At 49.0% G+C, this 139,155-nt stretch overlaps 7 protein-coding genes, 1 long non-coding RNA gene and 1 other non-coding gene across 17 annotated transcripts in view; 4 read left to right on the top strand and 5 right to left on the bottom strand.

Annotated features, from left to right (window-relative positions):
* Positions 1 to 425: 425 nt before the first annotated feature.
* On the bottom strand, positions 426 to 16,949 carry LOC119851832 (protein brambleberry-like). 2 transcript variants are annotated; one of them, XM_038392306.2, is made up of 12 exons: positions 16,877 to 16,949; positions 14,384 to 14,653; positions 12,963 to 13,091; positions 10,832 to 11,017; positions 10,365 to 10,587; positions 9,178 to 9,294; positions 6,963 to 7,142; positions 5,920 to 6,126; positions 5,097 to 5,259; positions 3,425 to 3,489; positions 3,149 to 3,339; positions 426 to 866 (listed from the first exon to the last, which is right to left on the bottom strand). In XM_038392306.2, the coding sequence occupies exons 2-12, from the start codon at positions 14,630 to 14,632 to the stop codon at positions 771 to 773; spliced, it is 1,806 nt and encodes a 601-aa protein (XP_038248234.1). In that variant the 5' UTR covers positions 14,633 to 14,653; positions 16,877 to 16,949; the 3' UTR covers positions 426 to 770. The 2 variants fall into 2 exon arrangements, with proteins under 2 accessions (XP_038248234.1, XP_038248233.1); XM_038392305.2 differs by lacking the exon at positions 16,877 to 16,949 and adding an exon at positions 16,084 to 16,400 and having other exon boundaries at positions 475 to 866.
* Positions 16,950 to 17,018: 69 nt separating this feature from the next.
* Positions 17,019 to 26,039, top strand: PYCR3 (pyrroline-5-carboxylate reductase 3). Its single transcript, XM_038392309.2, has 6 exons — positions 17,019 to 17,138; positions 17,936 to 18,000; positions 18,467 to 18,646; positions 20,334 to 20,546; positions 21,210 to 21,302; positions 22,809 to 26,039. The coding sequence occupies exons 1-6, from the start codon at positions 17,054 to 17,056 to the stop codon at positions 22,989 to 22,991; spliced, it is 819 nt and encodes a 272-aa protein (XP_038248237.1). The 5' UTR covers positions 17,019 to 17,053; the 3' UTR covers positions 22,992 to 26,039.
* Positions 26,040 to 29,786: 3,747 nt separating this feature from the next.
* Positions 29,787 to 29,950, top strand: LOC119852357. The gene has a single exon (XR_005291625.1). It is a non-coding gene; the product is annotated as a U1 spliceosomal RNA (small nuclear RNA).
* A 3,246-nt stretch (positions 29,951 to 33,196) lies between these two features.
* Positions 33,197 to 40,209, bottom strand: TIGD5 (tigger transposable element derived 5). Its single transcript, XM_038393107.2, has one exon. The coding sequence runs from the start codon at positions 40,107 to 40,109 to the stop codon at positions 37,866 to 37,868; it is 2,244 nt and encodes a 747-aa protein (XP_038249035.1). The 5' UTR covers positions 40,110 to 40,209; the 3' UTR covers positions 33,197 to 37,865.
* A 356-nt stretch (positions 40,210 to 40,565) lies between these two features.
* Positions 40,566 to 81,512, top strand: EEF1D (eukaryotic translation elongation factor 1 delta). Of its 5 annotated transcripts, XM_038390331.2 has the most exons (10): positions 41,389 to 41,446; positions 43,588 to 43,639; positions 55,216 to 55,339; positions 57,413 to 57,484; positions 72,124 to 72,195; positions 76,563 to 76,662; positions 76,957 to 77,060; positions 78,632 to 78,901; positions 80,161 to 80,355; positions 81,415 to 81,512. In XM_038390331.2, the coding sequence occupies exons 1-10, from the start codon at positions 41,404 to 41,406 to the stop codon at positions 81,451 to 81,453; spliced, it is 1,071 nt and encodes a 356-aa protein (XP_038246259.2). In that variant the 5' UTR covers positions 41,389 to 41,403; the 3' UTR covers positions 81,454 to 81,512. The 5 variants fall into 5 exon arrangements, with proteins under 5 accessions (XP_038246261.1, XP_038246259.2, XP_038246257.1 ...); XM_038390329.2 differs by lacking the exons at positions 41,389 to 41,446; positions 43,588 to 43,639 and adding an exon at positions 50,074 to 51,347; XM_038390334.2 differs by lacking the exons at positions 41,389 to 41,446; positions 43,588 to 43,639; positions 72,124 to 72,195 and adding an exon at positions 50,074 to 51,347.
* A 4,871-nt stretch (positions 81,513 to 86,383) lies between these two features.
* LOC122458414 lies at positions 86,384 to 89,604 on the bottom strand. The gene is made up of 3 exons (XR_006278463.1): positions 89,387 to 89,604; positions 88,643 to 88,772; positions 86,384 to 86,830 (listed from the first exon to the last, which is right to left on the bottom strand). It is a non-coding gene; the product is annotated as an uncharacterized LOC122458414 (long non-coding RNA).
* A 45-nt stretch (positions 89,605 to 89,649) lies between these two features.
* Positions 89,650 to 114,636, top strand: NAPRT (nicotinate phosphoribosyltransferase). Of its 3 annotated transcripts, none has more exons than XM_038393381.2 (14): positions 89,650 to 89,945; positions 95,841 to 95,968; positions 97,922 to 98,004; positions 98,705 to 98,835; positions 98,948 to 99,063; positions 99,571 to 99,764; positions 100,312 to 100,452; positions 101,687 to 101,771; positions 103,275 to 103,355; positions 104,880 to 104,982; positions 106,115 to 106,272; positions 107,606 to 107,716; positions 108,575 to 108,630; positions 113,743 to 114,636. In XM_038393381.2, the coding sequence occupies exons 1-14, from the start codon at positions 89,735 to 89,737 to the stop codon at positions 113,867 to 113,869; spliced, it is 1,725 nt and encodes a 574-aa protein (XP_038249309.1). In that variant the 5' UTR covers positions 89,650 to 89,734; the 3' UTR covers positions 113,870 to 114,636. The 3 variants fall into 3 exon arrangements, with proteins under 3 accessions (XP_038249309.1, XP_038249311.1, XP_043363168.1); XM_038393383.2 differs by having other exon boundaries at positions 89,683 to 89,945; positions 107,609 to 107,716; XM_043507233.1 differs by lacking the exon at positions 113,743 to 114,636 and having other exon boundaries at positions 89,684 to 89,945; positions 107,609 to 107,716; positions 108,575 to 108,712.
* Positions 114,637 to 116,813: 2,177 nt separating this feature from the next.
* LOC119852244 (heat shock protein 30C-like) lies at positions 116,814 to 118,195 on the bottom strand. Its single transcript, XM_043507234.1, is given in 5 exon segments — positions 116,814 to 117,162; positions 117,227 to 117,443; positions 117,736 to 117,833; positions 117,836 to 118,129; positions 118,132 to 118,195. Coding segments are annotated over 4 exon segments (642 nt in total). The 5' UTR covers positions 118,181 to 118,195; the 3' UTR covers positions 116,814 to 117,162; positions 117,227 to 117,242.
* Positions 118,196 to 119,805: 1,610 nt separating this feature from the next.
* Positions 119,806 to 139,155, bottom strand: part of LOC119851449 (ubiquitin carboxyl-terminal hydrolase CYLD-like) — a 24,267-nt gene continuing 4,917 nt past the window's right edge. For both annotated transcript variants that reach the window (XM_038391302.2, XM_043507231.1), the window contains exons 3-15: positions 138,856 to 139,137; positions 138,553 to 138,628; positions 137,055 to 137,263; positions 135,758 to 135,911; positions 134,296 to 134,431; positions 130,928 to 131,038; positions 128,834 to 128,925; positions 127,533 to 127,599; positions 126,172 to 126,304; positions 125,718 to 125,826; positions 125,365 to 125,483; positions 124,522 to 124,741; positions 119,806 to 123,949 (exon numbers count right to left, since the gene is read on the bottom strand). In XM_038391302.2, coding sequence (XP_038247230.1) covers positions 123,765 to 123,949; positions 124,522 to 124,741; positions 125,365 to 125,483; positions 125,718 to 125,826; positions 126,172 to 126,304; positions 127,533 to 127,599; positions 128,834 to 128,925; positions 130,928 to 131,038; positions 134,296 to 134,431; positions 135,758 to 135,911; positions 137,055 to 137,263; positions 138,553 to 138,628; positions 138,856 to 139,137 — 1,893 coding nt within the window. In that variant the 3' untranslated portion in view covers positions 119,806 to 123,764. The remainder of the gene's footprint in view (positions 123,950 to 124,521; positions 124,742 to 125,364; positions 125,484 to 125,717; positions 125,827 to 126,171; positions 126,305 to 127,532; positions 127,600 to 128,833; positions 128,926 to 130,927; positions 131,039 to 134,295; positions 134,432 to 135,757; positions 135,912 to 137,054; positions 137,264 to 138,552; positions 138,629 to 138,855; positions 139,138 to 139,155) is intronic.

Below are 139,155 nucleotides of genomic sequence, written 5' to 3' on the forward strand. Positions count from 1 at the left end.
ATCCACTGCTTTCCCCTCATCCACAGAGCCAGTTATCTCATCATAGAAGGCAATTAGATTAGTCAGGCATGACTAATTATTAGAACTGGTCTAAATGAATAGAACTGGGTCTAAATTTTCAGACTGAAAAAAATTTCCTATCAAAATGTGTTCCATGAACTGTTTGCTGCTGACCTTTCTGGAGATGCTCAGTAGCCACTATAAATTGTGAGTTTGAGTCCCCAGCCCTCACTAGTTCTTCAATTGCCTATCATGTAACACAGAGCATATGGCTGCATATATTTGTTGACTAATCATTAGAAGTAAAGGGTCAATACTAGCTATGTTACTATTAGATGGGGGTAGGTGCTTTCCTCCAATGCTCCCCACTCCCACTCTCCATCTATTGTACTGTAGTTTAAATAAATTACCAAAATAATTGAAACCAACTTGATTATATAGTGTTCTTTTGACAACAAATGTGCAGAATTTTAAAATATTGTGTGCAGAATTTTTTGGCACAGAATTGCCCCAGGAGTAAAACCAGCAGCCATGGGACAATGGTGACCCAGAACGTGTCTGCAGCATTCCTCTCCTCCTCCTCCCATCACGTAGGTCAGGCCACCCTCGTCCTCGACATCAGTCACCCCATGTCTTAGAGGTAGGGCTGGTTACTAGCAGGAATAATCCAGCCCAAAAGCGTCCCTTGGAGATGCCAGCAGGGATCAGGGAAGCGTTGCACAGAAGGAATCCGGCAGGGCCTGTTCAGAGAAGGGAGCAGCGCTCTATACTCACATGTCGCTAGCCATGGACTGGTCCGGGCTACAGGACCTGAAGTCAGAAAAGGGCTCGAATGTGGGGCCCAAGTTGCACCTCTCCAGTGTGGCCTGTTTGGGAAAGAGGGAGCCATGTGTTGCACTGATGAGGATGAAGACAAGGTCCCCAGCAGCAAGAGAGAACCAGGATCAATGCCAGGGCCCACCCGTTTCAACTGAGGATCTGAACCACCGGCTGTTGCTCTTGCTTCTAGAGCAGTGAGTCCCTACAGGGAAGCGTGCCTAGGAGCTGTGGCTCAGAATTAACGGCCCAGCAAGAGGCTGCAGCACCATGCAGGGTAGATTTAAGGCCCTTTGGCAGTAGTTGCAGGTCTGATCCATCACAAGCCTCAAGGCCTGGCTGTTGGGGGCAATGAGGGGGTCCCCTGGAACCTCCCCCTTGATATCTCCAGCAGAGGCAGGATTAGGATGTGCCAGACCCTTGCCCCCTGCACTTCAATTAGTCACTTGTTGCAGAACTGGCTGCCAAGACAATCCCAGCATTCCCTCCCCCATCCCATCATGTTAGTGGCTGGAAATGAGACAAGAGTCCCTGCCTCTGACCCTGCATTTGGGATAAGCAACCCCAGCTTGAACAGTGTGACACCCCCAGCCACCTCCACATCCTGCTACCAGCCCTACCAGCTCGGGAACCAGCCACAAACGGAAGCAGGTTGTGTTGGCAACACAGCCTGGGAAGGAGAGTCTGGAAAGATTTCCAGCCATGGCTAGGTCAGACTCCGCAGGCCCAAGTGCTGACCTGCCCCAGCTCCTGGATGCTGAAAACCCTCCCTGATCTCTGGGCCAGCACCCCTTGCACCAGCACCAGACCCACTCCCAAGCCCTATTAACAACCAGGTTCTGTCCACCCACATCCATCCAAGATCCACTCCTGATCTGAAGGGTTAACCAATTACTGCAGGACATCAGGGTGTGAGTGAGATCTATGGAAATTCCCAAGTCAGTCAGTCACTTTCACGGGAACCAAGGTACGGGGCAGCAGATCTTTTCTTCGCACCCAGTGAGACAGCTGGGGGAAACCTGCACGCCCTGGCCTGCACTGACTCCTGGCTGGGCTCCCACACCAGAGCCCCATTTGCCCAACTCGGCTGAAATCAGTGGCCAGCACTGAAATTCTGCCAGCAGCGAGCTTGGGCCCAGCCCAAGAATGTGCAGGACCAGCCTTCGGGAAAATGGTGCCCTGGGTGAACTTGTATTTTGGTGCTCCTGGCCCCTGAGGATGCGGGCCCCCCCACTGCCCCTGGCCCCCACCCTCCTGCGCCCCTAGCACCTGCACTGTGTCCCCTTTGCCCACGTGGGGAAAGTAACCTGGATGCACAGAGCCCTGACGTTGCTCCTCACTCCCCCCCTCCACAGCCCACTGGGGGGCACAGAGGAATGTGGTGGTGGCGGGGGGGGGAGATCAGTATTGTGCGTCACTGCTCGCCCCACCCCCATTCCGCCACTGGGAGAAATCTGGGTGCCCTTCCCCCCGCCCCCAGCGCGCCCCTGGCACCCAGGAGCAGTTTTGGACTCTACACCAGCAGTGCTCACTTCTGTGCTGCCGCACAGCGCCCCGGGCAGCTGCCCAGGTGCCCCCCCAAGGCCGGCCCTGAAAACGTGCCTTTCAATGCTCTCTGCACCCCACGCCTGCAACGGCCAGTACCAAGCCTCCCTAGGCCGCTGGGGACAGGGGAGGGGCCCCTCACAGCCAATGTCACCAACCCCCCCAGTAACCAATGGGGAGACCCCCAGCATCATGGCTGACTGCCCGCAGTGGCTCTGATTACTGAAAGACAGTTTTCCCTGGCCTGCCTGTCCCCGAGCCCCACGGTGGGCAGCCCCGGCCCTCCTCCCACTCCTACCGGCCTCTCCCCAAGCCCCACGGCGAGCAGCCCCGGCCCTGCCCCCACACTCCTACCAGCCTCTCCCCAAGCCCCACGGTGGGCAGCCCTCTCCCTGCCCCCACACTCCTACCCATCTCTCCCAGAGCTCCATAGCAGGCAGTGCTGTTCCCACGTCCCCCACTCCTACCAGCCTCTCCCCAAGCCCCACGGCGGGCAGCCCCAGCCCTGCCCCCACACTCCTACCAGCCTCTCCCCGAGCCCCATGGCGGGCAGGCCTGGCCCTGCCCCCCCCACTCCTACAGGCCTCCCCAAGCCCCACGGCGGGCAGCCGCGGCCCTGCCCCCACACTCCTACCAGCCTCTCCCCGAGCCCCACGGCGGGCAGCCCCAGCCCTGCCCCCACACTCCTACTGGACTCTCCCCGAGGCCCACGGCGGGCAGCCCCCTCCCTGCCCCTGCACTGCTGCCCATGGCCCACACCAGGCAGTGCCAGCTTCCCACCACTTACCCGCCTCTCCAACACCTCGTGCCTGGTGGTGCGGCTCAGACTGATGCGGCGCAAGTTCCCGATGGGGATGGAGGGAGCCGGCGGAGCAGCAGGTCTCTGCTGTGCCTTCCAGCCTGCAGGGGACAGCGGCACGCCCCCATCACGAAATGGGTTTCCCGTCAGCGGGGACACCCTCCCCAGGCAGGAGTCGTCTGGAACACATAAATGGCTAGCACAGCTGATACACTGACCAATTCCCTCCAGACACCCTCCATACTGAACTCTCATCTCCCTTACCCTGCAGGTAGCTCATCTCCTCCAGCTTGTTCAGCTCCTCCCGCAAGAGGTCGATTTCACACTCCCTGCCAGGGGAAGGAAGCAAGGTTACAAGATTCCATCACAGCTGAAGTTTCACCCCAAGTCCTGCCCAGCTAAGCCCCTGTGCCATTCCCACCCTTCAGAGCATGAAGCTGCAGGGTGTCCTGGCCGGGGGCGCACGTCCCCTACACACCAGATGGCCTGTGCCCTCTCCGCACCAAGCATCTCTCTCACCCTCCTCATCTTCTTCTGAGTGAATCAATTTGTAAGTTTCAGAAGAGGTGTCCCTGGGTGCGTGTGCATTAGGTGACAGGACCCAGAGCAAGAGCAACGAAGAGCAGACTTGCCCCAGACACGTGCCCAATTCTCAGCCCCTTCAGGCCACACCTGGAAGAGTAGAGGTGGGCCTCCCACCTCCATGGCAGATTGATCCTGCCGGACCAATGGGTGTAGAATGGGGGAGTGAGTTCCAGAGCCAGGGCGCCCCACCCTAAGGAGAGGACACACTAGACCCAGATGTGCACAAGCATCCCCGCTGACCTCCGCTGGCCGGGCCATACACGGGAAGATTTGGTCCTCGATACCTGTGGGGGCATCCAAACCATACTAGACTTCCTACACCAGCACCTGCACCCTGAGCATGCAGAAGGGAGACCCAAGGCATCCACTGGAGAGCCGGTGTGACATGCTTCACGCAGCTAACACAGCTAAGCATGGGCACAACCTGGGGTCACTCTTGAACACAACTGGGAACCCCCAGGCACAAGGGCTATTGCAGGGTGAGGTCTCTGCTGCCACCCAGAGGCTATTTGGCACCAGTGCACCCCTTCTGCAGCCACCATGGTGACAGGTGTTCACTCCTGTTTGGGAAAGCGGGAGCCATGTTTGGGAAAGAGGGATCATGCTGCTGCCGGCTACTATAGCCGCACTTAGCATGGCTGCGGCCAGCCTCTGTGCACTAGGTTAGCGTGCGGGGCTGTAGACTTTGGGGCGCCACTGGTCAGTTTCCCAGTCTAACACAGACGGACCTGTGCAAATAGCAGTCCATGTGAAGCTGCTCATTGCTCTGCACCTTACAGGCCTGGGTGCTCCTGCTGCAGGGAACTCCTGGGTTCCATTCTCAGCGCTGCCACTGAGTCACTGCACGACCCATGCCTCAGTTTCCCCATCTGAACAGCCAGAGGATGTGGTGTAAATTGTGACACAAACACACCAACCCTCACACTGCACACAGACCCCTATGGCAGGCAGGGAGAGTGGAGGGTGAGATGCTATATAAATACCAGGCATTCTCACTACCAGCCTCTCCCTCTGGGGTTAGTTGTAACCTGAGTCAACAGACAACCCTGTGCCTCATGTGAAAACAGGGCCACAAACACTTCCTCGCACCCAACACCAGCGTTGAAACAAGGCAGGCTCTCGAGAGCACATAGCTAACTAACTCGACTGTAGATGTGAATCCGGACACTCCACTAATGTGTGATCAGAGGATGTTTGAAGTGACCTTAGCAGAGACCCAAGGAGGGAAGGCTGTTATATGGGCACATCTGGCCGTGAACCTGTTGTCCCCTGCAGTATCCCCTTCAGGGCTCCAGATTTACCTTCGTTAGCCCCAAGTCCCCAGGTGCTGGTCCCACCTGCCCCCTCCTACCTGCCAGGGGTGGAGGTGATACGACAGTGGGGATCATCCTTGAGTTCCGCTTCGGGGCTGCTGGCACCTGCTGCCCTCTGGGGAGTCAGTGAGAGCGCCAGAGGTGGCTTCCGGCCCCTCGCGCTCCGGGCACAGCAGCACACGTGTGCCAGCAGCCAGTTACCTATAAAAACCATGAGCAAAGCCGGAGCTAGGGTCAAATTCAGAGCAGTGTCCGGCTAGCACAGAAGGTGAGCCGGGGGAGTGGACCGACAGACCTATGGATTCAATATTTTGTTGGAAGAAGTCTTACCTGCTTAGAGCCGGGGTCAGGGCGCCGGGGGGCTAATTCCGGCACTACCATGGCCTCCCTGTGGCTCTGCATCTCTGAAACGCGGAGGGTTCTGACCTACCTCGCAGGGGGCTGTGGGAGTTAGCACAGGCTGGTGGGAGGAGGAGAATGGCAAATGTAACCCGACAGGGTGGCTTTGTTCCCCTCTGATGGCTGGACTACCCGAGCTTTAAAGGTCAGTGGGTGGTTGAAATTGACGGACACCAGCGGCCGCAGGAGCGGTCATGGTTTAGCTCAGGGACAGCCTGATGACTCAGGCCTGTTTACCCAAGCGTGGCCAATGCCAGGGCAGGCTCTCCCTACACTCTGCGCCAACGTGTCCCCACCTAGTGAGGCCACTCCAGAGCGGCGCTCTGTCTCCGTGACCCATTCAGCCCTTAGCTTCCCTGCTGAGGCTACCCAGGGGTGGGCCACCGGTGCCAGGTCGGGTTCTGGTTTCAGCGATACAGAGAAGCCAGCGCAGGGGGAGAAGGGGGAGCCGGCTGTGCTCACCGGCGACAACAAGCACCAGGAAAACCGTGAGTGACTTGAAGCCCAAGGAGATGGCATGGTTGAGCTCCGAGAGTGCGTTGGCGACGACCAGGACCAGGAGCACGGCACGGGGGAGGCTTGGGGTCTGCAGGAAGGTCATGAGCAGAGCCGAGAGCAGGAAGTAGCCGGTGTGCAGGATGCAGGTGCAGGCGGCGCCGAGGCTGACTCCTGCGAGACAGAGGGGGATAGGGAGATGGGTGAGTGGGCGCATTGCCTCATGACAGATCCATGCTCCAGGCTCAGACCAATGCCATCTCCCAGCTGGTTCCTGCCAGCGGCGTGGCCTGGGGAGAGACATCTCCTCCTTTCAATATTCCCCCAGTCCGGGTGGGGGGACACTACACCATCCAGCTTTGCCCAGGGTTTGGAGGCAGGGGGGTCACCACTAAGATAACTTGCTCATTCAGTTACTACTCCCACTAGTCTCTGACGCCCACTCCCGTCGTATTGTCTCCAAGCTGGGACCCTCCCACACCAGGGGGCAAATGGCTCAGGTCATGCAATTGGGCAGAGGGGAGTCTGCTCCTTTGCAAATGCCTCTCCCACCCTTCTCCGCGACACCTCTGAAACTCCCTCGCCCAAGACCCACGCTCCCTGCACAGCAGACAACAGCCTGGCAGCTCTGTGCAGCCCCAGCGGGGAGGAGATCAGGAGACCAAGTTCAGGGCTCCAATCCAGGTCTCTGAGCACAGGGAAGAGAAAGGCCCTATGCTGCCTTATACACTGGGCACATCCATCCAGCTGAGCAGCGGGCGGTCAGACACCCTTCGAAGCCCAGAGTCGCTGCTTGGTATCATAAGTCTCCTCCCACCGAGAGCAGCTGCCTCCCCAGCACTCAAAGCTGGGATGTGGAGCCCACCCTGGCAGTGCTGCAAGCAGAGTCCCAATCCCTTGGCTGGCCAGTTCCCAGCCTGCAGCCCAGTGAACTCGGGTGGGAGGAGGCTGCTCAGCCCCTTGCTGCCCCAGGATGCACATTGCCTGGCCCCCGTCCCCCCCCCCGTCACCTGCCCAGCCAATGAATCTCTGGATGTGCAGGAGCCGGCCCTCCACACTGCTCTGCATGTGACCCACGGCGTAGAGCACCAGGCCCAGGCTCTGGTTCATCCTGTGCAGCTTCCCCATCAGCTCGTCGTAGTACAGGGCTGTCTGGTTCTGATAGGCCAGGAACAGCGCCTGGTTGGCCTCTGGGCAGAGAGGGGCAGAGAGGATTCAGAGCCAGCGTAGGATCCCTGCTGGAGCTGTGGGGTGGCAGCTTAGAAAGGCAAGGAACTGTGGGTTGCGGGCAGACCTGCTGGGGAGAGGTGCAGTCCCTGCAGCAAAGGGGCACTGCAAGCCAGAGGGGCCAGGGCAGGATGGCTGGGGTGAAACTGGGCTTCGATTCCCACTAGGGGTGACAGCCTGGTGCAGAAAAAGCTTTGTATTGGGATAGTAATTTACAGTTTAGTAGTTTGTTGAGTGAGTCTATGATGTTACTTTGTAGTCTATTATCTTAGTCTAATCTCGTTCCTGCCAAATGTCTGGGGTTTTCCCTTTATCGAGTTTAAAATGTAAGGTCATCTCCATTGTATGGTTTGCTTCTGCCTCTCCTCACAGTAGGCACGGCCTAGCTGAGGCCTGGGTCACTGCAATTACAGGGGTTAGATCCCACATTGAGACAGTTCCTGGAGGATCTGCCAGCACCTGCAGGGAACTGGGAGGGAGAACTGAGAATACAAGGTGCGTTCTGGAGAGATGCAAGGGAACACCATTCACCAGTAGTTCCAGCCTCCTCCGGAATAGCTAGGCCAGCTGTTCTCAGCCGTGGAGGTGTTGGTCTCAAGCTGGATCAGGGCGAATTTGCAGGGACTAGACCACCAACACACAGCACAGCTGTTAGTCAGGGCGCTTAATGTGCTACTGGTAACACTCAGATATTACAGCAATAAGTGTGGTATAGGAACAGTATTGAGGGGTACAGTACAGTGTATGAACTGGAAGGGTTTTTTGTTTTGTTTTGTTTTGTTAAAATGAAGAACCAGGAGGCAGGTCCCTCTGCTCTTGAGGCATGAGAAGGCCATCCCCACAGCCCAGTTACCAGCTGCCAGGCCCTCTCCCCTCCTCAGCCCGCTGCCTGTCTGGGGTTCAGTCCGCTGGCCCCAGCCAGGTGGGGTCCCAGCTGCCAGCCCTGGGTTCCGTCCATCCAGGCCAGGAGCGGGCTGAGTAGGGCCAGCAGCCGGGACCCTGGCTGGCAGCAGAGTGCCACTAAAAAACAGCTTGTGTGCAGCCTTTGGCGTGCGTGCCGCAGGTTGCCAACCCCCGAGTTAGACCCTGAGCACGTGGGCAAGACCCACCAGGCAGACCCCTGGGAAGGAATTCTCTGCAGTAAATCAGAGCCCTCCCCATCAAGTGTCCCATCACCGACTGCTGGAGGTATTTGCTGCTAGCTGTCACAGATCGGCGACACGCCATTGCGGGCAGTCCCATCCTACCATCCCCGCCATAAACGTATCAAGCTCAGCCTTGAAGCCAGTTAGGTTTTTTGCCCCCACTGCTCCTTTTGCCTTGCGTCTAATACAAGTCTGGCTTAGATGGTCAAGACTGTATATTTTGCAACACTGCTGTAATACTGACCAGAAGGAGGCAGCTAAAAGCAGTGCCCCAAAGAACCCGATGTGGGTACAAGTTTGCCTGGCCTCTGAGTGGCTGATCAGACTGTGTGCTGGGCCTGTATTTCTCCAGCAGTGAGTTAACACCAGAGACAGAAGCTGCATTTTCTATCTTTGATGTTCTTTTCTCTCACCCTTGTGTGTGCTTGTCTTGGCTTTTAGGAAATGGGATCAGACTAACAACAGCTATAACATCACCTCCAGCCCAGCTAATGTCTCTTCGCCCCAGAAAGGATGGTTATCTAAGAGACTGTCCAACAAGGAGGGGATTTCCTTTTAAAAACCTCTCTCCAGATAAAGGCAAAGGGATGTTAAAATGAAAAGCTGACTTAGTAACTTGCATTGTTTTCCCTTCTTTTTTTTGTATCTTGGTTAAAAGGATGCTTAAGGGAGGGTTTGCCCTGGGACCAAGCAGGCGGAGGTCTCTGTGTACCAAACCCTGAATCTTGTTTAACACTGGGTTATGTTAACACCTTTTACCCTTGTCCCCATATATTCCAGCTAAATAATACAACAGCCCCACCCATGCTGGCCAGCTGAGGGTAGCCTGCCCAGCCAGCAGCAGTCATGGTACCTATTTTGGAGTAGACCTCCTGGGCTCGCCTTTGCATCTGGGTGAGGTCAGCGAGGATGGCTCTGTGTCCTTGCTGCAGCTCCAAGTCCTGGTCATCTAGGTGGCTGCTCACATTCTCTGCAGGGGGAGATGGGGCAGAGCTCAGGCTCTGGCAGAATCTCCTGTGAAGCCATTCCCCATGTTAAGTGTCTTGCACACCTGCGATCTATTCACCCACCAATGGTAAAAGCCTCTTAGCCTAGGTGAGTGAAGATGCTGCAGAGGAGGTCACACTGTGCCTTGCTCTTCCAGTCAAATCAAAGTGCCTCCTTCCAAACCTAATGCCCGCATGAGACCTCTACATGCGCCAAGAGAAGGGGAGGGCAGCAGGGAGAGGTGGGAGCCACACAGACTGCTGGAGGGTCAGACTGCCAGACAGCATCCTTCTCTGCCACAGGGGAGCTGGGCATATTGGAGAAACTAGGACTTGGAGGTTCTTGCTCATCCCCATTTTACAGCCAGGTTGACTGAGCCACCCCAAGATCCAGCAATTGGACTTGCCCAGAGGTCCATGACTCAGGTGGGATCAGACATTGGGTCTGTTCCTGGCTCCTGGTCCTTTGCTGTAGCTTCTTGGCTCGTTCAGGGAAGGGGAGGAGTAAAGACAAAGGGGGTGGATCCCCTCAGCTGGGAACAAGGGTAGAAATTCCTTCTCCAGGGCTCACAAGTCAGGTTTAGCCACAGCAGGCTCCGTGGGGCCTGGCCTGGGTCCTTGCAACTAACGGACACCAGCATTGCTGCAGGAGCATCAGACACTCTAGGTCAACGGCTCCTGAGTTTGTTCATTCCTTTCCCTCCAGTGTCCCTCCACAATCATACTCCTGTGACTCCCCTTTTCTATCCCAGGTCCCCACCCCCTAGAATCACCCTCATGACCCCCGCACCAGAATCTCCCTTGACCCTCTTCCTCTCCCACGCATCCTTTCCCCCTGAGAACCATGCTCTCTTGACCCCATTTTTCCAGTGTCATGACCCTCCTCCCCATCAGAATCACCCTTCCATGTAGCTGGGAACCTCCCCCCGCACCAAACATGTAGTGGGATGGGAAGTCAAGCGCCTCCTCCCCATGACAGCTGTTTGCAACCTCCGGAGAACCTCTGCTCTAGGGAGCCGGGAGATGCTTCATGTCCTTGTCTCCCTGTTCTCACCCATCCTCTTGGTGATGCCCTCAATGAGCTGAGCCACCTGCTGCTGCCCGCTGGCAATCAAGGCCTTCTCCTGAGTCAGCTGATCCAGGTTGCTGTGGATGGATGACTCCATCTGCTCCTGGCTGTCCTGCAGCTTCTCCTGCTGGAGCAGCAGCTCATGCTGGCTGCTCACCACCTTGTGCAGGGACTCTGCCGTGAGCTCTTTCAGTTCCTCCTGGCCATCCTGTTAGCGAGACACTGACTCGATCAGCGAGGTCCCAGCAATGCAGAGACTGCAGTGGTGCATGCTAAGGGCTGAGAGAGATGATGGGTCCCAGCATGCTGTGCTTCAATGGTGGAGCATTGCATGCTGGGATCGGTAATCTCCCCCTCTGCATCAAAGACCATGATGGCTGTGCCCTACATTGAGTCCACCCTTTGCTCATTGGTTCAGACCTCTTTAGAGCTGCCCGCCTGCCACTACCCACCTTCAGAAGCCTCATGGCCTCCAGCTGATTCACGGCGGCGGAGACCAGGGTGTTGACAGTGTGCTCCGTCTGGCGCTTGAACTGCATCTGGCGGGTGGAGTAGCAGACAGCGCGGGCCCGGTTGCTGACGATGTGGTAGGCGTTCCAGGTGTCAGGGTCCATGTCGGCAGTGCATTCTGCGAGGGTCTGGTTAGAAAGACAGCCAAGCAATAAGACCGCAGGAGAGGGCCCCTCCCAATGCCCCTCATTCCTCCTAGCCCAGAAACTGCATGGCAGTACTCCAGAGAAAGCAAGAGGTGACCTGATCATGGTGTATCAGTAACTTCGCAGGGACTGAAGGCTTCTATAATCCGGCAGAGAAAGGTAGAACAAGAACTGAGGGCCAGGAGCTGAAGCCAGAAGAAGTCCAGTTAGAAAGAAGACTCATTTTTAACAGTGAGGGTGATTAACCATTAGGAACAAGCTCCCCAGGGATGTGGCGGATTCTTCATCTCTTGGTGTCTTCGGATCCTGACCAGCTGCCTTTGTGGAAGAGATGTTTTAGCCACACCCACACTGCTGGCCTCGATACAAGTGTAAGTGGGTGTAGTTCTACGTGCTGTGACATGCAGAAAGTTAGGTTGGATGATCAAATGGTCCCTTTTGGCTTTAATCAAGAAACTATGAGAAGCAGGTTGCGATACGGCAAAGCTGTCCTGGGTCCCCACAAGATAATAGCTTCTACAGCTAGGGACAGTTTAGGACTCAAACATAGGACCAAGTTGGGTGAATTAACCTCACAAGCAAGACTGACCTGTTCTCACACAGCTGAAGCACTACTGTGTTAGACCAAAGTACCCTACCATGGTCAGTTCTTAAGGGCAGATAGATGCTAGATCTTAGGCAGCATGGCCCACTATACAAGGCATCGGACTGGGAATCAGGAGACCAGAGGTCTATTCTTGGCTTCACCACTGACTCAGCATGTGACTGTTCGCAAGTCACATCCCTGTTTGCCTCAGTTTCCCCTCTTTAAAACAGAGCAAGTTGCACTGACCCACCTTTGCAGAACGCTTAGAACCCTACAGATGAAGAGCACTACACAGGAGCTGCTCAGCACAAACGGACTGATACAGTCCTGGTGTGGGCGCACCTGGGATATTGCATTTGGTCCTGGACACCATGGGACTGAAAGAGACTGACACTGGAGGGAGTTGAGAAAAAAGAAACCGAAGTGATCAAGGGCTGGAGGGAAAGGCTGGAATAAATAAGTATGCAGGGCTACATAGCTAACGGATAGCGAGCCAGGCAGACGACACGCCTCACATTTGAAAGGCGAGCACCACAGAGGGAGAGGAATTACACAGGGCAATACCCATGTGTGAGACTGAGGATGGGATGAGATAAGGAGGGGGGAACACATAGGGGGATACTGCATAGCGAGCTCTCCGGGGCTGTGGAACCCAAGGCAACTGGCAGGAGACCCATTTTGGGACACTGAAACGGCTGACTGCACAAAACACTTCAAGATCCTTAGTAGGAACCAGTCCTGCACGGGGTGCAAGATGGACCAGTCAGCCTACCGGATCTTCATCTCTCACACCCAAGAGGTTCTATCGTTGAAGCTATGCAAAGTGCTCTTGGCCTCACTGTCCTGATATCCCGACTACACGCAATGAGCCAGTCGGGAACATGAACCAAGCTAGCTGTGCAGCCATCCCAGGGGAACGGCACTCCCAGCCTGACACCGCCCATTTCAATAGCTCCATCTGTGCAGGGGGAGAAGATGTGTGGATCTGGTGGCGGGGGGGGGGGGGGGAAGGAAGATGATGGATGGGTGGGGAGAAGGGTGGCAGGGGGGCGGGGGCAGAGGTTTCAGCAATAGGATATGGAGGTCTCTCCTTTCATCCCCATGGAAACTTGGCTGAAGTCAGAGATGGCTGAAGGTCCTTCCCACCACGCGATGCAAGTCCCACTCCTGGTGGGCCACCCTGGTGCAAGACGGTTGCCTTGCCCAGGAGAACCCTGCTCCATGGCTTCCTTCACTCCCCAGGCCCGCGTGAGGAGAATCTCAGGCTGCCTGTGCCAGCTGCAGCCCTCTCCCAACCAGCATTGGAGGGTGTGAATTCAGAGCCGCCCCTCGTCGTCTTACCATGTCGGCAGCGCAGGGATAGGTCTTGCGCCCCTCCACGCTTGCTTGGCAGTTAAACAGGGACACCCCCAGCTTGGCCAGTTCCTCTTCCGTCAGGTCCGTACAGGAGGAGTGGATCTGGGCAATAACCTGTCAGCAGCAACGCAGAGGGGAAGCGCGTTAGGGCTTGTGGTTTCAGCAAGCTGGTACCTCCTACTCCCCCGGCCCCTCCCAGGTGCAAGAGAAGGTAACTCATCTGCAGGTGACATGTGGCCTCTGCCCCTAGACGTGCATTTTAAATCCTCACTCCCAGCCCCACGATAGGAGAATCATTAATGCTGGGCAGTGACTCAATAAGGAGAGCTCAATTCCTGGGGTTCATCCTTCCCCCCCCCCCCGCTGCTGGTGGTTTCCTCCATGCCCCATGATTAGCTTGGCAGCACCCAGAGGCATGCTAGGTGCTCCACAACACAAGGGGACAATCCCAACCCCCCTGGATCCCTCCTCACACGGCCCCTCCCTGTGAAAGACAGTCAAGCCAGCTGGTGCCCTTCTGTCTCTGCTCCCCTAGAAATGCCCCCCCATGCCTCTTCACCGCTCCATCCCCTCCTTCCCCCCCCCCCCCCATACAGCAGGCAGCTCCTCTCCCCCTATCTGAGAGCAGCTGTTTCCCCTCCCGCCAGGCCGGCTGCCCTACCCACTTCTAGCTGCTCTGCAAATGCAGAAGAGCCTAGAAGCCTTCAGAAGCAGATTGACCAAGGAGCCCGCACCATGTGCCTCGCTGGCAGCCCCAGGCCAGCAGCAAGGGCTCTGCCCACGAACAGCTACACAGCACGGCACTGCTAATACACTGGACAGAAACACGGCACGTTTCCCTCAGGCCTCCTGGCAGGGAGGAGGGATGTGAACATGCTGAGGTCGTGTGGACCCGCTCCAGGGTTGGGGAGCGTTCCAGGGGTAGTGGGGTGGCCTGGAAGAACATCTGGAGAGGGTGGTTGACAAAGTGGACAAACAGGGTAATCCTCTTCACCCTCAAGGTTCCCCCTCCACCAGACGCCCTTTACAGGAAACGAGCCCGCTAACGAGGGGCGGGGCAGCTGAGGAGAGTTCCTACGGACACGTGTGCAATTTGTGGCCACATGGAACAGTGACACCATCAGCCTGACCACCCTTGCTTGGTTGTTGTCTCCCTCCTTCCCCCTCCCCCACTCCCTTTCACTGCTGCTCCGTTTAGGGCCTGATCATGCAATCATCTATGCATAGGGAACAATCCCACCGAGTGCAAGGGCACTGTTCCTGCACCCAGGAAGCGCATGCAGGAGCACTGGGGGGATCTGGACCTTGGATGGCAAGTGCTTTGGGGCCCGGGCCATTCTCTCCTCCCTGTCTGGACAGCCCCAGTCCCTTTAGGGTCCTCCCGCAATGAAGAGATACAGTGACACCTTGTGGTGACAAGAGTCCAGAGGAGACAGATCCAGGTGCCTGGCCTCAGCCAGGAATCGCTCATCCCCCGTCGTCATCTCAAAGGGAGCATTAGAGAGACTCCTTGAGTCCGGAGCTGGTGTCAGGGGGACGGGGTCTCTTTCTGGAGCTGCTCCCTGCCTCAACCAGCCAAAAAATCCAGAGGAGGGAGTGAAAAGGAGGGAGAGGAGGGTAGGAAGGAAGAGAGCCCGGCAGTCCAAGGGTAGCATCTTGGGGCTCGGAGGGGGATCCTGCAGGGAGGGAACAAAGAGAATTTGAACTGAGAGGAGTCTGGGGAGCCCCAGTCGTTGAGCAGCAGCTCCACATCCAAGCTCCCTGCAACCCTCACCACTCCCTGACCTCAGAGAGCTCAGCCTGGCTTGGTTAGGAGGCCACTACATGGCAGGACCTGCACAGAGCAATGGTAAATGGCACAGTTTTGAGCTGCAGAGTGGGGTCCATCCAGGAGCTGGCGTGGGACTGGCCCTAACATCTTCCACAAGCTCCAGAAGAGGGGAGCAAACAGCACAGGCCTGATGTTACGATGACAACAGCTGTGCTGCTGGTGTGCCGAGGCCACGGCTTGCCACGCCGACCGCATTGTCTCACTGTTGCCTTGTACTCCCCTGTCTGTACCCATCTGTGATCTTGTCTCATGCTTAGATCGGAAGCTCTTTGGGGGCAGGGACTTGTGCTAGTGGCTGCCATAAACACAGACAATGCCACATCTGGGGTTCCTAAGTGCTGCAACAATACAAATAAATAATAGTGATGTTTGTGACACTGAGTTGAGAGGTGCCCAAGGGCTTATGGTTTCTCCACAATTTCTTCCTGCGTATGTCCTAGGAGCATCTGGGAGAGGAAGATTAATGGTCAGATAGCTAGAACTAACAGAGGGTCTGGGCCTCATGGAAACTAACAGCTCCAGCATGCTAAAGTCCCACGTTGATACATGCTGGGATCTAGAGTCTCCACAGGCCACACAACTGCACGCACCTGCCCCGCTCTCTCCGTTAAACAGAATATTATGCTCCTAGATGTTGCTGACAATGTGGCCCTCAGTGAAGTAACATTCGGATACTTCTCCAGATTTTCCTACAGCTGGTTTTAAGCAAAGTGAGCCAGGCTGCAAGGGTAGGAGCCTCGGGTAGCTAACGATGATGGTGCCGCTGCATACCTGTTACTGCAGCTCTCATTTCACAGATCTGATTGTAACATTAAAGATGCTAAAGCCAACCATGGAGATCGAATTCAGCTCCCAGGCTGCACGCTCTTCCCTATCCAAGATATACTTTTAATGAGAAAACGTCTCCTTCTTGGTAGGCTCTGTGCCTCAATTAATTCCCTTAACATTTAACCCCTTTGGATTCTTTTTATCCAAGAGCAGCACATGTCCGGAGGCGGCTCCATGCATTTAAACATTGGTCCTGTACAACAGGAGACTCCGGCAAAGATGCAGCCAACCAAGGCAATCTCATCAGAGAGGCCTTCCACCCCTCTGAGTAGGGAGCAAAGCCCGTGGCATCAAGTTGTGACATCTACAGAAAGGCATGTTATGAAAGGATCAGACATATCAATACGCAGGTTAAACCAGATGAAACTAATGTGCCTGTTGAAGTAGCTAATCATGTTCTAACCCCCAATCTCTGTTGGCTTCACATCCTTTCATGTCAGAATTTACCACGTTCGCGTGTCGTCAGTTGTAGCTCAATGGGTCCTGCTGTCGAAGGATCTCAAAGCACATCCAAGATTAGTGGATTTGTCCTCACAACCCACCTAAGATGACTGAAGTACTAGCCACCTTGCCCAGAAAGGGGAACAGACCTTAGAGCAGGACCCAGGGGTCCCGACTCCCAGCCCCCAGCTTTAGCCCCTGGACATGGGGTCTCCCAGGTCTTTGAACAGCGACGTGACAGGACTTGTAGGGGGAAAAGACCGGCCGTGGGCTGAAGCTGCTCTTCGGATTCAGAAGCCGGGACACCGGCCGCAGCCCTGCCGGCCCAGACGACGCATCCCGGCGGGGGCAGCAGGGCTCTCTGGGCGCTAATCCCGGGGCGGCGGCTGGCTCGGTACGGCTGGGAGCGGGGCGACGGGGGGGGAGGGGGGGAGACTCGGAAGGGCCCCGATCCCGTCGCTCAGTCTGGCCTCCTGCCTAGCACGGGCCACAGAGCGCCCGGGCCCGTCCCCAGCCCGCGCTGGAAGGCCGGGCTGCCCCCGTGCGATGGGAGGACCCCATGGGAGGGGGGGGGGCTGCCCCCCGCTTCGCACGCCCCCCAGGAGGGGGAGAAGGATCCCGCCCCTATGGGGAGCGCTGGGAGAGGGACTGGGCTGGGGAGAGAGGGGGGCGGGGCTGCCTCCCCCCCCCCCCGCTAGCATGGGCACCCCCAAGTGCTGCCCACGCGGGGGGGGGGCCAGGCCAGGCCCCGCCCCGCCCCGCCCCTGGGGACCCCACGTGGGCCAGTCACGACACTCACCTGCCGCCGCCCCCTTAGAGAAGCCGCGCTACGCTTCCCCCCATATGAAACCGGCGCCCGGTGACGTCGCGCCCGGCGCAGCCAATCGAGGGGCGGGGGGCGGGCTCAGGCAGCGCCCCGCCCGTCGGCGGGGGCGGGGCGGGGCGCGGGCTGGTCACGTGGGGCAGGCGGCCGGGGATGGAGGCGCGCGGGGAGCTGCGGGTCGGGTTCGTGGGGGCCGGGCGCATGGCCCAAGGGGTGGCGCAGGGCGCGGTGCGCGCAGGTAGGGCGCGAGGGGTGGGACTGCCCCTCCCCCTCCCCCTCCCCCTCCATGCGGGGTCCCCCACTGTGCAGGGCCGCCCCCGCACGAGGTGTCCCCGGGTAGCCCCGTGCCTCGCCCCAGAGGTGGCTGCATTTCAGCCCTGGGGGTCCCTGTATAACCAACCCCGCGGGGCAGCTGCGCGTGGGTGCTCGGCGGTGGAGCCCTGGCTAAGCAGCTGCCCCACGGCTGCCCCCCTCCTCCCGGGAGTGGCTGCGTGTCCTTGCTGGGCGAACGATTCCGGGATCGCTAGCTGCCATGCCCAGCGTCTGCACCCCTGCGAGGGGCATCTCTGCTCAGGCCAGCTAATCGGTGGCGCTGGGATCCGATTCCTAGGGAGTGGGGGCCTCACACAGCTGCCTGGCTGTTCCCATGGTGCTTGCAGCAGAGGTGTCAGTTGTACCAAGGCTGTTCCAGGTCTGCTGACACCAGTGCCCTCATGGGGGAAAAGTAAGTTCCCTGCAATCACCTGGCATCGCTGCCCACAGAGCACATGGCCCCCTGTTTGCCCAAGCTTGGTAAACTCCTCCAGCAGCGATCAGCCTCTCCTCCAGCCTGTTGGCGTTTCACAGCTGTTGGGAACCTCACACTTGCTGGCGGGCGCACAACCCTTGGGCTGGTCTCTTGCCCCGGCCTGGTCTGGGTGACGGTTCCAAGGTTCAACCAGGTGTGTCTTGGTCTCTCGTCTGTGTTGGAGGCAATGCGGGGTTGTCTTGATGCATCTTAACGCAGCTGATTCCCTCTTTGCTCTGTGTTTTAAGGAAAAGTCAAAGCTGCTAACATCTTGGCCAGCGCACCGTCGGACAGGAACTTGGGCGCCTTCCAGGTGAGTGAGGGCAGGCTGCATGCGAAACGTTGAGTCTCTCTTCAATGGGGCTGGAAGAGCTAATAGTGTCTTGATGTCTGGAAATGGGAGGCAAACGCAGTAGCGGTGCTTGACGCTACTCTGTTGTGATCCCATCAGATTCTGCAAGCTACTAAATTCCTGTGAAGGACACCCGGGTGCCCTGGGAAATGGGGCTGGTGAATTAGCTGGGGGGTGGCTTTTCCCTTTGAGTCAATGCTCAGCCCAGGACCCCAGCCTTGCAGTTTAAAGTGCATGCTAGTAGCGGATGAAATGATCCTCAAATGGCCCTTCCCCCCCGCACAGGGCTGAGTTTCAGTGTCACAAACCGTGTTAAGAGCAGGCAGGTGCTGAGTGCTGCTGTTGGACTGGTGAATTCCAGCCTGTCCCGCTCTGCCGGCCGGTCCTCTCCAGGCCTTTAACGGTGCCCCATCTCCTTGGGCGGCAGGATTTGGGCTGCAGGACGACACACTGCAACAGTGAGGTGCTGCAGCGCTGTACCCTGGTCTTTCTAGCCACCAAGCCTCACCTGCTTCCTGGAGTCCTGCAGGAGATTTCTCCTGCCATTACCCGGGACCACATTATCGTGTCGGTGGCTGCTGGAGTCACTCTTCAGGCCCTGCAACAGGTGAGTATCTGACTGTCCCTCTTGCCCCCTCCCGCCCCCCATTAAACTGTGAGTCAGCTGGCTGGGTGAGTGTCCGGGGCATGCGCTTACGCGTGTGAAGGGTTTATATTTGCTTTTATACAATGGCCTGGATAAGAGGGAAGATGCCTGTAGGTAAAGGGAAAAGGAGGGCTTGTGGCACCTTAGAGACTAACATTTATTTGAGCATCAGCTTTCGTGAGCTACAGCTCACTTCATCGGATGCATTTAGTGGAAAAGCATTCCCTGTATGTATCCGATGAAGTGAGCTGTAGCTCACGAAAGCTTATGCTCAAATAAATTTTTTGGTCTCTAAGGTGCCACAAGTCCTCCTTTTCTTTTTGTGGATACAGACTAACACGGCTGCTACTCTGAAACCTGTAGGTAAAGAGCGCTCCAAATCCATGCAGCTCACCAGTGAGTCCGGTGTGTATACAGCCAGGGCCAGAATGTGTGTGGGGGCAAGGGAGGGAGTTGCAGGGGGCATCCATCCCTTAAGGATAGCTACCCTCTCCATCCCAGAGAGGCAGGGGGATACAAGGGGGGTCCCAGTATTTTCACCTGGCCTGCTGTACTCTTCCCCTTCTGCCATGCATGGACTATTGTTCTTGGAAGGGCAGTGCTTGCTACTTCCAGGTGTAATCCAGTCCATTGAGGTGTATGGGGCAGTGCACACCTCTCAGAGCTATTGTCCCAGGCTCTCTGCAGACTCAGGCAGCCATCCCTGTACCTGAGATGCCCAGGTAATGTTTTCAAGCTTCCCAGTCAAGAGAGCTAGAGACTTTTATTTTTTTAAGTGAAAGCTGAAAATGTGAGATTATCCATGATTCCAGGAGCTGGGGCCCAGGACACGGGCCTGTCATGCCTATGCCTTAATCCAGCCCTGCCAGGCCGCCATGTCCTGGTTACCAGCAAGCAGGTCAGTTTGTGCCAATCTCAGCAGAGGAGCCAAAGCCCTGGAGCTCAGCACAGGCACACGCGAGCCTGCTTGGTGGGATGTGCTAGCCGACAAGCGTAATCCCTGGTGGCTCTGTGTTTCTTGTCATCAATCAGCTGCTCTCTGTTTAGTCCTGCATCTGGATTGTTTCCTCTCTGTACGCATCTGAAGAGACGGAATCCAGCATGGGGCGCTGAGCTGACACACAGACACCCCACCCCCACCCGGGCTCAGCAAACCCTCCTTTCTAAATTGCTGTCAATGTTTTTTCCCCATCCGCTCCTCCCTGTACTATGAAAAATGATTGCCACAATCTGAGTATTATCCTCTGTGCCCCTCTATCCTGAGCTGCAGCCCCCCTGTTATCCCAGTCCTGGCCAAACAGAGAGAGAGAGACACACACACACACACACACACACACACACACACACACACACACACACACACACACACACACACACACACACACACACACACACACACACACACACACACACACACACACACACACACACACACACACACACACACACACACACACACACACCCCTTTGCCGCTGCCCCTCAATCTGAAGCTGCCGGTGGGTTTGCCACGTGGACACAGTGCAAAGGCTGGGTTAACCCTGCCAGGCTCATGTCCCCTGTGACCTAAGGCACATACTACGCCCAGCCCCTGTCCCCAACAGCAGCAGTGTTCCCCTGGTTTACTGTCACGACCATCTCTCCCTGCAGCTTCTCCCTGCTGGGACCAAGGTGCTGCGGGTCATGCCCAACCTGCCCTGCATGGTGCAGGAGGGGGCAGTGGTGTTTGCCCGGGGGAGCTGTGCTGGAGAGCAGGAGGCTGCCCTGCTGAAGAGCCTGCTGTCCGCCTGCGGGCTGTGTGAAGAAACACCCGAGTCCTACATCGATATCCACACGGGCGTGAGTGGCAGCGGGGTAGCCTATGTAAGTGCCCTTGCGCCGGGGCCAGCGTCTCTTAATGCTGCTCTCCAGCCCCAGGTATTTCCCCATTAATCCTCTGCCAGCCCTGCCAGGGCAGGGTTGTTCCCTTCACCCTGGCCTTTCTGCAGTTGAATACAGTGACTCCCAAGCATTGCTCTGGGTTGTCAGTCCTGATGCTTGAGGCTTCTCCAGTGGGAACCCTGGGCTCCCCTTTCTCCCTGAACGACGAATCCCTGGTGCCACCCATCTCCTGCTGAGCAGTGTGTGCTCATGCCCACGATAGACCCTCGGCTGCCTCTAAACCATGTGATCTTAGAGTGAGGCAGCCTGTGCCCCCTAGTGAGTTAGACAGCACACGGGGGTCCGGGGTTGCTACAGCTGAGCTTAGTCTAGTAACTGGTGCCGTTGCCCATAGAGACTTGGGAATCAGTGGTCTAATGGAGACCGGTTGGCGACCTCAATCCCTTGCCTGTAACTTGCTTATCGCCCATCATGGGCGTCTGATTTCTGCCAGGATCAGGATGGTGGCCAGCAGCTTTTGGAAGGGTCTGCTGGCTCAGCAGTGCCAGGCTGGCTCCTGTATTGGGATGCCTCCATGTCCCGTCCTCGGAAAGCAACAGCAGTATGATCTAGCTGTTCCCTGAATGTCGCCTTTCCCTGCTCCAGGTTTACTTGTTTGCTGAAGCCCTGGCAGAAGGTGCTGTGAAGATGGGTATGCCCAGTGCCTTAGCTAATAAAATTGCAGCCCAGACACTGCTGGTAAGTTTGGACTTTTCTCTCAGTCTTCAGATTCCCCTGCTTAACCCAGTCTTGTCCCATATTCCAAACCTGACCCCTCCACCAGTCCCCAATGCACCTTTCTTCTGACCTGCAGTTCCCCCCGTCTATTCCAGTCCTGGGTTCCCCAATGCAGCCTGCAGCACCCTCTGCTACTGCCCATACAGCAAGTTCCCAGAAAAAGCCCTCAGTCTTAGGGAAAACTCCTCTATCATCCCTGTGCCTTGTGGCTCCATCTGCCTTTCCAGTAATTCGTTAACTGTTGCTGACTTGCGTACCTTGGTTCCTACCTCCTTAGCTTCTCTGATGGACTCTGCCGTTTGAGCTGTGCTGTGATCAGCCAAGTGTGTTAGGGCTCCTCTGGGACCCATAGGGGCCTTGCTGGTTGAGAATCCTGAGTTCCACCAGTTGCAGTCAGTGCAAAAGATTCCTGGGGACTCATCCAGGACGTGATGTGGCTGAACTGGAAGAAGCAAAGCCTCTTTGGTTGTCCTAGCATGGCCACCAGAGGGAGGAGGTGACTGCAGCTGCACTGGACAGACCTAGGAAGAGACAGTAACTGCCCCCAAAGTCCTTCCAGTCAGAGAAACCAAAACCATGGGAGCAGGATACAGCATAGAGGTAGGATTGGTGTCATGCACAGACTGGGGAAGAGGGCACCTGGGGCCAGCTGCCCCTTAATCTGTGCATTACCAGCTGGCCAATTTCTTGTAGGCATCATACACTTCAAGGCCAGAAGGGACCAGTATCTAGCCTGACCTCGTGTTTAACACAAGCCAGACACCTGCCCCCAAATAATTCCTAGCATAGAGCTGTTAGAAACACAGCCCATCTGGATTTAAAAACTGCCAGTGATGGAGAATCCACCAAAACCCTTGGTAAATTGTTCTAATGGTCAATTACCTTAATTGTTAAAAAATTATGACTTTATTTCTAATCTGAATTTATCTAGCTTTAACTTCCAGCCATTGGATGGTGTTAGACTTTCCTCTGGTGGACAGATGAGCCCATTATCAAATATTCGTTCCCCATGTAGGTACTTCTAGACTGTGATCAAGTCACCCCTTAACTTGTTCTTCATTAAGCTAAATAGACTGACCTCTGTCAGTCTATCAGTGTAAGGAAGCAGGTCATGAATTTACAATGGGGTACATTAGCTGCATTACTCTGAAGAGAGTTTGACCTGGTTCCCCTTAACTCTTGTATTAATGGCATTCACACCATGTATAACAACGGGAGGCAGCGCTGTCTAGCGATCAGAGCAAGGCGCCCAGGTTGGGGGTTGGAGACCTGGGTTCTGTTCCAGTGGAAGTGAGCCAGTAGAAGGGTGGGGAAGTTGCTTGCGTCCCTTCCTGGGAAGGGAGCAGTTTGGATGGAGTATGGTCTCCCTCCCCAGTTTCCCAAATCAGAGGGCAGGGACACTTACAGAATGCTAAGGCACAGCCCCCTGCCCACCGCGCTCTTCTCTGAGCCTGCCTCCTCTTGCAGGGAGCAGCAAAGATGATCCTGGAGACAGGGGAGCACCCAGCCAAGCTGCGCAGTGACGTCTGCACGCCTGGCGGCACCACCATCCATGCCCTGCACGAGCTGGAGAAGGGGGCGCTGCGGGCCACCGTCATGAACGCTGTGGAGGTTGCGACCGTGCGGGCTCGCGAGCTGGGCAAGAGATAGGGGCCCAGCTGGGCGGGGTGTTCCGGGGCGCCTAGCCTGTCTGAGCCACAGAGTAGCTGCCCACATGCGAATCTCCATCCCGTGATGGAAGGAAGTTTCCCAGGTTGTGCAGTACCAATGTACATCCCATTCTTCCCTTCCTAGGTGCCTCTCCCTGCCTGAGGGATTTCGAGCTCCAGGTCACCAGTGATCTCCTCTAGCCCAAGTCCCTCCCCACAGGGCCTGGCTTCCCCACATGTGAGGCAGGATCCCCTCGTGTTCCTGGCATCCCCCGACGGGCAAGTCAGAAGGGAGGGGCTTGACCAGCCCTGCCCCGGCCATGGGGACTTCACACTCGTATCCATTCCATACACATTGGCTGCTCTTTCCAGACGGTGTGTCCCTAATAAATAATAACAACAGCAGGATGTGGGAGCTGCTGTCCCAGAGTCGTGGCTTCTTCTGCTCTTCTTTGTTTAGAGACGGTGCCCGTCCTCCGAAGGCAGCCTTGGCACCAGACTCGCTGTCTGCATGCTGCTGTTGGGGAAACAGTCCCAGCCGGTAAAGTGCAGCCTTCCCGTCTGCCACCTGGTGCCCCGGTGGCAATCCAAGCCACCCAGCGCCTCACATGCTGGTGTCTCTGGTCTGGTGGGGGACGGTGTGAGCAGAAGCTGGTTTATAGGATGCTCTTCCTGGGCTGGTGGCTCATGGAGCCTTAATGCAGCCTGCAGCTTCCCTCCCACTGTAGCAGGGAGGTGCAGGTCCCAGCAGCCCCTGCTCCCTCTCAGTGCCTGGGTGAGGGGGGAATTCCCTGTATTCCTGACTGTTTTCATTGGTGGGTGGATAGGAAATAGGTAGCAGCAGGGGCCTGGGAGAGACCACAAGCTCCAGCTGCCTGTTAGCAGCTGCACCAGCAGTCCCAGGAGAGCCCCAGCTGCCATGCAGCATAGGAAGCCATGCGTGCCAGCAGCAGGTGGTGAAATAGAGCTGTGCTGTGCTGTGCTGTGCCCTCCAAGGGTCTGTTGATCTCTTGGCTCCTCTGCAAACTAAAGGGTTAATGGTGAAGTCATCACCACCTATTCTAGTCCATGCAAGCTGGCCCTGGCCTGAGGGCAAGCAGCAGTGGGCAAAATCCAGGCAGGGCTGGTCAAAGGCAGTATGCACTGCAAGAGGAGAAGAAGCTGTTCCATGGCTGTAGGTTGTGTTAACCCTCCTCCTGCTGGAGCATTTTCAATAAGGGGGGTTGGCACAAATCCTCCATGCACAGTAGTTCCTCCACTCTGCTGCAGGGCCAAATCCATCACTACGCACTGTCCTTGGCTTATTGTCAAATCGAAGTCAGGTAGCCCCCACAGCTAAATGCTCGGTGAAACCTGCTATTGACAGAACCAGGGAGGGAGGTGGGTAACTGGGTCTTCTGGTAGCTAGAAGTGGGAAAGGGAATTTATCTCCTCCCTCCTTTGGGCAGCAGTGACAGTCAGGTGGGGCATCAAAGTTTATCTCTCCAGGCCAGCAAACTTGGACCAACAGCTCTGGGGCCCTATTGTCAGCCTCTCCGTCCGGCAACAGTACCTTGTCTGGATGTGTGATAAAATGCCCAGCTGTGACAGAGTTAACGACAACATGCAGAGGTACCTGTAGGGCTGTGTTCCGGCTCCACTCCCAATGAAACCTACCTACCTGCTCCCTCGGAGAATGCACCCCACGTGCTTTGGCCATCACAGGCTAATGCACGGAGGGCTTTTCCCTCCGTGGCTCTCGAGGGCTGGGTGGCATAATTGTCCCTATTCTACAGCTGGGGAAACCGAGGCACGGGACGGCAAAGGGACACAAGCCAGGTCGGTATCGGAGCGTAGAGCTCTGATCTCCTGAGTGCTCTGCCTCATCTGGCAGCCTGGGACTTGAGGCCTGCCACCCCATCCCTGCCTGGTGAGCTGGTCCCAGCAGGGAGCTAAGAGCCCCTCTCATATTAATGCAGGGGAACCCGCAGCAGGGCAGCAAAGATCCTTCCTGAACTGTGACCCCCGTTTGCTCTGGTGTGGGGTGGGTAGGTGTTACCAGCTCTAAGCCGAGTGGTGAGCTGCAAACAGAAACTAGCTGTACAGCAAGTGCGTTTGCCCTCGGCAATCTCTGACTGGCTGCACTACCAGCCCCTCAGTGCATGCTTCAGGGTCTTGAGTCCACTGTGCCTCTAGCACAACGCATGGCCCAGAGGAGGAGGATGTGCTGTGTGTGCCCCTTTTCCAAATGGCTCTGAAATGTGTTGCCTGCCCAGCTTCCCCCCCGCTGCTCCCTCCAGGATCTGTCAGCCAAACTCACGGTCCTGGGACTCCAGCTATGTGATGCACCTTGGCAAGTAGGTGCTGTGGCAGGTGGCATCATGCAGTATTCATATGGCTTTGGAGAATGACACAGATGTGGCCCGGTCCTCCATTTAGGGGCCTGAATAGATGTCCCTGCAAGGCTAATTCCCATCTCATGTGCCACCTCCCACTCTGTTGGCTTGCTCTCAGCCATGCAGCCAGCCGTCTTTGTTCCACCCCCATTTGCAGCCCTTCAAGCCTGTGCAGACAGCTCCTGTGCAGGACTCTGAATTGGCTTCAGGTTGAAATAATGAGCAGAGTGAGGGAAAGGATACAGGAGGTAGGCAGAGAAGAACAACACAGGTGCCTGTGGGGCTGGAGGGACTGTCTCAGGAGGAGATGGGAATCTGTATGGGGCAGGATCTAAAGCCCACTGAAGTCAATAGGAATCTTTCCATTGGCTTTCGTGAGCTTTAGACTGGGCCACCGAGAGGGGGAATTGCAGGGAGTTTGATTTTTTGGGGATAGAGCAATACCTCCAGAGTAAGAACAGTGGGGGACAGGCTGAAGATCTATCCCCCTCCATCCATCCTCCCCCTCCCATGAGGTTGCACCTGGAGCTGGTCAGGAAATGAAATGTTTTTCATCTTTGTTAACATTTTTTCAAAAAGATTTTCAGGTTTTCATTGAAAAACAGGGTCATTTGGGGATATTGTCTGATTCCCCCCCAAAAAAATAAAATAAAAACTTCATTGAAAACCAACATTTCCTGCAGAAATTTATTTTCTGAAAAGTTCATTTTCTGTGTAAGCCAACACCCCAATCCTGTACCTTATGAATGGAAATAGTTGCTCAGCGCTAGCTGGCTGCATTTCAGGGGAGAGGGTGAGTGGTGAATGGGCTGTGGAGCTGAAGTCTTGTCATTCAGAGGGTCATGTGCATGGCAGTATTTGATAGTCTTCTGTCTTTGCTGTGTGGTTAAAGAGGGTGTCAGGCTAATGAGGTGCCTATATCATGGTATTTATAAGGAGGTTTGGAAGGGTTTGATTTGTATCGGTAAATATAATTAATTATCAATTTCACCAAACACAGTTTCTGTCCATTATCAAAATTTACTGATAGTCAAAGTTAAAAAAAAATACTGCCCGAGACTTTATTCGAATTTGCGTCACGGATATTTCCTTTGTATATTTTACCATGCGGTATTCACAATTTGGGTTTTAGCAGTTATGCAGATCTCGCTCTTTGAAGCTCGACATCTATGGTCATTAAATAATTATTGTCTGAGCCCCCTTTGAAACCTACCCCCACTGATTTCCCACAACTGTGAAAATTTAAATAGATAAAAATTGGGGGGAAAATGCTTAAAAAACTAAACATTGATAGGGCCCATTGAAACTGTAAAAAACCCAGAAGGCTTGAATTCTGCCAAGCTTAGTTGGAAGGCACTTGATCACTGGGGTAGGTTCTCATCTCCAGCATTCATTTCTCTGACCCTTGGGGAAAGTTCTTAATTTTTTCATCTTTAAAACTAAAAAAGTCAAAAGCTTCCTGCTCCCCCATTAAAAACACACACTGACTATTTGAGGAAAGGCGGAAGGATGGGCTGGTGCATGAAGTGCTAGGCTGGGACTTGAGAGACCTGGGCTCAACCCTTTGCTCTGCCATAGCCTCCCTGCGTAATCCAGGGCAAATCTGCTCCAGTCCCCCTTTGTCTGTTTAGATTGTGGGCTCTTCAGGGCAGGGACTGTTTCTCATTGTGTGACTGTGCAACTCCTCCCAGGGATCAAGACTGAATTTCTGTTCTGCACAGAAATTCTTTGACCTTTTTAACAAGTTTTTGTTCCAAATTGGAACAGAATCTTAAAAACATGACATTTCCCAGGGAAAAGGACAGTCTGAATTTTTTTCATTTTGCTGCAAAATCAAACTGTGTTGGTTCAGTATCTTTCTGAATGAACTGGAGTAGCCAGCAGACTGGACTCCAGGGGAGAAGTCTGGGTCCATAGCTGCAGACAGGGTAGCCTAGAACGCTGAGGGCCCTGGTACCAACTGGAGCTCCCACTTTTCCTGCTCGGTGGCAGGGACTCTGGAAGCCCTGCAGTCCATCAGACAAGCGGGTTGGAGACCTGGCAGGTGCTTGCCAGAACCCTGCCTGTTGGTTCACTGGAAGTACGTCAGCCCACTACATTTCTGCAAAATTAGCATTTTCCAACAAAACTCCTGACCAGCTCTACTCCTAGCAGGATGGGGCCCTGATCTCAGCTGGAATCCTTTTGCCCTGGAAATAATAATGAGAGGGCTTCTGAATGAAGGAGGAAGTGATCTCGGGTAGCAAAGTGCTGAGATGAAAGCCGGGGGATCAGCAGTAAATAGTAACCGTAGATTCTATAGCAAGTAGGGACTGGAGAGCAGCTTGCAGGCCAAACTCAGCTGGGTCAGAGGAAGAATGCATTCCTTTCTAATGAGCGTTGCCCTGGAGATCCTTGGACACAGGGAGGTAGCTGGTGCTTTAAGGCCCTCTCTTGTTCTGCACTAGACTGAATGTCTTCCAGTGAGAGGCATGGGAAAGCACCATGGTGCAGGGAGGAGAGCGGGGCAGTGAATGGAACTCCAGCCCGAAGCAAGCATAGAAAGTCTTTCATTTCATAATCAAAGGCTGTGCAGCAGCCTTTGGCTCACATGCTATAAATAGATATAATTGCATATTCCCCTTCTTGGCTTGCAGGCAGGCCAGCAGTTAGAATGAGTTTGATATTTATTTTCCAGCACTGGGGCTGAATGAAAACTCACCCAGCTAAAAAAAAAATAGTCTCATGAGCACATAAAATCATGAGGTTTGCGGGGGGGGGGGGGGGGGGGGAAATCAGCCGCTGTGATTATTTACATTTCCCTTTTAAGGCACCAACCTAATAGATTGGTTATGGAACGTGCTACCCAGGACTTTGTAATGTTGTAGAGGCAAGTGTATTTCTCAGGGGAACAGCTCTGGTTCCTGGTGAGATCCATAAACACCTTTTGCTAAGGGGAAGCGGTTTGATTATTAAGGGTGACACAATCACCCCAGGTTTGAATTGATCTGTTCTCCACATTCCTAGCAGCCTCCTTTTGCTGAACCAAGGGGTTTTAAAACTAACAAACCTTTCTTTTGCAGCATTTAAGGCCAGGAGGAACCCTTGAGTCTGACGCCTATTAAATGTTTACATCGTTCCCATTATATTGACCCCAATAACTTAGGTCTGACTAAAGCCTTTCAGTCCTGGGAAGTCTAAACTGAGGCCTGCCGCAGGCAGAGAACAGGAGAGACCAGGGCGGCATCAGTACCTGAAACTGATCAACTTCACTGTGAATTCTGGTGGGAAGTGCTGCTGCTGTTCACGGTGCTACACGACACAGAAGTGTGTAGACAAATGCTGCAATTCAGTCACAATTTTTTGGGCTCACTAGCACTCACTGACATGGGAGGGAAAGAATCATTCCCTCAACGTCAGCAATTGCTGGGGGAACTGTTCTGGCCTGCATTCTACACGAGGTTGGACCTGATAGACATACTGGGCCTTCAGAATCTGTGAATCAAGAGAGCTCCTGCCCATTATGATCATCTGGTTTCCAGTGCAGAAGGGCTAAACCAGGGGCGGGCAAACTTTTTGGCTTCAGGGCACATCGGGTTTCCAAAATTGTATGGAAGGCCGGTTAGGAGAGGCTATGCCTCCCTAAACAGCCAGGTATGGCCCGGCCCCCTATCCGACCCCCACTGCTTCTCGCCCCCTGATGGCCCCCCCCAGACCCATCCACCCCTCCTTGTCCCCTGCCGCCCCATCCAACCCCTTCTCATTCCTGACTGCCCCCCCAGACCCCTGCCCCATCCAACACCCCCCTTCTCCCTGACTGCCCCCACCACCCCTTCCAACCCCCCCCTTCCTGATTGCCCCCCCAGGACCCCTGCCCCCATTCAATACTCCTGTTCCCCACCCTCTGAGCTCCCTGACCCCTATCCACACCCCCATCCCCTGACCACCACCCTGAACTCCCGTTCCCTGCCCCCTCACCACGCTACCTGGAGCACCAGTGGCTGGTGGTGTTACATTCGCGCTACCCAAAGCGCCAGGACAAGCAGCCATGCCGCCCGGCTGGAGCTAGCCACGCAGCACAAAGCACTGGGTCAGGCCGTGGCTCTGCAGCTGCGCTGCCCGGCAAGAGCTCACAGCCCCGCCGCCCAGAGCATTGTGCCGGTGGCGCAGTGAGCTGAGGCTGCAGGGGAGGGGGAACAGCAGGGCAGGGGCTGGTCCCTAGCTCAGGGGCCAGGCTGGATATGGCCCATGGGCCGTAGTTTGCCCACCTCTGGGCTAAACTACCTGGCTGATTTTCCTGCTCTCACCCACATTCTTTGTGCTCCACCCACATCCTTGCTGAAGTAGCTTAGCGTCATCCCCATTTTACAATGGGGAAACTGAGGCAGAGAAGGGCAGTCACTTGCTGAAGCTTGTGGGTTCCTCATCAGTGCCTCCCAAATCTACTTACCTGGCAGGGGAGACACCATGATCACGAAGGTGGTTTTCCCAGGGCGAGGCTCATCCATTGCACTGCGGGTGTGCTGACCCCTGCGATTTCCCCAAATGCGGGAAACTCAACTGCATAATTTGTGGTAGTGGGGGACTGCGTTCGTGCTCTCCCCTGGCTTTAAAAAAAAAAAAAATCTATGTTTCTGGCAGTGCAGCAAGTCCCCTGGCTGTGATAGTGGCATTGAACAGAGAAGGAAGAGAGAAAAGGGGCCGGGCCAGGCCAGCCCTAAAGAAGATGGCCCATAGGTTCTTCTGCTCTTGGGTGGCCTTGACTCACAAGAGGTGGTGAAGCTGGTCAGCTGAGATGGACTTTCAGCTTTCCCTTCCTGCATCCTCTCCAGCCTGCCTAATGCTCCAGCCCACCATATGGACCCACCCTCCCCATCAACCAGTCTCACATGGCTGACCCCCTGCCATTTCATCCAGCAGCACCCGAACCCTACAGCTCCTGCTGTGCCCCAAGAGGGAAGGTGCAATACCTGTGCGCATGCGCACACCCCTGCAGCCGCAGGGGCCAGCACAGCCAGGAAGTAGAGGGGACCGAGCTGCTGCAACTGACAGGAGAGCAGGTGGTGGCCAATCAGCATTAAAGTACAGCCTTGCAGAGAGTGGGTGGGTTTGGGGAGGGACAGTGCAGTGCTAGCAAAGGGAGGAAGCTGATGCCTGAGAAATGCATCTCTCTAGGCCCTCTGGTATACGGATATTCATCCCAGATCAAGCATAGGATATGCTCTGCCTGAGGACCAAATTTTGCCAGGGGGATGGGCTTGAGTTAACTGGCCTTTTCCATCCCCCCTGAGCAGAGCGTAATCCTCAGCAGCAGAACCAGAATGCTTCATTTATCCCCCACAAAGCTGCAGTTCTCCCTCTCAGGGCCCAGATTCCTCTGAGGGCTACAGACTCTATGGAAACACCAGCCACTGCATGTCATCAGTGTCCCTGTCCATCCCTACTGGTCTAATCCAAAGCACAGCGACCTCAGCCAGCCTCCTCCCATTGCAATGGGCTTGGAGCAGAGAGCCATTAATGCACACGTACCCTCAAGGGGCGTTCACTAATCCCGAGGCTTTGCTATGGGAAGGACAACTGGGTCCATGCACCCTCTGCTCCATGGGAGTGGTGTACGCACATCAAGGGGAGGACCCACTTTGAACCCGTCCAGCCCCTTTCACAGAGGATCTCCGAGCATTTTGCAAATCTCAATTAGGCTCTGTTCCTTTCTGAGAGTTGCACTGATTACATTAGTTAAGGTTTGTAAGACACTTGGAATACAAAAAGCTCTTTCTGCATGCTAAATATTATTGTTACAACACGCAGGGATTATACTCAATAGCATCTACTTGTTGTAAAGCTTTGGTATTTTAGCTGAAGGAGCCACTGTCAGTGTACAAACCAGATATAACAGTTTGTAGCTCACGAAAGCTTATGCTCAAATAAATTTGTTAGTCTCTAAGGTGCCACAAGTACTCCTTTTCTTTTTGCGAATACAGACTAACACGGCTGCTACTCTGAAACCAGTTCAATGTCTGTTTCAAAGCAAGCTTCTAGCATTGTTTGGGAGGTACTGGAGCACACAGAAATGAGTTGACATGGCTGTTCTGCCCCCAAGACTCTCCTGGAAATGAGGTGTATCTTTCAGGATCTCCCCAGCAAACAACACAGACACGTTTTCCTACTGGGAAGCAGAGAGATTGGCTGTCTGCCATTCCCTTGCTCTAATCATTAGATCAGACAACACTGCCTCCTAAAGCCATGAACGCAGGAGTTCAGACCCCTGCCCCCCACTAGCCTACACTCCCTACCACAGTTTGGTGGAGAACCCAGGAGTCCAGCGTCCCCCCACCCCTTAACTCTTCTACATTTCTCCCCTGCCCTCCGCCATAGCCACAGTGATAGGATTAGAACCCCGGTGTCCTGACTCCCAGTCCCAGACTGGAAAACTCCCCATTCTACCAGATCACTAAATTTGGATTCTGATAATCCAGTCTCTCCCTAGGCTGAATATTCCTAGCCATATAATTCTGAACTTTGGTGATTCACAGGGTGAAATACGGGACATAAACGAGAGGCCTTCCCATTCCATGTCTGGGGAAGGGAGAGGTTATTCTTGGGGATGGAGCTAAACCGTATTTCAAAAGACCTTCACGATAGACCCATACCAAGAGCTTCAAGGTTTTCATGACTGGAATTGCAACACACCTCCTTTACATTTCAGCCTCTGAGAATTATTCTTTACCATCAAGTAGCTGGTTGAAGCAGCAGCCCCTAGTCACACTGGATGAACCTCCCAGTGGGTAACAAACAAATTAGAACTAAATCTGTTTGCCACTAAGTTACTCCTCCAGAGACTGCCAATATCCAAAGCACTCGGTGGCAAAATTTTGAGATGTCAGCGTTACCCAAGAGCCCTTATTACTGCAACAATAACTTTGATTGGGACCCAACCCAGCACCGTCACACCAAATCTGTAATACTGACAGCCTGAAAAAGTAGCTCTGAGATTGTGACAATGCACCTCTGGATGTTTTTCTAAAAGCTCTGGCCTAGGAATTATTCTGGGGGAGTTCCCTGGCCCGTGTCATGCAGGAGGTCAGGCTAGATGATCACCATGGTCCCTTCTGGCCTTGGAATCTATGGCTCATCATTGTGCCAATGTCGAGATGGCAACCACATTTAAAAGAGTGGAGAAGCAGCACAAGTTAAAACAAATTGATGCATGCAGGTGCAAGGTTATGCGACACATCAACAGAATAGTAAATAACCAGGTGTGAATATTCACTCATCCCCTCCAATGACTGAATCTGTATAATTAACTATTTTGCTGCTCATCATTCTAACAGAAACAGCCAAGTACTCTGGAATTGTGGAAGTAACATGGGGAGAATACCATCCCTTTTCCCTCTCTTCTCACCCCCTCTCCCCCCAAGCACAATACAAGGATTTTTTTCATGCTGGGAGACAAAAGCGTGCCTGGGAGATACAGACCCTAACTCCGTTTCTGGGGCAGCAGCTCCTTGGAAGAGCAGACACTTAGGCCTGAAGCAACCCAAGCAGCGATTCCTAAAAGTGACACACTGAAATATGCCAGGATATTTGTGTATGTGAGTGGGTGAGAGAGAGGACAAGGAGGTCATCATGGATTTATGAAGTGTTGTTTCTGTGCAGCTCACAAGCTCTCCCTCAGTATAACGGAATTTTTGAAAAAACACCTTTCACTTGACTGATGGCTTTATTAATTCCCAGAGACCAGGATTGGAAGCAGTAACTAATAAACTCTGTTGGGACTGGCAGAAAAGATACATGTCAGAATGAGATTGCTACAGTCAGCCCTACTGGGTGTTTGTGGGGGGGTTTTGGGATGGGGGGGTGGGAGGAAACGGGGAAGAGACTTTTACAGCAGCTAGTACTGCAAAGCATAGCGGGCCACTCAGAGAGAAGCCTCAGGATCAAGGATTTCAAAACAAGTAGGTTCCCAGGAGAAACATACAAGGCCTAATGTTTACCATTATTTATTTACGTTTCTTAAAAAACAGTAGGAAGTTTCCAGATTGTTGCCTATCTAGAAAGTACACGACTTCACTGACATGCTAAAATGAGCTCCAAATAATTTTTCTATACTCCCTAATTGTGAACATGCATACATGGCTTATCGGTGTGATGGCGGTACCAGCTATACCCTTACTTCATCACCTGTTTGTCACCTTCATTCATGTCAGCAAATATTTAGATTGTGGGATCTCTGGGGCAGGGATAGCACCTTCTCAGGACTCTTCTGAGCCAACTGGCAGCTAAAAAACAACCCATTTTCTCCACTCTTGTTCAGGTGGTATTAATCATCTCTGGGGTAAGTCACATGACCATGTGTATTTCCTCCACTACAAATTCACTCTCTTCCTTTAATTCTGCCAGCTTTTTCATTTCTCCTCCCTCACACCTGTAGCCCCAACTCATTTTGCTACTTTTGACTCCCTCCTGCCCCTCTCACATCAGATCGTCCAGATTTCTTTAATAAGATCTGACATCACCTTCCAATTTGATCCTTGACTTTCCATCCGGCTTCCGCCCTCTACACTCCAGTGAGACAGAGCTCTCTTCCAGGCCAAAATCATAACACTTTTACTCGATCTTCATCATCCCAAGCCTCTCAAAGTCTTGGTACAATTGATTACTCCTAACTTCTTAAATCTTCTCTTCCAATGGATTTTGCTGCTCTCTGATGGTTGCTTCACCTTTCAGCTTGCTGCTTTAGCAACCCCTAGTTTCCATACAGATACGTCCCAGTGCTATCCAAACTTTGCCCAACTGGGACTAATGCTGGCAGCTTGCTGGAAAGCTGAGGGATGAATCTAAGTTACATAAAAAGAGCATTTTACAGCCACTGTCGTTTTTAAGAGGTTCAACCCAAAGACTACCTGACCCAGCATGCAATATTCCATCTTGCCAAGCTCTGAGCTACACTTTGCTCAAACCAACTAAAAATTTTAGACCGGGGTCTTTCCTTTCCACTAGCAATGTGGAAACAAAGGAAATCAGTTTCTTTCCATGAAACAGTCCATCTGAGTCCCAAGTGTTCACTGTATTTTCCTAATATTTTCTTGGTTCCCTTAATGACACTGATCAGACTGAGGGGGAGTACTTTTAAAATGAGCTTTTAGCAAAATGTTTATAAAAAACAAAGTTAAATCCTTACTGATTTAAGGAAATCTTACCAGTTACATTATTTTTTGAACTAGGTACTACTTACTTTTTTGCCGTGTTTACTCCTGATTTTTGTAACGGCTCATCCTTTAACAGATCAGTTTTCCGATAAACGTTCCTACACCTCTTAGCCATACACATATAAAGCAGCTTGTGAGAGCCGGTGTCTATTCTGTCACATGCATCATCAACAGACTTGCCAAATAAATTCCAGCTCTGGAATCTTTATTCCTTGTGATGATACAAAGCAAGAAAGAACCCTGCTTGACTTTCAGATCCTGAGGGAGTCAATGGCACCGATACTTATAAAATACATCTTTTTACTTGATAATGGAGTCCATTTTATCTGGAGTCACTGAAAGACAAACAGGGATCCCACCGAGGCCGTTTGTGTAGTCACTTTTCACTTAGCCACACTAATTTCAAAAATAAAGGAAATTAGTAACCGCAAAGTTTAGCCAGCCTGCCACAGGGTCAACAGCATGACTCAAGTCCTTCACCTTTTTCCATCTTCCTAACAGTCCAGTCCTTTGGAACCAGAAGCTGTAGCTGGTTCATAATTTTAAGGCTTAAGTGGGATCTTTCCCCCATCCCTAAGTGACGTATGCAGCTCCACATGAGAAATCATTGTCTCACAGAATTCTAACTCTCCTTCAAAGAGTGACATTTTAAATCTTCATAGAGATTCACAGACATTTTAGGCCAAAAGGGACTAGATCACCTAGTCTGATCTCCAGTATAAGAGAGGCCATATAATTTCACCACATTACCTCTGTATTGAGCCAAAGACTTGTGTTTAACTAAAGGATATCTTTCAGCAATATACAAATTGCTGACCTATATTCAAGTGATATAGGTAGCTTAGGGCTAAAATTTAAATTTAAAAAAATTACAAAACATAATAGAAATTATTTTAAATAATCAAAATAAGTAAATCAGTGGATTATGTAACTTAAAACTTTCCCATAGTGTTCACAACTCAAACACTGCCATACGCTTGTATGCGACATTGAGAAAACTGAAAATAGTCTGATCAATTTCATATGCTGGCTCTGAAGACTGTGCAAATTGAACAGCAAAAATAAAGACAGATATTTTTAAAAAGTGCATATGGCTCCAGTACTTTAAGTGTTTAATATTACTGTAGTGGAATTTACCTTTATATTTTTGAAAAGACAGTTTCCTTGTAACATGAACCCTGCTGTCAGTTTTGTGCTAGTTTTTGTGTCTCTATTGTTTCCTAAATTAACTTTCATTCGCTAGCAGGCAGTCTTCACCTGTCCCTAATAAAGATACTCCAAAGCAGAAGCTGGAATTCCAGTTTTAAAGAATACTATTCAGAGCTGATTATCCAAATGGAGAAAACCAGGTTTATAAGGCAATTGTGTCAATTTATTCACTCTTCTTGGTCTCAAGCTATGAGATTTTATTTTGTAAACAAGTCTCTGTATTAGTTCATGGGCTCAGAAGCAAGAGTTGAACTACAATTCAGGAGATTCTTTTTCAGAGCAGCCAGTGTTTTTTTTGTTTGTTTTTTTTACAGGTAACCGGATGACATTGCCTATTGAAACAAATTTAGGAGAATCACGTACAGTTAATGCAATTTCAAGGGTTAAATCAAAAGCTTAATTGCCACATCATTTGAAGAAGTCATGTCACATTAAAATCTATTTTGCTTCACTATACATCCTGCTAAGGGGACGATTTACCAAACCCCCCTCTCCCCGCCCCTCCAAGTGGAACAGAAATTGATTAGATCTTCAAAGACTCTGAAGTTGAGATGGAAAAGATGGCTAAGTATCCATCCCCACCTGCCACAATGCAGGACTGTTCAAATAACTATTTTTAATTTTTGCTAAATAGCCAGACTAAAAGTTGGGGTTTTTTTTTGTTTTTGTTAAAATCAGGCCAAAAAAAAAATTCCAATTAGACTCTCATGCCTCTGTTTTTTTAATATAAATGTTGTGGGCTCCTCCAATTCCTGCCTCATTCCAGCTGCAGGACAGGTTACCAGCTGCCTCACTATAACAGCCTCTACAGAGGCAAAACCAAGAATCTTCTGCCTGCAGAACGTCCCACTGCTGAAGGGAATTTCGTTATCTTCCTAGTCACCAGGCTTAACTGTTTTGCTATAAGAAGATTGCAAAAAAAGGTATTTTAATTTTTAAATAGTCTGAAGGATCCAGGGTTTAAGGGCTATGGCAGCCCTCGTGGACACGAAGTAGCCATGGAGGTTACATTAGCTCACCAGCTCTCGGGGTGGCCTGTAGCTTATTAAGAGTACCCCCAGCCCAGAGTGTACCACTTCTAATCCAGTGCATGTAAAACCCACCCCAGTTTAACAAAAAAACAGTTAGCAAATGGGACGGGTATGAATGACCAGGCCCCCTCCAGAGCGTAACATTAGTTCTTACAAAAAGATACCCAAGCACGTGGCTGCCAGTTTACATCCTGGTAGCAGCTACAGTCTATTGATGATTCGGGTCTGGACAGTGAGGCTGCTGCCGCCACCCGGATTCACTTCCACAGAACTTTGCGTGTGAGACAGCAGCCAAACTATCTGTTTAGCTTTGTTCCTTGCCCAGCACTTGTTTTCCTCTTTTCAACTTGAGAAGAGCCTCTCTAGGCAGTGTGTAGCCATGCATGGCCCCCTTCCCCTCACAGCAGGATTCTTACTGCCGACCATCTCAGAGCTCCGCCATCTTCATTAGTCCCACCCGTGTGAGGGAGAATCCCCTCCTCTCAGTCAAGCTAGGGGGCAGCGTGCCTTCTCTGTCCCACTGATGTCCAGTCCCCCGCCTCAGCCCTTCTCAGGGATGTTGGTTAGTTTCCCCTCAATCCCAGGAGGATGGGGATAAGCCCCTTCCTTGCAGCGACACTGGATACAGAGATTGGTCCCCCTGCCTCTGCCCCATGGGTTGGGGGATCTGCTGATGTCAGGGGTAAGGACTAGCCCTCCAGTGATGTTGCTGGGAATTATCGCCCTACGTTCCATGAGTAGGGAATAGCACCTCCTAATGGTATTTTGAGTGAGGACTAGCTCTCAAGTGATGGCATTTTGTGCGGGGTTAGCCCCCCTTATTAGCCCCAGGATGTAGGCTTACCCCTCAGTGACATTACAGGGGGGTAGCTCCAGGGTGAGGGACATATGAGCCCCACGAGGTATTAGACCCCACTCTCTAGCAACGATGGGTGGGGGGGTTAGGTCCCCCATTGTCACTCCCATTGCAGAGTGGGGTTAGTCCCCCTCCATCCCATGGGAGTTTGGTGGGGCTACACCTCCAAAGGTGCAGCAGTAGGTGGCTGACCAGCTCCAGTCCCCCTAGCACCCTCTATGAGTCTGAGCTACCCCCTTGGTGCAGCCGCTGGGCCATACTAATGAGGGAGCGGAGCTGCACCAACTTGAGTGGTCCCACCTGCCGGGGGTCCTGGCTCTCCAGCCAGCGCAGCGCTGTTTCCAAGCCCCTGATGGCTTCCCGGGCTGTGGGCAGTGGGGGATCCCCTCCCTCTTCCACTCCACTGCCTCCCACACCTCCTGCACCCACCCCTGCTGCCTCCTCCTCCTCCTCCTCCTCATCCCCCCCACAGCCTCCAGGTCCTTCATCCCCACCATCCCCTTCCCCATCTTCCCCCTCCATGCCTGGCGCCGCATCGTCCAGGTGCAGCCAGTTGGCCACCTCCTCAGGTGCCAAGCGTTTGTAGGCCAGAGCAGCCAGGTGGGTGAGGTCACTGAAGACCTTGCTGTCCCCACCGCCTCCATCCCCACCCAGCGGTTCCCCCTGTTCCTCCTCCCCAGGCTGGGGCTCAAAGGCAGCGCGCAGCCCCAGCAGCCAGCACTTCTCGATGGAGCCAGCAGGGATGAGGTCCCAGGAGAGGCCAGCCAGGTAAAGCATGTCCTTGAGCAGGAAAGAACGCACAAAATCCAGGGGGCCACTCCCGCCTCCGGCTGGGCTGGGCCCCCCTGCTGGGCCACCTCCCCCACTGGCCACACAGGACACGGCCAATCGCAGCAGCTCCCGCTTGTAGAGCTGCTTGAAGGCGGACACCACGCCTTGCTCCAGCGGGGCTGGGATACGGCCTCCCCCTCCAGCCGAGCTGCCCCCTGCCACAGCCTTGGAGAGGAAGAGGGCTCGGATGGAGCCATCCGGGGTCTGTAGCTGGGGTGGCTCCTCCGGGCCAGCACCGGAGGGTGGCGGGGGGCTGCTGAGGAGCAGCACCGCTTTCTGCTGGAGGCAGCTGCGGCGCAGATAACGCTTGACTCCTGGCACAAAGTCTTCAAAGAACCAGGCCCGGAGAAGGGCAGGTCCAAGCCGGGCCTCGGGACTGTAGCGGTAGCAGGCCGGGAACTTGTCCTGGTTGTGGTGCCGGAGACTGGGTGGGTCTGGGAGCCCCCCCACCACCAGCGGTTTCAGTTTGTGCGAGCCAGTCAGGTTGGCAGCCAGCAGCACAGTGACACACTCCTTCACCACCAGCCTCCGGCGGGGGAGAGGCTGCAGGCGGGGGGAATGGGCCCGCAGCTCCCCAGCCTGGCCCGGCAGCAGTTTCCAGTAGAGTCCAGTTACATTGGCGTTGTAGATCTGCTCGTCCCCATAGCCTCCCCCGTCCGAAGGGGCCGTGGCAGCTGGAGGAGGAGGCGGCGGCGGCGGGGGCAGGAGCAGCGAAGGGTCCGGGAAGGCGGAAGAGGGGGCCCCAGGCTCCAGCTCAGCCTTGAGCGGCGGGGTGCCCGGAGCGGCGGGATCCCCCCCTCCGCCGTCGCCGTAGATGCGCTGGCTGGAGATGCCGTGCCGTTTCTGCCAGCGCCAGAACCAGCCATGGCTGGCCTTGAAGGTGCACTCGGGGCCGTAGATCTGGCGGGCGAAGGCCTCGGCCTGGCCTTGGATGATGGGCCCCGAGAGCGGCACGCCGTGCTGCCGCAGGGTGAGGAACCAGGTGTAGACGGCCCGGTCGATCTCCTCCTCGTTGGCCAGGCGCATCTTCTTGCGCTGGGTGCCCACCTCGCCGCCCAGCTGGTCCAGGAACCAGCGCAGCTTGTGCTCGTCCTTGAGCCAGCCGCGCAGCGTGCCGCCGGGCACCCCGAAGTCCCGGCACACCGAGGCCTGCCGCTCGCCCTTCTTCACCCGCTCGATGGCCTGCAGCTTGTCCTTGATGGAGTAGGCGCGGCGGAAGGCCATCTTCACCGACAGCCCCCCGGGGCCCCGGCCGGGGGGCGCCCCGCCCCGCCGGCACCGCGCCGCCGCCCCGGGCTCGCCCAGCTCCAGGCACACCGGGGACGGCTCCCTGCTGCCCGGCTCCTCCAGCTCCAGCGGGCTCCGTCCGCCCGGCTCCCCCGGAGGCTCCCGGCGGCTCGGCTCCTCCAGCCCCGGCGAGGCCCTGCCGCCGCCGCCGCCCGGCCGCCCCCGGGGCCGCCTGGAGCCCGTCCCGTCCGGGAAGCGTCTCCTCCGCGGCGGCTCCCGCAGGCCCAGCGCCGGGGGGTCCCCGGTGGCCGGGGGCAGCAGCGCGTCCCGCCCGCAGGCCATGCGGGGGCCTGGCTGCGGCCGCTCAGCGCGCTCCCCGGGCCGAGCCGCGGCTGGATCCATGGCGGGGCCCGGCGCCGGGGCCGCGGCCGCCGGCCGCCATAAACCCGCCCGGACCTGCACAGTCCCGGGGAGACCGGGGGGGGGGGCGGCGCGTTATAACCGGGGGCGGGGGCGGGGAGCCAAGGTCTTTTGTCTCCTCTCTGGCCCCTGAGAGCCGATAGGGCGGGCCGGCGGCTACAGCGCATGCGCCGTCGCTGCTTTTTTTTTTTCTCTCCCCCCCCCTCCTGAGGTGGAACATCCTGCCCTCCCCCCCTCCCGTTAGACTCTTCCCCCTGTGGTAGGCTATAATTCCTACAGCCGGCCCTCGCTGGAATGTGCCATTGTCGCAAGAGGGGGTGTCCAATCTCTCGGCCTTTTCCATTCCCCTCCACAGAACGGGCCATCCCCCTCACAGCAAAGAGCCACCCCTCACCCGGACTGTTCCACGCCCGCAGCCCCCTCGGCCGTGTCCGCGCCCGCTCTGCGTGGCCCCCACAGCGCCGCCGCCCGCCGGCTCCCCCTCCCTCTAGCCACGCTTGGTCGGCGCCGCGACCCAGAATCCCCCGCGCGGCCAGCGCGGCTTCCTTTCCGCTGACTGAGGCCGAATAGAACTAAGGGCCCGCCGCGTGAGTACGGAGCCCCGCGGGGGCCGGTCGGCCGGCGGGCGCGGGCGCGCGCGCGCGCGCGCGGAGGGGCCTGGGGGCCGGGCCGGGCCGGGCAACCGCCCTGGGCGGGAGCTGAGGGCAGGGAGCGGCGGCGCCCAGCCCCGCACCGCGCGGGTGGGGGTGGGACTGAGGTGGGTTCCCCGGCACCTCTCCGCCCCCTCCTGTGAGCAGCCCCGTGCTCCCCTCATGGGCAGGGAGCTCGCGGGAGGGGGCTGCTGGCCGCGGGGCGGGGACCTCCCCCGTGGGTGCTGGTGGTTTCGGGGGGTGGCCCGTGGGGGGAGGGGCCTTCATCTGCATCCCTCTGTGCCCCCCTACCCCCCCACCCCCGAGGGTCGTCTCCTTCCCACGAGCAGCCCCCCGCTCCTCTCACGGGCAGGGAGCCCTGCTGTGGGCAGGTGGTTCTGGTGGTGGGGGCAGGGTCTCTGTGCCCCTCTGCTCCCCCCCCCCCCCGGAGAATCCTCGCCTGCTCTTGTCCTGCGCTCCCCTCGTAGCCAGGGAGCCCTGCGGTGGTGCCCTGGGGGAGGGACTCTGTCTCGCAGAAGACCCTCTTTTTTTCCCCATGCAAGGTCCTGGGGGAGGGGGGGGGTCATATCTGAGCCTGCCAAGACCCCTTCCCCCACCAGTATGAGCCTGTGCTTCCCTCACAGCTGATGACTCCGCTGTGGATGCAGGTGGTCCCAGGAAGGGTTATAGGTGGGTCCTGCAAAGAATCCTCCCCTCCCCCTGCACCCCCACTGTGAGCATCACCCTATTTGCCTGGTGCTCCCCTCACAGCCAGGGAGCTCTTTCTTGTGTGCCAGCAGCCCAAAGATAAGGGGTGGGTGAACTCTGTGGTGCTGACTCACTTTTCAGCAGCTCTGTCTGGTAACTTCTGCTGGCACTTGAGGCTCTCTGCACTGAAAAACCAAAGGGGAAATCTGATGGGTCCGCTTGTCTGGGCACTTTAGCTCCCTGATGATAGGCCTATTTGTCATGAAGGATCCTTGAGCGCTCCCTAAGAAAGGGCCCGTTCCAGCAAGCTGCTGATCATCCCCAACTTCCTCTTAGCTCTGTAACAGCTCAGGCTGTCCTGAACCTCTCAGGATTATGCTGCTGTTCTTGCGTTTTCTGTTGCTGTGTAGCAATCTGGCTCCATTATCTCTGATTTAATCCTGATTTATTTTGGTCATAACCACAGTTATTACCTAGAGAGTCGCATGCTTTGTTGTGTCTGTTTTTCTGAGTGCATTGCAGGGGTGCACATAAGGGGCTCCTTACAGTCTCCATTCCTTGCATAAGCTCCTTGTGTTGCATCCTCCAATTCCTTCTCTTTCAGGGATTCCTGGCAGGTTCCTCCCCTTCACACCCCCCCCCCCCCCCAATGCTGCTATCAATTGGCTTGTGGCACCTTAGAGACTAACAAATTTATTTGAGCCTAAGCTTTCGTGAGCTACAGCTCACTTCATCGTGAGCTGTAGCTCACGAAAGCTTAGGCTCAAATAAATTTGTTAGTCTCTAAGGTGCCACAAGTACTCCTTTTCTTTTTGCGAATACAGACTAACATGGCTGCTACTCTGAAACCTATCAATTGGCTTGTTCAGAGTAGCAGCCGTGTTAGTCTGTATTCGCAAAAAGAAAAGGAGTACTTGTGGCACCTGATATATGCCATCATGTGCCAGCAATGCCCCTCTGCCACGTACATTGGTCAAACTGGACAGTCTACGTAAAAGAATAAATGGACACAAATCAGACGTCAAGAATTATAACGTTCAAAAACCAGTCGGAGAACACTTCAATCTCTCCAGTCACTTGATTACAGACCTGAGGGTGGCTATCCTTCAGCAAAAAAACTTCAAAACCAGACTCCAACGAGAGACTGCTGAATTGGAATTAATTTGCAAACTGGATACAATTAACTTAGGCTTGAATAGAGACTGGGAATGGATGAATCATTACACAAAGTAAAACTATTTCCCCAGGTTATTTCTCCCCCCCACTCCACCCCCCACTGTTCCTCAAATGTTCTTGTTAACTGCTGGAAATAGCCTACCTTGCTTAAAGAAAAGGAGTACTTGTGGCACCTTAGAGACTAACAAATTTATTTGAGCATAAGCTTTCGTGAGCTACAGCTCCCTGCTTGTCACCATGAAAGGTTTTCCTCCTTTTCCCCCCTGCTGCTGGTGATGGCTCATCTTAAGTGATCACTCTCCTTACAGTGTGTATGATAAAACCCATTGTTTCATGTTCTCTGTGTGTGTATATAAATCTCCCCCCTGTATTTTCCACCAGATGCATCTGATGAAGTGAGCTGTAGCTCACGAAAGCTTATGCCCAAATAAATTTGTTAGTCTCTAGGTGCCACAAGTACTCCTTTTCTTTTATCAGTTGGCTTGTTGATCTGTACACAATTAGATGTGGTTAAAATTGCAGGTTCTACTAACTAAATGCAGGGGGTTGTGTGTGTCCCTTCTACCTCCTTCTGGCTTTCTGATTTGCACCAGAATGGCTAGGGTTCTGCCCATTGATGCCTAGAACATTCCCTGACACATTGGAATTGATTGGATGCAGGATTCAAAAGTATCCTGTTACAGACAGGGAGAAATACCATTGAGTTGCTTGCCTTGGCCAGATGTTCCTTATTACCTTCTCTGGTTATGCACCTTATGCCTCCTTGCTCACTTCTCCTTTTCTTTCAGGTACATATTCTTTTCCCTGTCTGGCTTTCCTTCTTTCCTTTACAGGTATACTTTCCTCCTCTCCCCCACTCGCTATTCTGTTCATTCTCCGATACTAGTTGATATATTTTATTCTTATTAACTTATTTCTTATCCTTTCCCAACTCTGATTTTCTGCAGCACTACACGCTTGTCTGGAGGAGCAAATGGAGCCTTTCTGTCCCAGTGACAGGTATCTCCAGACTTGCTTTTCTGCGCCTATTAGCTGAGTAACTTTAGGTGCTGCTTATTGGTTGCTAATCACCTGGGAATAGATGTCAAGGTTTCAAGGAATCATAGTTGGGAGGTCCCAACTGTCATTTTGTTGGCTGACTGGCAATCCTTTTGTTCAGTTATGTCCTGAAACACTCCGTAATCTCCCCACAAAAAGTACTGCAGGTAGCTGGATTGGTAATTTCTTTAGTGAGATCAAATGCTTAACTAAAGTGATTCTTTCTTATGTGGACATAATTGAACTAACTACCAAATTTCTCTTCCCACTCTGGGTTTTCACTAGTAGTTGACATTTATTTTCCTTGCTGTTGCTGGGATTAGCTTTCAGTAGATTCTGTTTGGGGATGGATGTGACATGTGAGATAGTGCGTGAGTACTCTATAAATAATCCCTGTTGGCTTTGTCTAGATCAGTGATGCCAAATGGTAAAACAGATTTACATCCAGAATGATGATGTGTAGATGCGGAGAGCTGCAAAAAAATATTACAGAACACATGCAGTGGGAACCACCTCATCGTAAAGTTGCATCTTGTAAAGAATCAGAATGACAATTTTCATATTATGTGGCAATGAAGCTATTTGGTATTTGCCTTCTATTTCATTATTGATGGGCTCTATTGTAGGGAGTTACAGTGAACTCATTGGTAATCTTGCACTGTTTAAGATTGTGGATGTTGAAAAGCAGCTGACATTTCCTTCGAGAAACAGCTGCTGTGGAAAAAGTGTTCCCTTAATTGAAAAAAAAAAATACTTAAAGGAATAATACACTTAAAAAGCTTAAGCCCAAAGCTTATTTTGGGTTTAATGAAACATTGATATAAACGTTTTCCTCACATTTTTAACTATGCATTCCCCTGTATCATTGGAAATCCAATGTGACCGCCTTATTTTAGTTTGTGAGAGCGAAGAAGTAGTGATAAGCAGAAACTGAAGCTGACCAACTAGGCATTTTCAATTAGAAATTGTTGAAACTTAGAGGGCTTTTAGATGGTTGTTAATGTTGCTTATATGTTGGTTATGGGAAGTTTTCACTGCATTGTCCTGTGTAATTTTACATTGGGTGAGGGAGGTTGATAACTATGTATTGATCAACACAAATAATACCATTGCCTTTTTGATGTTTTAAGCCTTACAAAATAGCTGGTACACTTTGTGCCACCATTTAAGTTGCTGCCTGTTATGTTTCAGTGGCATGGATAATACAAAGGCCAGTAGCCAACCTGTGCAGCAAGAGCACACGTTGTTGCATTTTTCTTGTCTAGTCTGCGCACATATTTTTATATCATAGAAACATTTTGTACATAATACTAGTGGTTCCTAGAATAGTTACAATGAATGAAATGCATAAGAAATGAATAACCATATTCAATTTAGGGAGCAGGATAAAGATTTATAAGATGATTGTACTTTGCATTTAAGTACAGAGTGTAGGGTTCTTCACTTCTCTGATTTTTACTATTGATGTACTCAGGAATAGAAACTGTTGCAGAGATTATTCATAAAGCACAGTAAGATTATTTTTTAGTTGTAAAGCTTAGTGCTCATGAAAATGAAATGAATAGCTCTGGGCAGAGTTGTTACAAAGCACCTACAAGTGCTGTTCCGAGTTGCCTTGGCTACTCAAGGTTACCTCCAGAAGCTAACACATATTAAAGCAATAATGGTTTTGTCTACACCAGGGTTTTAACTTGTTAAAATACTTTCCCTAATGTAGATGTGATATTTTTGTTAAATCAGGTAATTGCATTTGAAACTGTCCTGTGTATGTAATTGTGCAATTTACATTGGCGATTGTACACTTACATTATTTAAAAATCTGACTTTTAAAAGGTCATAAGCTATGTCTATACTACAGCATAATTGGCATAATTTATATCGCCTAGGGCTGTGAATAAACCACCCCCCTGAGAGATGTAAATTACACCGACATAAACACCGGTGTGGACAACGCTATGCTGATGGGAGAATTCTCTCCCGTAGGCTTAGAGCGGTTAGAGAGCTTACAGTGGTGGTAAGCTCTCTAGTGTAACCGTAACCATAATTGGGTTTAAGAATTAACACTCCCTTGAAATAAAAGGGAACTGACAGTGTCTCAGAACTGTTTCAGGATGTTTGTAGACTCTTAATTGGCTGCATGCAGTTCCCATTTGGAAGATTTTCTTTGCACTAGCATTTTATATGTTAAGAATAAATATAAGTTTTATTTCTGCTAAGTTGATTATGCCCAGGGGGGCTGATAAATATCTTAAGCAGGCCATATGTGGCCCACAGGCTGGGTGTTTGAAGGAATTAACTTTTAAAACATCATGTTTAACAGACATTGAAATATGTATCTTTTCTGTCTCAAAATCACTCTTGACTAAAAAGGAGACCTGTTAAATTCTTAGGGGGACTAGACTTCTTCCAGAAATTGTTTTTGTATAATCTTTTAATGAACTTCTGCTACATGCTTGTCTTTTTTTTAAATCCTTGAGTTAATTGCCAGTTAACTCTAGCTAGTTAACATCTCTAAAGGCTATTCTGGTTACTCAACAAACATTTGTAGTTTACCCAAGGCTGATCCCTATACACTCAGGTAACAACTCTAGTGTGTACATAATCTAATTGTATTTTTAGTGTTGACTAGTTTAAAACACATACAGTTGGGTTTTAGATGTATATGTACATAGTTCTGTTTAGTTAATTCTAGACTCATTAGTATTAAACAGCCACAACTTCTCAGTAAATGGTATTGTTAATAATTTCTTTTGAAAGTTAAAACATTTTATACAAGTATTATCCTACCTGCTATATGACTTGTTTAACTGTGCTCTCACTGGTTCTGCATCTCACTTTTCCTAATTTTATTTCTTAATGCTGTCGTAGGAACTAAAAAAGTAAGTACTTACAGGTCAATATCTTGTCACTTCTGCTTTTTTTTTTTTTTTGCGCAATAAAATCACTGGATTGTATGTATTAGTGCTAGGATTTTGTTCACCTCAGTTATAAACAGGTCACTGTCAATTTAAGTTTTCTGTCTTCTAATAGAAATGACAATGTGTTTATAGGAATTTACCATTCACCAGTACAACAGTTCATTTTGGTTTCACTTCTTTGGAGAGGAAGATCTCTCATCTGGTTTTACATGAGAACGCACATCCTATAATAGTAATAGTGTCCTAAGTACCCTTATTAAATACATAATGCACATGTACCCCAATATATGCACATCACAATGACTGCTATTCATTGATTAATCAGAGAGGTCATTTGAGGAGTTGCAAGAAACTGTCACTAATTATGTTAAACTGGATTAAGTAATCTCCCATTTTATCTGTTATGCAGTTGCCTGCTTATGTCAGACCTCAATTATAGTAATGCAGACTAAATGTTAAACATGTAATAGCAGAATATTAAGAGCGAAGACTATCTCCCCTCTTCTCTGAAGTAGTTGCGAATTGTAACCAAGTGACCTTTAAATGCAGAGCAAGTACTTTCCTGCCACAGATCCACCTGATACAATCATATGTGACTTTTTAAATGGAAGGCTTTATCTGTTCACTTCCAGCCTATATTGTGTTCTTGGTATGATTTAAGAAAACCCAAATCCAATGAGCAACCCCCTCCCGTTAATCTAAAACACCTTGTACAAATCTTGATAACCGAAGTTCCCACTTCAGTGTCCTTATTGAGCCATTGCAGTCAGTATTTTAAAAGTTCAGGTTCGTAGCCATAACTGTCCTATCCCTCTTAGTCGCATGCTGATCTAAGTAAGCATGCACTTTCTCTGCACTTTCACATTTTGTACATTTAAGATGGTCAAAACTAGGTGAACAGTATAATAAAATTATACAACCCTTGCAACATTGTAGTTTAATTTTGAATAACTTGTGTTTTAAGTAATAACTGGCTGTGAAAAGTCCTAATCCTAGTCCTTCTTCAGTCCTAATCCTTTTCAGTATCATCATCCCTTTTCCTTCTCCACCTACTGCTCAATAACGAAAATTCAGGTTATTTCTTCCTCTGTGGAGGATGCTACTGCTTTTCTGTGGATACACTGGAAGGAAGCTCCTGTGCAAAACAGTTCCTCAGTGTAAATGGTCAAACACTCCATTCCCTTTAAAAGATTTCTTGTAGTAGGTATTACTGTTCAACATTTGTTTTGTGGGGTAGAGACTGCTCCTTTTTTCTCTGAGTACAAAGGTTAACATGTACAATATTTTTAAGTCAGAAATCTGACACTAAAATAAGTGTGGGGCTACCATGCTTTTACAATGAAAGTGTGAAATGTGGTCATCTTTACATTCTAGAGTACGTTGTGCACCTGATTAACATTTTAGTCATTTTTATGCAACTAGCATGTGTTCTGACTTTGACCTATAATCTGATGTCATCATTGCCTGCCTGGTCACAATGCCAAGGAAGCTGTGACAGCATGGCTTATCCTGAGGGCCAGATCATAGAGTTGCTGCTTTAACCCCACATTGCCACGCACTTAATGGGGTGCTTTGACTTTGAAAGTAATAAGTAGGATTAATTCTCTTTATCTTAGAAACTGGTGGCTTACTGTAATAAGTGTTTTATTAATGTCCATAGGGTAAAGCAGGGTTTCCAGTTTCAATATTTTAATCAAGGGAAATATATTGTTTGTTTCAATTGGACAAGAGTTGTTTGGTGTCTTCTATAGCTGATGAAAAGTATCAGTTTTTATTTGTAAGCAAAAAAAGGGTTCCCCTTAGAAATTGTGATTTTAATACTGTATTTAGGTTATAGGTTTTTAAAAAAATATCTTAATGTAAAAATTCTGAAAATAATAAGTGTAAGTTTAAAATGGCAAAGGCACTTATATTTGAAAATACTTTCCCCTTTACTTGTCTGCCAAGTCCTGAAGTAGGAATTCTGATCTTTTTCCCCAACTGTTGGTATCGCCATCTGCACCTAATGGAATGTTGGAAAATGTTCAGTTTTAAATGATTCTGATTTGATCACCTATTGCAGAGTGACATAGAATCTTGAAACTGAGACTGGCAGGTAAGCAAAAAACTGACTTTTCAGCTACTTAATTTTAAATTGGATTTGTGCACTTACTCTTTTACTATCTTGAAACTTGGTAGCTAACCATTACCTGGATTTCTGAGCACTGCTGTAAATCTTGCAGTTAGGAAAATCTCTCCAATATCATGTTTGATAATTTTGATATACTGGAAGCTAAACTTGACTTCATAGTGGATTATAAACAATATTTAAAGAACAAGACTCTCACTCCAAACAAATGCAACATTTGTTCCACTTCCTTTGTATGGGATATTTCAGTTGATTTAAATGTGAAACAATAGCATTTAACAAAGTCTAGCTTAAAGGTATAGGTAGATCTTTCTAAAATTGCTATGCTTAAAATAAGCTTGTCACATATTAATATAATTGAACCCTGAGACACCCTCTTAAAAAATCTTGTCCTTTCCATTTGGCAGTAATTGGTTTTTAACTGTTGTGCAGGAGGTTGGACTGGATGATTATAATGGTCCCTTCTGACCTTAGTATCTATAAATCTATGAGTATCAAAGTTTGTTGGCTCAAAATATATTTGAGATATTCATGGTTTCCAAGAAAGCCAGGAGCCTGTTACTAACACACAACCTTACTCCAACCTAATAATGGGTGCACATTCCCTTAGTTAAAGGAAGCCAAATTCATTTTCAAGAGCATATTTTTATGAAAAAATGCATAAACATCCCCTATCTCAGCTAACTTTGTGCAGCTCTGGGAATAGTTTCCTTTGCTCCCTCTGCTGGTTGTATAGCAGTCAAGTACAATACAGCATGTCCTATATTGGCAGTGGCTACAAAAGATCTTCATGAGTAGGGAATCTTTTTTTAAGCAAGTTTTCCAAAAATATCGGTTTACGGATATCTAGTTAGCACATTGTTGGTGTTTAACAGATGATGATTTGTAAAATCCCTCCACTATACTATAAAACTTTGAAAAGGATTCAAGTTTGGCCTACACTACTGACAGCTGTACCTTACAGTGTAAAATGTGAACTATATGTAGAGCCCTGTGGCTTTAGTTTTTGAGGACTTAATACAGATATGACCAGACAAAATGTGAACGTGGAAGCAGATAACTTAATTAAAAAGGTGCTTTACAGAGAAATAGATCAATTTTGAACTTGCATTAAACATGTGGACAATTTAATGTCTTCTCACTGAAATGTGTAAACAGTGAAATGGAAATTGAATTAAATGCCCAAAGCACCATTTCTTAATATATTAATCATGACTGAGTGGTGGGTTTTTAGATAATCTTTGCAATGCTTAAGAAATGGCTAAAATCTAATGTATGCCATTGGCTTGTTTAGTTATGTTGCAACTACATTACTGTGCTTATCTTTTAATGCTGCCACTATTTGGAAGATGAGGACAAGGAAGCTCCCGTATCCACTAGAAAAGGTCTGGTTGGACAAGCACCTGTATGATGAAGCAGAGAGGCTCCATTATGAAAGAGAAGCCACGCTGGCAGCCTCAGCCTCTGAAAAGTGCCAAGAGGTGGAGGCAATGAACAGTGTTTGCCACGATGATCCTGTTGAGGGCGAACTGAAAGACCTGAAAAGAGTGAGAAATGGGAAGAAGCAAAAGAAAAGGAAGCGCTCTCCAAAAACCAAGAGTTTGGTCTCCAAGGTAGATTTCGTCCTGACTGGTTTATTAGCTGATCGCGTGTGGTTTGACAAACCTTTCTTCGATCACGCTGAAAACATGTTCAGAAAGAAACTTGCAGATGACCTGACCCAGAAGGCCCCTGAGACTGAACTGGTTGCTGAGCAGCCAGCATTAGTGTCCTGGTCAGAAGAAGCTGTCCCAGGTGTTCAGAAGCCAAGCAAGAACCTAGCAGCCTTGCACTGCACTCATGCCAGTCTGATTGCTTGTCACCATGTCATCCAGAATGTCTGGGTTAACAAGTTCAACTTTGATGATGCAGAGAAGGTGTTTGTTGAAAGATCTCAATCTTTTGTTCATCCACACTTCCTCGATCTTCCATCGGTACGATGGAACAGTGACTATGGTGATGTTGATCAAAGAACTCCAGATGAAGGGTATATAACAGCTCTACCTACTCCTGCAATCCCTACTACACCACACCTGTCAACAGATGATGTGGTTCATTCTGGTGCCTCTTTCATTACTGGTTTGCCCGGTCCTGCACACCAAACCATAAATGGCAAGCCTCAGATATTGAGTTTGCAGGCATTGATCTCGGAGGTGTGGCTGGAGAAACCTATTTATGATGATGCTGAGAAATGTTTCTACGAGAACATGACTGATGGGCATCCTCCAGGGAAGGTGAGGCCACAAGAGCGCAGCCGCCCAGAAGCCTCGAAGAGCAGCCGAAAGGACAAGAAGGGCCGCAGTCCCGGGAAACGAGTGAATTCCCGACATGTGGAGTTCACCACCATCCCTTCCCTTCAGAAAGATGCCGAGCACCCTCCACCTACCTGGTATTTCCTGCACAAGGACAGTGAGCCTTTGTGGCTTAGTAAACCCACATACGACAGTGCTGAATCACGATACTATGCATCTGAGGCCCTGAAAATGTCAAGCAGACAAGATAATGCAAGGGTTCCAGAACTCGCGCTAGCAAAACCATCTCGACCTGCTTCTTGTGCCGCAAGCGTTCCCGCATCAGAAACTAAGTAGGAAAAGCTTATTCTGGGGTAACACTCAAACTCGGAAAATTGATGTTTCAGGATTGAGCTGAAATAATTTGCGTATGTAGAAGGCAAGCTCCCTGTGGGTCTGTAGTGCCAAACACTGGCGCTATAGACATAACCTCCAAACGTTGAGCCAAAGGTCCTGTTTAACCTTAATCAGGCTTCGCTTTACCAGCAGGGTTATTGGAGGGCCCTCTTTTTTAAGGTAGCTCACTGTTATGATTTGTAATTAATCCTCAAACACCCCTGGGAGATCGGAAGCTAAATTATTGTCATTTTATAGCTGGAGCCAGACAAGTTAGATAATTTGCTCAAAATCATGGAGAACTGAAGTCAAAGGAGGGGTTAGAACTCTTCACTTGGGAGTTCTGATTCCCCGTCCTGTGCTCAGGCCACCCGTTTCTTGCACAGAGCCTTTAATCCCAAAGTGCTTTACCGGCAGAAAGGTGGAGGGGATGACAATATCGTCTAAGCATTGCTCTGGGGATGGCACAGATGACTTAGCCCCTCAACGTTCTGAGGTTCATAAACTGAGTTTTAGGCAGGTTTAGCAGTAGCCTTTTTTTGTGTGGATTAGATCTTTAGAATGGATATCATGTTTGCAGTGCATGAGTATTAAAGATCCCATTGCATCCTTAACAAGAGAAGGAATTTGTTCCAGTGGCTTTGACCAAAATTTCCCTAGAACTTGCTGTATGTAGGTTTTCCACTGGCTTCCCCTGAGAAGTGGATGCTTTTGTGTGGCACTGTATGTATTCAGTTTGTAGAGGAGCTTTGGGATCCTTCGGGATGAAAGGTGCCATTTGACTGTAAAATAGGCCCAAAGTTTCAATCTGAGATCGCAGGTGCTTCCTCTGAACAATTGAGGGAAGCTAGTTTTACTAATCTGATAAACCATTTTGTCTAAAAGTGGGTGTTTAATCTGGGCATGTAAGGGAAGGTGAACTAGATTATAACAAATCCAATGAACAAACATTGGAGCTGGGAAGGGAGATGAATTTTTAAAATGCAGAAAATATTCATAGTTATTTGCCCTGTGATTAGTCTAATTAGAACAGTCTAATTTTGTTTCAAAGCTGGAAATATTTGAAAGCTGCCTGTCTTGGGTGAGTATAGAACAGCATTTTTGTTCCACTGTACATGAAACAATGCAGCTTGTATTTTCATTTTACATAATTGCATGCTACTTGCTGAATCCAAAACTTTTCTACCATTCAGAGGCCACATTACCTTCTGAGCTGTAGCTCTTCTGTGGGTTTGTTTAAAGGCCAGTACTTAAGTGCTGCTTTGTAGCCCGGCAGTGGGAGTTAGATTAACCTCAATAAATTGCACAGAGAATATGTCTTTCTTTCTCCTCCCTTTGAGGAGACACTTGTGATCCCTTGAGTTTGATTTGCATTCTCTGTGGCCAGATGGAGGAAGGAGAATCTGTACCACACACTCTCCCAGTGAAATGAAGGTTGCGTCAGTACAAAATGTACAGTGTGTGATAGATATGTCCTGTGCATATTTAGGATTGTGTGTGGTAAATTGGCTGCATGTAGCCTTGTGTATATGGACAGCATTTCTGGCAGTCACTTGCAGGAATGATATGAACATTGGGAAGGGGTTACAGAATTTGGAGAGGGTTTTGTAGCAGTCTCTCTTGATCCTTCTCTGCTTTTCTGAAAGGGTCAGTGTTGGTACTGAGATGTTTTTACAACTGTACAGTATAAAGAATTACTTAGTCAACCAATGTTGAGATCTGGAGGTGTTTTTGGAGGATTTGTAGGGCTTGCAAAGGTCTAGGCTGGTTCATGAAGTTATGGCCCTTGCCTTAGGGCATTTGAGTGGTGTAAACTTTTCCTAAAAGATCTTTAAATGCCCTTTACATAAGCTGATATTCCTTAGTTGCGATGTTCCTGCTTACACTTCTCACAACAGGGCCTTGTAATTGCTGTTACTTCACTGAGATGCTCCTTTCTTGTCTCCTGTTACTCCTTCAAACTGACCTTTTGTTCTAAGCTCTTGTACTGTGCCCTTGCTTTGAAATAACTGTATGTCCTCCATGTTAGGTTCTTGTAATAGCCCCATCCCCCAATACACGATGAAGTTAAATAGCCCTATGCGTTTTAGAACATCCTCCTTATCCCACACATGGGGTGGAATCTCATGATTTCTGACTAACATGATGCACAATGGGAAGGATATCTCCCCAACAGTGTAACAGTTTAATTTCTAAATGACTACAGGGTCTTCTGAAAATACACCCCTGCAGGTCCATCTTCGACCCCTCTATATGCCATCTTCTGAAATACTTTGTGGTTCTTGACTTGAAAGGAGACACTCTTTTAGTATCTCTGGTTTGTTTGTTTGTTTGTCATGCCATGTACTATTAAGGAGTTATCTAGGAAGACTGGGTAATCTGGTTCTGCAGCACACTCAGTGATACATTGCCCATCTAGAGGGTCCGAACTGCGCTAGCATTAACCATGTAAAATAATCTACTCCTGGGGGCATTCTGTGCCAAAAAAATAAAAAATTATGCACACAATATTTTAAAATTCTGCAAATTTTATTTGTCAAAATAACCCTATACATAAGCATGCCAGTTTCAATTATTTTGGTAATTTATTTCAAAATATCTGTCAGCAAGCATATTTATAACAATATGGACACAAAAAATTTCCCCAGGAGTAGAGCGTTAAAGAAATCGCTCTGACAACCCAGTTCCCATTTCTGTGCCCCCCTTCCCCTCCACGCCCAGAACGTGGCCGTGGGGGACAGACACCCACACCTCCCGCCTTTCCCCCCAAAGCCCAGCCACAGAGCTCTCTGCCCAGCCAATACACCTGCACCCCTCCCAGAGTCCAGGTGGGGGGCCCCCCTTTGCCCAGACACCCATCCTCTCTTCTCCTCCCCCCCAAAAAAACAAACCTGGGGATCCAAAGGGAGAAACATCCTGATGCTCGGTACCAGGCTTGCACAGAGTTTCCTGCATGCTACCCTCTCCTTCCCTCAGGGCATGCTGGGAATTGCAGCTGCCAGGAATCCTCTAGCTCCCTCTCCCCCCAGCAGTATCTTCTATGTGCAAGCTGGGCTCTGCTGAGCCAGTGGCCCCTAGTGGTGACTAGCAACAATCCATCCCATTTCTGTGGGGTAAAGGAAATTCTGCACGCACAATGTTAATTTCTGCAAAATTCTGCATTGCGCAGTGGCGCAAAATTCCCCCAGGAGTAAAGATAGCCTTGTTGAAGCACCACAGTTCTAATACAGGTGTGGGCAGGGCTAGAACAGTGTGCTCAACTTGCTTCTGTTTGAACATTACTTCCTAACATAGATGTAATGTGGCTAAAACACTCTGTCCTCCACTCTGTGTTGTGTTACAAGCTATGTTAAGGAACTTAGTACTATTAGTTACTAAGGCTGGCTAGCCATTTAAAAAAAAAGTCTCTGTACATGAGCCAAAAGTGCTGCGATTCTGTCCAGTTTTTAAAGCTATTGTATTAATTGACCTGTGTAGATTTTTAGCTGTCTTGACATTTTGATCTATATATCCTGGTGGAGCTGGCATTTACACAGGGGGAGGTGCAGACTTCCCAACATTTACAGCCCCCACTTCATGCTGTGTTGCTAAATGCAGGTCAGATCAGGCAGGCAGGTGGGTGGATGATTAGAATGCCCTGCTTTCTTAATAGGATCCCATTTACTTAAAGCTTTTCACCAGAGAGGAAGGAAGATAAAGGACAGAAAGCTACAGTGTAGTCCTGTGGGGTGTGGGGGGGAAATAAGTGCTGTTGCTGATGAACCTGATACAAACAATTAACCTTAAATGTTCCTAGGTGCTCAGATTGTCTCTTCTTATTTGCAGAAAAATGGCAGCTGAATTCCTTATGCATGAGAAGATCTGGTTTGATAAATTCAAGTATGACGATGCTGAGAAGAGATACTATGAACAGATGAATGGGCCAGTTGCCAGTGCTTCATGCCAACAGGTAATACATATCCTCAAGTAGTAAGGAAGTAGTTTTTGCAGTGTGCTACAGTCTAAGGAGCTCCCAGTACTGATAGTAGGTGAAAGAATGACCCTTCTCACCTGTATGTAGTTTAGCTCTGGTAGTAATTCTCCTATTCTGGAGACCAATTTGTAAGAGATTCTCTCTTGGACTAACAGGTCCTGTCACCAAATTCCCTGTTTGGTTTTCAAAATGTTTCGTTGTGGGGACCACAAAGAATTGCTTCAAACCCTTCCAGTGTTTCACAGGCTATAGTTTGAGAACCACAGTGTTCAAAATATAGGGTGTATCTGAAGCTGATTTGCCCGTGTACAAGATGAGGTTCAGTTGCGTGAATGCGGGGAACACTGGGTTATAGTTTACAACAATTGGTCTTTTTTCTTAATCCTTCAGGTTACTTGCGCCCTACCTGTGGCAGGACCACAAATAGGGTCAGTGACCTATCTGAATAATTTTCTATCCCATTCACAAGATCTGAGAACAAATGTTGAGATAATAGGGAGGATGGGAAGTTATGCTAGGGACTGACCTATGTGAGCTATTACGATATCTAGCAATTTCCTGTTTTTCCAGGGAGCCAGTGCTCAGGAGTGTCCAACCTGCTTTTTTGCCAGGCACATCCTGGAGACTGAGTGCATGATGGGAATAGAGTGGTGCAAATACTTCAGAGAGATTGTGACCCACATTCCCTTTCTGGCTTCCCTGTAATGTTAACAGGAGGGAATGCTGTAAATATTACTTGTCTGCACCAGAGCAGTGGTGGCTATGCTGGGGGAAGAGAGGGGAAAGCAAACTCCAGTTCCAGCATAAAGTACTCAGGGTGGCTCACACTTACATTCCTGAGGTATCTGCACCCCCCACAACTGGAGTAAGATTGTAGGGAGCAATGATGCTCCCTTCCTAAAATATAAAGGACGGTTAACTGCATATGCATTTAATTTCATAGAAAGCAGCTCGAAATCTTAAATGGCTGTTTTGCGAGTGGAAGGGCCAAGCTTTTAAACAAAGGGTAATGCTTTAGTAGCTTCAAGGCATGTTCTGCTGAATTTCTGCTGGCTATGCTACCATAGCAATAGCACAAAGCTCTGTACAACATTTATTTGAAGAGCAGATGTTCCTACAGTAGGTCTAAAAAATTGGAAGTTTTAAGTAAAACGTCAAAGCAGATTCTAAAGCACAACTGTGCTCTGTGTAGTAGAAAGGGGAATAATTAGAATATCACATGACACACGAAGAACTTTCAGTGAAGAAGGAAATTTTACCTGCCAGAAGTGGCCTGAAACTCACCTGACTGAAACTCTTGGAGCTGTTTATTACAACACTCCCTTCCTAGTAAGGAAGTCTTCAGTAAACTTTTTTAAATTTGCATCAAATTTGGAAGTGCCATGCTATCGTGGGATTATTTGGGGCTGATTGGTGCCCAGTGTGAAATGAGTTTTGGTGCTCAGTCCAGTTTCCAGTGGACAGGAGTCCGTGTCACAGAAATCTCAGCTATAATTGGTGCCCTTGTTGGTAGTCTCAGAAATCCAAGGAATACTTGGACCCTGGAAACTGAACTCTTGCCCCAGGAGGTAGACCCTTCCACAAATGTGGAAAAGCTAACACTGCCACAGCCTGGGCCACACCCACTCTTTGAATAGAAGATTTCAATCTGCAGGACTCTGCCGCTTCACACCAGCATGAAATTCACACACAATCTTTTGAGGAAATTAGCTGCCTAACCAGAGCACCAGGGGCGCACTAATGTGATCCTGATAACCTGCCTGAGTGATAGCTATGCCAGCCTGTCAGCATACCAGTGTGGGGAGAAGCAAAACATTGAGGTCTCAAAACTCTGCAACTGGACACTGTTCTGGAGGCATAGCATGACATGACCAATATTAAGCTGTGATCATTGCACTCCATGTCTCCAGCTGATGCTTCTTGAAAATCTGCTTCCAATACTCATTTAATTATTGCTAAAAAATCCAATCTTCCCCCTCTTAGCTGCCCACAGCAATTTCTCATGTCTCATTTTACAAAACCTCTTGGTTCTTTCTGCGCTGTTTGCAGGAGAACGGAGCCAGCACGATCCTACGCGACATTGCCAGAGCCAGGGAGAATATCCAGAAATCGCTGGCCGGAGTGAGTACCCAAGCTCTCTCACCAGCTGGCTACCTGCAGTCCATTTTTAGCTATGGCGCATCTCACAGATCTCCTCCACTATGATTGATTCCATAGATTGTGGGGCTTCTTATTTTAAGTTAGAGGAGACTGACAAGGTGTGCAGTGCTGTGTACCACCAGACTAGCTCTGTTTTATCAAGAACACCCAATATTACCAGAAATGCATGCTGTGTAACTGCTTACCTTAGCACAATGGCTTTAAAATTAAAGGCTAATTGCACTGGGGCTAAAATTCAGTGGTGTCTTCAGGAGCTATGCATTTCTTACTTTTTCTCCCAGTGGAATGTTTGAGTTGGTTCCATCGATCTTAACTAACACATAACCAATTTAACCATAGTTAAAATACCCCTGCTGAGCAGCACAGGGACAGCACGTATCTGTCAGCAGGGGCATGTTTGTATACTGGGGTACACTGAACTACCACCTTCGCTTTCCTGTTGGCTTTCAGTTAGGGTATGTGCAAAGAAATGGCATCTTCTATCTACTGTTTCTAGGGTCCTCGGCTTAGCTACTAGTTTGAACTCTGAACACTACTACAATAGCTTGGTAATATCCCTTGCTGGAGCTTTTATTGCTGCTAATACATAATCAGTTTGTCACAAGCTGGCTGTTTTAATCATGGTGATGGTTCAGAATGGAATTTAGATCCTGTATTAAGAGTCGTTGTGCTGACTTATCAGGGGAAGGAAGGATAGTGACCAGGTTCTAATCCAAGATATCCCTCCTGTTTTCTCATCTGTAAAATGGAGGTAATCGTGTCAACTACTCACAGGAAGGTTGTGAGGCCAAATCAATATTTATAAAACATTGAGATCCTCAGATGGAAGATGCATAACAAGGGCAAAATTAGAACTATTAGGTGTCTGGTCCTATGTACTGATGGCCCAGTAATTCCTCCTGAGGAAGGAACCTAGTTATTGACTTGGAATGCAAAATATGCCTGTTACAAAATGAGTAGTGACCCAGATATCTTGGGCAGATAAACAGGAATGAATGGAACTGCTTTTCCCTTGGTCCTCTCATTGGGCCTGCAGTTTTTGCTGTGTCAAGTTCAGCTGTATAGTTCTGTAAAGCTGCCCAGCACAGAATTGGTCACTTGGAATTTGATTCAAGGACAGCAGGCAGACTGGGAGAAAAAACAAGAGAAAAAGATTAGATTTGCTTTCTAAATTGGTCCTGAAAGCAGGTTATAGGTTTTGGAAGTGAAGAGGGGAAACAACTGATGTTTTAAAAACCTACTCAGGAGGGCAGTGCTGGGAGTAAATCGTTTGACCATTGATTGAAGTGCTGCTGCTGACTGCTTTTCTTGTGATGCTGAAATTGCTAAAGGCATGGGCAAGATGGGAAATCTGCATTGAAATAACCTGCAAATTTATAATCTTCCATAATCTACTTGGGTTTTCACTATAAATCTTTAAATCTAAGATGGAAGACTTGAATAAGGTCTAAACATCTTGGACTATGGAGAGCACAGCCAACAATCAAAGACAAGCTTTTCAGATAGTAATAGAAAGTGGAATGGACTTTGAAAGTGCTTCCTAATGGAGATCAGGCTCAACGTTGATTGTAAATCCTTTTTTCTCTCTTTCCCTCCATGCCCCCAGCTCGTAATAAGAATGAGGGCCTGGTGAGAGGGGGAGGGAAGGGGAGAGGGAATCTTGAATCCAAATTTGCCTCACAAATGGAGCTTGCAACTCTGTTCTGAAGGCAGATTCTCCGTTTGGTGAATGTCCCCTGGTTTCCCAGAGGGCAGCCTCAGCCTGATGATCTTCACTTGTGCTGGAATGGGAGTGCTATTACAGAAGGCTATTTTATATAATTGAGGCTTGGATGGGAGGGTGTAGATGCATTTAGGGTTGGGGCAGCCAAGCACTGTAGTCTCAGAGGTGCGGGAGTCGGGGCAAGAGGGCTAGTGAAGCCAAGGCAGCATCAGAACAAAAGTCTTCTGTGAAGATAACGTTGTAGTCTCTGTGGCTTAGAAGCCAAATAATTTGTTTGTATATTGACTTTCTCATCTGCTGGGGCTTCCTGTAGTCTCAAGTCCTGTGTTGAAATTTCAACATGTTTGAGGTTTTTGAGAGTGAGAGATTCTAGGGACCTTACACTCCAGGCATCTGAAGTAGTGGGTTTTCTACCACAAAAGACCACACCCAAATAAATCTGGCAGCCTTCAAGGTGCCACCAGACTCCTGGTCGTTTCAACAAAAGTGAGTAGGCAGAAAGTGCTATCAAATGCAGTTAATCTCTGGGAGGATTCCCAAAGGGATAGATTTTAAATCTGAGAATTGTGCAGTGGAGACTCTAAAGAGTATGAAATACATGTAGAACACCAGATTGATCTCAATTAATTATCATGCTTGAATTTGCTGTTAAAAGTTCTTGAAGTGGGAAAACTCATTGCAGCCTTAACTAGGTAGCTGTTAAGGTGGCTTCATAATAACATAGCACACCCACAACCATTGTGTAACCCTTGAGATATGTGCACTGCTTACCCAAGCGCATGCATGGTATTAATGACCTCTCCGTCCCTCCTTGTTCATCATCTCTTGTTGATCTTGCCTGATATTGGTTTTGTTAGCTCTTTGTGGCAGACACTGCAATCTTAACTTTTCTTGTAAAGCACCATGTGCATCTGTAATGCAACATAATAAATAATCATCTGTGCTGGTGCACAACTAGGAAGTATGAGCAGTTGGCTTCTGCTCTTAGACATGCGGGAAGAGAGACAGGTCTGAAGTACTAAATTCCCTAGCTTTCCGTTTCTAAAGGATCATTATAAATTATGAACAGTAACAATACAAGCCCCAAAAGTAAACCTCTATCCCAGTATAACGCGGGTTCACATACAATGCAATAAAGCGCTGACGCGCTGCTCTGAGCAGTGTGTTACGGGTGCCGGGCCAGGGTCGAGGGGTTGGATAAAGGGCCGAGGGTCTCAGGGGTGGTCAGGGGCTTCCTACCCCCCCCCCCAGGGTCTGGGAGGCAGGAGCTGTGGCGGGGGGGCACCTTTGGGGGTCCTGCAGTCCCAGAGTGGCCGGGGGGGGGTTAGCGGGGGGCCAGGAGCAGCCCGCTCCGCTCCCCCGGCCCCAGCTGTGTCACTCGGGGGAGGGGGCTTGGGGAAAGTGATCCCCTGCCCCACACTTACCAGCAGCAGCGGAAACCGAGCAGCCCAGCCCACTCCACTCCGCCAGCTGCAGCGCTCCACTTCCTGCCGCAGGTGAATGCGGGACCTTTCCCCAAACCCCCCCGGCCCCCCAGCGACAGGGCTGGGGCCAGGGCAAGGAAAGTGGAGCAGACTGGGGCTGCGTTGCTCCGTTTCCTGCTGCAGGTGAGTACGGAGGGCGTCCTTTCCCCAACCTCCCTGCACTCACTGGCTGTGGGAAGCGGAGCAGCCCGGCCCTAGCCCGCTCCACTCTGCCACCTCTCAGCCGCAGTGCTCTGCTTTCCGCCGCAGGTGAGTGCAGGATCTTTCCCCAACACCGCTGCCCCCCCAAACCCAGCGACACGGCTGGGGCCGGGGCAAGGGAAGCGGAGTGGGCTGGAGCCATGTCGCTCTGCTTCCTGCCGCAGGTGACTGCGGGGGGCATCCTTTCCCCAACCTCCCCGCACTCGCCGGCGGCGGGAAGCGGAGCACCGTGGCTGGGAGGTGGCAGAGTGGAGCAGGCTGGGGCTGCGTTGCTCCACTTCCTGCCACTGCCAGTGAGCGCCTGTCAGGGGGTGGGGGTGGATAGGGGTCAGAGCAGTCGGGACAGGGAACGGGGGGGTTGGGTAGGGGGTGGGGTCCTGGGGGTGATTAGGGGTGGGGGTCTCTGGAGGGGGTGGTCAGGGAACAAGGAACAGTGGGGGGCAAAACAAGTTCGATATAACGCAGTCTCAGCTATAACGCAGTAAGATTTTTTGTCTCCCGAGGACCGCGTTATATCGGGGTAGAGGTGTAGTTGTACAGAATAGCATAAATGTGTTACCTTGCTTTATATCCTGATGTGGATTTTCTTCTCATACCTCACAAAACAAACTGTTTTACATTAAATTTGTAGAATGACTTCGGAGGCCAGTTGGTTTTTGTGCTTAGTATCTGGGATTTGGGTGGTGGTAGAGAGAGTCAAAGTATGGGAACTTCAGCTTGATAATGTGAAGATGGAGAGAACTGTTCTCTGACTCTGACTAGAGATGGAAAGATGGAAAAATTTCATTTTTCTAGCTCTTTCCTGGTTGCATTTCATGGCTCTATTGCAAATAGCAATACTGCAGTTTGACAGTCGTTATCTAGAAATGTATAAATATGGTGCAGTGGACGGATTTGAGGATCTGAGGTAGTGGTTTGCATCTCCCAAAAAGAGATTAAAAAAAGATGCCAGAAACATTTATTTGCACATACCTTTCATTCTGCTTTGCATGGACATGTGTGCTTTTATAATCACTCATTTCAGCCCATCTGTTTGATACTAATATTTTCTTATTATGTACCTTTAATTTGTACACAAAGAACAGCCTTACAGCTGGAATGCATTGAATCATCAATACTGTGTGTGAAATCGAAGAATTTTTTATTTATTTTGTGATGTGATTGTAAAGTATATTGGAAGTCCAGAGACTGATGGAGGCTTTAGTGCACTTGTTGTGCCAATGTGGGCGATTGCATACGTGTATTCCCAGTATTCACACTGGCCCAAGAGACCAGAGACTGCTAGTGTCTTCAAATACACTCTACTGTTTTGCAAACCTTATTTCCCAAAGAGACAATGGAAGGGGCTTTATTATTTGTATTACAGTGGGGTCTATAGGGCCGAATGAGATCAGAACCACCATGGGCTAAACAGTCTACAGGCGTTCAGTATGATGCAATTCCAGCCCTGAACAACTTTGTTTAAATAGTCAAGACAAAGGTGTAGGAGTTTTCTCAATTTTACAGATGGGAAACTGAGGCACAGAGGTGAAGTGACTTGCCTGAGGACACACAGGAAGTCTGACAGAGCAGGGAATTGAACCCAGTCTCTCTGTCCATACTGTAACCTCAAAATCATTGTGTTTGGTTAAGGCATTGGACTGGGACTTAAAAGTTCTAGGTTCTATTCCCTCCTGTCCTACAGACTTAGGCAAATCACTTAACCTCTCTGTACATGCATTCCCCATCTGTAAAATGGGGTTACTTAACACCCTTTTTTGAGGTAGGATGAGGATGTATTTAGAAATGTTTGAGGTATCCAGGTAATAGTGTTGTGTTGTAGGCAACCCGATACAGCTGGAATAGGCTGCTCTCGTGTGTGTAAGCCGGACTCTGTTCTTACAGGCCAAGAACATGATCAAACCTTCCAGAGCTCAGTCCACTCGCATCTTCTCTGACATAGTATTAAATTAGGAAAACCACCTGGGTGTTAATGTGCATGAGGGTTTACCCCTAAATGGGGTTGGGTTTGCCTTCTTGGAAACTGTAGGAAAAAGCATGCACATTGAGTTCAATGAACACTGTAGCACAAACCTGCTGATAAGACCTAACATGCTGTTGATTAATTAGATGGTGATCCATTGGGGAAGTGGATTCTCCCCCCCCCCCCCCCAAAAAAAAAGTGTAGGTGTTCTGTTGACAGCTGTGGGGGTTGGGTCAGCTCCCTGCACTACTGTGATCAAAATTTCTTCACTCTGGGTTGGGCTGGGCTCATATAAAATGAATCTACAGTTCTGGATTTTAAACTATCCCAATTTCCTTTCTTTTCCACTAGTTGGTGTTCCTTTATCTGATTTGAAATATGTTTACAGAGACAAAATTTTAGAAACCTTCCAATCCTTTCCCATAATTCATCCCCCTTCAATTTTTAATGAATTATTAGGTATCTCAGAATAATATCTGGCAGCAAAATGCATATAGTGTAACTGCTGTCTAGTCCTTCCCCATCTAATTCCCCTTTATCACAACTTTTCACTCTTCCTGTACTCAGGTTAGCGTAGTGATAACTATTCGTAAGCGGGCAGTTTTATGTTACATTGAAGACAGGCAGGGTATATTCCTGTATTATGTACGTACTTCTCAAAGTAATACTGAGTGGGTCATTTGTTGTAGATCCATAGTGCTGTTTTGGAAATGTGACTGGGTCGGGCCAGATGGCTACAGGAGAGTGATAGAAGGCAGATATATTAGCCCCAGGTTAAGTAGGTCCCTTTTCCCTGGGTAAGATAACAGGGAAGGTTCCAGAACAATCAGGAACTTTCGGGAAACAATTAAGGCAGACAGGCTGATTAGAACACCTGCAGCCAATCAAGAAGCTGCTAGAATCAATTAAGACCGGCTAATCAGGGCACCTGGGTTTAAAAAAGAGCTTACTTCAGTTTGTGGTGCGTGTGAGGAGCTGGGAGCATGAGGCACAAGAAGCTGAGAGTGAGAAGGCGTACTGCTGGAAGACTGAGAAGTACAAGCATTATCAGACATCAGGAGGAAGGTCCTGTGGTGAGAATAAAGAAGGTGTTGGGAGGAGGCCATGGGGAAGTAGCCCAGGGAGTTGTAGCAGTCATGCAGCTGTTACATGAGCCACTGTACACAGCTGCAATCCACAGGGCCCTGGGCTGGAACCCAGAGTAGAGGGCGGGCCCGGGATCCCTCCATCCCCCCAACTCCCTACTAGATACCGGAGGAGTTGAACTGGACTGTGGGTTCCACCAGAGGGGAAGGTCTCTGGCCTGTTCCCCGATCCACTAGGTGGATCAGCAGAGACTGCGGGGATTGTTCTTCTTCTGTTCCCCATGCTGGCCAGTGATGAGACTAAACTGAGTGAACAGCAGATTTGAGCCACAAAAGTGGCCAAACTGAGAGCTGCCGTGAACCTCTGAGGCGAGAAAATCCGCCAATAAGCACAGGACCCACCAAGGCAGAGGAGGACCTCTGTCACAGAAAGGAAGATCTAAGTTTCTGTGTATTCTGCCATGTGTGCATTTGCCTTCTGTTTCCATTGCGTTTCAGTTCTGCAGCTGCTTGAGGCTAGAAAGCAAGTGCTGCACTGTCCCTGCATTTTGTAATAGAGGGACGTCTTATTCAGCTTGGTGCTAGGTTTATCATTTTAAACTCTTAATTACAAAAGTATATTCTACTCCAAATATCTGGAAATGGCCAGATGGTTGAGGCCTATGGTAAAGCTACAGGGCTAGATTCTACATTCCTCGCTTCATAACTAGTGAAAACTCCCATGGATTTTTTACACGCCTACTTGAGGCTTTTCTAGGCAGGCTGAGATTTCTGCCTTGTGGGATTTTACTAGGCAGACAGCTGTGCTGCTCTTAGCACTCTTAATTCAATGTACTATTAAAACTAAACACTTAACTCGGTTGAAATCAGAAACTGAAAACTAAGGTTCCCATATAAAAGATATCCACATTTGTAAATATTGCAGATAACATGGCCAAGTGACCAAGTCAGTGATGCTATGGGAACCTTAATCTTTGAACGTCTAACTCTTTTTGCATTTGAATTCTCATCCTTAATAGAATCCATTACATTGCTTTTGCCAAGAGGAAATCCAATGCAATCTTTTAATCAAAAGTAAGAGGGAAAACCACTTGATAGCACAAAGTAATAAATGTACTTGACCATGTGTCCCTAAAAACCTGGAATGTCCCTGTTTTTAGGGCCTGTCCATCAGTTTTTCTGTTCCTGATCTTTGTAACCCTGCAGAATGACCACCTGACAGAACCATTGGCCAGCAGAGGGGCTTTTCCAGGCCTACCTGTTGCACTCCAGTTCTCATTTTCCCAGACTCGTACATTGAGGGGGCACATTTCCCCTTTTAAAAATATCAGTTTAACATCAAATACAAAACTGTTAATCCAGCAACTTTGCAAATGTGAAACAGAAAGTGAACATTAACTTGTTCAATTGCACAGCACTGTTTAATCACCTAACTAGATACTCAGGTTGCAGATGTAACTTTTATTAGCCCATAACTCTCTCTTTGTGGCTTTAGTATTTATATTTGCAACCTTAATGTTGCCTCCATGCAAGTTTAATTTCCTTGTTTAAGAGAGGAAAAAAGGCTGTTGGAGCAAACTTACTACAGCTCGGAAGTGCTGCACAGTTCCGTAACTGTTAAATGTACAAAAAGAAAAGGAGTACTTGTGGCACCTTAGAGACTAACAAATTTATTAGAGCATAAGCTTTCGTGAGCTACAGCTCACTTCATCGGATGCATTTGGTGGAAAAAACAGAGGAGAGATTTATATACACACACACAGAGAACATGAAACAATGGGTTTATCATACACACTGTAAGGAGAGTGATCACTTAAGATAAGCCATCACCAACAGCAGGGGGGGGAAGGAGGAAAACCTTTCATGGTGACAAGCAGGTAGGCTAATTCCAGCAGTTAACAAGAATATCAGAGGAACAGTGGGGGGTGGGGTGGGAGGGAGAAATACCATGGGGAAATAGTTTTACTTTGTGTAATGACTCATCCATTCCCAGTCTCTATTCAAGCCTAAGTTAATTGTATCCAGTTTGCAAATTAATTCCAATTCAGCAGTCTCTCGTTGGAGTCTGTTTTTGAAGCTTTTTTGTTGAAGGATAGCCACTCTTAGGTCTGTGATCGAGTGACCAGAGAGATTGAAGTGTTCTCCAACTGGTTTTTGAATGTTATAATTCTTGACGTCTGATTTGTGTCCATTCATTCTTTTACGTAGAGACTGTCCAGTTTGGCCAATGTACATGGCAGAGGGGCATTGCTGGCACATGATGGCATATATCACATTGGTAGATGCGCAGGTGAACGAGCCTCTGATAGTGTGGCTGATGTGATTAGGCCCTATGATGGTATCCCCTGAATAGATATGTGGACAGAGTTGGCAACGGGCTTTGTTGCAAGGATAGGTTCCTGGGTTAGTGGTTCTGTTGTGTGGTGTGTGGTTGCTGGTGAGTATTTGCTTCAGATTGGGGGGCTGTCTGTAAGCAAGGACTGGTCTGTCTCCCAAGATCTGAGAGAGCGATGGCTCGTCCTTCAGGATAGGTTGTAGATCCTTGATGATGCGTTGGAGGGGTTTTAGTTGGGGGCTGAAGGTGATGGCTAGTGGCGTTCTGTTGTTTTCTTTGTTGGGCCTGTCCTGTAGTAGGTGACTTCTGGGTACTCTTCTGGCTCTGTCAATCTGTTTCTTCACTTCAGCAGGTGGGTACTGTAGTTGTAGGAATGCATGATAGAGATCTTGTAGGTGTTTGTCTCTGTCTGAGGGGTTGGAGCAAATGCGGTTATATCGTAGCGCTTGGCTGTAGACAATGGATCGAGTGGTATGATCTGGATGAAAGCTAGAGGCATGTAGGTAGGAATAGCGGTCAGTAGGTTTCCGATATAGGGTGGTGTTTATGTGACCATCGCTTATTAGCACCGTAGTGTCCAGGAAGTGGATCTCTTGTGTGGACTGGTCCAGGCTGAGGTTGATGGTGGGATGGAAATTGTTGAAATCATGGTGGAATTCCTCAAGAGCTTCTTTTCCATGGGTCCAGATGATGAAGATGTCATCAATGTAGCGCAAGTAGAGTAGGGGCATTAGGGAACGAGAGCTGAGGAAGCGTTGTTCTAAGTCAGCCATAAAAATGTTGGCATACTGTGGGGCCATGCGGGTACCCATCGCAGTGCCGCTGATTTGAAGGTATACATTGTCACCAAATGTGAAATAGTTATGGGTCAGGACAAAGTCACAAAGTTCTGCCACCAGGTTAGCCGTGACAGTATCGGGGATACTGTTCCTGACGGCTTGTAGTCCATCTTTGTGTGGAATGTTGGTGTAGAGGGCTTCTACATCCATAGTGGCTAGGATGGTGTTTTTAGGAAGATCACCAATGGACTGTAGTTTCCTCAGGAAATCGGTGGTGTCTCGAAGATAGCTGGGAGTGCTGGTAACGAAGGGCCTGAGGAGGGAGTCTACATAGCCAGACAATCCTGCTGTCAGGGTGCCAATGCCTGAGATGATGGGGCGTCCAGGATTTCCAGGTTTATGGATCTTGGGTAGCAGATAGAATACCCCAGGTCCTGGCTCCAGGGATGTGTCTGTGCGGATTTGTTCTTGTGCTTTTTCAGGGAGTTTCTTGAGCAAATGCTGTAGTTTCTTTTGGTAACTCTCAGTGGGATCAGAGGGTAATGGCTTGTAGAAAGTGGTGTTGGAGAGCTGCCAGGTAGCCTCTTGTTCATACTCTGACCTATTCATGATGACGACAGCACCTCCTTTGTCAGCCTTTTTGATTATGATGTCGGAATGGATGAGTCATTACACAAAGTAAAACTATTTCCCCATGGTATTTCTCCCTCCTCCTCCCCCCCCCCACTGTTCCTCTGATATTCTTGTTAACTGCTGGAATTAGCCTACCTTGCTTGTCACCATGAAAGGTTTTCCTCCTTCCCCCCCCTGCTGTTGGTGATGGCTTATCTTAAGTGATCACTCTCCTTACAGTGTGTATGATAAACCCATTGTTTCATGTTCTCTGTGTGTGTGTATATAAATCTCTCCTCTGTTTTTTCCACCAAATGCATCCGATGAAGTGAGCTGTAGCTCACGAAAGCTTATGCTCTAATAAATTTGTTAGTCTCTAAGGTGCCACAAGTACTCCTTTTCTTTTTGCGAATACAGACTAACACGGCTGCTACTCTGAAACCTGTTAAATGTACCTATGCTATAAATATAGAGAATACAACCTATGGCGCACTATAGTACAAAATGTTTGCAACAGGCTTTAATGTCATTTAAATAATTGTTTAACTGCAATCGCAAACCTTCTTGTAATCACTTCATAATCTTAGAATATTTTCCAAACTCTGACTGTTCCTCAGTGAGGACTATGTAAAGTTTGAAGTCCAATTATTGATCAGTACAAACACACTGTAAAACGTGAAATAGGTAAGTATTCCTCTTCCTCAAATCTCTCATACAACTGAATGACTTTCCCCAAAATGAGAGCGATTTTCTTGGGACTGAGGTGAGCATAACAATTTTAGCAGAAATGTCCAGCTATCAGTAGTGAAATAGTTAGTATGACTGTCAAGTGATTAAAAAAATTAATCACGATTAGTCGCACTGTTAATAATAGAATATCATTTATTTAAATATTTTGGGGTGTTTTCTACGTTTTCAAATATATTGATTTCTATTACAGCACAGAATACAAAGTGTATAGTGCTCACTTTTTATTTTTTGATTAAATATTTGCACTGATAAAAACAAGAGTATTTTTCAATTCACTTCATACAAGTACTGTAGTGCAATCTTTATCATGAAAGCTGAACTTACAAATGTAGAATTATGTAAAAAAAAATTATGCATTCAAAAACAAAACAATGTAAAGCTTTAGAGTCTACAAGTCCACTCAGTCCTACTTCTTGTTCAGCCAATCGCTCAGACAAACAAGTTTGTGTACATTTTCAGAAATAATGCTGCCTGCTTCTTATTTACAATGTCACCTGAAAATGAGAACAGGCATTCACATGGCATTGTTGTAGCTGGTGTTGCAAGATATTTACGTGCCAGATGCGCTAGAGATTCATATGTCCTTCATACTTCAACCACCATTCCAGTGGACATGCGTCCATGTTGATGACTGGTTCTGCTCGTTAATGATCCAAAGCAGTGCGGACCAACTCATGTTCATTTTCATCATCTGAGTCAGATGCCACCAGCAGAAGGTTGATTTTCTTTTTCGGGTTGTTCAGGTTCTAAGACTTTTGAAAGCATGTTCCACACCTTGTCCCTCTTGGATTTTGGAAGGTACTTGAGAATCTTAAACCTTGGGTTGTATGCTCTAGCTATCTTTAGAAATCTCACATTGGTACCTTCTTTGCATTTTGTCAGATCTGCAGTGAAAATGTTCTTAAAACAAATGTGCAGGGTCATCATCCGAGACTGCTAGCACATGAAATATACGACAGAATGTGGGTAAAACAGAACAGGAGACATACAATTCTTCCCCCCGCCCCCTCAAGGAGTTCAGTCACAAATTTAATTAACACATTTTTTTAATGAGCATCATCAGAATGGTAGCATGTCCTCTGAAATGGTGGCCGAAGCATTAAGGGGCATATGAACGTTTAGCATATCTGGCACATAAATACCTTGCAATGCCGGCTACAAAAGATCCATGCAAATGCCTGTTCTGACTTTCAGGTGACATTGTAAGTAAGAAGTGGGCAGCATTATCTACTGCAATTGTAAACAAACTTGTTTGTCTTAGCGATTGGCTAAATAAGAAGTAGGACTGAGTGGACTTGTAGACTCTAAAGCTTTACATTGTTTTGTTTTTGAGTGAAGTTATGTAACACACAAATTACACTTGTTGCACTTTCAGGAAAAAGAGATTGCGCTACAGTACTTGTATGAGGTGAATTGAAAAATACTATCTTTGTCATTTTTACAGTGCAAATATTTGTAAGAAAATAGTTATATAAAGTGAGCACTGTACACTTTGTATTCTGTGTTGTAATTGAAATCAATATATTTGAAAATGTAGAAAAACATCCAAAAATATTTAATAAATTTCAATTGGTATTCTAACAATGTGATGAAAACTGTAATTAATTGTGATTTTTTTAAATCAATCTTGAGAGTTAACTGGGGATTAATTGACAGCCCTAATAGTTCACAATGATGTATTTAAATTGCCATCTTTAGGTTTTAATTTTTAACCCCTGGAGGCAAATGGAGCAATTGACACGTCTCTGAGCTGTTTCAGTTTGTATGCCTACTCAGGAAGACAACCCTGTGTTTGTATCTGGCTCCTGTCTTTAAGGTTCTCTTCATAAACATAAGGGATAGAAAAAATCTTCTTCTTTTTTTTTTTAAACAGGAACGCATATCTGGAGCCAGAGGTGAATTTTGCTGTAAATTCCGTAGCCACCAAATTGTGGGGTTGTGGGTCAATGAAAGCTGTTGTGCAAAGTAATAGTTTTGGATGCCACAAATAATATGCATTAGCTTTCAAAAAAGAGAAAAGGGGTTAAATCCTTTATAATATCTGAAGAGTGAGTATGTTTTCAAAATGCATCAAATTCATTTTGTTGAATTGGAGTATGTTTCAGATATTGGGCTTTGAAATTAATTTTTTTTTTTCAAATTGTGAAAGGTCTTCCATGTTCTTAACAAAGATATTGTACCCTTTTTTTAGCAGAACCAACCAGGTTTATTCTTTAAAGTCTTAAAGTACAGTTGTATCCTTTTTCTACATACAAACTATCTTAGATGTTAAATCCTCATCCTTGCCTAATCTTTGTTTTCTTGTGCCTGTGACATGAGTGGAGGGGAAGAAAATGGGCTTACGTAATGTATGGAAGAGATTACTGTCTTTATTCACTCATTTAATTAAACTAGCTATATTTAGTTCTCAGACCTGTTGGTGTAAATAGAGCAGAAAGAGTTCTAACTGCTGAGGGTTTCAATGAGTTTTAGCTTTGCAAACCTCCTGGTTTACTGAGCTGGGATAGCAGTGGCCTTGTAAAGTGAGTCTGTACTAGGAAATGATCTGGTGCTCGCTCTGGTTGTCTTGTGTTTGCTAACAGTTAGTTTTCAACACCAATTTGGGAAGGTGGAGGAAGCCATTGCTGACTTTTGTCATGTGAGCCATTTGCTGAGTGTAGAAGCTGCTGCTTCGCTCTCTGAAGGAGAGGAATGAGTGCGGTCTACTGGATTTTGCTTCTGGCTAGGAGCTAGGAACTCCTGGGTTTATCCTGACTGCCGCTGATTCAGTCTGACTAAGAAAGTTGGTTAATTTATTTGGCCATGTCTATATGACATTCAGGAGGTGTGATTGCAGTACATATAAGCGTATATGAGCTAGCTTGCTAAAAATGGCATTGTAGCTGCAGTGCTACAGGGTAGCTGTCAGAATACAGTCCCACCTGGGTCCCAGGGTACGTACTCAGGCAGCTAGAAAAGCCATGCTGCCATGGCTTCACTGCTCAGTTCTTCGTGAGCAAGTTTGTGTATGCCTGCATATGCTTCAGTCGTGCCTTCTGATTGCTTTGTTGACGTATCCTCTGTGTCTTGGTTTCCCGTTTGTAAAATGGGGATACTTCTGTCATATTAGATGCTAAGAGTTAATTAGTTGATTTTTACAATGCTTTGACAATAAAAAATGCTACATAATATAATGATATTTAACGCTTTATGTAGTGCACTGTCTTTTATTATTTTGCAGATAGGGAAATTGGCCCAGATCACACTGAAAGTCAAGGTCAGGGCTGGTGATAGAATCCATCCTCTTGATTCTTAGTCCTGTCATCAAGCACCTGTACCCTCCTGGAAAGTACAAGGATATGTAATTAGAAGCTTGCAATATTAATACCTGGCCTATAAACTGAATTTTATCCCAGCAGTTCAAGCCTAGACTGACCAGGAAGCTTTAATATAGCGCTGTTTCCCCCTTCCTCCCCCCCGTCCACTTTAATCTTTCTCTTTAGCAGGTCAGTGGTTTTGGATGTGGATTTTGTAAAGATATGGCTTACTGTCCTGATGAATCTGAATGGCTTTCCTGCATGCATATGTGATGCCTGCATTTGAATGCCCCACCCTAGCATGAGTGAAGTCCTTTCATTCCTTTTCATATTATATTTGTCCTGAATCCCCAAACCTTTCACCTTTTCCAGCGCAAGACAGTTCTGGATAGCCCCCAAGAAGCCCCACCTGCCCAATCCAAGAGAAAGTCAGGTCGCCCGACTGTAAGTCCTGTTGGGGATTGGGGATAACTAACCAGTGGTTGTCTGTCTTTTGTGAATAAACTGGAGGCAGAAACAGCCCCAGTTTGGACAAAAGCTTTATGCTAAAGTGTATGGGCCCCAGGTGATTTGATGAATTTTTGCAATGCATTTGCCACCAAATGCTATGCCAGTCCATAGGAGCCTGTCCATAGGCAGACTGTCAGAGTTCAGTTAAAGTAGATAGGTCTTAAGGACTCAAAAGGTAGCCCTCCCTTTACCTCTGAGCTAAAGGCCCTGGATTACAGATCTGTACCTAGATTTCAGAGCCCATGCCTATCGCGAGTGGTTTGCCCTTTGGATGAGATTTGAGTTTTTGGCATATCTTGTGCCAGCTGGAAGCCGCACTGCAGGGGTCCAGGAGTGGGGGTTTCTTCTAAGATCTGCCTATTAACCCAAAGCCTCGTGTCAGAACAGTAATCTTTAGCTGAGGGCTGAATGTGGTGTTCTCCATAGTGTACTCCTGTGCTCTTCTTATAGCTGGAAGGGGTTGTTTGAAAGATAGACGATGCTCCTCCCTTCTTCCTGCTCCCTTCACGGCAGTCCCAACCTTTGCTGACCCCCACCAAGCTTGGGAGCTAACCTATAGCAGGGCAGCCACAAGACTGGTTTGTGCAACTTGAAAAAAACAATCTGCAGGAGTATCCCTGGTGTCCTGGACACAAGACCACGGGGGGCTAATGCAGAGCAGAACACATGGTTCTCATGTTACCTGAACCCCCTGGGCTACTATCTAATTCACTGCAGAGAACATAAGAATGGCCATACTGGGTCAGACCAATGGTCCATCTAGGACAATATCCGGTCTTCAGCCAGGCCAATGCCAGATGCTTCAAAGGGAATGAACAGAGCAGGGCATTCATCAAATGACCCATCTCTTGTGGTCAGTCCCAGCATCTGGCAGTCACAGGTTTAGGGATCCCCAGAGCATGGGATTGCATCCCTGACCTTCTTGGCTAATAGCAGCCATTGATGGACCTATTCTCCATGAACTTTAGTTCTTTTTTGAAACCAGTTATAGTTTTCACCTTCGCATCATCCCTTGGCAACGAGTGCCATAGGCTGATTGTGTGTTATATGAAGAAGTATTTCCTTTTGTTTGTTTTAAACCTACTGCCTATAATTTCATTGGGTGATCCCTGGTTCTTGTGCTACATGAAGGAGTAAATAACTCTTATTCACTTTCTCCACCCCAGTCATGATTTCATAGAGCTATGCCATATCCCCTCTTACTTGTCTCTTTTTCACACTGAACAGTCCCAGTCAGAAACTGTTCCATACCCTTTATTTTTTTCTTGCCCTTCTCTGTGCCTCTTCTATTTTGAGATGTGGCGACCAGAACTGCACACGGTATTCAAGGTGTGGGTGTACAATGGCTTATATAGTGACATTATGATATTTACTGTCTTCCTAGCTATCCCTTTCCTACTGGAACCTACATACTGTTAGCTTTTTTGACTGCCCCTGCACATTGAGCGGATGTTCTCAGAGAACTATCCGCAATGACTCCCAAGATCTTTCTTGACTGGTAACAGCTAATTTATACATCATAATTTTGTATGTATAGTTGGGATTTTGTTTTCCAATATGCATTACTTTGCATTTATCAACATTAGATTTCATCTGCCATTTTATTGTCCAGTCGCCCAGTTTTGTGAGATCCCTTTGTAATTCTTTGCAGTCTACTTTGGACTTAACTATCTTGAGTAATTTTGTGTCATTGGCAAACTGTTTACCCCTTTTACCAGATCATTCTAAATATTGACCAGTGATGCTCCCAGTACAGATCCGTGGTGGACACCGCTATTTACTTCTCTCCATTCTGAAAACTGACCATTTATTCCTATTCTTTGTTTCCAATCTTTTAACCGGTTAGTGATTTATGAGAGGATTGTCTCTTTATGCTATGATTGCTTAGTTTGCTTAAGAGCCTTTGAGAAGGTCCCTCACCAAAGGCTCTTAAGCAAAAGTCCAAGTACACTATATCCACTGGATCATCCTTATTCACATATTTTTTGACCCCCTCAAAGAATTCTAGTAGATTGGCGAGGCAGGATTTCCCTTTACAAAAGCTGTGTTTATTTTCCCAACAAATCCTCTGATGGGTTGGGCCACAGAGACCCCCTTGGGACTGCCACCTGATGTGCTGAGATTACCTCTGAGCCCGTTTTCTCTGGCAGCTTGGGACTTCAGTGCCCTGTCTTGGTGAGCCAGACATGCTAGCCTGCTACAAACACAGATCCAGGTCTGAACCACATCCCCCACAAGTTGCAAACTTAACAAAAAACAGCTTAAGAAGTGCTCCTGTCTCTAGCACCCAGACACCCAGTTCCCAATGGGATCCAAACCCCAAATAAATCCGTTTTACTCTGTATAAATCTTATACAGGGTAAACTCATAAATTGTTCGCCCTCTATAACACTGATAGCGAGAGATGCACAGCTGTTTGCTCCCCCAGGAATTAATTACTTACTCTGGGTCAATTAATAAGCAAAAAAGTGATTTTATTAAATATAAAAAGTAGGATTTAAGTGGTTCCAAGTAATAACAGATAGAACAAAGTTAATTACCAAGCAAAATAAAACAAACATACAAGTCTAAGCATAATACAGTAGGAAACTAAATGCAGGTAAATCTCACCCTCAGAGATGTTCCAATAAGCTTCTTTCACAGACTAGACTTCTTGCTAGTCTGGGTCCAGCAATCACTCACACCCCCGTAGTTATTGTCTTTTGTTGCAGTTTCTTTCAGGCATCTCTTTGGAGTGGAGAGGCTATCTTTTTGAGCTAGCTGAAGACAAAATGGAGGGGTTTCCAGGGCCTTTTATATTCTTTCTCTTGTGGACGGAAACCTCTTTGTTCTCCTGTGCAAAATCGCAGCAACAAGATGAAGTCTGTAGCCACCTGGGCAAGTCACGTGTCTATGAATGATTCAGCTTTTTGCAGGCTGACGCCATTTTTTACATGTTTGTTTGAACGATCCCAGGAAAGCTCAGATGTAGATTGGCATCTCCCAAAGTCCATTGTCAGTTAAGTGTTTCTTGATTGGGCACTTACTGAGAATAGTCCTTTCTCAAGAAGCTGACCAAATGCTTCACGGAGGCCACTTAGAATCAAACAAATATAATGCCAATATTCATAACTTCAAATACAAAAATGATACACACATACAGACAGCATAATCATAACCAGCAAACTACAACCTTTCCATAGATGCCCCACTTGGCCTTCTCTGTACAAGAACTGGTGCAACCATAGAACCCTGGTTGCAACAATGATCTATACAATCACAGTTTGTCAATAACGTCACATTCTGCTCATGTATGTCTGATAATTCTGTTCTTTACTATAGTTTCAACCAGTTTGCCTGGTACTGAAGTTAGGCTTACTGGCCTGCAATTATCAGGATTACCTCTGGAGCCTTTTTTAAAAATCAGCATCACATTCGTTATCCTTCAATCATCTGGTACAGACGCAGATTTAGATGATAGGTTACGTACCACAGTTAATAGTTCTGAGGGAATTCAAATATGAAACTGCAGAACCTTTGGGTGAATCCCATCTGATCTAGCTGACCAATTACTGTTTTATTTATCAGTTTGTGCCAAAACTTCCTCTATTGACACCTGAATCTGGGAAAGTTTTCAGATTTATCATCTAAAAAGAATGGCTCAGGTATGGGAATCTCCCTCACATCCTCTGCAATGAAGACAATGCAGATAATTCATTTAGCTTCTCCACAATGGCCTTGTCTTCCTTCAGTGCTCCTTTAGCCCCTTGATTGTCAGGTGGCCCCACTGATTGTTTGGCAGGCTTCCTGCTTCTGAAAAAAATTGTTTGCTGTTAGTTTGAGACTTTTGCTAGTTCTATGTTCTAGTCCTACCTTCACCACTGATTTACTGAATGACCTCAGTCAAGTCATCTCAGCCATCTGTACCTCAGTTTCCTTATCTGTAATTTGAAGCTCTTTACCTCCTTAGCAGGGGTAATGTTTGTAAATTTTTTGAAGTGCACTAGAGAAGCTTTGCAAGATGCTAGAGATGCAAATATTAAGATAGCCCACAGTTTGGGACTGTAGACATGTGGTGGTCTTCTGAACCTGCCAGCTCTACCAGAAATTCAGTGGCAAATGAATTATTCTAATTTTTGTGTTTAACATTTGCTTTAAAAGGCTTGCGATCAAAAGTATTTTTTCCTAAATAGCCTGTAAAATCTCTTCTCATTTTTCCCAGTGTTGTCTCTGCCTTCCTGCTTTAGAGAGTCAGCGTGTCTGTCTTAATCTTAGAACTGAGTGAACAGACTAGTTTTTCATCTTGGTTTCCCTTGTTGCAGAGTGCAAGCACGACCTCTTCTGCTGGGCCTCCTGGTGACCAAAATGAGCTCATCACCAGAATAGCTAACCTGGAGGTAGAGAACCAAAATCTCCGCAGTGGTAAGTGAGAGATCTCTGGCAAAAAAAATATATTGGACTTAAGCAGCTAATAGCAGGCACATCTTGCTGACTACTCACTGTAATGTCATGAAGCCTTATGAATTGTGTGTATTTTGTTGGTGGTTTTGTTAACATTGGAGTGAGGATTTCTCTCGAGTTGGGATAGATGCAGTTTGCTTGGTAGCTTGCCTTGAGTGAAATCAAACTCATCCTGACCTAACCAAAGAATAATTGCTGCATCTTCTGCCATGTGTTGAACTAGTAAGATGAGAGAGTTCTTTCTCCATTTTCTAGTTGTTGTAGATCTTCAACTGGCCATCTCCAAGCTGGAAACTCGCCTGAACACACTAGAAAAATCCTCCACCTCTCACCATCCCTCAGCAACGCCACCAACCCAGGTAATTGACTCCTCAAGGTGCCAGGTCAGTTTAGAATACTTCATGCCACCTACTAAGGAGAAAAGTGATCTCACTTCATCTGTAGCTCATGAAAGCATGCTCAAATAAATTTGTTAGTCTCTAAGATGCCACAAGTACTCCTTTTCTTTCTCCACAAGTGCTAGCCAAGGCCTCTCCAGCAGAGCCTTCTAGAGCTGCTCTTTCTTCCTCATATCAGCCCAAGTGCAGATGCAGAGCACGGATTCTCCTGCTTTAGGTCCAGTGAAGAGGATATGTGATGGGCCAGATCCTCAGCCGGGATAAATCTGCAGAGGTCCACCAAAATCTGTGATGCTAAGCCAGTAATTCACAGATGTGTATAAATGGGAGCACACTAAGTAAACTACGCTTCTTGGTACCTAATAAGTATATAGCAAGGAGAGACCTGTACAGATGGACAGACTTGGGGACCTATTGGTTCTCACATGCAGGAAAAAGTAATATCTCTGGGAGTTGAGTATCCTGTACCCATTGCATCTTGCCCCACTTTGGAGGATGCACTGGAGACCTTTAACGGAACTAACTTTTACCCCATGCTTAGTAAATAATAAAATTATTTCCCCACGCTTATTTTTTTCCCCCTACTGTTACTCACACCTTCTTGTCAACTGTTGGAAATGAGCCATCCTGATTATCACTACAAAAGGTTTTTTTTTTCTCCTGCTGATAATAGCTCACCTTAATTGATTACTCTCATTATAGCTGGGTATGGCAACACCCATTTTTTCATGGTGGGTGGGTGGGTGGGTGTGGGTGTGTGTGTGTGTGTGTGTGTGTGTGTGTGTGTGTGTATATTCTTCCTACTGTATTTTCCACTGCATGCATTCGATGAAGTGGGTTTTAGCCTACGAAAGCTTATGCCCAAATAAATTTGTTAGTCTCTAAGGTGCCACAAGTACTCCTTGTTCTTTTGTGCCCCTGTGTATTCTATTCTATAAAGACTCTTATCAGTATCTAAGGGTACGTCTACACAGCCAAGAAAAACCCGTGGCTGGATTGTGCCAGATGACTCTGGTTTGTGGGGCTGTTTCATTGCTGTGAAACAGCCCCATAGCCTGAGCCCCATGATCCTGAGTCGGCTGGCACAGACCAGCCATGGACTTTTCTTGGCTGTATAGACATACCCTTAAAGTGCCTTCCAGTAGGGCACTGAGGAGAGTGAGATTAATCTACGTAACGTGCTTCATTCTCTCTCCATGCCTTGCCTACAGGAAGAATTGTTTGTGCGCTGGAGCGATTTGTTTTGGGGGTTATTTTTAAGTGTACATGTTGCTATGCTGCTTAGAGAAGGCAACCTGCAGACGTGTGCCTGGCATTTAGGCTCTTTTAGATATGCTGGGCCCTGGGCCATTGAGTGCCTTGAAGATAAGGACCAAGCTCCTGGCTGCATGACTTTGAGCTCTTGCCTTTGGATCGTGGCGTAATCTTGTTTTGGCAAGTCGGGTCATAACTGCGATGGGGGGTGGAGTTTGCTGCTTTGTTTTACACTTGGATGTAGTTTAACCCTTTTTTTTCCCATTGCTTCCATGAAGCATGTCACCCCAATGAAAAAGGTGGAATCACCTGCTGCTCCCCCAAAGAAAGTAGAACTCCCATCTGCTCCACCTGCAAAGAAAGTAGAACCATCTGAGGCTGACGACGAAGATGAGGATGACGACATTGACCTATTTGGCAGTGGTGATGAAGAGGAAGACCAGGAGGCTGCCAAAGTTCGGGAAGAGCGACTACGCCAGTATGCAGAGAAAAAGTCTAAAAAGCCTGGCCTCATTGCCAAGTCTTCCATCCTTCTGGATGTCAAGCCTGTAAGCAGTTTAAGCTATTCCTTACCCAACTGTTGTTTTGGCTCTAAAGTGGGGTGCCTGTACTGAGATTATGATTGTAACATTGCAGGAGCGTGTGGGTTGCATCTAATTGGCAGACTGCAGCTGCCCCATGTAGATCTGGTCCACAAATTACAGAACCTATCAGCATGCAGTTGTTTGGATCGGCATTGAGCATTGCATGATGGGAGCAGTGCGCTGTTCTGCTCCATGTTAAAGATGGCAGTTGCAGACGTTCTATGGGCTGCAGCTTGACCACCCCTGGTTTGGAAGACCTTTCTTCTCTTGGGGCTTGTTTATGCGGTCAATTAGAGTGTGGGAAGCTGGGGTGTAATCTGTAGCTCTCTAGCCTGCTGTGAGCTATCTGGGCAGGTGGGCCCTGCTACCACACACTAAAAGTTCCATAGTGCACTTGTACATACTGCTGTTTCAGACTTAGTGTGGGGCAAGCTAGAGTATTTTTACGTTCATATCTGGGCTTGCCATGCACAACATCTCTGTGTGCACAAGCCCTTGAAAAAAGTGTACCTTTTAGAGCATAAATATAGGGAATAAAAGCCTGAAATACGAGCACAGATTAATAATCAGTAAAGTGCAAACTCTCTCGAGCACAATGAAACAAAAGTGTATAGGATTACCCAACACTTGGGGCTAACTAGATAAGTGCTAAGTAGTAGTTTTACCAACTATCCAGGGCTTAGAGTTAGTTCCTGAAGCTGAAACCCTGAGATGAAAGAAGTGACATGTCACTCCAAGAACACTTCCCCCTAGGTATGCAGAATCCAGACCATCTGCAGTAACTTGGTCTCGCTTCATGCAGAGTCAAACTTGAGAGATGATTCCTCTGGGAAAGGCTCCTTTCATCAAAGAAAGGACTCCTTAACAGAGACAGATGGCAAAACTGGATGGAAAGAGCTGAATACTGGAGCATCACTGACTAGCATGCTACCTAGCAAATTGGCATGGTACAAGTAGAATTAATGATTTTGTCAGTCTTGTTCTCTGCTAGTATGGAAGAGTTTTGTCTCGCATCTCCTCGCTGCTTTCCTGATCGCAGCCCTATATGATAGTGTGTTAAACTCCTTGTTACTGACTTATGTCTGGAATTGGAATACATACCCCGTTGATCCAGTTCAGCTTGCATGGTTGAGCATTGCAGAGTCCACAGTCCTGATGGACAGTCCCATAGCCTAATATTAATGTAGGTAAACCTTCTGAGTTCCCTTTTTGTGCTTTGTTAGTGGGACGATGAAACTGACATGGCAAAGATGGAGGAGTGCGTCCGGTCCATTCAGATGGATGGCCTGGTTTGGGGAGCCTCCAAGTTGGTTCCAGTGGGCTATGGTATTAAGAAGCTCCAGATCCAGTGCGTAGTGGAGGATGACAAGGTTGGAACAGACATACTGGAGGAGGAGATCACCAAGTTTGAAGACTACGTAAGTCCTCCACTTGCGCCTTGCAGTGCTTTCAAATACCTGGGCCCTTAAACCCACACCCCAGATTTTGATCCACTTCATGTGTTTGCAGCCTACTGTATATTCAGATTCTGCATCATCTAAACTTTCAAAGGTGGGAGAGGCCTTGACATTGAGTTTTTAGTCCCCATGTTTGTGAAGATAACCTTGAAAACATGAAGAGTATAAGGATGCAGTTCCAGAGCCTGTAGACAGCCTGAAGCAATAGCTTTGAGGTGTGACCCTCCCTTGCCCTTGTACTCATTGGGATGTCTAGCTCCTGGTGCTTAGTGTGTTGATGGTTCAGGGACAGCAATTCACTATTTTGTTGCTGATTGTTTTAGCAGATGGGATGGGACATGAATGTGGGGTGGAGTGAAGTCTACAGCAGAGGTGGAATTGGAGCTGCTTGGGTAGGGAAGAGAGGAGACCTACAAGGATGGGGACAAGGAGAAACAAAGGGCAGAAATAGTGGCAATCCTGAAGGCTAGTTTTTTCCAACTGAGTGGTGCTGAAGGTGATAAGGTGCACTGACAATTATTAACATAGTTAATTTACTACATAAAGGCCATCTCCTACCTTTTGATCTGTGCAAACTACCCTTTCACATCAGTGGGAGGTTGCTGTGGATTCAGGGAAGTATGTAGTCCTAAAACTATATCCTGGCTCATGGACCATAATTAAAAAAGGAACTTATCCCCTTTCTACAAGGTGAGTTTGAAACCAGTTTTAATTTGTAAGCTCTTTGGGGTGGGAACTTTTTTCTTGCCGTTCATACGGTCCCTAGCACAGTAGGATTCTGATCCTGATTGCCATTAATATTTATATAAGCCCCCAATCTTAAAATATGACCACTCACAGGATTAATTTTTGACTTATAAAAAATGGTCTTTTAATAAAGGATTGTGCTTTATAAACTTGGGGCTGGTTAGGGCAAACTTCTTCTGTAAAGAGACCACCCCAGTAAGTGTGCTTTCTGTACATCTTAAATCTCTGGAACATGTTTTCTGATCTTTAACAGCATTTTTTGTTCTATTTCAGGTGCAGAGTGTTGACATAGCGGCTTTCAACAAGATCTAAGAGTGAACGTCTATCCTTTCTGAAACTGTAACCAATAAAAGGTCAAGATTTTGAGTGCAGATGGTGTGGGGTGTCTTTCCTTGCAATGTGTGCCAGTTGCACAGGGGATCAGAAGGTGATAGCCAACATCCCAGGAGTCTCTTGTGCATATTGCTTACAAAACTGCAAAATAGGGGAAAGCCAACTATCATCCCCAATATCATTGACAGGCTGGTATCGCAAGGGGTCTTATAAAATAGCCCAGCGTGAACAGCCACAAATCCATCATACATGGCTGTATTTCATGCTTCCACTTCACCCAAGCAGAGGTTAGGACCCCATTGTTTCCCTTGCACTTAAACCCAGTGTACAAACATTAGGTTACAATGTAAGGCTTGTAATTTGTATCTTCCTGAAGAATCTAGATTTATAACTGTTAAATATCATTGTGCTGAGCCGTGGCCATGAAATAGTGAAGGGTTTTTAGGGTTTCATTTATTGAGAGCTACTAAAAACAGCTCTAAGTTCAGAAGTGTTGCTGGCTTGTTAAGTAACTTTTAAAAGTAGCTGCCTTTATTCACATTAGCTGCTCTAATCATGGTTTGGGGTTTTTTTTGTTTTTTGTTTTTTAAATCAAATCATCTTTAACATGAAACTGTTCTTTGAATGTCCCTGCCACCTGCAGGGGTCAGGAAGGCACACCTCCCCTTAGCTCCTTCCTCTGAAGCATCAGGGATGGCCACAGCTGGAGATGGGACATTGGGCAGGGAAGGCCAGGGCTCTGAAGTGGCACTGAGCACTCTCTTGCCTGGGTGCATGGCCGACTGGTTCTTGCTCACATGCTCAGGGTCTAACTGATCGCCACCTATGGGCTTGGGAAAGAATTACCCCTGGTCGGACTGGCAGCAAGACTTGGGGTTTTTCATCTTCCTCTGCGGCATGTGGATGTGGGTCACTTGCCAGGATTATCTGGGTATATCTCATTTAATCATTGCCCTGCCATTGTGAGGACCTTGGGCACTGGTGTACCTCAGTCCCTCCTATTCTTTGCCTGTGGCACATAAGTCTAGTCTCCTATGGGCTTTGGTCTAGTTTCGGTTGTTGTGCTTAGTGTGTAGGTGCTGAGTGGTGTTGGTACCTGTGAGGTACCAGAGATCTCACTAGATGACCTAGACCAATGATTCTTTCTGGTCTTACACTCCGAGTATGACTCTAATTGGGCTGTGTGTGATGTGAGGAGCAGAGACTCAGGTATCTGGGGCTGACTGTCTTAGTGTCTGCACGGAAACTTTTTAAAGACACCTTAATAGAGGCTCAACTTAAATGTGTACCCCAAATTAAAGAACATAATAAGAGAACCAAAAAAGTGGCTAAACAACAAAGTAAAAGAAACAGTGAGAGGCAAAAAGGCATTCTTTAAAAAGTGGAAGTTAAATCCTAGTGAGGAAAATAGAAAGGAGCATAAACTAGCAAATTAAATGTAAAAATATAATTAGGAAGGCCAAAAAAGAATTTGAAGAACATTTAGCCAAAAACCCAAAGTAATAGCAAAAAAAAAACCACCAAGTACATCAGAAGTAGGAAGCCTGCTAAACAACCAGTGGGGCCACTGGATGATCAAGATGCTAAAGGAACACTCAAGGACAATAAAGCCACTGCAGAGAAACTAAATGAATTCTTTGCATCTCTGCTTTCTGTACATCTTAATTCTCTTCACGGCTGAAGATGTGAGGGAGATTCCCAAACCTAAGACATTCTTTTTAGATGACAAATCTGAGGAACTGTCCCAGATTGAGGGGTCATTAGAGGAAGTTTTGGAACAAATTGATAAACTAAACAGTAATATGTCACCAGGACCAGATGGTATTCACCCAAGAGTTCTGAAGGAATGTGAATTTGCAGAACTAATTGTAGTCTGTAACCTATCATTTAAATCAGCTTCTGTATCAAATGACTGGAGGAGAGCTAATGTGATGACAATTTTATAAAAAGGGCTCCAGAGGTGATCCCGGCAATTACAGGCTGGTAAGTCTGACTTCAGTACCGGGCAAAGAGGTTGAAACTATAGTAAAGAACAAAATTGTCGGTCACAGATGAACATAATTGTTGGGGAAGAGTCAACATGGTTTTTGTAAAGGGAAATCGTGCCTCACCAATCTAAGAGAATTCTTTGCGGGGGATCAACAAGCATGTGGACAAGGAGGATCCAGTGGATATGGTGTACTTAGATTTTCAGAAAGCCTTTGACAAGGTCCCTCACCAAAAGCTCTTAAGCAAAGTAAGCTGTCATGGCATAAGACTGAAGGTCTTGTCAGGGATTGGCAACTGGTTAAAAGATAGGAAACAAAGGGTAGAAATAAATGGTCAGTTTTCAGAATGGAGAGAGGTAAATAGTGGTGTCTTCCAGGGGTCTGTACTGGGACCAGTCCTATTCAACACATTCATAAATGATCTGGAAAAAGGGATAAACAGTGATTTGGCAATATTTGCAGATGATACTAAACTACTCAAGATAGTTAAATCCCAAGCAGACTGTGAAGGACTACAGAAGGATCTCTCAAAACTGGGTGACCGGGCAACAAAATGGCAGATAAAATTCAATGCTGATAAATGCAAAGTAATGCATGTTGGAAAACACAATCCCAACTATACATATAAAATGATGGGGTCTAAATTAGCTGTTGCCACTCAAGAAAGAGATCTTGGAGTCATTAGTGGATAGTTCTCTGAAAACATCCAATCAATGTGCAGCGGCAGTCAAAAAAGCGAACAGAATGTTGGGCATCATTAAGAAAGGGATAGATAAGACAAATTATATTGCCTCTATATAAATCCATGGTACACTCAAATCTTGAATATTGAGTGCAGATGTGGTCACCCCATATCACAAAAGATACATTGGACTTGGAAAAGGTTCAGAAAAGGGCAACAAAAATTATCAGGGGTATGGAACGGCTTCTGTATGACTAAGGGGATATGATTGAGGTCTATAAAATCATGACTGGTAGGGAGAAAGTAAAAGAGGAAGTGTTATTTATTCATAACACAAGAACTAGGGGCCACCAAATGAAAGTATTTCTTTGTGCAATGCACAATCAACCTGTGGAATGCTTCGCCAGAGGATGTTGTGAAAGCCAAGACTATAACAGGTTTCAAAAAAGAACTAGATAAAATTCATGGAGGATAGGTCCATCAATGGCTATTAGGCAGGATGGGCACAGATGGTGTCCCTAGCCTGTTTTCCAGAAGCTGGGAATGGGTGACAGGGGATGGATCACTTTATGATTAACTGTTCTGTTATTCCTTCTGGGACACCAGGCATTGGCCGCTGTCGGAAGACAGGATACGAGACTAGATGGACCTTTGGTTTGACCTAGAATGGCCATTCTTATTGAGAAGTAATTTTATCAATTGAAATAGTTAGCCTAACCTATAAGCAGTGCTGCTATATTAAAAAAACTTCTTAAAGCCTTCTCTTGGGACATCCTCATAATTCCTATGCAGTTAACTTACCCCTGTATCGACACAGCAGAACCAAAAGGATTTTGTTGAAATGTAGGTCTGGAAGGGACCTCGATAGGTCATCTAGTCCAGTCCCCTGCACTGAGGCAGGACTAAGTATTATCTAGACCATCCCTGACAGGTGTTTAACTGATTCTTTAAAAACTTCCACTGATGGGGATTCCACAACCTCCCTATGTAACTTGTTCCAGTGCTTAACTTCCCTTACAGTTAGGAAGGTTTTTTCCTAATGTCTAATCTAAGTCTTCCCTGCAACAGTTTAAGCCCATTACTACTTGTCCTGTTCTCCGTGATAAAGGAGAACAATTTGTCACCCATCTCTTTATAACAGCTGTTTATGTAAAGACTTATCACGTCCCCCCCTCCGTTTTCTCTTTTCCAGACTAGACAAACCCAGTATTTTCAGTCTCTCCTCATAGGGTTTTCTAGACCTTTCATCACTTTTGTTGCTCGTCTCTGGACTTTCCATTTGTTCACATCTTTCCCAAAGTGTGGTGCCCAGAACTAGATGCAATACTCAAACTGAGGCCTTACCAGGGCTGAGTAGAGCGGAAGAATTACTTCTCATGCCTTGCTTACAACACTCCTGCTAATATATCCTAGAATGATGTTTGCTTTTTTTTTTTTTTTTGCAACTGTTACATTGATTCATATATAGTTGATGATCCACTGTAACCCTCCGATGTTTTTCTGCCATACTCCTTCCTAGGCAGTCATTTCTGTTTTATATCTGTGCAACTGATTGGTCCTTCCTAAGCATAGTACTTTGCATTTGTCTGTACTGAATTTCATCCTACTTACTTCAGATCATTTCTCCAGTTTGTTGAGACCATTTTGAATTCTAATCCTGTTCTCCAAAGCGCTTGCAACCCCTCCCAGCTTGGTATCGTCTGCAAACTTCATAAATGTAGGTTTCAGAGTAGCAGCCGTGTTAGTCTGTATTCGCAAAAAGAAAAGGAGTACTTGTGGCACCTTAGAGACTAACAAATTTATTAGAGCATAAGCTTTCGTGAGCTACAGCTGAAGTGAGCTGTAGCTCACGAAAGCTTATGCTCTAATAAATTTGTTAGTCTCTAAGGTGCCACAAGTACTCCTTTTCTTTTTTCATAAATGTAGTTTCTCTGTTACCTAAATGAGCACGTCATGTTGATCTTGCCATGGAGGTGTGTTGGGCTCTTGGGAAATTATATATTGCTGCATTTAATGAAGGGCCCAATCCTGACAGGTGCCAAACACCTGCATCTATTGATTTCAATGTGAGTGGGAATGGGGGTGTTCAAGACCTCTTGGCTTCATGTTTGTTTTTGCTGAAGAGCTTGTGTATGTGAAAGCAAAGTTAGCTGCAGAGGGCAGCTTCGGGAAGGGTGTGTGGATGCTCTTGACTCTTTTACTTCGGGATGCAATTCTACACAGAAATCCAGTTGATACATTTGTGTTACTCAGCAGGTATCATCATAATAATCCACTGAATGAATGACAGTCTTACTAAATGCTCCTATTGAGCTCTGGCACATGAGTTGCAGAGAAGGCTCAGAAAAGAGACCTAGGTGCAGGGAGAGCTCTGGGAAACAGCAGAGGTGGGGGCTAATATATAGGATGGGGTCAGAATGCAGTGAAGATAAGAGGCAGGTATACTTCAGTCAATGGGTCTCAGTTCCTGCAGGGCCTCGTGATGACTGTAACCTCTCCCTTGCAGGGACTCCTCTGGTGCTTTTATATCTAAGTGATACTTCTCAAATGTAAAGGTAGATACACTCCATCTTCTGAAACAAAGCTCTGTGCGCTTATAACATATTTGCAGATGACGCCAAGCTGAGAAGTGCTTTGGAGGGTAAGATGCGAATTCAAAATTAGCTTGACAAATTGGAGAATTGATCTGAAATCAACCAGATGAAATTCAATGAAGACAAGTGCAAAGTACTTCACTTCGGAAGGAAAATCAAATGTGCAACTACACAGTAGGGAATAACTGGCTAGGCGGTAGCACTGCTGAAAAGGAGCTGGGGATTATAATGGATCACAACCTGACTACACATCAACATGTGATCCAGTAGCGAAAAAGGCTAATATGCTGGGGCGTAGTAAGAGGAGTGTTGTATGTAAGACAGGGGAGGTAATTGTCCCGCTCTGCTTAGTATTGATGAGGCCTCAGCTGGAGTACAGTGTCCAATTCTAAGCAGCACACTTTAAGAAAGAGGTGGACAAATTGGAGAGTCCGGAGGAGAGCGACAAAAATGATCAAACGTTTAGAAAACCTGAACTGTGAAGAAAGGCTAAAAAGCTGGGCATGTGTAGTCTGGAGAAAAGATGACTTAGGAGGGGGCCTGATAATAGTCTTCAAATACGTTCAGGGCTGTTCTACAGAGGGTGGGGATCAATTGCTCTCTATGGCCACTGAAGGTTGGACCACAAGTAATGAGCTTAATCTGCAGCATGGAAGATTTAGGTGAGATATTAGGGAAAAAATGCTAACAATGAGGGTAATTAATCTCCCATGACTTCAAGTGGAGGATGTGGGATCCCTGTTGGATGTTTTAAGAACTGGTTGGACACCTTTCAGGATTAATCTAGGTGTATTTGGTCCTGCCTCAGCACTGTGGGGCTGGACTTGACTTCTCAACATCCCTCCCAGCCCTGCATTTCTAAGTTTCTATGAAGCTGAAACTAGACAAACTCAGACTGGAAATAAGATGTAAATGTTTAACAGGTCAGCTGAGGAAAAACCTTACCCAGGGTCAGGGTGGACTCTCCACTGAACATTTTTAAATCACAATTGGATGTTTTTCTAAAAGATACTTATGTTCAAACAGGGGTTAATTCAGGGAAGTCTTACGGTCTGTCATGCAGGAGGCTGGGCTACTAGATGATCTCAATTAATGGAATTATCCTCTGTGAACTCATCTAATTCCTTTCTTGAAGTATAAACGGGTTCAGAATAGAACTGGGTAAGTTCTGGGAAGATAGGTCCATCAAAACCTATTAGCCAAGATGGTCAGGGATGCAACCTGATGCACTGGGTGTCAATAAACCAATTGGCAGAAGCTGGGACTGGATGACAGAATGGATTACTAGCAATTACCCTGTTCTGTTCATTCCCTCTAAAGTATCTGGCACCAGCTGCAGTCAGAAGACCAGATACTGGACTAACTGGACCATTAGTCTAACCCATTATGGCCATTCTTATGTTCAATGGTCTCTTCTAGCCTTATGTGTGAAGATCTGTTGAACAGTGAGGCACGTACGTGTAACAGAGGATAGCTTTTTGAATGGTATGATCCTGTAAAGCTTGTTTTTTACCCTGGTTGGGAATTTACAAAGGAAAACATTTGTCTGAAAAGACTGAAAACCCAGAAATAGCAGTTTTAAGGATCTCCAGATACTAGCTAAATAAAATTAATAAACTTGATCCATTCTTATTAAACGAGAGAATCTAGTATGTATGACTAGGAAACAAAGAAGATATAGATTTCTTGTGCTGTATTTAGTAGACCTTTGGCTAGTTTTGCCCTTTGTTCTTGCTAGGATCTCAGAAGAATTATATACCTGTACAAAGGTGAGCAGTAAGTTCACAGCTGCTATAAGCAGGAGCCAATCTACTAACTTTAATAGTTATATATAGCAGTGAAATCAGTCTCTCATATCTCCTGTACTCCCTATAATGCATAAGGCAGTTCACTTGTTTCCTCACCTGTACAATGCAGATAATATTTACCAGGCCCCGGTGAACAGAGGACTTGAATTTCAAAGCTCAGGAACAAAGTACAGATGGCAGCTGTTAGTCAGGTTGCTTAATGCATGCCTGGAAGGCACCCCTGATCCTACAATGAAGAATGCGCTGTAAGAACTTTCTCAGTTATAACGGAAGCATAAGTTCTGTGCACTGTGCCTGGCAAGAGGCGGTTTGAGTCTAATGCGAGGGAAGCACCTGGGCCCAGATTCCTAAAAGTATTTAGGCTTAGGGTTGCCAACTTTGTAATATTTAAAAACCAGACCCTCCAGCAAGAGTGCTGGAACCTCTCCTTCCCTGCCCCTTCCCCCCAGGTCTCACCCCTCCCCTGCCTCTTCCGCAGAGGCCCTGCTCCTGCCCCTTCTCCCTGAGGCCCGGTCCAGCCCGGCCCCACGTTCACTCCTCTCCCCCCCCCGCCTGCCTCTCTCTGCACAGATCGGGAGGGACTTGCTTGCGGAGCTGGGAGCTGCAGCCAGCCGATGCAGGCAGGAGGCAGCCCTGGCTGAGTAGGGGCTGGTGCGGGTGATGACCCAGCGCCTCCCCGCCTCTCCCACCTAAAGTAACCGGACTTCAGGTGTCCGGTCGGTAGGTCTGACTGGACACGGTCGGATCCCCTTTTAGAGCGGACTTTCCAGTAGAAAACCGGGCACCTGGTCACCCTGTTTAGGCTCCACTGATTTCCATGGAAGTTTGGAGCCCAAATACCTTTAGGGACCTGATCCCTGAGTCAAGCCATGGGAGGGTGGGCACCGAATCCCGGTGTAGTCCCACAGCCGGCCTGGGGGAGGAGGTCGCTGCGGCCAAGCCCAGCTGGGAAGGGTTGCACAGCATCATGGCCCAGGCCCCTGGGAGGGGCCACCCAGGGGTGGGCAAAGGGCGAGCCGCCCCGGGGCCCGGGGGGCTCGCAAGCGTCACACGGGCCCCGCTCGGACTACAACTCCCAGGCGCCCTTGCGGGCGGCGGGGGCTCCCATTGGCTGCGGGCGCCCCTCGGTCCCACGTGACGCTACAGCTGGCGCCCGCCCGACACGTGCGGGGCTCCCCGGGGGCCGGGATGGAGCCGGGGCGGCGGGACTCGCTGGCGCTGCTCACCGACCTCTACCAGTTCACCGTGGCCTACGGCTACTGGCGGGCCGGGCGGCAGCGGGAGCCGGCCGAGTTCGAGCTCTTCTTCCGCCGCTGCCCCTGCCAGGGGGGCTTCGCCCTGAGCGCGGGGCTGGGCGAGTGCCTGGCCTTCCTGCGGGGCTTCCGCCTCCGCCAGCCAGGTACCGCAGTGCCCGGGATAGCGGGGGGCAGTGCCCGGGAGTGGGGGGCAGGTGAGGTGGGAGCAGTGCCAGGGAGTGGGGGGGCAGATGGGGTGGGGACAGTGTCGGAGAGTGTGGGGAGCAGGGCCAGGGAACGTGTGGGGTGGGGGCAGTGCCAGGGAGCGTGGGGGGCAGATGAGGTGGAAGCAGTGCCAGGGAGTGGGGGGGCAGGTGGGGTGGGAGCAGTGCCAGGGAGTGGGGGGGCAGATGGGGTGGGAGCAGTGCTAGGGAGCGTGGGGGGCAGATGGGGTGGGAGCAGTGCTAGGGAGCGTGGGGGGCAGTGCCAGGGAGCGTTGTGGGAGGGCACTCTCAGGGATCATTGGTGGCAGTGCCAGGGAGCTTTGGGGGGGGGGGAGGGTATGGAGGGTGGGGCAGTGGCAGGGAGCCCTGGGAGCAGGCAGGGCAGGGGTCAATGCCAGGGAGCAGTAAGGGCAGAGCTGGTGCTAGGCATAAGTAGACTAAGACTTAGGGCCCTGGGCAGCATAAGGCAGCATTTTATTTGCTTTTTTAGTATGTGTTGTGGGGGGGCCCAAAAATTATTTGTGCTTGGAGCCCCCAGTGAGCTAACAGCACCTTTGAGTAGGGGCAGGGCCAGGGCCAGGGCCAGGTAGCAGGCAGTGCTAGGGACCATTAGGGGCAGACGGAGAAGGGGGTGTCAGTGCAAGGAAGTTTTAGGGACTGGACATCAGTTCCCAAGAGTTGTAGGGGTAGGGCCAGGGCCAGGTAAGCAAGACAGGCAAGGTTGGGGTCAGTGCCAAGGAGCAAAAGGGGCAGGGCCGGGAGCTTTGGAGCAGGCAGGGGATGGGTGGGGCAGGGAAGCTTTGGGGGGCAGGCGGGGGATGAGTGGCTTAGGGAAGTGTTAGGAGCTGGACGTCAGTGCCGGGGGATTGGTGCTAGGGGAAATGGCTGGGATAGGTTTTGCCTCGTGGTGGGTGGGCCACAAACCCCCTGGGCTTCCACCTGTGTGGCACAAACCAGGGTCACAGCCCTTGCGTTCCCCTCCCCTGACACTGTACCATGTCTCCGTGTGTTGCTTGCCCAGGGGGTGGGAGAGCATGGGGCCCTCTGTCTAGGTTTCTAGGTTGTTATAAGGCCATTCCTCCCCGTCATGTGTCAATGCCACCTTCCTATGCTGCCCACCCTGTAAACTGCCTCTTCCCTGACTCTGAAGCCAGGTCTGCGCTGTGGCAGGGCTAGGGTGCGTAGCTATGCTGGCATAATCCCATTGAGCAGAGACAGACTGCAGCAACAGAAGGGGTTTTTCCGTCCGTGTAGGAACTCCACCTCCTTGAGTGACCGGGGTCAGGTCAACAAAAGCAGCAAACCTGCATTGCTCAGGAACATGGATTTTTCCCACCCCTGAGCGCCAACCTGTGTAGACCAGATGTCAGTGTTCACTAACTCTAACTCCTCACAGCCCAGATTTCTTTCTTTGCCAGCTCCCTCTGTCTCTAAGCTGTGCTATTATTATCATTTATCACAGTAGTGCCAGGACAGGGCTTTATTGCAAAGAGCATCCCATGAACATGTAGCAAGTGACAGTCCATGTTTCTATAAAAACAGCGCCTCTTGGGGGTTAAGACAAACGGGAATGAGGAGGGGAGAGGGTGAAATCCTGGCTTCGTTCCTGGCTGATGGCAAATCTCTCCTGGACTTCAGTGAGGCCAGGATTTCATCCATGGTGTTTGCTCAATTAATAGCCAGTCAGTAGCAGTAATCACAACTCTGTCTTTCTGTGACTTGGGTTATCACTTGTTAAATATTATCCCACCTCGCAGCTTTGACCTTCCTGTGTGGCTTCGTCTCCCTCTTCCGCTGCCCCAGATCAAGGGACTTCACGTGTAAACAGCTGATTCATTTCCTTTTTGTGCTTGTGAAAACTTTATCCAAACCTTCTCCTAATTCATCTCTTCCACCCGCTGTCCAGTCCAAATCACCTTATGCTCTGCATTGCAGAGTTACAAAATGATGAGTTATAAAACACTGCTTGTGTATGAAAACAAAATGTCATCCAGGGTAATTTCAAGCCTCTTCTGTTCTATGCACTGTAAGTCTGGACCTGTTTCTGCCTTTGAAAAGTTGCAAGTTCATCGCGCTCTCATTTCTTTCCAGTTTAAATTCACGCTGGAGGAAGCCACCGTCAGTGAGTGTTTCTGAGGTTTGCAGTGGCTATGCAGCTGTGACTTGGCACAGTGGCTGCATCCCAATGGCCTTTCTGTTCTGCTGGGAATTCGTCCTGTCGCTTGTTGCATCCTTCCTCCCATGGTTCCCAGCTGAGCCCTAAGGGTACTGCAGTTAGAAGAGTTGTTTGTTCGCTGTAAAGACTGAAGGTTTTCATGGAAGCGTAGGGCACCGTAAACGCAGTAGTGCAGGAATCTTTTAGGATTATGAAGGAAGTAAATGTTTTTGGCAGACAAAGCAATTTCTGTACCCCGACTGGTGTGATGGGAGCATCATTTCTGCATGGGATAGTGGTCAGACTGGTATGGACAGAGCCTAGGTCTGGGAAGCAGGAGCTCCTGAGTTCCTCTATTCTAGTATTGTGGTATATCAGAACCTAACACTTCCTCTGCCACTGACTAATTCAATAACCTTGGGCTAATCACTTGACAATTCTGTGCCTTGTTTTCCTCCTCTTTACCTCCCAGCAGGAGTTGGATTGAGACCGTCCTGATAGTGGCTGATACTAGCATGACTCAAATGGCTCCATGAGTGTCTGCAGAATTTAAGCTTTAATTATTTAAAATAATACTAATAACAATATTTCTAGCTCTGGGACTGCAGAAGAAAACCTCCTGAAAGTGCTGCAGTTCTATGTTGTTGCATTTACAAGAGAGACTGAAATGAAAGCTCTGAGAGGTGTGAACTGCTCCATTCAGAGCAATGTCCTGTTAACTCTGAAGTGATTTCAGTGTTAGCATTGCTAACTAGTATACTGCCGGTCATCTTATTTGAAACATCCAGCTACTTGGGGTTGTGTGGATAGAGACCACAGCTTCACCCATGTGACTCCTGCTGTACAGATGTTAGGATTAGTTAATGTTTATATATTACTTGGAAGATGTGGGCTATGCACTGACTAGCAGTTAGAATCAGCACTGACCAAATGTGTGTCATAGGGCCTATATTGCTAACAGCAAATGGCGCTTCTCTGTAGCTGAGAGGGGTCTGTGCTGTTGGAGCAGAAGGACCTGACTGGTCTCTCTGCTGTTACCATGACGTTCCAAGTAGCCATGGCTGCAGCAGAGGACAGCTGTGAATCCCCACCTGGCCACAGATGTGTTAAGGCATCACTAACTCCATCACAAGAGGCAGGTTCTTGCCCTTATTTGTAGTTCCATGTCCCGTTTTGGACACCTCGCCAGCTGGACAAGGGGGAAGCACCAGAGGCGGTTATTGCTCCGGGCAGTATTTATATGTCAGGAGATTTGGCTCATTTAGCCTGGGAAGATGAGTTGGAGAGGGCAGGCAGGACTAGTAATGACAGGCAGTGACTTTCTCCTCCAGGCAGGTGGTTCAAATCCACTCCTGGTTGGTCGTGACCCAGCGCTGTTACCCCTCAGATGGCTGTTCGGCCTCTGAGTTCACATCACAGAAATCACTGTTAAAGTTTGCCTCTTCCTTAGCTTGGAGGACAAACGCTTATCTCACCCATAGACCTGTGCAGTGGGGGAGGAGATCAGTGAGTTGGAGGGAACCCTGTGCTGCCAGTGTCAGGGACAGAAAGGACTTTAGATACCAGGGCTGGCGCCGTTCACCAGCAATGCAGCCATGCCACGTTCTGTAGTCAGAGAGGGACTGGGCGCCGCGTTTGAGCCTAGTGAATGCTGGCAGTGGGGTTCCTTGTCACCCTGACCCGTAGTGGGAACAAGGTTGCTCCGAATGAAATGGCAGGTCCACTTAGATCCAAGCTTGACGTGAATTTTACAGCCGGGGGCCAAGGTGCAGAGCCAGCAAAGGTCTCTGAAAGATGGTGGCTCGGTTCGTAGGACCCCAGCTTTAGACCCATACAAAGGACGTCCTTGTGATGCTGGCTCTGCACTGGGACTAGAGCGCAGAGCTGGTGGCAAATCCTCCAGCGCAGGGTTTTTCCGATTAAGAAAAAAAAAAGGCCAATTTGTCAAAATGCTGATTTCCATCAGAAACCTGCCAGCTCGCCCTCCCGGCTCCCTGTGCTGAGTGTGGGGGGGCTGGAAGCCATGGCTTGCCGGCAGTTTGTCTTCCAAGAGGCCAGAGCACCCCTCTGCATCCCTACATCTATTAGACCAGTCCTTTGTACTTCACCTGTAAACAGCGTTATTCTCCCCACCACATTGTTCACCGCTCAAGGTTAATTTCCTCTCCTGAAATCCCCTCTGTCTCTTCGATAGCGTTTGACTCAGTGTGCAAACAGACTTCCCTTGTAAGGGTCAGCCAGGGAGATGTCTCCCACCTTCTGTCTGGTGGGACCTGTCTTAAGGCATGTACATTTGGGTGACCTGCCTTTAACTACAAGGCTCTAAGACTGGGTGGGCAAACTTTTTGGCCTGAGGCAAGCCCCGGACCCCTCTCCCCAGTGGGAGCTCGAGGGCCGGATTAAAACATTTGGAGGGCCAGATGTGGCCCCTGGGCCATAGTTTGCCCACCCCTGCTCTAAGAACATGATTTCCAATGTCTATGTCTAGCTCCTTGCATATTATCCACAAACACATCTGGCAAAGATTGTGATAACCAGTGTGAGACACGGGCTTTCAGTGGAGATCTTAGCCAATGCTCGTTGGTGAACTAGGGTGTAAACACCAGACCACGAGGATTGCTGTAACCCTTATGTACCTCCGTGCCCTCTGCCAGTTGGCATCATGAGGTCCTTGGTTCAGAGGGAGGGTTGCTTAGTGGTTAGCGCACAGGACTGGGAGTCAAGAGCTCTGGGTGCTACTCCTGGCTCTGCCACTGATCCCCTGAGTTATCCTGGTCAAGTCATGTCCCTGCCCTGTGCCTCAGTTTCTCCAGGATTCTGCCCTTCCTTCCAGGGTGGTTGTAGAGGAGTTAGAGATCCTGGGAGGGAAGTGGCTACAGAAATGCAAAGTGTTTATTCTCCTGCATAAAAAGCTCCATGGCTCCTGAGCGCTTTCCGCTGGCAGATAAAGCTGATTACAGTTAAACCCGAGTCTCTCTTGTTTGGGGTATCGGTGACCCTATATGTCTCCAGTCAGATGTAGCCATTGTGGGATTTATACTTTCCACCGAAGCAGCTGGTGCTGGCTGCTGTTGGAGACAAGCTAGTGAGCTAGCTGGAGCCCTGCTCTGCTCTGCTCTGGCCATTCCTCTGCTGTCACTGGGATTATGTCCATCCTCCCCTGCATGGTCTTCTCACTGAGGCCCTTCATTGGGATCAGAATTGCACTGCCTGCAGCCAGGGCCAAACACAGTCATTGCCGGCAGGGTGCCATTGCGGCTGCTCCAACCAGCTGCTCAGTCCCGTGATCTCGGTCCCTTCTGCTCCCAAGTGGCGCGTGGTCTTATCTGTGGAGCTGGGACTGGCGGTGTGAACTCTCCTTTCCAGTCGTTCCTCAGCCCAGCCCAGGACTTGGGCCCGTGGCTCCCCAGGCGAGAGCAAGGTGGAGATTGTCTGTGCTTTGCTGTCCTGCCTTGGAGCTGCAGTGGGGTGGTTCTCGCAGGGCAGATGGGACCGTAGAGGGCTAGTGAACAACGTGGGGGTTGGGAAAAAATTCCCTGCCTGCCCTCAGGGAGACCTTGATAGTGACATCATCTAAACCCATAGCCCCGCCTGCCGCTGGGACAGCTCTCCCAGGGCGTGAGGGATGCTCCCTCCACCTCCATGCTCGGGCTGAACAGCGATCTCTGGCTGCTTTCCAGAAATCGAGTACCTGCAGTCGGTCCTGCCCAGCACCACGGAGAAGGCTTTCTTCGATTACCTGCGCACCGTGGACGCCTCCGAAGTCACCGTCTCCTCTGCACCGGAGGGCTCCGTCGTCTTCGCCACGGTGGGCATTAGTCCCAGCAGCAGCAGTGCCAGTCGGTGTAAAGCAATGGCACGGACGCAGGCTGAGAACCCTCAGGTGGTCTCTGCTGTTAGGCCCCAAGTGAATTATTTCTGAGTCAGGGCAGCCTGGTGGATAGAGCATTGGACTGAAATTGGAGAGATCTGGATTCTATTCCTGGCTCTTCCACTGGCCTGCTTGGGCAAGCCACATGACCCCTCTGTACCTCAGTTTCCCCATCTGTGCAATGGGGATAATGATACTGACATCCTTTGAAAGCACTTTAAGATCTACTGGTAAAAGGTGCGATATACAAGCTGGTTACTATTGTTGTATAATGTGGGTGGCTCAACCAATGTATTTCATCTGGCTTCTCTTCCACTCCCATTTCTCACCTGTATGTTTGATTGTTCACCCAGGGCTCAGAGCTGAGAACAGAACCCAGGAGTCCTGATTCCAAATCCTGTGGTTCTGCTACGAGACCGTCCTGCCCTTTTGTGCTGGAGTGGCAGTTTCCTCCACAGTGGGCGGGATGCATCCACTGTTTGAATGTCTCAGTCTGTAGGCACGTGTGCATTGCACCAGTGGAAAAGAGTGAGAGCTGGTGCAATGAGAGTTCAATCAAATTCTGGCTGCGTTAGCTGAAACTGGCTTGACTTTGGATTTAGTTCACCCTGGTTTCTTCAAGACCAGAAGGATGAACTTGTCCTGCAAACTAAGGCATGCACTGAACGGAGTGTTCTTAGATAAATAAAACAAGGCCATTTCCCTCCAAATACCAGAGTCTTATTAAAAGACTCTTATCTGCTCTGAAGAATGCTTTGTAGGAAAGGAAGGAGCTAGTCTGGAGAAGATGGAGGCTTCTGAAAAGAGTCAGAGAAAGGTGCTTAGAAGGAGGAGCTACAGAAAGAGAAGGGAAATACAGAATGATTGATGGACCAGCCCATATATAGCTATGCAGGAATATTCAAGGTGGGAGCTGAGCCTGGTAATTAAAGGTCTCCAGACTTTCTTCGGCAGCAGCTGAGGACTGAACGTTAGTGAGAGGAGACAGAGTTACCCCAGGTCACAGAAAGGCATCTCTGCACCTTAAGAGGATTATGCGGGCCATCAGAGGATGTCCACCAGTTCCTGGAGAGCCCAGGATTCAGACTTGTGCATCTAGTACTGAAGATCAGTTCAAGGGAGAACTGAGTAAAACCAGACTTAATAAGTTGGGGGGGGCCCTTCCTTTGTCTCCAGCCAGATGTTCCCCCTTGTCCTGGGACTCTGTCTGATAGAGAGGAGACCCCCCAAGGCTCCTCAAGTCTTATAAGCCCAGCTGGAGTAACGTCTAAGAATTCATTGACCTTTGTAAAGGGCTTTCTGATTGACAGACAAAAAGTTCTCTATAAGAGCTGGTATATCCAGCTAAGGATCCTCTACAGCTAAAATCTGAAAGCCCCTGCAGGAGAAATGCTAGAGAAATTCCAAGGTGATCGCAGCTGCAGGGGCTTGTGTGGGCCAGCAAGGGCCAGGGTGGGCGTCAGGGAGGCTGCGGCAATTGAGGTGGGTGAGTCGAGGGGAAAGGCTGGAGACATTGAAGGCATGGAGTGGGGGGGATTAGGGAGGAGCCAAAGATGTGGAGCTGTGCCAGGGTGACTGAGGATGGTGGTGGAGTCAGCTGTGCTAGAGAAGGGGTGAGGCCTTTTGGGGCAGCCACAGACCCCTGTTGTGTGACATGGCCCAGTCCTAGCCCGGCATGGGGCCCGTTGCTTGGAACCCAGTGGCTTGTGGGGCATCGCTACGGTGGCTTTGCAGGCATGGTGAAGACGTGGCTATGAGTCCTGTGAGAGCGTCAGCCAGATGTGGGGGCCGGGTGTGGCTTTGAAGCACCGGGCCAGGGAGCAGGAGTGGAGTGAGGAAAGCAGATGAGCTGGGGTGAACCCCCCCTTTCCCACGGCTCTTCCTCTGCAGGTTCCGCTATTGCAAGTGAAGGGGCCGCTGGTGGTGGTGCAGCTCCTGGAGACCACGCTGCTGTGTCTGGTCAACTATGCCAGGTGAGAGGCTCTGGGACACGCAGCTTTGTGGGTGTAGCATCCCCAGGGTGGCACCTGCTCGTTTGTTGTAGGGTCCCCAGGGCCCTGGGGCGATGCACTCGGTGGGGGCTGTAGGGCCCCCGGGGTGCTACACACTGTGTAGGGGGCACTGGGGCTGTAGGGCCCTGGGGCAGCATGTGCTGGGTGGTAGATAAAGGGTTCCAGCCGCTTTTGAATGTTTCCTGCCCCCCACAAGGGCAGCACGTGTGTCTGTGTGCTGATCCCTGGCTGCATCTCTGCTCTTCCCTGTCCTGTTGGCTGTGGTGCTCCAGAGCCTCCCACGTGTCCTTCGGGTCTCCTCATCCATCTTGCCCTCCCCACCCCGACCTCTGGAGCCATGTCCCTTTCCCCCACAGCACCCTCCTCGTCCTGACCCCCCCAGGGGGCTTTCTGGTGCTTCGAGCACATATGGCTCCACATTACTCCCCCTGTAACTAAGATCATTAAACCTGATCCATCCGCAGCTCCGGTCTAGGCCCTCTGGTTCCCACGTGGTCTAGTCAAACTGATCCGCCCTCTGAGCCTCTCAGCATATGTCCCTGCATCATCTGCCCCTGTTGGCAGGGAGCTCATGGGCATGGGGCCTGGCCCTTCCTGGGCCTTGCTTGGTGTCCAGCTGGGTTTGGCATTCAGGGAATATTTGGGGTTTTTCCTTTTCCAGCCTTGTGGCCACCAACGCTGCCCGGTTCCGGATGCTAGCTGGCCCAGACAAGAAGCTGCTGGAGTTGGGGCTGCGACGTGCCCAAGGCCCGGATGGGGGCCTTTCTGCATCCAAGTACTCCTACATAGGGGGTGAGCTTAGCCCAGGCATGCCAGCGCCTCGCGGCAGGGCATTCCCTGTCCCCTTCGCTCCCGTTCGGTCTGCGTTCCCCTTGCCCACATGCCCCCGATCTCTCCATTCCAGGCTTTGATTGGACCAGCAACGTGCTGGCAGGGAAGCTGTATGGGGTTCCGGTGCGGGGAACCGTGGCCCATTCCTACGTCATGTCCTTCACGTCGCTGACGGAGGTGCAGCCCCGGGTTCGTGTCCCCGTGGGGGGGGGGATTTGTTTAATAACTTCGCACGGCGATGAGTTGGGGCGGAAGCCTGTGCTCTAGTCTGGGGCAGAGCTGAGCACCGCAGTAGATGCGGGGGTGACAGGCACGTTATCTGAGCACCTTGCCGAGCACCGTGAACCATCCCACTGCCTCCTTGGAGCATTGCATGCTGGGACTTGTAGTCTCCCTGGGGACCCACCTGTGGATTGAAAAACCGACAGTGGTCACAGTCTTTCTAGCTTCACACAGATGAGGAGTACCCCATGGTCTCCCGGCAGCGGCCACCAGCCCGCTCAGTTTGGTCACTTTGACACAGCTGAATGGCTTTGGGAATCATCATTGCCTACATTTAGGAATTATCTCTACTGAGTTTGTGCTTCAGAGCCAGCAAGGGGCTGAGGAATCTCAAGATGTGTTTTTATAGGCCCTACCGAAAGCAGCCATTTTAGAATGGTGATTGGTACCGTGGAGGTGCTGTTTCCCATGCAGACCCTGAAACCCCTGGATGGAGATGAGCCGGTGGATTTCCTGCCCCTTGCCGAGTTGTGGCTGCAGCGGGTGTGCCAGACACTGCGAGTCCCCCATGACAGAGTGAACCACGGGGAGCTGGCTGCCTTCGTGTCATACGCCATCGCCTTCCCCCACAACTTCCAGGGGCTGGTGGACACTTACTCCATCATGGGGTGAGGAGCTGAGGGGTGGCGGTGGCCTTTTCTGAGCATGCTCCATGCTTCATGATTGTTGCACGGCACCTGGATTCCACGGTGACCGGTGTAAGTGATGTCCCATTGACTGCGGGAGCAGAGATGGCAAACGGGCTCAGGTTGGGTCCCAATGGGCAGGGGGAAGCAATGCCAGGGCAGCTGTTGAAAGCCAGGATCTCTGAGACGATGTCTTAGAGCGCATTGGGCTCTCCTAGAGAACCCAGCTAGGACCCAGCCCATGTGTTCTGTCTCTTCTGCATGGTGCGCTGTCCTCCATTCCCACACGCTGGGGATAAGACAGCTCTGATGATGATGCAGAGCCTCTGGTACTGCCTGCCCCGGGGAGTCCCTCTCTCCTGTTCTCTTCTTTGTCCTTGCCTTGATCTGGATGTGGAACTTCGAATCGCCTCCTGCCCCTGACCCAAACACAGCCTGCTTGGCCCATCTCTGCCACTCCATGTTGCGGAGAGTGGGGTTCCCAGGCCTTTGTTCCAGCCGGATCCATCCTCCTCCTTGCTGTTGGCAGGAGTGGCATCCCAAACTTCTGTGCCGTGGCGCTGGCGTTGAACCAGCTGGGATACCGAGCAGTAGGGATTCGCGTGGACAGCGGCGATCTCAGCAAGCAGGCGAAGGAGATTCGCCAGGTGCTCCGGACCTGCAGTGCCAAGTGAGTTCCATGCTGCTAAGCAGACGCTATTACCCTTCTGCTGGGAACTCCCTTGCAAGGCTGAGAGACAGCGTCCTTTACACAGACTCTGCACGAGGGCCTCCTATGTGGGAGCAGTTACTGACCCTGGACGATGGCCCCTCCTTACTCACCATGTGTAAGAGTAAGATGAGCAGTCAGATCTTACCCAACCAAAAGGAGTGAATCCCTGTGGCTAGCTGCCACCTTGTCACTTCACTCACATATTGAACCACTTCCATCTGTCTGTCTTCTGGGCTGGATTTTCAAGAATTGGACCTCATAACTGCCTTTCTGCTCCCAGCCCAGCTATAGTTTATAAGCGCTGCACAGCAGAGGAGGACTTGTGGCACCTTAGAGACTAATAAATTTATTTGAGCATAAGCTTTCGTGAGCTACAGCTCACTTCATCAGATCCGATGAAGTGAGCTGTAGCTCACGAAAGCTTATGCTCAAATAAATTTGTTAGTCTCTAAGGTGCCACAAGTACTAGAGAGCTGTAGCTCACGAAAGCTTATGCTCTAATAAATTTGTTAGTCTCTAAGGTGCCACAAGTACTCCTTTTCTTTTTGCAAATACAGACTAACACGGCTGCTACTCTGAAACCTGGCACAGCAGAGACAGCGCCTTTCTCTTATGTTTTAAAAGCATCCAGGAGAATTGGATGTGACCAAACCTAGTAGTAAAGGATGATGATGGCACTGTAGAAGCAAGGGAGCTGGATTCCCTTATGGTTTATGTTTCACTAAGAATTGTTCACTGATTTCCAGTCCCTGAGTCAAGTTCTCTGTCCTTGGTGGAACCCCATGAGAGACCATGGGGTTGCACAGATGTCACCGAAAGCAAAATTTGGCCTGCAGCTTCTTTGTGATCGGTGGTGCTGCACAAACCAGAAAGAGCCCAGCTTGACTCTCAGATTCCATGGGCAGTTTCCAGGTGCCCAGGTAGGGGGAGTGAGCATTTTTATTAACTGAGCAAACTGTCCAGATTTCTGGCTGGACTGAGAGCAGCGATGGGGACACACACACACACACACACACACACTCTCTCTCTCTCTCTCTCTCTCTCTCTCTCTCTCTCTCTCATATCCACCCTCCAGGATTCAGATCTAGCAAAGCTTCAACCACCCTGTGCTGTAGGCTCAACCCCGCTGGGGCACCTGTCTCTTGTAAGAATCCTGCAGCTGTTTATAGCAACTCACTTCCATTGTGTCCAGCTTCCAGGTTCCCTGGTTTGCAACCATCCCCATTGCTGTGAGCAATGACGTCAGTGAAAGGAGCCTGGAGGAGTTAATGCAGGAGGTGAGATGGACTCAGCTGGTGCCAGGGTTTCAGCTGTTGGCACAGTTCACAGTGCCCCCGGGGTGCCTGGGTTCTCAACAGGTTGTCGTGGGTGGAATGAATTTGGCAGCTACTAATGTGTGCTGTGCTACCTTAGTCATGCCCTTTAACCTATCTGCACCTCACTTGAGAGCCAGTCCCAGTACTAACCTGCCTCTTGGAGGTGGTGTTTCAAGCTACAGCTTGTTTGTGAAACTGTCTAGGGGCTTGTCTACACATGAAAATTAATCTGGACCAAGGCAGGGTGTGAATTTAAGTGGATTAACTATTCCTGATTAACGCCATGTCTAGTTGCTCTTATTCTGAATTAATTTAATCCATTTGATAAATGGATTAAGATAATATGGAATAAAGTGCTTGGAATAAGAGCATCCACATGTGGTGGTAATCAGGAATAGCTATTCTGGAATAACTGTGTGTGTAGACAAGCCTGAGGAGTGAAGAGAATAAATCTGCTGCCTTCAGACATGGGGGAATGGGAGGGTTCTTAGCAGGGCAGATAGAGAAGCTCCTGGTTACCTACAGGCAGACAAGCCCTTAATCTGCATGTTCCCCTGAGCTGTCCAGGTGGCCATGTGCTGCTTGCTCCTGATTGCGACCAGCCTGTGGCTTTCCCCACCATCAGGGAAGAACTTGTAGCTATGCAAGGTAAGAGAGATTAATCAGGCCTCATGGTTCAGGGCATCAGCAGATTGCAGGACGTTCCCCATTGGCCAGCAGCGGTGGGAATGGGAGTCTGCCATCCTCTGGAGCTTCAGGCTTTGCCACTGTCCACGACTACCAGGATACCAGGCTAGTGGCCCAAGGCTCTGCTCCCAAATGGGAAACGCTATTCCTGCCTGTGCCCTTCTGGGAACTCTATGGGGAGCCTTCTGGGGCCAGAAATACCATGTTCCTATTTAATGACCATATTCCCAAAGATGGGGAACAGCCAGAGACCCTGTGATCACAGAAGGGAGGGCAGAGGTGGCTGGTCCAGGACTTGGGCAGGAAGATGATGGGGGTCCTGTCCCCTTCAAAAGAGGTTTTCCTTAGTGGGGAGCTTCTTGCTATGGGGTGCTATCTTTGTGAGCCGTGTCCCAGCTCCATGCCAGCCGGTGGAGGGAGGCTCTTCATACAGCACAAGGGAGAAAGAATTGTCCAGTGGTTAGAGGGGGGGATGTCCAAGACTCCTGGGTTTGACTCCCAGTTCTGCCACTGACTCACTGTGTGGCCTTTAGCACTGAACTCCCCCTTACCAGGGGGTGTTGTGGGGCTTGGCTGATGTCCGTAAAGGACTCGGGATCCTAAGAGGGAAGGTGCTAGCAAGGGGAGAGGTTGTAATCTCTTCAGGGCAAGTTAGTACAGCACCTGGCGCAGTGGGGTCATGGGCCAGGCAGGACTGAGGCTGCTAGACACTGCCGCGATGCAGTCAACAAGTAATAAGGGTAATACCAACTCCTTGTCATCTGTCTCCTCTTCTAGGGGAATGAAATTGACATGATCGGAATTGGGACCAACTTGGTGACATGCCCACTGCAGCCCTCACTGGGCTGTGTTTACAAGGTAACCTCTTTGCTGGGATGGTCCAACAGGAGCTCATCCACAGGTCTATTATTCTTCCGTTCTCCCCTGCCCCCCAACTGAGCAGAATCCTAGCCCTCCTGGAATTCAGTGCAAACCTAGCAATTGCATCAACCTGCAGCTTCTTGACGAAACTGGCAACAATGATATACTAGCTGTTAAGGCTGCAATCCCTGTCTGGGTTTATTGTGTGATCGAGGGAGTGTTGACGTTTTCTCAAATAGCTTGACGACTCTTCCACTTTTGTTAATAGGGAATGGAAAGAGGCTGTGTGGCCTAGAGGTTAGAAAAGGGAACTGGGCTTCAGAGCTGGGCTCTCGTCCTAGTTTTACCATTGGCTCGCTGTATGCAAAGTGTGATCATGTCAGCTGCTGTAAAGTCTTTGAGATGTTTGGATGGAAAGCTCTATGTGAGTGCACGTTGTTGTGATTCGCTGGAATTATTTTGGTGGACATCCTGTTGACATGACTGAAGAGAGGCTGCCAGGTTAAAAATCATGGGCCTGATTCTCCTCTCATTTACATGGGTATGAATCCGGAGTAAGGACCATAGTGCATAGGTCTGAAAGGTCCCTCTGATCACTGAATCTGGCTCCCTGCTATCACAGGCAACCCCCCGCAGATAATCCCATTCACAAATTTATCAATCTCCATCTTAAAACCAGTTAGGTTCTTGGCCCCGTTTCTCCTATTGGCAGGCTGTTCCAAAACCTCACTCCTCTGAAGATTAGAAACTTTCTTTTCATTTCCAGCCTCAGTTTATTCATAGTGAGTTTATGCCCAAGGCAGTAGAGTTATGCTAGGGTAAACTGAGAAAAGAAACAGGCCTATATATATATATAATTGTGTGTGTGTGTGTGTGTACACACACACACACACACCCCTGTTCCATCATTAACACTAGGTGATTAAAGCTGAAACCATTTATAAATTCTCATTTACATTTTGCCTCTTATCCTGTTTGATACTGTATTGCACTGGACTTGGGCAGTGAAACTGGATTAGTCAGTTTCACTATTGGAGCATCCCGCACAAGCCCTGAAGGCTGCAATACCCAATGGCAGATGCTGCTGCAGGGGAAGGCTTAAATACAAAAAAAAACTCAATTTCCATTTTAAAACAATAATTTCACGAGAACATTTGTTGTTAGAATTTGTAAAATTGCAGTTTTTAATGAACCCTCAATTTTGGGGCTGGAACTCCTTGTCTGATACATTTGTATGTTTATATAAATCACCTCCCAGAAATGAAGGGGGGAGCTGATTCCTTAAGAAACAATAGGCTTGCTGCATTGGGCTGAGGCCAGACGGAACTCATGACACAGACCTTTGGCTAGAATGGAGTGCTGACCCCAGGGGGCACAGGGATTCTAGCCACAGGTGCAGCTACTTGCCGGAGTCTCAGAATGATCCCTGGGCACTGGTTTGAGCTGCTGCTTGCTGTAGAGTGAGATCTCCTATGCGATAGGCACGGAGGATCCTTTCATCTTTGCACCTTCCTCCTGTAGCTGGTGAAGGTGAACGGCTGCCCCAAGCTGAAGCTGACTGAAGACGAAGAGAAGATGACCATCCCGGGGAGCAAGGTGGTGTACAGGCTCTATGATGCCACTGGTGAGAGACTGACCCGGCGCTCGCCCTGCAAAATGAGAGCAACATCCTGAGAATACAGACCTAGCTGTGTAAAGGCTGATCTCCCAGAGACCTGTTTTAAACATACAAAGCTCACATGCCTGAGTCCTGGCTCCGGATTTAGGGGGGCAGGATTGGAGCTGGAACAGGTGGCCATTGCTTGGGGTCCCCGGTTTGAGTCTGGCTCAGGGCAGTAGTGACGCCCCTTACCACATGGAACCAAATTGGCAACTAATGAAAGGGTATCTTTAAAACGCCCCATTAACCATACTAGCCCCCTTGCTGGCAGTCCCAGCAGAATGCCCAGGATCGACTGGCCTTTCCCCCTGGATGTGGGTCCTTCCTGCTCAGGACTGAGAGGACCGTGCTGCAGGGAAGCCTGCCTTGCTAGCCAGGCTGTGCCTGCTCTGTGGACTAAGAACATCAGCCTCCAAGGACGTCCGGTCCTGAGCCCAGCATTTCCCTGTCACAGCCCAGATCTAACCTAAACGCCTGCCTGTTTCCCTCTGGCCTTGTGTCTGGGCCTGGGGCTCCCGTTCCCTAGGAGAATTCTGCTGAGCTGGGATTTCTCCCGGCACTGGGAAGGCTCCATCTCTGCAGGCCAGGGTAAAGTCCTCTGGCTACTCACCAGCCCAGGCTGCTGAAGTGGAGCCCCTCCTCTCTCCCTGCCCCCTGGGCTGAGCATCCCCTGTCCTTGCAGTTTGCTCAGCTTCTAAAAGCACCATGTGTTCCTGGAGCCTGTGGCTGAGGGCAGCTGTCGGTGTCAGGATCCCCAGAGGCTCGTCCAGAAAAGCTGCTGTTCCCGGCTCCTGGGACCGTTGACCTTTGCGGCAATGTAGCCCCCTCCCCTCCCTACCTGAATGAGGAGATTCTGCAACATCCCCTGCTTACAACCTCTCTCCCCGCGCCCCCTCCACACAGCTCAGCTGTGCACCCTCTCACCCGCCAGGGAGCTGGTCTGAATGTCAGGCAGGGGGCACCAGCTGATGAAGCCACAGTCTTGGTCTGGATCTAAACTGGCACAGCTCCCCAACGAGGGCTAGCATTGCTCTGAACCCCAGCGCGTGCACACCCCTCCCCTGGGCGGCTAATGTCTACCTCCAATTCCTGGCAGGTCTTGCCTTTATGGATCTCATGGCATTGGAGGAGGAGCCCCCAGCCGGGGCGGGGCAGGAGGTGGCTGTCCGCCTGCTGGGGAGGAGTGAAGAGGCCAGGAGGGTGACTCCCACGGCTGTGGAGATCCTGCACCGCACTTACTTTAAAGATGGACAGGTAAGAAGAGGCGTGCTCCCCTCCTTCCTTGCAAGCCGCCACGCTGCTACTGCAGCTTTGACCACGTTGCAAGCTGTTCTCTTGGCCTAACTGACTTCTTAGCTCCCCTGCCGCCAGGACCCCTCCAGCTGTGATCCCATTGACTCTCCAGTGCTAAGCAGTCTGCCACAGAGGCCAGTACTTGAATGAGAAACCTCTAGGGAAGTATTCGAGTACTGCAGGGTCGGTGGCGCTGTTCCCTTCAAATCAGTACTGCCCCAGCAAGATATTAGGGGATGCTGTATCATCTGTCATAGGGGGGAGAAAATCAACACAAATTGCAGGAATCAAGGGGTTAAACCTGGCTGTTCACATTACCTTCACCTAGACACCCCCCCCCATTTTCAACTGGGTGTAATAATCGCTTTCTGTCCTACGCTGTTGGGTAGTGTTGCTTTGTGCGGTTGGACAGCTGCCACCTTCCACCCCAGAAGTGGCTGCTTTTGGATGGGAAGCTGTCTATAGAGTTTCTACAGAGAGTAAACATCCGAATAGGCCTTTGGGAGTCGTCTGGATGAAAGAGAGAGTGCAGGAAAGTCAACAGCTCAGTCAACCCTCCTCCTGGGTCTTGAGCTGTGTCCCTGGCAGCACCCAGGCTGTTCCCAGCAGGAAGTGGTTCTGATCAGGAATCGGGTGCCTGGGGAACTGCGAATATGTTTGAATCTGGTGTGTCTTCGTTTCTAGCCATAGAGAGCCTTGCAGGCAAACTGAGCTGAACAGCCCCTACTGGAGCTGTGTGTAGGGCATTCTTCACAGTAGATCCCATGCTCTGGTTTGAAAGGCAGCACGTGTTTGGGGGAAGGCAGGTGACCTCCTCTCCTTTGTGGGAGGACAGCAGCCAGTCAAAAGTGGCTCAGTGGGATGCCCCAGCTAGGACTTTCTCATTAGCAACACACTTAAGGGGTTTGTTCATGACTCACTTTCAGCAGCATCCATGTTGTTGGTAGGTTTAGTCCTGAATTCTCTCTTCTGCTCTGCCTCTGGCTTGCTGGGTGACCTTGGGCAAGTCACTTCCCTTCTCTGTGCCTCAGTTTCCCCCTCTACATGGGGATAACACCTTCTTGGGGGGAGGGGCTTTGAGAATTAATATATACGAGGCGCTTTATGCTTACCACCTCTTATCCTGCCTTTGCAGTGTCGTAACATTAAATCTTAGATGTGGGGAGAAGCAATCCCCAGCTCTGAACTCCCCCAGACTCAGCCTCATCTTGGATCCAGGCCCCTGTTCTGTTCAGACCCAGCTCTTGCTTTTAATACAAACCTTTGTCCTTCTGTTCTCCTCCCCCCTTCCAAGCAGGTTTGCCAGGCTCTTCCCAGCCTGCTGGAAGTCAAGAGCCATGCACAAGCCTCTTTGAGCTTGCTCAGCCCTGCGCACAAGAGACTCCAGGACCCAGAGCCTTACCAGGTACGTGAGCCATCTTGGTGTGCACAGGCCATCTCTGATGGCAAGGCATTCTTGATCTGAGCTCTGCCACCTTGACCTGGAATCACGCCTTGCAGGGGCAGGCCTGATCAGTACTTGGCTGGGAGACTTCCAAGGAGCATCCAGGGGCTCCAGGTGGTGCTCTTCCTTCTGAACCCTGCTGTCCGTGCAATGCTCGGGAGGGCTACGCTTCAGGGAGCCACGTGAATGGCTGAATCAATGTTCTCCCCCTTGTCAGTGCTCTCTGTAATGCCCTCTTGCAGCACTAGGGAGTGGTGTGCTGCAGGAAGGAGTAGGGTGCTGTCCCCTCTCTTTGCAGCACTAGGGGGTGGTGTGCCTCCGCATGGCATCTTTCAGAGGGGATGTAAAACAGGTCCTGACAACCTATGATCATTGAAGACCCCCTGGCACTTTTTGTGGGAGTTAATCCTGGACTCCTGGCTGCTTTCTCCATTCTGTCTCCCTAAACACCCTTTGCAGTTTCAGCTCAGGCAGGATTTCTTCTGCACGTAATGCTGCACAGCACTGCTATGTGCTGTTAAATGGCTTTCCTGTTCCACTGCAGAGGTGGCTGCATGTCACTGGTGGATGAAGTGTTTCCTGGCTAGAGTGTGTTCATTGCTTTGTGATGAGAGACGCCCGTTCTGATCATATACCCGACCTTTTCCTTCTGTTCTTCTTCTCTGCCCATCGTCTGGGGTCTCTGGCAAGTCGGGAGCCTTCATTGCAATCACACAAGGCTCCGTCCCTCACAGCCTGTGATGGGACAAGAAAAGAACAAGAGCAGCATCTTTCTTCAAACACGTTGACTGGCTCCTCCCGTCTCCCCTCTGTTCACAGGTTGCTGTGACTGAGAAGCTGCACTTTCTCCTCAATGACCTGCGCCGATCCAGCCGGTGAGCTGCCCTGCCTGCATCCTCCCATCCAGTGGCAAACTGCACCTGTCCAAAGCCCAGGGAGTACAGTGCTGCAAGCCTGAATTAACCTGCACAAAGACCTGGCCGCTCTTAGGGCCTGGGTGTTTCTATTTAATTGTCTGATCCTTTTTGAATGATGCAAAAAGAAAAGGAGTACTTGTGGCACCTTAGAGACTAACAAATTTATTAGAGCATAAGCTTTCGTGAGCTACAGCTCACTCGAAAGCTTATGCTCTAATAAATTTGTTAGTCTCTAAGGTGCCACAAGTACTCCTTTTCTTTTTGCGAATACAGACTAACACGGCTGCTACTATGAAACCTTTTTGAATGATGGTTTTGCTGTAGCTACAGGGCAGTCCAGCTCCATCACATATGGCAAACGTATCCCCAAACAGGGCCTGCGCAGATGGGAAGGAGATTTTTCTGATCTGATTTGAAATGCAAGGGGGGGCATTGATGGGGGAAGACATCCAGCAAGGCTGTGCCTAGTTTTACTCTACTAACAGTGTGGCTTAAGCGTTGGGATCTGCAGCTGTCCTCTGATGCTGTTCTTCCGTGGTCTCTACCATGTGTTTTGGGAAGTCGTATCTCCTTATGTTGTCCCTCCCAGAATTTTCTGTGAAAATGGCACTTTCCTCAATGGGCCTGATTGCTGTGTGTCTTCAGAGTCGCACCTTCTGACTTTAATGCCTAAAATAAGGGAGTGTTTGTAGTGCAGAGCCATCCCAGCTATGGGAGGATGAGCTGGAGTCTATTCTGGGATCATGCATCATGAACAGAGTTATTTAAGAAACAGCAGATTCATCCTAAGAAGAATCAAGCTCTCATCACAGACACATTGATTAGGAAATTCTCTGCTTAAAGTCTAGGGCTATTAATTCTCTTTAGCTTATAGGTAATTTGTAGGATCACAGTAATTGCATTGGACCAGGACTTGTTCTGTATCCTGTCGAATGGTGGCCAGTGCCAGCTGCTTCAGAGGAAGGTACAAGAAACCCTATGGGCTACATCTAAATGGGAAATTTATGACTAATCCTGAAATGAGCTGTGGCCAGGGGGCTCCCAGTGGGGTTCTGCACAGAGCTCCTTGCAGGAGCAGCAGTTTAATCTTCAGTTGTAAGTTTAAGAATACAAACTGACCTCTTACAGATGAATCTTTGAGTATGAACCAAACCCGTTATTTCTCACAATTCCACTTTGCCTGCAGATCCCAAGGGAGGTCTCGCAGGGTCTTCAGAAACACGAGTACAGTTTAAACGGCATAGAGACAAGTGATTGGAGCCCTGCAGTCTGCTTTGTAGAGCTTTCATGAAATGTAGCAAAAGTTTTCATGAAATCTCTCTAAACATGTGATGGAAACGCTTCTCCTGCAGCAACTGACAAACCATTAAATATTTGGATTGCAAAGGCCCCGCTGTGTGCTTGGTGCTGCATAAAACAAGGAGAGATGTGGCCCCTGCTCTGAAAAACGTACCCAAAGTTAGTGCATGAAAGCTAGAGTGTGAAACCAAAAAGAGAGATAAATGAACCGGTTAGCTTGTTTTCACTGTCCAGGTTGAGAGAAGTACAAAAAGGTAAAAGAATTTTTAGGAGTGAGGGTAACTGACCATTAAGGATGGGGTGGATTCTGTGTTACTTGGAGTCTTTAAATCAAGGCTGAATGGCTTTCTAGAAGAATAGCTCTAGCTCTGTCAAAAGCTATGGGCTGGCTGCAGGAATCACTGCATCAGGGTCTCTGACCTGTGCTATGCAAGAGGTCAGACTAGATGATCGTAATTGCCTCTTCTGGCCTCGAAATCTATGAATCTTTGAACATTTCTTTAAATTTTAATCCTCTCAGGTAGCTCAGAAGTTGGTTTGTTTTCAGAATCATATTTGTAACCTGACTCTCTTGTATTGAAAACTTATTCCCAACTTCCTGGGGCAGTGTCTGTTCAACAGCAGAGGTCAAACTTAGTGTCTTTGTCGGTTCCCTAGGATGTTCACACACATTCTGGATGAAGGGTTTCTTCTTTAGAAAAGAAAAGAAAACACCCACTTGCCTTAAACTGAATAAATGTTAAAAATAAAAGGTACCATTCACTGAACCCGTATTCCCCAAACCATCTCTTTGCAGCGTCCAGTCCCTCCCCGGGACGTTGACAGAAATTAAGTCCCCTGTCTCCAAGGAGACAGCACACGCTCACACACGCTAGCCTTTTGGCTCGCTGAGGACACGCTCTTTACCTTAATACACGGCACTGAGGTGGTTTATAGTGAAACTAAGAATAAGTTTTTATTAATAAAGAACAATGATTGGAGTGATACTGAGCGAGGGAAAGAGAGACAGGCCTGGTTACAAACCAAACAAAAACAGTCTGCTTTCTAGGCACTAAACCTTAACTTTAGCAAGTTACAATCTTTGCCATTGTGTCGCTTATATGAAGCTTCCTGCCTCTCAGACTAGAGCAGGGGTCTCCAACCTTTTTATGCCCAATATCACTTTTTGAATTTAAGGGCAACCCAGGATCTACCTCGCCCCTTCCCCGAGGACCTGCCCCTTCCCCAAAGCCCTTCCCCTCTCACTCTATCCCCCCCCCCCGTTGCTCGCTCTCCCCCACCCTCACTCACTTTCACTGGCTGGGATTGGGGTTTGGGAGGGGGGTGTGGGCTTTAGGCTGGGGCTGAGAGGATTGCAGTGTGGGAGAGGGCTCTGGGCTGAGCCGGGGGTGGGGGTGCAAGCCCTGGGAGGGAGTTTGGGTGCAGAAGGGGGCTCTGGGCTGGGGCACTGTTGAAGTGCAGGAGGAGCATGCTGGCTGTGGGAGGGGGGTCAGGGCTAGGGCCTTGGGGGCAGGTGCAGGAGGGGGTTTAAGGTGCAGGGTGTGGCCTCCGGCCGAGCAGCATTTACCTCCGGTGGCTCCTGGTTGGCGATGTAGCGTGGCTGCCGCTAAGGCAGGCTCCCTGCCTACCCCAGCTCCACGCCGCTCCTGGAGGAGACCAACGCACCCCTGGAGGCGGGGGCACGGGGCTCTGTATGCTGTCCCTCTCTGTAAGCACCGCCCCCACAGCTCCCATTGGCTACAGCTCCCTGTTCCCAGCCAATAGGAGCTGTGGGGGTGGTGCTTGCAGGCAGGAGTAGCGCGTGGAGGGAGACCCCCCTGCTCCCGGGGGCTGTGCTGGCTGCTTCTGGGAGCAGCGTGGGGACAGGCCAGGCAGGGAGCCTGTCTTAGCAGTAGTCATGCTGCAACCCCAGAGAATGTGATCGACTGGGAGATCCTCTAGGATCAACCACCACTGGGCTAGAGGGTCCAGCATTCACAGAAGCAGAGGGTGCTGACCCCTATATCCCTGAGGTTATGTCTATACTTGGGCTCATGAGGCTTGGGCTAAGAGACTGTTTAATTGTGGGGTAGACGTTTGGTCTGGAGCCTGAGCTCTGGGACCCTCCCCGCTTGCAGGGCCTCAGCTGGAGCCTGAATGTCTACGCTACAATTAAACAGCCCCTTAGCCTGTTGAATGGCCATGTAGACGTTCCCTAAGCAATGGAGAACGAAGGGTCCTCTCCCCTATAGTCTGATAGCCCTTTGAAATGTAGTCGGTTGAAGCGTATCCCCAGATAAAGCTAGTCTCTTTCGGTTGGTTTGATCGTGGTGTTTACTGTAGACCAGGGGTTCTCAAATCGGGGGTCGGGACCCCTCAGGGGCTTGTGAGGTTATTACATGGGGAGGTCGCAAGCTGTCACCCTCCACCCCAAACCCTGCTTTGTCTCCAGCATTTATAATGGTCTTAAATATATTTAAAAGTATTTTTAGTTAATAAGGGGGGTGGTCTCACTCAGCGGCTTGCTATGTGGAAGGGGGTCACCAGTACAATAGTTTGAGAACTACTGCTGTAGATGTACTTTCCGTGTCTCTGGCTTATGAACTTGACCCTGGCAGACTTGTACATCCACATTCCCTTGTCTAGGACAAACCTGTTTGTTCGTGCTACTCAGATTGCTCCGTCTGACCACGTGTTAGGAACCTGTTTCTAGCACACATACATACCTCTTTACACACAGGTGCTGGAACTAGGGGTGCTGGGGGTGCAGCAGCACCCTCTGGCTTGAAGTGGTTTCCATCATATCCAGGGTTTACAGTTTGGTTCAGTGGCTGTCAGCACCCCATGATACACATTGTTCAACACCCCGTCACATAGTGGTTCTAATGACCAACATGTCGCCACTTCTCATATGACACCTTATGAGGAACAGTTTGGCTAAATATTCTGACAAGACTGTGTTGGGTGAGCCCTTTGCCAGTTGGCTGTTAGGGCCACAGGTTCCTGTTTGACTCTTCACTGTTTACAACACACTCAGCCACTGGAAAATAAAATCTCTTTCCTTATTGTGTTTTGCCTCCTTCTGTTCAATGTGGGGTGGATGTGGCCACTGGGGGTTCTATGCTTGGGGAGCTGTTGTAGGTGCGCATGTGCCCCATGTGGATGAGACCGGCGGTCTGTTGGGGCCATATGTGCACCTCAGACCACATGCTCTTGAATGAAGGCATAAAGAGTGGAACGGCCTCAACCCTCCCTCTGTTCTCTCTTATCGCCCATGGCAGCGAGCTAGAACTTGGTCAGGTTTCAGAGTAGCAGCCGTGTTAGTCTGTATTCGCAAAAAGAAAAGGAGTACTTGTGGCACCTTAGAGACTAACAAATTTATTAGAGCATAAGCTTTCGTGAGCTACAGCTCACTTCATCGGATGCATGAAGTGAGCTGTAGCTCACGAAAGCTTATGCTCTAATAAATTTGTTAGTCTCTAAGGTGCCACAAGTACTCCTTTTCTTTTTGAGAACTTGGTCAGCGTCCAATCCGCTAGTACTTCCACGAAGCCATCAACCTGCCTCCTTTCCCTCAGGCATTGCCTCAGATTCACAGTGAGGCCCAATCCTTACCAGAACAGGGTTCTGCCCTTCAGATACTGTGTAGCATGGAAAGTATTCACCAAATGCCTGGTTGTGCATTCAAGGAGGTAGAAAATCCATCTCTAGCTGACTTGCTGGTCAGAGGCAGGTCCCAGCAGGAGACTACAACTAACCTAGCCTATGTTCTCTCCCTCTTCTCCTCAGCAGGTCTCATCATGATCCACCCCTGATTGGCAAGAGCATTCCTCCCAGAGGCCAGGTTCTAGCCTCTCCAATCGATGGCAAATTACCGAAAATTAAATCCAACAACAGTGTGTGCGTGTCTGGGATTTAGGCTGCATGCTGGTGTGTACGTACGTGACACCGCTTGCCAGACCACATGTGGCTCTTACTGGGTGCTTCCCATGCACATGTCACACGAACAAGAGCATCATAGGCCCACCTCAAACCCTGTGAAAGCTTATGTAGTGGTTAGACCCAGTGAACATACAAAAGGGAGGCCGTTCTTATCCCCGCCTTCCGTGCTGACCCTTGTCACAGACACCACAGGGACTGGTCGGGATGCCCATCTAAACCATGCTGAACTAGCATTTTAACTTGCAAGGTCCATCATGTAGCAATATCGGCATGTCACGCACTAATGCAGTCAAATTCTATCTTCTCACTTCCAATGGGATCAAAATTCCTCAAGAACCTCTTCCGTACGTATCTGCTGGTTAGAAACCCAGCTCCCAGGGGCCCTCAGCACTGTCCTAGAGCTCACGGGGCCTCCTTCTGAACCACTATCAGAGTGCTCCATGCACCACCTGGACATCAAGACTGCCTTGCTGGTTGTCGTTACCTCTGCACGGAGAGTTTGTCAGCTCCACGAGCTCATAACCAAGGTGGTGGTGAGACCTCACTCCACATTCAGCTCCAAGGTGGTCTCAGAATTCCACCTCAACTGAACAATTACCCTGCCTGCCAATCTTGAAGCTGCACTCAGCGCTAGGAGAAACTTTGAACTTGGCCAGAGTTTGCTCTCTTTGCTTAACTACACCACATCCTTCTTCAGGCTGTCTACCTGCCTCTTTGTGGCCATTTCTGGCCAAGCTATCTCATCACAGAGCCTCTCTAAGTCAATCTCACGGGGCATTTCCCCTGCTATCGGATAGTTGCCAAGCCTCCCCCTCCGAGTGACAAGGTCTGCTCCAGCAGCAGCATCTTTTGCCTGCATCAGGCCTGGGCCAGTCTCTGCTAGCTGCACTGTGGTGCACCTCACTGCCTTTTGTTCAATGTTATGCTGTAGACATGGTAGCCAAAGTCAGGAGAGCAGTACTGCGATCCCTGTGTGACTGACAGCTGAAATGCCTCCCTCCCACCATCCAGCGAGGATGCTACTTTCCAGTCGCCTAGATCAGAATCCACATTGACACACATTGCAACAGGGAATTGCTACTTGACCCACAGCAACTGTGGTTCTCTGGGATGTCGCAGTCCATGTGGCTCCCCCAACCCAGCCTCCATTTGGAGACCTTGGCAACACGGGATTTGAATTGTGAAGGAACTGGGGGAGGTCTGTCCACCCCGCCTTTCTGCCCTCTTGTGGGAGCATGAGAAGGCACAGGGGGCATGTGTGGCCTGAACAGATACCGCTATCACACTCAGTGGTGGATTAGCCACTGGGCCAACAGGACCGAGGCCCAGGGACCCCAGCCAATTGGGGAGCCCTGGAAAAATGGGTACGCCCTGACCTGCTTCACCCGCCTGGCGCTCCTGTTGGGGAGGGGTTGGGGTGCTGGGGATTGTCCCTCTGTACCTGCCGGCCACTCCTGCCAGGAAGCCGGGGTCGGGGTCCTGAGGCCAGTGTTCCTGTTGGGGATCAGGGGAAACCCCTATGCCCTAACCCCACTGCCCGGCAGGAGTGGGGGTGGGTGGGGAGGGGCCCTCACTCAGATCTCAGGCCTGTAGCTATCACCTTTTTCTGGGAGGGAAATCACGCTCCTCTCTCTCCACATCAGGGCTTTTGGCTGTAATTTCCTCTTGAAACTCACTGTGATCAATTTAGCAAGGCATAGTTCAGCACTTGATGTCCTGTCTCTGCCGGGGCTATGACAGGATGATCCTGCGCCCAGCCAAGCTTCATAAAGGAAAGGATTTATTCAGAACGAAAACATGAAAAGAAAGCCTGCTTGTCTTAGCATGTGTCACCCACCTTCTGCAAGGAGCCCCTGGCAGGGGTTCATCCCTCAACCTTCCAGCAGAGTCTGACCCCTTGGCTAAAGTCTCATGTCACTGCTTGGACAAAGTGAGAATAACCCCCCCGACCCCGCTATCATAGGTTGCCCACTTTATACAATTCTCCAAACTTATCTGCTGGGCCTCTTAAACCCAGTCCAAACCAGCATATACAATTCCCCCAGGGGCTGGCACTTCTGCTGCCTTGGTGACCCATCTACCCATCTGTGGTAAGTGCTGTTAGCTCCTGCTGGTTCATCCATCCCACCCACCCCTCCATGTCACTGCATTGCTTTGTGTCCTTTCAAGAAAGAAATTAACCCTTTCCAACCCAGCAGGTAACACACAACGAAAGGGGAAACTGAATCAGGCCCTTGAAAATATATTCATGAAAATGAATGAGACGTTTCCCAGTTTTGCACAACAGCTGTTCAGAAACACCCCTGGCTGATGTGCATCAGGCTCATGAACCCCCCCCCCCCCTACAGTGGGATCTGCAGTGCCCACACCATCTCAAAGAGTCACCGTTGCTGTAGAGTAAGTGACTTTTTCAGCCACTACCAGATGGGGTTATACTGGGACAGCCGAAAAAATTCCACTCCTTCCTTCCCTCATGCTGCCCTCTTGATGCACCTGGCCTCAGGGCAGAAGGATGCGAGAGGCAGGTTGCACTGGGGGAAGAGTGAGGAAGCCCCGTATGCTCCCTGCTTTCTCCTTCCCTGAGCCTATTTCTTAAGTTCCTAGCAGTAGGTCTCCTGCTTCGCTCGCTGTAGTTATTTTCCTTTACTCTCCAGGGCACAGCCCTCGGGTGCAGTGGGCAGCTGAAGGATGCAGAACAGTAACTCCTCTTTGCTTATCGAACCCTCTCTCACCAACTGTTCCGGTAAGTCACACCCGCTGCTGGGGGAGCCTGCGCCAACAGCCCTTGCGCCTGCTCCAGTGAGCTACGAAATAGGCCTGTCCTCAATCATGTGCACTATCGAACAGGGTCATGGTCTCTCCCGCCCCACCCTAGCCCATGCTGTTCAGTTTGACAGCTGGACTGAAATGGGTGACAATAAAAGAGGCCGAAGAGATGAGTTTATTTGCAGCAGTTACACTGACAAACAGCACCCAGCAACCCAGCTGCTATTTACAGTTCTGACATTAATATTTTTCACAGTAACGACTAGTAACGTTATGAATGTCAGACATCAATAATGAGCAAGCAGGAAAGGTTTCACGGTCATGTCTCACAGAGTGAACCACATGGAGTAAATCAGACGTGCTGGAACTAGGGGTGCTACCGCACCCCCTGGCGTGAAGGGGTTTCCAGCATGTACAGGGGGTTACAGTTTGATTCAATGGCCTTTAATACCACCACTATAGAAATTGTTCCAGCACTGCTGGAGTGAACTGTGAAAGGCCTGGAATGGTCACAGGTGTGTTCAAATCAGTATCAGCTGCTACACAGGCATGCTAAGTGCAAGCAATGCCGGGAAATCCCATAGTTATGAGACTTCGTTGTTGGTTTCAGGAATCTCAGGGGCTGGGCCCCTCGCTCTCTCCGTCTCGCCGCTCCCCGGCTCCTTTCCCTCCGTGGCCAGGCTTCCTTCTCCGGCCTTCACCCCCTGGCAGACGCTGATGGGAAGGGCTCTCCCTTCGGCAGCTGGCAGGGCCAGATGTGGCGCCGCGATGCAGAGCTGCCCATCCTGGGACAAAAAGAAAAGGAGTACTTGTGGCACCTTAGAGACTAACAAATTTATTAGAGCATAAGCTTTCGTGAGCTACAGCTCACTTCATCGGATGCATTTGGTGGAAAAAACAGAGGAGAGATTTACATACACACACACAGAGAACATGAAACCATGCATCCGATGAAGTGAGCTGTAGCTCACGAAAGCTTATGCTCTAATAAATTGGTTAGTCTCTAAGGTGCCACAAGTCCTCCTTTTCTTTTTGCGGATACAGACTAACACGGCTGCTACTCGGAAACCTGTCATCCTGGGACAGGGAGCAGAGCAGGGCCTGCACGTTCACGGCTTCCGGCAGGAGAGTTTCTCTGCGGATCTCTCGGTACTCGTGGGAGCAGGCTCCAGCCTCCCCGTCACCGTCAGCTTCCTCCCGGCCCGTCTCACCATCAGCTCAGCTGGGGAGAAGCTGCTCACGTCCATGGAGACCTGGTACTTCTCCTTCCCCGGCGCCTGGGAGCCGGGCTCCTCCCCAGCACCCTCGGCCAGGGCCCGGCGGCTCCGCCTTGGCGCCGCCCTCCCCTGGCCGCCCCCGCGGAGAAGGGGAGACGCCGGAAGGAGGGAGTGTCTCATTCGCTCCATCTCCTCCAGGTGCCTCTGCGTGTCCCGCACCAGCTGCTCCAAGCGGCTGTGGGGACCCGCCCCGGGAGGCTGGAGCCGGGGGCGCTGCTGCGAAGCCACGCTCGGAGCGGCAGCATCGGGCCGGGGCCGGGGCCGGGGCCGCTGGTCCGAGTTCAGCTGCCGAGACGCTGCTGCTGGAGCCGCCTCCGCCTGGCTCCCTGCCCGGCTGCTGCTGCCTGGCTCCGGCGGCCCCAGCGCCGCCTTTCGTCCCGCGCCGGGCGCTCCGGGAACCGGCCCGCGCCTGCTGGGGGCGGGGCCTGGCGCTGCTGGGGGCGGGGCCTGGCGCTGCTGGGGGCGGGGCGAGCAGCTTCTGGCCGCCGCCCGCGGGCGGAGCTGCCGGGCTGGGCTTTGCTGGATCCTTCCCGCTGCCGCTGTGCAGGGAGGGAGGCGGGGGGCGGGTCTCAGCGCCGGGGCAGAGGCTGGAGCCGGGGCGCGGGGGGTCTCACGGCAGGTGGCGGGGGGCAGAGGCTGGAGCCGGGGCGGGGGGGGGTCTCACGGCAGGGGGCGGGGGGGCAGAGGCTGGAGCCGGAGTGGGGGGGGTCTCACGGCAGGGGGCGGGGGCTGGAGCCGGGGCGGGGGGGTCTCACGGCAGGGGGCGGGGGGCAGAGGCTGGAGCCGGGGCGGGGGGGGGGTCTCACGGCAGGGGGCGGGGGGCAGAGGCTGGAGCCGGGGCAGGGGGGTGTCTCACGGCAGGTGGCGGGGGCTGGAGCCGGGGCGGGGGGGGGGTCTCACGGCAGGTGGCGGAGGGCAGAGGCTGAAGCCAGGGCGGGGGGTCTCACGGCAGGGGGTGGGGGGGCAGAGGCTGGAGCCGGAGTGGGGGGGGTCTCACGGTAGGTGGCGGGGGGCAGAGGCTGGAGCCGGGGCGGGGGTCTCACGCTAGTGGCGGGGGGCAGAGGCTGGAGCCGGGGCAGGGGGGTGTCTCACGGCAGGGGGCGGGGGCTGGAGCCAGGGCGGGGGGGGTCTCACGGCAGGGGGCGGGGGGGCAGAGGCTGGAGCCGGGGCAGGGGAGTGTCTCACGGGAGGTGGCGGGGGCTGGAGCCGGAGTGGGGGGGGTCTCATGGTAGGTGGCGGGGGGCAGAGGCTGAAGCCGGGGGTCTCACGGCAGGTGGCGTCTCACGGCAGGTGGCGGGGGGCAGAGGCTGGAGCCGGGGGTCTCACGGCAGGTGGCGGGGGGCAGAGGCTGGAGCCGGGGCAGGGGGGTCTCACGGCAGGTGGCGGGGGGCAGAGGCTGAAGCCGGGGGTCTCACGGCAGGTGGCGGGGGGCAGAGGCTGGAGCCGGGGCAGGGGGGTCTCACGGCAGGTGGCGGGGGGCAGAGGCTGGAGCCGGGGGTCTCACGGCAGGTGGTGGGGGGCAGAGGCTGGAGCCGGGGCGGGGGCGGCGGGTTGTTGCATATGTAGTTGCGTTTCAGGAATTGTCAGGGTTTAACTAACGCTCCCCCCCGGGATTGATGGGGATGGAGGGGACCCATCCCACGAACCGCACTCACAGGAGAGATCGGAGTGACTCCCATGGGGCTGCTGGTGTGAACAGGTTGGGGACGCCGCCCGGGTTTGGGACTGGAGGCGAGTCTCTGTTGTTGTTGATTACACGTGCGCTGTGGGGGTGTTGCCAATCTCAGGTGTCTGTGCCACAAATCAACTGACCCCCCCGCCCCGACACCGGCCGGGGAACGGTCACCTCGGCGCTACATCAGGCCCAGTATTCTTCTCCCCAAATCAGTTTAAGGCAAAGTTACAGTAACCACAGAAAGAAGAGGAGACTTACACATCAATCATCAAAGAACAGAAACAAATCTGTAAAATATGCAGAGGTTTAAACAGTACAGAAAACATCAACCAAGCAATATACTAGAACGGGAGCACTGAGGGAGGCTAATGCACATTATTCCTGTCTGATTTATCAGGCATCAGAGCAGTGACTGGGTTATTCCACGTGAAGTCAATCTGCTATCTGGAGTCTGGACTTTCTCAGCATTACAAGCTAGTTGACATGTCACAAATCATGCAGCATCCATAGGTGAAAGTGAATGGCTTCCACTTGTTCTGCAACTAAAACCTTTCCACCTTTAGTTTTTAGGATTCTGCATTGACTTACTGATGGACGTTCCTAATGCACAATGAATGGAGGGAAATCCAACTGGATTTGTGCATCCCACCAACTCTTGTCCTGAACAGAGAAATTGATTTCAAAAGTGCTGAAAGCTGCTTTGGTATTTTTGCAATATGCATGGGGGCAGGGGAGGGAGAGGGAGAGAAAACAGTGGAAACTCTACAGAGCTTGTGCCCTGGATCAGCTCTTTTAGAAAGCATGGCTTGTTCTGTCCCCTGTGCAGAATCTATATCAGGTCAAGAAGGCACTTCTGACAATTAAAAAAAGGTGTCTTGTGCTTAGCAATATAAAGGGAAACAAATCACACAAATATCCGAAGTAAAAATCATCCCATAGTCACTATTTACACTGTAAAATCCCAGAAGAGTGTTGTCATCGGGTTTCTTCTGCCCTAATATAGTTAACTGATGTACAAAAGAAAAGGAGGGACTGTTAGAAACCATAGGCCTGTTAAATCTTTTACAAGAGATCTAACAGACCTCTGATTTCTATGGCTCTGTAGTAGTCTGTCCTGGCCTTGACTCGTTCGACAAGATAAGAAACTGTTATGAAAAAGGCCTGGAGCTAGCAAAATTTTGTGTAAACATGTTATCGCAGGAGAAGGTTAGGCTTGCATAGCACAATAATAGGTTTTACCCATTGGCTGCAGGACTCTGTGTACGAGGATAACGGGACCTACTGATTCGCGGAGGGGTTCGGGCACGAGGGCTGCATGTATCACCTACTCATATATATATGGTGTGTAGACAATGCATAGGGTCCCCTTCTGACTAGCAGGGGGGCACCACGCTCGAGCGTAATAAACAGAAACTTTGCAAAGATTGATGAGTTGTGACTCGTTTATGTGCCTCAGCCTAGACCCAATTTGTACGTGACCTATGTGGTGTAATTCGCTACTCTGATAATAGCATGGCCTCTGGTTTAATTCGTAACAAGAGCTAACTCGCACCCTAAGAAACCACAGGATGGCTCCTTGAGACACAGAACCCCAGCCCATGATATACCTGAGAAAAGAGGCCAGAGCTGTTAAGAAATGTCATATGGAAATTGGGCCTGAACAGTTCCTCATGGCTTTGAAAGAGAGCAGACAAAGAGGTTTCTACTGCCCTATAGTTAACAGGGCATTAGTCACAGCAAGTTTACATTAGAGAGCGGGAGAACCCAGCAACCCCCACTTTGAGGAAGTTTGATCTTCCTGCCCGAGACATAACTGCAGTGAGCAAGAAGGATAAAAGCGAGGAGGTGGGTTGGCTAAAGGAATCCCATTGCTGAGGGAGCCCTGTGGCCTAAAGCTCTCCTGACTTCCTCAGACAGAAGCACCGAATTAGCCATGGTGGAGCTGGGAGTGAGTGGAGGAACTTGAAGTTCATACAAGACCAGCTAAGAGACAAGAGAAGCACAGGGCACCTGGAGAACACATACCTGATATGTTAACAGAAACCAGCTATATGGGAGAAGGTATTTGGGGCTGGGATCTGCTGGAGGCTTTCAAACCTCCTGTACTCCTGGAGCCCATGTGCCATACAACACTAACCAACACTATTACTGTTACCTTAGAAACCGCAAAAGCTTCGCTCCCAGGCATGGTGCAAACACAGGATCTAACATGGATTTAAATAGCAAGCAATGCTGAGAGGGGCAGAGCACCCACAAACCCCATGGCAATGGGAATTATAGGTGCTCAGCACCAGTCAGGATCAGCCCCTAAGGATGAAAACTTCAAAATCAAGGATGACATTTTTGAGTTGAGAAGGGGCATCAGCCTCACTCTGAATTTTCTGGCTTGCATCAGTCACTCTCTGGTTTCTGTGCTTGTTTGGAAAGCCAGCTAAGGTAACAGCATTTGCTCTCGTTCTCAAGGCCTTTTGGAAAATCCAAGCTCATTATGTGGATAATTTTCCCAACAGCTGAAAGGGGCCCTCCACATGGAAACAGAACAATGTGTTCAAAATGGCATATTAACTCAACAAGCTGTTATCATCTAACACTCATGTTTAGCACTGCTCTGGTTAAAAACAGGGTGGCCAGAGATGGGCCAAATGCAACCCATTTGCAATGAACCATGACTTCCCCCATCTGTGCCCAGCTTGACCCCACAGACAGGTTACTCTGATCAAGGTAGTGTTACATGCTGTGAGTTGCAGCTGCCATGCCACATGTATAAGAGGGCAGCTGCAATCAGCTACCTGTTCTACACCCATTCGGGGCACCCCTCAGCTTCTTGACAAGTTGTCCATGTGGACTTTGGTTGGGTGAAGTTTGGGCAATCTGGTCCATAGCACAGGCTCTCCTAGGGGCCTCCTACCAGCATAAGGTGAACAGAAACTTTGCTGCAGGCTAAGTACCAAATTCGCAAAGGTTAACTTTGCTGTTTTAAAAAAGTTAAAAGCCAATAACTTCCCCCATAAAGATTCTTACCTTTAGTCCTGTTATGGGCAGAAAACCTGAACATGTTAATTTTTAAAAAGCATTTTTTCTGGGAGGTTTGTTTGGTTATTGCTCTTCCACATGGACCTCTGGAAACCAGAGCAGTGAGTTTTAAAATGATGAGCTCCAGCAAGAAAGCCACATGCTCCGAGCAATCACACAGCCTTTGAGGGAGGACATTCCTATGCTGGTTTTGACTGTATCTGCCCCACTTTTGTTCTTAAAATTATATTTTTGTTCAAAGTGCCGCTTGAAAGAGCGACACAAAGCTTCCAGTCTTGAACCATGTCTAAAAAGAGGGGACTTCCAACAAAAAGTGCTACTGCTGTTAAGCAGAGTGTCAGAAACATTACTGCTGAACAGTGGGAGTAAAGGAACACAAGGGAGTTATAAATAAGGAAGTGCAGGTCTGCGACCAGGGAATGGGGATATTCAGAACAGCCCGTTACTGAAACCTCAGCATCATAGTCACATACCCCAGAATTTAGTGCAGATCTGAGCACAATTCCCTTCCTGAGATGTTTGACTCCTGACCGTCTAGGAGACACTTTTGCATTTACATTCAGGAAGCCCATGAGCTGAGATGTCACCCAGAGGCCTAGTGCAGCTCTCTTGTGCTCTGTTGAAAATCTGAGAGTCACAACTCATGCCTTGACTTGGGCTTCTTGATTCCTGAGCTTTGGGGAAGAGGTAACTGGGAGAAGGGAAGGCTGGAAGAGTTCTGGTGGGCCCAGAGCTGTAGAGAGGGTCTGGAGAAGGAAGGATGATAGAAATCTGAGGTGTGGGCAGGGGAATGGGATAAAGGTGAAGTTCTCTCACTCAGGATATGTGAAAGTGTAAACAGTGGTTGAGAGTGTGGATTTGCAGAAGGTCCAAACTGTAACTCCGCTAACGCTGGCCACAGGCTTTCCACCACTGAATGCTGCTCTTATCAACAGTCTAACGCTCGACTTCGGAAGAGGTTAGCAGAGGCAAAACTGAAAGGTCACTTGACCTGGACTCTAGCTGGGTTTTCTCAATTAGCAGCTGCAGGCAGCTACTGTCTGGTTTGAACCAAGCCTCCATTTCCAGTGTCTCACGGCTCCGCACTAGAGTACCTGGGTCTCTCCCAGCCCAGGCTGGTGTCATTTGTAAAGTGCCATCTTCTTGCTCTGGTACATGTACATGTAGGCGTCACAGAAGAGGCGTTTGGCCACGCCTTCCATGTCCCGGGGCTGCTCCATAGCCAGTGCTGCCACTGGCAATTGCAAGTATTTGGCAACTTCAGGGCACAGCGTTACAATGGGAATGTTGAAGCCATTCTCATCACCTGAATGGGGGGGGGGGGGGAAGGGGGTGAGTCCAAGTCTCAGTTCCAGGGGACAGGTATCTACAGCACAAAGGAAAACTAGAGCAAGTGGCATTAACTGGGCCCCCAGTTGGCAGTGTCAGCAGAGAGGCCAAGGACTGACTAGGCCATGACCGAACTGTCTTTGCACACCTCAGCTAGAGGGACTTTTTTTCTAGGTTTGAAACGCAATGGTGACCAGTGGTGGGGGTAGCCTGCCCGGCCACTACCTGTTCTACAGTTATACAGAGGGCGTCAGCCTCCTGAGCTGTCAAGGCAGCACCATTCACCAGCGCTAAACTCCCTGTAAAAAGGTATGTTCATTTGCAATGCTGCGTAGGGAGTAGTTTTACTCATTACTGAAGAAATGACACCTTTCCATACTTCCCAGCAGATGGACCCAATGGAGTTTGGACACAGGCCTCCTGTTTTACATTATAGGTCTGTGGAAAAATTACTCATGACCATTGTGCGCTGGGACTGCAATTCCTGAACAGGGTCATCCAGGTGCAAAGGGCCGGCCAGCCTCCCCTCCGAGCGGAGCCCCTGCTTACCATGCCTGTCAGCCATGCTGTCGAAGAACAGCCAGTTCTCTTTCTCTGGCCCGTACTTCACAAAGGAGACATAGTGACTGGTCTCTATGCAGAGCACTGCAAAGAGCTCCATCCTCTCCCGTGGGATTCGGGGGCTGTCTATGTGGCTCCTGCCCTGAAACTCCTCAGGGATATGCAGTTTTGTTGGCCTGTGTGCTTTGCGCCGGTAATGAGAATGAGCCTGGGGACAGACAACAGGGGGCACTGGCGAGTCAGCAGGGCTACCACAACTTTATATACACCTACCCTAAAGAGAAAGAGGAAGTGTCTGGGGACAGGCTGGCATTCGATCACCAATTCGTTCTGAGGTCACCTGCTTTCCACTCAGTTTCTCAGCTGGGTCTTTCCCATGTACCAGGAGACTGCAGCATGGTGCCTGCCATAGTCTTGATTCTTACCACTCTTCTGCCCCACTGACACACATCGCAGCAGGCCGTGTTCTCCATCTGAGCATATCCTGACAGACCCAGCTAATAATCCTGGGCAGCGCTCGGATGGGGACCTCTAAGGACAAGCAAGGGTGCTGCAGGAAGTGGAAAGGCTCTTCCCTCAGAGCCTGTCCAGAATCAGGGCCCCAGCGTGGTAAAGCACATGGGGTCCATATAGATGAGGGGCCATGTATGGGCAAGTTCATGATCTAGCAGCAACTACCACCCTGCGCAGCTGATCCAGTCAGCACTGCTTGTCTGTTTAGGAAGGAGCCTCCCACCTGACTGGTTGCAGGGAATGCAAGGGAAGCCATAGATTTCAGTCTGATCTGCCTCCTGGGGAATCAGTAAACACATGGAAGGGGAACCTGGATACCTGTCTGCAGCAGGACTTGCAGTACTGCTTCATCCCGGTAACTGCAAACATCTCGTCTTTGAAGCACTCGGAACACTCCTGGGTGGCTATGTCCCCACACACAAAGCACTCCCGGGGACCTGCAGTGGGAACATAAATGTCAGCAGTGTTTGTGTGACAGGAAGTCAGTATGCTCTGGCCTCTGCGCCTGCCATGCAAGTCCTGCTCTGTGCAGAAGAATCACATCACAGTCCTGTCCTTACTGTACCGCTTACACTCTAGCTAGGCCAGCCTCACCACCTGGATCCAAACGAGCCTGTGCTTAGTGCCCACATGCAAGACAGCCCCCGAATCTCTAGTATCCAGGAACTTACTGTCGAGCAGCAGGTCAGTGATGTCCAGCTCCAGGGAGGGAATGATTTTGCTGAACATTTTATATTCCTTCCCGAACCGTGGCATTTGGATAATGAAACAGGAGGGGATCTGGACGAAAAAAAAGCAAGGCATCAAACACAGGGATACGATGCCTTGCCCTGCCCACACAATCCCCTCTAGGACCTGCTCCCCAGCCCGGCAGCTGGATGACACATTCTCCACAGCCCACTATCCATGAAGTGTCCATACCCCCTTTCATACCCTCCATTGCACCCCTCCGGTTCTGGTGGTGTGCTGGGGGGCTCTGCTGCATTCTGATCCTAAGCATAAATCTGCTAACCAGCCTTGCTGTGGAGATGGGCCGTAAAATGTTTTAACAAGCAGTTGTGCGCATGGGGCAGGGAACGAAGGAAGATGTGAAAGACGGAGGAGGAAAGGGGTAGCTGTACTCACCTCCACTAGCTTGAGATTGGAAGACAGGAAGGAATGTTCCACTAACTGCTGCACATTGGGCACGACCAGCTCCTCTTGCTTGTCTATGAATATCTGGTAACAGTAACACTCCTGCTCCTTCTGGCCTCCAGACCTAGGAGCAATGTTCCAGAGTCAGGGCACTGGGGCTGCCGCTCCGCACTGTCTATGTACCCTTGGTGCCCTGGACAGCAGAGCTCTAACAGGACACAGCCTTTGGGTTCTAGGACAGCCTCCAACCCTGGCACCAAGGGGCTCCCAGATCTAGCTTTCAAAAAACTAAGCATTTGTCATCTGGAAACACCCAACAAATGCCATGGGTGACAGATACTGACGAAGTATCATTCTCACTTGCATTCTGCTCCTCTGCGATGGGTGGGCCAGACACACTTTTTTCCCCTTTAATTTAAAAAGGAAGAGACACTGATTTTCTTGCAAGTCAGATGCTTTACATTGTGACCAGAAGATTCCTATATCTGAGTTATAAGGTGCCCGTTTTGTGATGCAGCAGCCTGGAAAACTGCAAAGCAAAGCTTGCTGCATTCCCAAGGCAACTTATAGTGAAAGATCCTCCAGGATCCTTGTGTTCCCCTGAAGCAGCAATGCTGGAACAGTATAGAAAGGATTCCTAATAAGCAGCCCCTAGCAGGAGGGTTGGAGTGAAGTGAGACAGGCTTCTTTGTATCCACTGCTTTTCATGGAGTAGCTCCATGATACAAGCCACTGCACATTCCTCCACGGGGAACCCAGAAAGCTGGCACCCAGGTCTAAACTCCTGAACAACGCAGGTATTTTTGGGAGTCCTCACACTAAGCAAATCTCCTCTTTGTAGAGTCCCCACAAAACAGGGCTTCTGAGACTAAACTTAGTGAATTTCCTGTTTGGGAGCTCTAGGCTCTCAGTGAACTTGGCAGTCTGGAAACACCAGACTCTTCAGAGTATCTGTGATACTAGTCCCCAGCCAACCTACTGAAGACTAGGCAGACAAGGCCTGTGTTTCTCATGCCACCATTGAGCCTATCCAGGGATTATTCTGTGCATTTCATCACTCCCTGAAGGTGGCACATCTGGGAATTATTTATAATCATCATCTTCCAGGTACAGCCTTCCTGGAATATGACCACAGTGTGATGGACAGGTAGGGATTCAGGATCACAGCGGAGAATAGATGGGCACAAAGTAGTGACACACTTTTCCATCTCCTACATGAACAAGGGAAATTCACCGATCCTCTCCAGTCAGGCCTTATCTAACGAACCAAGTCACCTCCTTCCCTCCCCGTTCTCAAATGTGGGCAGCACAGTCCACTGCATCAGTAAGATCACAGAGAGATGACAACTTACTGCAGTTTCAGTAGTGGCTCTATTCCCAGGATGTGATGCATGATGAGATTGAGAAACTCCTCGGGGTCTGAAAGTTGAGAGAAATCATAGATCAGGCCAAGGCAACATACTTTCCTGTCACGCCTCCTCCAGAAAGGGAAAAGCACTGTTAAATATGGGCTGCTGTTCCTAACAATGAGCTGCTTCTCTCTCACTCCAGGTATGGCGCTGGTCTGATTAGGAGCTGAAAACACTTGGTTAGTTTCATAGTTCGAAAGTTCTATGGTCAGCGTAAACACTGAAAGAACCTTCTATAGAGAGATAGGGGAGAAGGAGAGCCCAGAAGCCTAGTAAAAGGACATTTCTCTTAACACCTTCACGGCTGAATGATTTCTTAGTTATATTGAGGGAAAAGTCACATTCATGCATTGCAGGTACATTTACTCCATTCATCTGCACTCAAACAGCCAGGGGAGAAGAAAGATCTCTATGGATGTTTACAGCCAGCACCAAATGCATTAACAGACACTGAAACCAGGGACAATGCTGGAAACTGGAAGAAGAGCAAAAGTCTGGGCTGTCTCTGGCCAAGATACAACAAAATATCAAACAGATGAAACTAAAAATACTGTTCAGTAAATGACAGGACATGAGAGCGGAAGATTTAATATAACTTCTACATTTTAATATTTATACATCCATGATGGTAGCATCAATAATTTCAATAATCCTTTGGCATTCTGCAGCCCCTTTCTTCTGCATATCTTAAACACTTTACAAATATTATCTCTGAGGCAAGCGAGAGACATAAGGCTGTCTACCTCTGGATGGGAATGTGGTAACTGTTCAAAAATACATAACTAAGAACAACAAAAGACGACGAAGAATCTGTATCCGACTAAATCTGCAGAGGAATTTAGGTGAGCAAAATGTAATGATGAGACATGGAATCTGGCAAAGATAAAGTGGTTAACACCCCTAGTCAGGCCTACAGAGTTTAACGCCAGACTGCAAATACAAACCAATGGGTCATACAGAAACCCCCCTTGGGCAAATTCTGCTTTGGTGGTGGTTTCTTCTGAGCAACAGGCCAGCAGGAAGGGACCTAGCAATTCCAATCTTTCCATCATACTTGGGGAACTCTCCTGCATGGCCAAACCTAAGCTGACACGTCTGAGGAATTCTCCAGGTAGCAGAACGTTTATTTAAAAACAAGTGTTCTGGGGGCAGACAGGAAACTAGCTTGCAGGGTTGCCTGACTGGGAAAAGGGGAAGATAAGACAGACCGCTCTGATATAAGACATCTGCAGAGAGCACATTACCTTTCTCAGACGTGGCAAAGCTCGAGCACTGGCCCTTCTCCGTCAACTGCTGCCTTAGATGCATCACGCTATTAGCGGCAACAAAGCCATTCCTGGGAACGAGGGGAAGCTGGGGATGAGCTCTTTGTGCATTGGCAAACTTACATCTCAGGGGCAGAAAATACAGCAGATGAAGCTTGGAGCCCACCTGCCAAAATCCAAGTCAAGATGCACCCTCCCGAAAGGCAAGAAGTTAGTGCCAGAAGCCCGACCACGAGCACCGCTGAACAAACTACACTGCTGTCCCATAAGCGCTGGAGGAGGGAAGGGGTGGACCAAATATCCTTGATGAAGGCCAGCGGATATTCAGTACCCACCATGAGGTCCTGTGTCAGTCACCAGCCTTACCAGCCTGGCAGTGCACGGGTAACCCTTTGGAGCCTTTCAGTATTTCTATGAGCCAGCTGTTTAAGCAACATGGATTACTTGCTCCCTGGAGACTTTGCTCCCTTATCAGCATCACTCCCATCCCTAGGAGCAAGAAATCAGGGCCACAGATTAAATAAAAGTCCTTCATGTGACAGTGCAGGGCTTGTCCCTTGGCCCAGCCTTTAATTATAAATTTCTTCCCCTCTCCCACAACACCTCGACTGAGACCTCTGAACCCCAGGGATCCCTTCTTAAACCCTCTCACTTTCAACCATGAGTCATGACAACCTCCCTTCTGGCCAAGGAGGGTAGGATGTGGCTTGTCAACACCACTCCTAAGTTCTCTATTGACCCCTCCAGAGGGCCACAGGCAGCCTTCTCCTGCCAGGGACTTTGCAGCATTCCCAGGACTGAATTCTAGAGTGAGACTTAGATCCACCTCCGGAGGCCTTGAAGCCAGCAGGCGAAGGAACCAGTTGTAATGGTCCATTCAGCCATTCCTCTGAAATGTGACATTACTATCTACACAGCTGGCTCCATTCTGTACATATGGAGTCATGATGCTTCAGTACACGACACACCAGCATTTAGCAAAGGAAATCCACAATCTCAGCATTCGCTGGGTTAATATGAGTGGGAAGGAAGAGCAGAAGAGCTTTAGAGTTGGCCAAGAGATATGAATCTCTAGGATACTCCTTGTCTGAATAGCATCTGAACTACGGCTGTCAAGCGATTAAAAAAAATTAATCACAATTAATCACGCTGTTAAACAATAATAGAATACCATTTATTTAAATATTTTTGAATGTTTTCTACATTTTCAAATATATTAATTTCAATTACAACACAGAATACAAAGTGTACAGTGCTCACTTAATATTTATTTTTGATTAAATATTTTGTAAGAAACAAAAGAAATAGTATTTTCAATTCACCTCATACAAATACTGTAGTACAAACTCTATCATGAAAGTGCAACTTACAAATGTAGATTTTTTTTTGTTTTGTTACATAACTGAACTCAAAAAACAAAACAATGTAAAACTTTAGAGCCTACAAGTCCACTCAGTCCTACTTCTTGTTCAGCCAATCACTCAGACAAACAAGTTTGTTTACAGTTGCGGGAGATAATGCTGCCCGCTTGTTTACAATGTCACCTGAAAGTGAGACCAGGTGTTCGCATGGCATTGTTGTAGCCGGTGGCGCAAGATATTTATGCATCAGATGTGCTAAAGACTTTGAGCATCCGATGAAGTGAGCTGTAGCTCACGAAAGCTTATGCTCTAATAAATTTGTTAGTCTCTAAGGTGCCACAAGTACTCCTTTTCTTTTTGCGAATACAGACTAACATGGCTGCTACTCTGAAAGCTAAAGACTTTGTATTCTGCATTATAATTGAAATCAATATATTTGAAAATGTAGAAAAACATCCAAAGGTTTTTAATAAATTTTCAATTGATATTCTATTGTTTAACAGTGTGATTAAAATTACGATTAATTTCTTTAGTTGCGATTAATTTTTGTAATTGTGATTTTTTTTTGAGTTAATCACACGAGTTAATTCCGATTAATCGACAGCCCTAATCTGAACGCGATGGACCCAATTCTGGCTGGAAGGAGGTGGTAGCAGCATGGAGATTACAAAAGAGACTTGATGCTTCCAGTGGTCCTACGTACAGTACTCACCGTCGGAGGGGATTCACAATCTCATCCCGGAGGATCTTCTGGACGTGCCCCTCGGGTGGGAGGGAGGGCTTGAAGAGCATGGAGTCTAGCACAGAAGTGCAGGAGAAGAGGCTGGGAAGGCAAAGTGGTTGGTAATAGTGGGATCAGGTAATAATGCAGTGGTTTTTGTTTTAAAACAGGGGGTTGGACTAGATGACCTCCTGAGGTCCCTTCCAACCCTGATATTCTATGATTCTATGAAATGAAACACAGGATAGAGATGGACAGATTTAAGGGAGAAAGAGATGTATAGTGTCACAGATGCCAAGACTCAAAGGGTCCAGTGAGATCATCTCATCTGACCTCCTCTATAGCAAGGCTCAGCAGAATTTTGTCAAAATTATAAAGAAATAAAAACCAAAAAATAAAAACAAACACTGATATTTATATTTTTATCAACTTGAATTTTCAGTTGGGGGAAATAATGGGGGGCGGTCAGACAATTATTTAGTGACAGTAGAAGTTAAAGCTAAAAAGTTATAATCATTAAAACACAAATCATCAACATCACATGGCAAAACACACACAGTAGGTATCCTTAAATCAAACTCTAATAAGTTCTCAAGCGCATTTGTCTTACTTTGCCTATCAGTAAATTTCAATGATCATCAATGGAAATATTTTTTTTGTTGGGGTGTGCGGTGAAATGGACATTTATACCAACATTAACCGATAAATATCTAGTCCTTCCAAGCCTATCATAATACAGGTCATAGAACTTCCCCAAAATAATTCCTACAGCAGATCTTCAAAAAACAAAACAAAAACAATCTTGATTTAAAAATTGCCAATGGTGGAGAATCCACTATGACCTTTGGAATACTATTCCAATGGAGTGGTTAATTACCCTTACTGTTTAAAATTTACACCTCTAATGTGTCTAGTTTCAACTTCCAGCCATTGGTTTCATGTTAGACCTTGCTCTGCTAGACTGAGGAGCTTATTACCAAGTATTTGTTCCTCATGTATGTACTTATAGACTGATCAAGTCACCCCTCGTCATTCTCTTTGTTAAGCTAATTGAGCTCCATCAATTTAACACTATAAGGCATATTTTCTAATCCTTTAATCATTCTCATGACTCTTCTCTCTAAACCGTCTCCAATTTATCCACATCTTTCTTGAGCTGTGGATACCAGAACTGGACATAGTATTCCAGCAGTGGTCACACCAGTGCTAAATTCAGAGGTAAAAATAACCTTTCTGCTCCTACTCGAGATTCTCCTATTTATGCATCCAAGGATCTCAGGCCTGTTTGGCCACAGCGTTGCACTGGGAGCGCATATTCGGCTGATTATTTGCCATGACCCCTGAATCTTTTTCAGAGTCACTGCTTCCCAGAGTCCTCCATCCTGTAAGTATGGCCTACAGTCTTTGTTTTCAGATGTACAGCTTGACATTTAGCCATATTAAAATGCATATTGTTTGCTTGTGCCCAAGTTTACCAAACAATGTAGTTCTCTCGATATCAGTGACTGTTCCTCTTCATTATTTACCACTCCCCCAATTTTTGTGTCATCGGCAAACTTTATCAGTGGTGATTTTATATTTCCTTCCAGGTCATTGATAAAAAAGTTAAATTAGCGTAAGGCCAAGAACCAATCCCTACAGGATCCCACTAGAAATACACCTACACAATGATGATTCTCCTTTTACAAACACATTTTGAGACCTATCAGTTAGCGGGATTTTAATCCATTGAATGCGTGCCATGTTAATTTGATATTGTTCAAGGTTTTTTTTTTTTTTTTTTTTTTTTTTTTTTAATAAAAATGCCTTGCAATACCAATTCAAATGCTTTAGAGAAGTGTGTTACATCAATGCTATTACCTTTATCAACCCAACTTGTAATCTCATCAAAAAAAGATACCAAGTTAGTTTGACAGCATCTATTTTCTATAAATGCATATTGATTGACATTAATTATGCTACCCTCCTTTAATTCTTTGTTAATTGAGTCCTGTATCAGCTGCTCCATTATCTTGCCTGGGATCAATGTCTGACTGAGAGGCCTATAATTACCTGGGTCATCCCATTACCCCTTTAAAACACTGGCACATTAGCTTTCTTTTAGTCTTCTGGAACTTGCCCAGTGTTCCAAAACTTATTGAAAATCAACATTAACAGTCGAGCAAGCTCCCCAGCCAGCTCTTTTAAAACTCTTGGATCCAAGTTCTCTGGACCTGCTTATTTTAAAAACTCCAACTTCAGTAGCTGCTGTTTAACATCTTCCCACGATACTAGTGGAATGGAAAGAGTGTCATCACCATCATATGACTGTGTCCTCAATACAAAGCAAAATATTTATTGAACACATCTGCCTTTTTTTGCATTAGTATTGATAATTCTACCATTTTCAGCTAGTAACGGACCAATATAATTGTTAGGATTCTTTTAGTTCTTAACATACTTAAACTCCTTAACTCTGCTGGCCATACATTTCTCCTTGTGTCCCTTTACATTGCCTTTTTCCTCAATTGTGGCTTTTTCAGTACCTAGTAAAATCTTCTTAAACAACTCTCAATTATCATTCACATCTTTCTGATTATTTTTTTCCTTCTGGCTGATGTGACTGATAACTGTTTTCAGCTTTGTGAAATTTGTTCTTTTAAAGCACCGAACATATATATTTTACTGGTCTGAACTTTATTCCGCTTGGACATTATAAACGTGATCAAGTCATGATCACTTTGTACCTAAGCTACTATTAATTTTTAGATGTAAGGGATGGAAAGAGCGCGTAAAAGTGGGCAGTGTGAAATGAGAAAGTTGTCCATCAATTGTGGATGAGTGAAATCCTGTGGTTTGACTAATTTAGGAACACTTGTAGCTAAGCAGGGTGAGAATCAAATCTTATTCTTCAAGGCTAAAACTGACTGCTTTTGGGATCACCAAGGGATTTTTTTCCCCCCACATACAGCACTGTACCATCAGGTAAGTGCATTACTGTAAGTTTCTCTGAAGTATCAGTTTCTGGCCTTTATCTGAGATAACATACCAGACTTGAGAGGACCAGTAATATAATCTAATGTGGCAACCTATGATTTTTCATTACACACAAATGGTGTGTGCTTAGCATCCAAGAATTTTCTCCTTCAGGTTATTGGGAGTTGGGACCTGTCATCTCTAGGCTGCATCTCTATATTAAAGAGCAATTGCATTCTACTCTACTTTGTGCAAATTACGTGTAATCCCTGTGCTCCTGGTGAGCTGTCTGGTTTGATGCTCAGTAAGGACCATCATCCTTGGATTACGGTCCTCACTTAACAGAGGGAGATGGTCAAGAGAGGCCATTCTGCATGAGGTTAAAGGAGAGTAGTGCCTCCTACCTGAAAAGAGCAGCATCCATGTAGCAGGAGTTGCAATGGCCTTGAATCCCTCTCATGCGCCCTTGTAAAACAAGCACGGCTGTGCCATTCCTGAGAGGAGGAAAATTAGCCAGAACCTGAGGACTATCCATCTGACCTGCAACAGAAATAACAGAAACTGCTACTTTTAGCATCCCCTTGCACTTGGGACAGCTTTGCCCTCCTGGTTCTTTCCTGTAGGGCTAGTCCACCTATAAAGGTCACAACCCACTCTGTTTGTTTTGTACTGTAATCCCCATGCATTTAGACCGTAACCTCTTTGGGAGGGGACGTGATTGTTTGGCACACTTACTCACTATAATCTGCTGCAAGAGCACAGACCCATAACCTCAGCATGAGAGGAAACCTCTGGGCAATTTGCTGATCAGTTGTTCATCTGCTAGACTTTTTAGCCACCACATATTCCCAGCCATCCATATCGCCACTACTATCCTCAGCATCATGTCAGTGAGCGCCTGACGCTGAAAGGGCCCATAGTGGAGAGAGCTAGTTTCCTGACACCGAGCTGAACGTAAGCTTGAGATAATGGGATCTCTGTGTAAAGCATTCCTAGAAAATCTTCTGCACTGGAAGTGTACAACAACCAGCTAGAGGGATTCTCAGGGCTGCTATTGGAAGCCGAAGCTGGTAAATTAATGCCCATTCACCGCATTCCTGCCAGCGGTGGCTTTGGTATGGATGAGCTGGTCTAATCATACTGGGGGAGGGAAGGAATGCTGCTCGAGCTCAGGAAAGCAGCAAATATGCAGATGCATGATCTGTACGTCCCTGCAGGGGCAGTTATTCTGTGGGGTCCACAGCTCTGTCCCAAAGATCGGCACCCTCCTCTCCAAGCCAATGTGGTCATCCTACCATTCCAGGTGGCCCATAACTATTTCATTACAGCACAAATAACTTCCTGAAGGGCAGATCCAGCAGATGACACAAGTGGCAAGGGGATATTAAAGCAGCTTTAGCCTGACAACATCCCTGTGTAGTTGGCAAGTATCAGCCCCATTTTACAGAAAGGAAAAGTTAGGCAACAGAGAATTTAAGTGACTTGCCCAAGGTCACAGCAAGTCAGTGGCAAATGTCAGAACAGAACCGAGGAGTCCCAACTCCCAGTCCCCTGGCTGTACCACTAATAGCTGGAAAACGAGGAAACGGAAAGCGAAAGGAAGAAGGGTGAGAAAGAGAAGGATAGAACAAAATTAGTCCTAGAGTCAGTTCTAATGGGGATGGGTAGGGGAATATAAAGTGCAGTAGATTTACTTGTGCTAGGATATACATCAGGGCTATTCTTTGGGAATGGAGGGGGGCACCTTGGACTCTCAGAATTATAATTTTATACAAAATGCTGGTTCTCAACACAGAGACTAGCAAAGACGACCCACATATGACCCTCCTGTCCTAGCTGGAGTCATCAGCTTCTAAGGGAACTCACTGGAAGTGCTGGGGTCCAGGAGGCTGCTGCTCACACACTGGAAGCGCATGTCGGGCTGGCATGACTGAAGCTTCACAAAGAGGCCCCGCTTTGGGGGGCAGTGGAAGTAGCGTGTGCCTAGCCATTCACCATCTGTGACCCCCTTCTCTTCATCCTGTGAAAAGGACAGAAATCCATCCACAAGCAGTTCCAAGCCAGGCTTTCTAGGAATGAGTTAGATCAGTGGTTTCCAACCTGTGGGCCGTGGACTACATCTAAGGGGTCTGCAAAAGGTTGTCTTTACCAATAGAATACTGGTAATGACCCCTGGGGGTCCATAGACTATGTCCAGGATTTCCAAAGGGATCTGCGCCTCTATTTGAAATTTTTTAGGGGTCTGCAAATGAAAAAAGGCTGAAAGCCGCTAAGTTAGACTAAGCACAGCACTTGTGAGCACAGCTATGGAAAAAGAGTAACAGCAACAATTTCACCACTAGGGGGCATGATCAACTGAAATGCTACATGTGACCAAACGCACTATTAAACAAATCACACAGAGTTGCACATATCTGATGGCTGTGCTAGGGCTGATGTTAGGACGGGATTTCATGATCTGACAACTACATACAATTTTGTACTTATTTTGACCCATTTTTTCCATTTGGTTTAGTTACATTTTAGACCAGTGCATCCAATGAAGTGGGCGGTAGCCCACGAAAACTTATGCTCAAATAAATGTGTTAGTCTCTAAGGTGCCCCAAGTCCTCCTGTTCTTTTTGTGGATACAGACTAACATGGCCGCTACTCTGAAACCTGTCATTTTAGACCAGTGCATCCCTTTTGTCAGCACAGAATGAATTTCATGAAACCAAATCCCAGCAGCAGCTGTTGTCCAAGGATCTCAAAGCACTTTGCAAATAACTAATGAAGACTCAACACCTCTGCAGGCAGGTGAGAATGATCCCATTTTACAGACGAGGAAAAAGATAGAGAGGAGACTTGACCAAGCTCATACAGTGAGCCAATAGCAGGGCTAGGAATAGAACTCAGGAGTCCTGGCTCCCAGGTCCATGCTCTCACCAATATACCCCTCTCCCTCCACTAAGGAAAGTCTGCGTCCCAGTATCTATATTATCCCATCCATGATCCCAGCAAGAGAGGCCAGCTTAATCTGCCCTGACTCTTTAATTAAGCAGTGTGAAATGTTTGCACCCTAACCTAGGGCATGCTGGGAAACAGACACGCTCATGACCCCCAAAAGACATCCCAAAAGGACCTTAGTGCCCTTAGAGAACAGAAACATAATTTTGCTACTTACCAATTCAACTCCTGCCATTTTGTGCTCAATTTTGGGCATGTACCCCAACCAGCGGATGATTCCAGAGACTGGATTCCCCTTGTCTAAGGTTATCTGTACCATGGAGTTCACATCCAGGGATTGTTTTCTACTTTCCAATTCCTCTCCACTCTCGCTTCTCTCTCGCTTCATTTGTCTCTGAGATCCCAGGGCCATGTCTGGCTCAAATACTGAAAAATCACAATATACATAATAAAACATGGGCAAGAGCTAGGGGTATGTGTGTGGGTGTCAACCTTTGTTCATTCGAATAAGTGGTTGCCGAATATTTCGCAGCGTTGTTTTCCTAACAACAATACAGCCTAGGGTTTCTGTGCTTCTCAGATGCGGATCTATGAGTATGAAGCTAAGAAGAACTGAAAGGGTAGAGAGGAACTTGAAGAGGTTCAGAGAAGTGCAACAAAAATGATCAAAGGTATGGAACAGCTTTCATATGAGTAGAGACTACAAAGATCAGGGCTGTTCAGCTTAGAAAAGAGATGCCTAAGGTGGAAGAGGACACAGGTCTATAAAATCATGACTGGTGAGGAGAAAATGACTAGAGGAGTGTTATTTATCCTTCCCAACATCACAAAACCAGGGGTCACCTGAGGAAATTAATAGGAAGCAGGTTTAATACAAACAAGAGGAAGTACTTTTTCAGACAACATACAATTAACCTGTGAACTCATAGCCACAGGATACTGTGATGGTCAACATTAAAACTGGGTTCAAAAAAAGAATTAGATGAGTTAATGGAGGATAGGTCCATCAATGGCTATTAGCCAAGATAGTGCTTGGGGCTACCCTACACCTCTGACTTCCAGAAGCCAGGAGGGGAAGACAGGGGTGGCTCTCTCCAAAATTGCCCTGTTCTGTATACTCCCCCTTAAACTCTGGTACTGGCCACCATTTCAGACAGGGTACTGGGCTAGATGGATCACTGGTCTGACCCAGTATGGCCATTTTTATGAGAGTCAGGAAACTTGGGACTGATTCTCAGTCAAGCTAAGGCCCTTTTATACTGCTCTGGAGAATTCACTGCTTCCTTTTGGTAGTTTGTTCTAATGGTTAATCCCCTCACTGTTAATAATCCGTGTTTTATTTCTAATTTGAATTTGTCTGGCGTTAACTTCCAGACATTGGTTCTTGTTCTGTCTTTCTCCAATAGACAAAGAGCCCTTTAGTACCCTGTATTTTCTCCCCAGGAAGGTATTTATACACTGTAATCAGGTCGCCTCTCTGTCTTCTTTTCAATAAACTTAATATACTAAGCTCTTTAAACCTCTCATTGTTGGGCATTTTCTCCAGCCCTCAAATCATCCTTTTAAAAACGTAAAACTCTTCTGTGGTGTGTTAGGCTTGTCAGTCACATTGCAGAGAATGAAGTGAAAGACAAAGAAAAAACCCAACCCAACAGCAAATCCCGATCCGCTGGGTTCTACGTGGGTAGGGTGGCTGTATTTGTATGCTGCTTTACCTGGGGAGAGCAGCCCTTCCTTCACAACAGAGTCCATAGGGATGTCTCTGAAAACATCTGTTGGTCCTTCTTCTTCCTGTAAGTGACAATGCAAGAGAGGGTTATACAGATCATGTAGCTGGTAAGTGGTGGGGTGAGATGAGGAAAGTCTCCCACAGGAAACAATGGTTTTGTTTGCCCTAGACAAAGACTTCCCTCCACAAAACCCTACAACAGCACCACATGTGCAAGAACTTGATAAGGCTCCTACCAGAAGGCAAGCTGCAAGTATAACAATGAGAAATGAAGGCAAGCTCCTCTTACCGGGCAAACTTTCACAAGCCACTGGGTTCCCTCCTTGTACACGTCCATAGCTATGCCTTGTCTGAAGACATCATCCAGGTAGAAGCCAATTGTGTCTCCTGCTTTTACAGGAACAACCTTGTCCACATCCGGTTTGGGCTCCTCTCTCACTGGGTCGCCGCCCAGCGCCGGGATAAACCGGATTTTGTTAAGCGGCAGAAAGAGCCCATGGTTCTGCTTACACTTGAAATACTCAGAGACATTATAGGTGCCATCACTGTGGCCTCTGCCTTCACCATCACCCTGAAGAACCAGCAGAAA

Source organism: Dermochelys coriacea, chromosome 2 (assembly GCF_009764565.3).
Source record: "Dermochelys coriacea isolate rDerCor1 chromosome 2, rDerCor1.pri.v4, whole genome shotgun sequence".
NCBI classification, from domain to species: Eukaryota; Metazoa; Chordata; order Testudines; family Dermochelyidae; genus Dermochelys; species Dermochelys coriacea.

Coding starts and splice junctions, on each gene's coding strand:
- EEF1D (XM_038390329.2), top strand. CDS start 50,074: ATGAGGACAAGGAAGCTCCCGTATCCACTAGAAAAGGTCTGGTTGGAC. Junction 57,485..72,123: donor TCCAGAAATCGCTGGCCGGA/GTGAGTACCCAA, acceptor CACCTTTTCCAG/CGCAAGACAGTTCTGGATAG. Junction 78,902..80,160: donor TCCTTCTGGATGTCAAGCCT/GTAAGCAGTTTA, acceptor GTGCTTTGTTAG/TGGGACGATGAAACTGACAT.
- PYCR3 (XM_038392309.2), top strand. CDS start 17,054: ATGGAGGCGCGCGGGGAGCTGCGGGTCGGGTTCGTGGGGGCCGGGCGC. Junction 18,647..20,333: donor CTCTTCAGGCCCTGCAACAG/GTGAGTATCTGA, acceptor CTCTCCCTGCAG/CTTCTCCCTGCTGGGACCAA. Junction 21,303..22,808: donor TTGCAGCCCAGACACTGCTG/GTAAGTTTGGAC, acceptor CTCCTCTTGCAG/GGAGCAGCAAAGATGATCCT.
- NAPRT (XM_038393381.2), top strand. CDS start 89,735: ATGGAGCCGGGGCGGCGGGACTCGCTGGCGCTGCTCACCGACCTCTAC. Junction 98,005..98,704: donor TGTCTGGTCAACTATGCCAG/GTGAGAGGCTCT, acceptor TTCCTTTTCCAG/CCTTGTGGCCACCAACGCTG. Junction 98,836..98,947: donor CAAGTACTCCTACATAGGGG/GTGAGCTTAGCC, acceptor TCTCCATTCCAG/GCTTTGATTGGACCAGCAAC.
- TIGD5 (XM_038393107.2), bottom strand. CDS start 40,109: ATGGATCCAGCCGCGGCTCGGCCCGGGGAGCGCGCTGAGCGGCCGCAG.
- LOC119851832 (XM_038392306.2), bottom strand. CDS start 14,632: ATGCTACCCTTGGACTGCCGGGCTCTCTTCCTTCCTACCCTCCTCTCC. Junction 6,127..6,962: donor GAGATTCATTGGCTGGGCAG/GTGACGGGGGGG, acceptor TCTGTCTCGCAG/GAGTCAGCCTCGGCGCCGCC. Junction 867..3,148: donor ACGAGGTGTTGGAGAGGCGG/GTAAGTGGTGGG, acceptor TTTCCCAAACAG/GCCACACTGGAGAGGTGCAA.